At 44.1% G+C, this 144179-nt stretch overlaps 3 protein-coding genes across 7 annotated transcripts; 2 read left to right on the forward strand and 1 right to left on the reverse strand.

The window, feature by feature from the left end:
- The first annotated feature begins 13002 nt into the window (after positions 1-13002).
- On the forward strand, positions 13003-64150 carry Mfsd6 (major facilitator superfamily domain containing 6). Of its 3 annotated transcripts, none has more exons than XM_052749418.1 (7): positions 13003-14737; positions 39998-40095; positions 56746-56907; positions 57892-57990; positions 59085-59365; positions 61912-61936; positions 62094-62212. In XM_052749418.1, the coding sequence occupies exons 1-7, from the start codon at positions 13083-13085 to the stop codon at positions 62102-62104; spliced, it is 2331 nt and encodes a 776-aa protein (XP_052605378.1). In that variant the 5' UTR covers positions 13003-13082; the 3' UTR covers positions 62105-62212. The 3 variants fall into 3 exon arrangements, with proteins under 3 accessions (XP_052605378.1, XP_052605377.1, XP_052605376.1); XM_052749417.1 differs by having other exon boundaries at positions 61883-61936; positions 62094-62192; XM_052749416.1 differs by lacking the exon at positions 61912-61936 and having other exon boundaries at positions 62094-64150.
- Positions 64151-66706: 2556 nt separating this feature from the next.
- Positions 66707-94206, reverse strand: Nemp2 (nuclear envelope integral membrane protein 2). Of its 3 annotated transcripts, none has more exons than XM_052749419.1 (9): positions 94045-94206; positions 87069-87184; positions 84428-84659; positions 84238-84310; positions 76502-76595; positions 75578-75692; positions 73580-73805; positions 69836-70012; positions 66707-69382 (listed from the first exon to the last, which is right to left on the reverse strand). In XM_052749419.1, the coding sequence occupies exons 1-9, from the start codon at positions 94136-94138 to the stop codon at positions 69244-69246; spliced, it is 1266 nt and encodes a 421-aa protein (XP_052605379.1). In that variant the 5' UTR covers positions 94139-94206; the 3' UTR covers positions 66707-69243. The 3 variants fall into 3 exon arrangements, with proteins under 3 accessions (XP_052605379.1, XP_052605381.1, XP_052605380.1); XM_052749421.1 differs by lacking the exon at positions 94045-94206 and adding an exon at positions 84810-85036 and having other exon boundaries at positions 87069-87160; XM_052749420.1 differs by lacking the exons at positions 87069-87184; positions 94045-94206 and adding an exon at positions 84810-85440.
- Positions 81682-82055, forward strand: LOC128117492 (60S ribosomal protein L39). Its single transcript, XM_052749422.1, has one exon. The coding sequence runs from the start codon at positions 81741-81743 to the stop codon at positions 81894-81896; it is 156 nt and encodes a 51-aa protein (XP_052605382.1). The 5' UTR covers positions 81682-81740; the 3' UTR covers positions 81897-82055.
- Positions 94207-144179: the final 49973 nt, after the last annotated feature.

A 144179-nucleotide genomic window follows, 5' to 3' on the forward strand; every position in this document is an offset into this window, starting at 1 on the left:
ACTTTAACAAACATGCTTGGATTTAGAGAAAGAGAGATCCACATTCCAACTCCAAAGCCAGCTTTAATTTTTAATTGAACTGGGACTAAAAAAAGACCATTTGCATGATATGTCTGTAGAGAAAAGCAGAAACAAACATTTGGGAAGATTCATGAAATTTTATATTTCATATATCTATAGGCCAATTTACTCTTTTTCTTTAACAATTTTTTCTGGATGATTTGTCCTTTTTCTTTAGATGTCTCATTTGTCCAGTGTTCTTCAGATTCCTTAGCTAGATGCCTTCATTCTCCTGAAAAGACAAAACCCAAACCATGCCCCAACTCTAATTTTGTGGAGGTTACCTTATGGCAAGTTATATCTGATCAAATGAAAAGCATTTGTTAGTCTTATAAGTTAGTTTAAATTGAGTGGTCATGCTGTTTGATGAACTATCACCTCTCCTAATCAAGAGGTCTCTCTTGTTCAAATTGAACTTTTATTAATTTTGATGGTAACCACAGCTTATCTTCTCCTGTGGAAACAAAAGCAAAACCTCTTCTGCAACGTAACACATATCCTGGTTTCCATTCTGAGGTCAGCACATCTTTAAAGTACACAGGCTGATTTTATTCTGTAGTTTTTTCCTACTATTCAGTGTCTCTCTGCAGCTGTTGTTCCTTTCTCATTAGCATTTAGAAAATTCAAAGTTAATAGAGCATTATGCAGTCGATTCCTGGGGGTTTTTGTTACCTCTTTCTGTTTATTAATCATTTCTTTTAAAGTTGGACTAGACCTTTCTATAACTGCTTGTACTGTAGGGTTGTGTGGTATACCTGTAATATGCTTTATGTTATAATATGCAAAAAAAAACCTCTTTCTTTTTAACTAGAGACATATGCTGGAGCATTGTCAGTCTTAATTTGTATAGGTATCCCCATAATCGGCCTTTTCAGAACTCAAAGCAGTTGCCCATTGATATACTGAATAGGTATCAATGGTGTGGTGTACATATCTTAATTTTCCAAATTCTACAAAATGAAACACATCCATCTGCCAAATTTCATTCCTTTGAGCACCCTTTGGGTTACTTCCTGCAGGTAGTGGAGTTTGATTATACAAGGAACAAGTAGGACAGTGTCCTATAATTTCTTTGGCCAAGTGATGGAAAAATCCTTTTTCAAACCCTTGCTATTGACATGGTGTTTTTTATGAAACTCTGAGGTCTCCAGCACATTTCCTATCAATAATTGATCAATTTCATCATTACCTTGTGCTAAAGAGCCTGGCAGACCCATATGGGATCAGATGTGTGTTATATATAAGGGATGATTCCTATTCCTGATTATTTCTTGTAACTGAATAAATAATAAAGTTAATTCTGACTCATAAGGAATAAATTTAGCAGTTTCAGTGTGTAAAATGATACTTTCTACATACTGAGAGTCAGTAACTATGTTAAGAGGTTTTGTCAAATCCATTAATACTATCAGAATAGCATATAATTCTGACTTTTGGACAGAATCATAAGGGCTTTGAGCCACTTTATTTAAATTTCCTGATTTATAACCTGACTTGCCTGATTTGTTTGCATCAGTATAAAATGTAGGGACTCCAGAGATTGATGTTCTCAGTACAATGTGAGGAAGACATTAATTCTCTTTATAAATTTAATTCTCTCACTTTTGCAATATTTGTTGTTAATCTCCCCCCAAAAAATACTACAAGCTCTTTGCCAAGGTTTACTTTCTGCCCATGATTTGTCAATTTCATCATTAGGAAAATGTACTACAATTTCTGCTGAGTCTATTCCTGCTAATTGACAGAGTCTCAATTTTCCTTTTAGAATCAACTCAGAGAACTTTTCCACATAAGTTTTAAAATTTTTACTCTATTTAGTGGTAAAAGGATCCATTCTAAGATAATATCTTCCCTCTACATTAAAATTTGTGAAGGAGAATGCATAGAGACTAAAATAACCAGAATGCAGTCAAGCTCTGAATCCAAATGATTCACATGTGCACCCTGTAATTTCTTTCCCACCAAAACCAATTTTCTCTCAGTTTCAGCTGATTATTCTCTTGGACTATTTAAGTCCTTATCATCATTTAAGGTTTTGAACAAATTACTCAGTTCATCATCTTTTACCCTAGTAGTGGACCATAGATTGGAACTGTCTCCTAATAATCTTTGAAAGTCATTAAGAGTCAGCAATTGAGCTCTCCTAATTTGTACCTTTTGGGGTCTAATTTTTTGTAGATCCATTTTATATCCTAAATAATTAATAGAATCTCCTCTTTGTATTTTTTTCAGGAGCAATTTGTAATCCTCAATAAGGTAATTTTTTTACTTCTTTAAACATTCTTTCTAAAGTATTTACATTTGAATCAGCTAGTAAAATGTCATCCACATAATAGTAAACTATAGACGGAGGAAATTACTTTTGTATCATTTTCAATGGCTGTTGTACAAAATATTGGAATAGGGTAGGGCTATTTAACATTCCCTGTGGGAGAACCTTCCATTGATAACTCTTAACAAGCTGAGAATTATTGTAAGTAGGCACCATGAAAACAAATTTTTTCTTGGTCTTTTTCTTGTAAAGGTATAGTGAATAAACAGTCTTTTAGATCAATAACTATAAGAGGCCATCCTTTAGCTAACAGAGAAGGCAAAGGAATTCTAGACTATAGAGAGCCCATTAGCTGAAACACCTTATTAACGGCTATTAGATCTGTTACCATTCTCCATTTTCCAGATTTCTTTTTAATAACAAACATAGGAGAATTCCAAGGGTTGGTTGATTCTTCAATATGCTGAGCATTGAGCTGCTCCTGAACCAGCTGTTCTAAGGTCTGCAGTTTCTCTGTTGTTAAAGACTATTGCTGAACCCATACAGGCTTGTCTGTTAACCATTTTAAATGTAGGGCTTTTGGTGCCTTTGAAAGATCAGCAGCTGTTGTGCCTTGTTCTTGTACAACCTGAATGACTGTTCTTTATAATACCTTCTAATATTTTTCCCAGAAACATACATTAATTTATGGTTTGTTTCTGAGATTGGTGGAATGTTGATCTTGGTATTCCATTGCTGTAATAAATCACAACCCCACAAACTCATTGCTATGTTAGCCACATATGGCTTTAATTTTCTTCTCTGTCCTTCTGACCCTATATATTTGACCCATTTCATGCTCTGTTTTACCTGAGATAATGTTCCAATCCCTAAAAGCTGAACATTTACCTCCTGAAGAGGCCAATTTGGATGCCAAGATTCTGGTGCAATTATTGTTACATCTACACCTGTGTCTACAATACCTTCAATGACAAAGTCATTTATTCATATTTTTAATTTTGGTTGTTGTTCATTTATTGAAGTTTGCCAAAATATTTGCTTTATGGTTTCTCCTGAATTTTTTGTTCTCTCTTCTATAGCTGTTCTATCATCAAGTAGTATGGTTTTCTAAAATAGCCATTGGGTTCTTTAATTGCTCTGAGAAGGAGTTTCCTCTCTGATGACAGGAAATGACTGAACTGAATTTGACATGGGGGCCTGTGAGAGGCCCCCCCAAAGTGTTTCCTGATGGCAAAGAGTTATCTTGACTCTCTCTTGTTGATCTACATTCATTAGTCCAATGTCTGCCTTTGCCAAACCTTCTGCATACTCCAGAAGGGAGGGGCATTCTGTTGGGACTTTTAGAAAAAACATTGTTTCTAGGAATGCTCTGTTTACAATCCCTTTTTAGGTGACCTTGTTTACCAAAATTTAAACACTTGACATGTTGGTTTTTCTTCAAACCTCTAGAAATCACCTCTCCTATCCAAGAATCATCATGGCTATGAGATTCAATATTGATTGTATCTCTGATGCATTCCTTCAAGGGTGCTGATCTTGCCTTTAGTGGCCTAATTACCCTTTTGCATTGTGCATTAGCATTTTCAAAAGCCAGAAATTCAATTATTATTTGTCTAGCTTCTGAATTTGGTATCATTCTATTTACTGCTTGAAGTCAGTCTTTGTAAGAAATTAGTGAAAGTTTCTTTTAGGACCTGTATAACTTTATTAAATGACTCAATATTTTTTTTCTACTTCTTCAGTTCTGTCCCAAGAATTCAAGGCTGCTGCATGGCATAAAGCCAGGGTATGGTCATCATATAGAGATTGCCTTTCTACATTAGCATAATCTCTTCTCTGTAGATGTATCCAACCTTCTTATTAAATAATAAACACAGAACCAATGCAAAGAAGAAAGCCAAGAGGTCAGAGCTAAGAGCTAAAACCTTACCCTTCCTCCTGCGGTGGTCCTACCTCTCCGAACCAGAGCTACCCCTGTGTTAAAGTCTTTATATAGAGTTCCTGTCCTGCCTTCTCATTGGTTGTAAACCCAACCACATGACCGCCTCCTCACGGCCTGTCTGTATAGGCCTCCAGGTTTTCCATGATTGGTATTAAGATTAAAGGCATGTGTATCCAATAATGGCTGTATCCCTGAACACACAGAGACTTACCCAGCTCTGCCTACCAAGTGCTGGAATTACAAGCGTAAGCTACCACTGCCCTGCTTTCCTATGACTTGCTAATAGCTCTGACCCCCGGGCAACTTTATTTATTAACATACAAATAACATTTTAATACAAATAAAATATCACCATACTTCTCCAAGAAGTTGGTCTTGGGAGATTCCCATACCTCTAGCCCTACTTCATTGTTCAATGGTCTTAGCATCATCTTTTCACCAGGTCCTCCACTGTAATTGAGGACCAGGCTCCAAGACTGCTGTAACCAAGTCTCTCCAGTCTGGAGGGATATTTCTATTACAAGTTGACCATGAGTTTAACATCTGCTTCACAAAAGGTGAATGCATGCTTTATGAGACTATTGCTTCCTTGAATCTCCTCAAATCTAACATTTGCACAGGAGTCTATTCAGCTCTTAGACCACCTTGAGGATATCTATCATTTGACAGTTCCTGTAATGTTACTGGAAAGATTAAGGTTGGCTGTTTGAAAGCCTTAGGCCGTTCCTCTCTAACCTTCTAATGCAATGCTGAGATTGGTTCTCCTTTAAATTCCTCTGTCTGGGTCTGAATGTCTCTATGATCTGTTTTAATAAGTTTTTCTAAGACTTGTATCTTGTCACTCATATCAACCAACTTTTTTAATGATAAACCAAGAATTATTAAATTGACAATAAAGATTATCAAAATGATAATAACATTATGTCAATCCCAGGTAAACTGATTATCCCTTCATTTAATTGTTCCATTTTTAAATCATTCATCATGCAGTCATGCAGAGACCTAACTCTCTACATCGTAATAGTATTTCCCATTTTTTAACGTGGGGAACAACTCTCCTTTTTAACTAATTCCTCCCTTTAAGAATTCCCAATTGTCTCACCAAATCTGCAGACGATGACAATAAAGATGTGAGGCTGACTGCTTCTGCGGAGAACAGTAGAAGCCCGAGCAGGTTTTAAAGGCAGCAGCCCAAGGAGAGGGTCCAAGGAAAGCTTATAACCTACCATGAGAAAAGAAGCCAAAGAGCCAGCCATCTGCACAGGGAATGTGGGAAAGCAGCTAACTCCTTCAGTGTTTGGGGCCCCAAAGCCTATGGAGTTTGTTACAGATAGGCTGCAACAGAAAAATCCCAACTTGCTCAGAGACTTGAGGAAAAGAATGGAAAATCTTAGCCAGTGGGATAGTGACTCCAGGTACATGCAGCCCCGGCCTGTGCCGGTGGCTTTTTTGTAAAATCATGCCCCAAAAGTTGGATGCCAGATGTAGAGCGAATTCTAATTGGTCTCAATAATAAAAACCCGGAGTCATATATCAGGGTGAAAGCCGAAAGATCAGAGAAAAAGAGCATCCAGCCACTAGAAAGACTTCTTACCTCTAGAAATCCTCACACTGAAAGGGGGCCAAGCTTCTGTCTCTACCTCACCTTATCACTTCCTCTTTCTGCTCAGCCATATCACTTCTTGTCTCCCCCTCCCAAGTGCCAGGATTAAAGGTGTGTGCCACCACTGCATGGCCTCTATGGCTAACTAGTGGCTTAGCTCCACACTCTGATCTCCAGGCAGGCTTTGTTTGTTAGAGCACAAAGAAAATATCACCACACTTGCCACTTAACTCTTACACATTATTTAATGTTTCCTGAGTTTAAGGCTTATCTTATCTACTCTGAAACAGGAGTTTGAGGCCAGAACATGCATTTGGCATCTTATTTAACAGCCGCACAGTACATCTAGAAATAATACCTGCTAAGAGCACAGGCTACCTGCAATTGAATCCCATGTCTTCAGTCTACTCTGGATGTGGGCTGGGGCTAGCTGTCTTCCATGCCTCAGTTTCCCCATTCACAGTAGGGAACTGTTGTGGAGACTGAGTTAATCCTTACAAAGCCGTTGCAGGTGTTCTGTTGTAGTTAGTGGTGATGGCCACATAGCACTGTGCTGCTAGTTAGTGTGTAAATCCGTCACCACGATGGAGCAACCACAGGTCATGGATCTGTCTTCTCACGTATTTTTGTCAGGGGTCTGGGAAGGACTGTCCAAGAATGATGGGGTGGCAGGTTCTGGGAGGAGGCCCAATCCCTGTGCAATGCTGTGGGCAGCTCTGGGAGCCTGGGTGTAGTGCTGAGAACCTGGAGGGTCCAGCTGGGAACTGGATTAATAGTGTGAGGATGAGCATTGCCTTTTAGCTTGTCTCAGCCCTCCATGTCACAGTGCCTCAGAAAGAAGAGGAAGATCCCCAAACAGTCATTCTCTGTGGTGTGCTTCAGTGCCTTTGTGCTGTGGGCTGCTTTTTTTTTTTTTGTATTTGTTTTTCATAACATTGGCTGAATGGGTGGCAGATACTAAAGCAATCTGATCTTAAAAGATCTGTTGGATAGACCTTGCGTACATGCTTCTGAACACAGCTCCTCTGGAAAATGCTAGGGGCTGAAGTGACTGACTAAGGGTGGCATGTATAAACACCGGGACTCCGAGGCTGGTTTATGGTGCTTTCCCTTGCCCTGTGTGGTAGCAGTCAGTGGCCGAGTTCTGCTTTAGGGCTCACGTGGCTTAGGGATATTTTGAATGGCCAGTGACAGTTCACTAGGTAGAGCTGGCTCCCAGGGTTAGGAAATAGATGTCCCTGTTTCACAGCTTCAGCTAGGTTTCTGGGCAACATTGAGTTATAGTAGTAATGGCACAAAGAACAATTCTCTCCTGTATTAACCGGGGACTGTTGACTCTCCGCTTTGACAACTGTGCCACTGCCACACAAAATACACTTTGTCATCGCGTTCATGAGCTCGACCTTGCGATTGTTATGACAAATGATGCCTCAAATATGAAGCTGATTCCATCCCCTCACCCTCCCACCACCGAGTTTCCATTGTTTTCCATTTATTTATGGGCAGTATATGTTTAAGCCATTTTAATGTAAATACCAAACGAGAAGGGCTATTTTATCAAGAATGATTTCACTGCCTCACATCAATAATTCAGAAATCCCTGCTGTAGGAATGACTCGCGTAGGTTCTGGTAGGAGGCCTTTTAGGGCAGTGTTAGATTTTCACAGTGTGTTGTTGATTACTGACATTGGAGTTTACTGGGTGATAAAACTTTCGGCTTTCTAAAAATAAACAAAATCCAATCTTACGCAGCTTGAACGAGCTGCAGCACCATCCTTGGGAAGGTCATGCGTTTCTGTGCGTAGTTTCCAGTGAAGCAGACACGACAGAAGCCGTCTGACTCGGGGATGAGTTGGATGGATCTGTGTTGCTGAGCACTGTCTCAGTATTCACAAGCTGCTGTAACAAAACTCCAAACATGACTGGCAGCAGGTTAATTTCTCATGGTCCTGGGGTCTGTGAAACTGCCAGTCAAAGTGCCCCGTGAGAACTGCTTAGGGGCTTCAATCTGCCACCTTCTCACTGTATCCTTACGCAGCCTTTTCTCACCAGGTGAGTTTGGGAAAGAGAAACCTGTTTACTTGTTTGCTAGAGCTGTGATCCCATTGCAAGGGCCCTTCACAGTGGAGGGAAGGACTTCCACCTGGGGATTTGGGAGGGAGATGCAAACAGATGTGTGGTGGTATTGTGTTCCCCAAAATATTGTGCACCCTAATAAACTTATCTGGGGTCAGAGAACAGAAAAGGCACTAGATACTTAGGATAGGCAGTGGTAGCACACGCCTTTAATCCTAGCATTCCAGAGGCAGAAATCCATGTGTTCAAGGATACAGCCAAACATGGTGACACACGCCTTTAATGCCAGAAAGCGAGCCTTTAATCCCAGGGAGTGATGGTAGAAAGCAGAAAGGTATATAAGGCGTGAGGACCAGAAACTAGAAGCTTTTGGCCTGGCTAAGCATTTGGCTGGTTAAGCTTTCAGGCTTCTAGCAGCACAGTTCAGCTGAGAGCCATTCAGATATGAGGACACAGAGGCTTCCAGTCTGAGGAAACAAGACCAGCTGAGAAGTTGGCCAGGTGAGGTTAGCTGTGGCTTGTTCTGCCTCTCTGATCTTTCAGTGTTCACCCCAATACTTGGCTCCAGGTTTGTTTTATTAATAAAGACTCTTTAAGGTTCATGTTACATACTACACAGCTGCCCTCTTAGGCTCTGAGTAGCACAGTTGCCCCTCCCTCTGAAGTGCTCACCCCAGGCGTTTCTAGCAGTCTGCACATTTGTCTCATCCACACTGAAGCAGCCAGATAGGATCCACTTCAACAAAGGGACATTGCCTCCAGCAAACCTTAATTTTATTAAAATGCAGGCCTTGTTTCTGGCTTGTCTCTTTGCCCTTGATCCGAGGTCGCAGAGATGAGTTCATTTCCACTGTGTCTGTTGTGCTCACAGCACTGGCTTCTGCTTCCTCAAAACCCAAGTCGGACATGAAAACGTCGTCTAAAAACACATGTCCTGGGCTGGGCGGGCCCTAGTCTGCATGGCCTCAACCCCAGCACTTGGAAGGAAGAGTCAGGAGGATCCCTGTGAGTTTGAGGCTGCCTACTCTACATAGTGAGTTCCAGGATTCCCAGGGCTACACAGTGAGACCCTGTCTCAAGAAATAAAATACAATAAAAACTAATGTCCTGAATTTAAACTAAAATAGTTTATTGCCTATATTTTAGATTGAAATTCATAGAAATATTTCTAAGTGTGCCTTTCATGTAGAAGAAAGTGAATGTTCTGTAACAGGACATTTCTTAGTTACTTGCATTTGTTGATACCTTCTCCATTTGTTAATGCTTAGGAACTAGTTAACACATGGACATTTCTAGTGGGAGAACCTTACAGAGCTTATAATAAAAGGTCATTGGAATAGAGGGGAAAAGAGTGGCTGGGGAGCCACTCACCAGGGCTGGAGTCTGCATCCTGACATAAGAATTTGCATCTCAGCATTGGTTCCTCATAGCGTCTCTCAAGAGGACTCGGGGCCCTTCTCTGATCTACTTCTGTGGTCGCAGCAGTCTCTGTGGAGGGCAGTTAACTAAGGACCACTAACATCTGATTAGAAGTCAAGCAATCAAATATTTTATATAAGTTTGAAGAAATATATTTAGGCAGTGACAGAGACTATTCACTTAATATCTCTTGAAAGCCTAAAGTCACATGATTCCACATTTTTTTTAATATTAGTGTTATTTTTAACTTATCCATAATAGTATAAACACTGTGCCCACGAATGGGGTCATATTTTGACAGATGTGTGTATATTTTTTTCATTTCTTTAATTGGGTCTCTGGTTCCAGAGGTTAGGGTCCATGAGAGTGGAGCAAAGGTATGCAGGCAGAAACAGCTGAGTGCTCATGTCTCCAGCCACAAGCAGGAGGCAGAGAACACAGTGAGAATGATACAAAAACCTCAAGCCTGCCCCCCAGTGACACACCCCCTCCAACAAGGCCACACCTCCTAATCCTCCCCAAATAGGTCCACCAGCTGGGGACTAGGTGTCCAAATATATGAGCCTGTGGGGTCCTTTTCTTTCAAACCCACATGCGTTCTGTAGATGACAGAGTGAAGAATAGCACTCTGCTGGGCAGAACTTCTGAGTAATTCCAGGCATAACTTCTTGCTTTCTCTGCTTCTAAAGTTATAGCTGGTAAGCCTACCTGTGCCGATACCCTGAAGTGGTTTCCTACGTCTTAGATACTTTGTAACGCTTTTTATCTTTTCAAATAGTTATCATTTCTTCATGGTGAAAACATTGGATATACTGTCTTTGGATGGAAAATCCATTGATTTTTATCCTTTAAAAAAAAGTTGTGCGTGTACAAAGTTTTAGAGGTGAACATTTGCAAGATGGCTTGTTTTCTTTCCTGTACCCCATGACCTGCTCTCTCTTGATTAATCTCTTTGGCGTGGCGGCCCAAGAAGGGGGATGATGTGAGATGAATTTTTTGAGATTTTACATGTGTCAGTTCACGTTATCATTACCATCATGTGCCTTTAACCCTCCCTAGCTTAGATTGTGACTGCTGAGTCTTCTACCTGTGCATATGTCTCCGTATGTGTTTACTGTTGTTTGAAAGAGGGTTAGGGAAGGAACCACCTACCTATGTTTAATCTGGCCTGTTCCACCACCAGGGTCATATAACTTTATCCATTTTAAGCACAACACACATTTCTTTCCAATTTGAGCTGAGAAAGCAAAACAGTTCAGGAAAAAAGGGTTACTTGTCTTTTCAAGTGAGAAAGTGTAATTGAAGCTGCTGAGTTGAACAGGAGAAGATTTTAATAACCAAAGAAAAATAAAAACAGTGCATCGAAGAAGATCTATCATAACCAGGCAGTAAGAGGTCTTTGGGAAAAAACAAAGTTTTTTCTTTTGCTACTAAGATGAATAAGGTTTAGGGCTGGGAATGTAGCCCAGTGGAAGAATGATTGCCAAGCATGCACAAGGCCCCAGATTCTATTCCCAGCTCCACAAAAGAGCTCTTTTGCTCAGCCTTCTGCAGGATTGGCAATTGTATGGTCTTCATAATGCCGGGAAGTGCCATAGTCACTATTGGGACTAGGCGTGTCTTGGTAATACCAGAAAGCCCATGGGCACAGCCCTTGAAGGCCAACTATTTTGAAGGTGTTTCTCCTGCAAAGGGAACTGTGATGGAAAAAGCAGGAAAAAGTTAAATTCCGCTATCAGGAAGTGAGTGTGTCAGGGTCCAGCTGATCAAGAACAGCAAGAAAACCAGAGCTTGGCGCTCAGCGATAGTCACTTAGGTTTCATTGAGAAAACAATGAAGTTCTAGTTGCTTGGTTAGGTTAAAAAAAAAAAAGTCATATAGTTGGTGATACTCCTGGAGTCCAAAATGAGGTTATTAAAATATCCAGTGCATCTCATTTAGCTCTGAGAAAAGGCAAGAAGAAAAGATCAAGATCATACATTTCGGTGAGGGAAACACAGTGGTAATACATTTTTGTATTTACAAAAATTGGAAATGAGGTGCAGGGGAAGCTATCCAATACTGTGAATATTCTAAGTGCCAGTGAGTTATTTATTTTAAATGACTCATGTGAATTTTACTTCAATTTATAAACCATTTTAACCTAAATATTCCGAAGTTAGAAGTTAGTGGCTGCATCCTACTTCATTTTAGGGCTAGAAGATAAATCAGCTTACCACAGAGGTCCTGATTCTAGCTGCATGTGATAGATGGCATGTGCCTTTAATCCAGAGTTCCAGCCTGGTCTACAGAGAAAGTTCTACATAGTGAGATACTGTCTTGGAAAATGTTTCTATTGTTTGTCTAGGACAGAGATTTAAAATGTTTACATTCATGATTCTTGAATTTTTCTGCATGTCAATTCATATTGGGGTGGGGAAAGGAGGTGAGATCATTGCTTGGGGCGGATAGTGGAGCTGACGTTTCTCTCTGCTAGAGAAGTTTAGAGGATTTGGCATGGATGTAATAAGCACCCCTTCTAGCACCAGACTATGTCAGCACAACCTTTTGACTCCTTAATCATGTCTAATAAAAGTAAGAGAAAATCATGGAATGTGGCATGGTCCCTATAAATTTATACCATTGTTGTATTGCTAATCTTTCATATGAAAACCACCTTTCTCTAAATTTATTACGTAATACGTGGTAGTTGACACTTTGGTGGTGGAAGTGTCCAAGCTTTTGACACTGCAGCATGGCCTTGTTATTTACGAAGGTGCTGGGCCACGTTCACAGCTATCCAGGGATGCATGCATAGGCTACAGTTTGTATTAGGTTATGCACACTGACACTATAAAGCAGGGTTCAAATCCAGGCTCTGCCACCTATTAGTCAAGCTGGCCAGGCCTCATTTTTCTTATCTGTAACGTGGACAAAGTAGTAAGCATGTTGTGATGAATGTGAATTAATATGTGTGGAAGTCTTTAACCTGCTGTAGTAAGAGCTCAGTAAATGTGTTTTTCCTTTTGTAAACCACTGGGAGATTGAATCCACATCTATTTCTATATGCATGTCTTGCTGGAGACGAAACCCAAGGGCTCACACACAGCAGTCAGATTCTCTACCACAGAGCTGTATGGAAGCCCTCAATAGATATTACCTGTTGTTTTGGTTCTAATCTCTTAAACTCAATCCCTAAATGACTCGAGAGCACCGTGTATAATGTAGGTGATGGTAAGGCTGCTTCCATACCTGATGCCTTGCCAGCAACCAGCTCCAATCAGTGGCCATAAGAGTACTTGATTTTCAAACGAGACTTATTTTATCTTTATGTGTATATCTGTGTCTGTCCAGTGTGCATACATCTGGGTGTATATGTAGATGTATGTATTTGCCTGTATCTGTGGAGGCCAGAAGAGGGTGTCAGAGTCTGGAGCTGGAGTTACAGACAGTTGGAAAGGTTGTGAGCCACATGACCTGGATGTGAAATCTGAGCTTGTCCTCTGTAAGAACAGAAAGTGAGCCATTTCTCCATCCTTGTGTTTAATTTTTTTTAAAGCTGTTTTCCTTGGCCAGGATCCCCAGCTGTGATTTTAGATGTGGCTTGAGATTCCTCATCTCTGTGTACCGGGATGCTCTAAGGATTTTCCTCACCCAGTGTCTTACATTTCAACCTCCAGGTCACCAGTCAGGATTCCGAAGGTCTCAGCCCTTGATGGGAGTGGTAAGCCATGGCTGCAGATGATAAAGTCGCTATCCTAACTGATGATGAAGAGGAGCAGAAGAGAAAGTACGTGCTTGCCGACCCCTTCAACGGCATCTGCAGGGAACCGGAGCCCCCTTCCAACGACACCCCCTCCTCCACAGAGACCTCCGCCATCCCCGAGGAGGAAATAGACTGGATAGAGAAACACTGTGTGAAGATAAACAATGACCTTCTCATTTCCAAGGTGTTCTATTTTTTCTTTTACTCTGCCTATGGCTCTCTTTACCCGCTCCTGCCCGTGTACTACAAACAGCTGGGGATGTCGCCCAGCCAGAGCGGGTTGCTGGTGGGCATTCGGTACTTCATCGAATTCTGCAGCGCCCCTTTTTGGGGCGTCGTGGCAGATCGCTTCAGAAAGGGCAAAATCGTCCTCCTCTTCTCGCTCCTGTGCTGGGTCTTGTTCAACCTGGGCATCGGCTTTGTCAAGCCTGCCACCTTGAGATGCGTACCAAAGATTCCCCCCACGGCTCACCCCACCAATGCCAGTCACCCCGCCACGCCCCTGCCGATGAATTCCTCCACCGCGGCTTTCTTCACCACGCCACCCAAACCCCGTGAGAAAAGGAACGCGCTGTCGCCGCCGCTGCCGTCGTCGGAAACGGGGCTGGATAGCTCAGATGCGGCCCTCTTCCCAACGACAGCCTTGACCTTGACGGGTGAACCCACGCTGCAGCCCCGGACGGAGGAAGCGACCCACCCTGTGATGGACTTGGTGTTAAACACGAGCACCGTGACCCCCACCCCTGCAGGGAATGCCACGGAGGCCACCCCTGCCACCACCACCACCACCACCACCACCACCACCACCACCACCACCACCACCACCACCACCCCTGCCACCACCCCCACCACCCCCACCCCCACCACCAAATCTTTGCCCTCGGACCAAGTCACCCTCCTCTATGACCAGCAAGAAGTGGAGGCGATATTCCTGGTGATCTTGGTGGTGGTCATCATCGGAGAGTTTTTCAGTGCCTCCTCGGTCACGATCGTAGACACGGTGACCCTGCAGTACCTGGGCAAGCACCGCGACCGCTACGGGCTGCAGCGCATGTGGGGCTCCCTGGGCTGGGGCCTGGCCATGCTGTCGGTGGGCATCGGCATCGACTACACCCACATCGACGTGCTCGTCGACGGCAAGGGGTGCAAGCCCCCCGAGTACCGCAACTACCAGATCGTCTTCATCGTCTTCGGCGTCCTCATGACCCTGGCCCTGATCGTCGCCACCCAGTTCCGGTTCCGCTACAACCACTTCAAACACGGCGGCGACGGTGGGAAAGGGAAGGAGGTGGAGATCCCGCAGGTGGAGAGGGACAACTCCACGGAGTCATCGGAGGAGACGCCCACGACGACCACGGCCGCGGCGGCGGCGCACTCGCAGGCCTTCAACTTCTGGGACCTGATCAAGCTGCTGTGCAGCGTGCAGTACGGCTCGGTGCTGTTTGTGGCCTGGTTCATGGGTTTTGGATACGGCTTTGTGTTCACCTTCCTCTACTGGCACCTGGAAGATCTGAACGGAACGACGACCCTCTTTGGGGTCTGTTCGGTCCTGAGCCACGTGTCCGAGCTCACGGCTTATTTCTTCAGCCACAAGCTTATTGAGCTGATTGGCCACATCAGGTAAGAGAAGGCTTCCTAGGGGCTGCTCCTCCGGGGATTGGCTGTGCCATTGTTTAGCTCCTTAATACCTCCGGGGTTTTATATTCTGGGTGGGGCTTTCTGCTGCTCCTCCTACTTCAAACAGAAATAAAAGGAAGCCAGGCATGGATTTAGCTGGGTTATCTAAAAGAAACAAAAAGGAAGCTACACCCGCCCCCCTCCCCCATAGACCACTGAGCATCAACTTAGAGAACTCTAGTATTCCGTGGACCTTGAGGGCCTATTGTCTCTGGTACTTGTGAAGGATGGTTTTGGTGGGTAAAGTGATTGACTTTCTGCAGCCTTTATATATTCTCAGATACTTACTGACACACAGCAAGGGAATATGACGTATAAGACCAGGGGCTGGACATGTAGCTCAGTGATAGAGCCCTTGTGAGCATGAATTTTGATCCTAAGAACTGCCAGGATAATAAACAAAAAAAGAAAGAAAAAAGGAAACTGTTATTTTTTAATAAAATTGTGATGTAACATATCATAATCCTCTAATCCATGATATTGCATGAAAGAGATTTTTATATAACATTTCCCTCTAATTACCTTAAGTTTTGAAGTTTTATGTGCCTCGATGACATGGATTATTTAAAAATCTCCCTTTTACCTGAAATTTCTTATGTTACCCTTTTAGTTAAAATAAAATAGACAACTGCATTCTTTTTCTGTAGTGCAGTGTTTCTTACCATTAACATTTGTGTAAAGCAGATTGAATAGTACTTCACTCTATAGACTTCTCTATTTGAAAATACAGTGTGAGCTACAGGTAACACTTAGCCTGTAGAAAGGTGTGACATGTCTGTCCGTAAACGACTACACGGACCTAACTAAAATCACCTATATGTTGTGTGTTTGAGATAATCTTCAAATCTGCTGTTGCAATGTGAAATTACAAAATATGAAAATGTTGCAAAATGCAACATCAAATATGCTGTTAAAATATGAAATCACGAAGGAGCAGACAGTGGAAAGACTTAGACAGCAAAGATGTGTATTCATTTCAAACCGAAGAAAGTGTTTCCTGACTTAAAGTTTCGGTGAGAATCATGCTTTCCCCCAAGTCGTTGTGAATATTTTCCCTTTGGTTTTCTTTGTGAGGTTGTGTCCTCCCTCTTTTCCTTCTCACGTCTTCCATTGTCACTAGAAGCTGGGCACTTTGGAGATGACTCCCAGACCCAGAGTCCTGGGGCTCAAGTAGCGGAACCGTTCAGACAGAGACTTAAACATTGGGGATGAGACCGCCTCTCTACCTTGTGCAAGCCGTGCCGAACGCATGGCCTTGATGAATCTGCTTTCTAGCCCGGATGTGGGAGTGGGTATCACTGCTTAAAGTATCTCTTGAATCAGCATTTTATTAAGGCATGTCCAGTTAGGTGTCAACAATGAGTGGAATTCCCAGACAGAAAAATCTAATCCGCCAATAACATAGTTGAAAACAGTATAAAGTATACGTAGATTTTTTAAACAGTAATACTAGGCCCTTCTTACCTCTAGAAAAAGACATTTGCCTTCTGCCTATATGAAATATATTTTTTCTTTTTAGATTTGTTTGTTTGTTTGTTTTCTAGTACTGAGGATTGAACCCAGGGCCCCATGAATGCTGGGTAAGCACTCTACCACTGAGCTATGACCCCAGGCCTTAGATACATACCTTCTATAACAAAATCCTAGTCAGTTCACTATGATTTTTTGGTAATTAAGTGAGCTTACACTTGTATTATGCCTTCCATAGAAATCTAGAGTTCACTTAACCTTAATTTTATGGTTTTATGTACCAAGAACATCTTCCTTTCCTTGATTAATGATGCAATAAAGAAGGTGGCTCCTGTGGTCTCAGTCACTCTCAGGAGCTTCGAGGATTCCATCAATACGAGGTCATTCCCCCATTTTGCTTTTAAATTTTGTCCATTAAGATATTAATTAGACTCCTGAGGGATAGCTCAGTGGGTAAATGATGCATTTATCTAATTATTCTTTATTAATAAAAACTCAGGAGTCAGATATCAGGGTAGGAACCTGAATGATCAGAGAAGCAGCAGGGAAGCTACCGGTGACCTCCTATCTCTGCCGTTCCTCCTTCCAAGAGGGCTGAGACCCTCTCTAAGCTCCCCACCTTACTACTTCCTCTCTATCTGTGCTTAGTCCTCTAAAACCTTGATGGTTAATTTTGGTCAACTAGTAGCTAGCTCCACCCTCTGATTCAAAGCAAACTTTATTGTCAGAATGCGATCAGAATATCACACAACAGGTAAAAATGCTTTCCTTGTGAGCACCAGGACCTGAGTCTGAATTCCTAGAGTCCACATGTAATCTGGATGTTGTAGTGTGTCTGTAACCCCAGCACTCTGCAGGGAGAGGGAGGAGGGGAAGAGAGAGGAATCCCTGGATGCTCACAGGCCAGCTAGCCTTGAGTCCACAGCACAGAAACAACAGAGACCCTGTCCCAAACAAGGTGCATGGTGAGGATGGGCACCTAAGGGTGTCCTCTGACCTTCCCATACATGCATAGCACGTGTGCATCTGCACCCACAAACATAAACACTCACACACACCAAGCCCAGGTACACAAAACATTACTGATTAAAAACTTCACACTAGTCCCCAGAGACGGGGCTGCTTCTGTTGGTAGTGACACTGAGAGTCTAGTCGGGTGGTGGTTGTCAAGATGAAGGAGTTGGAATGTGTAGGGATGACCACTTCAACTTCTCTTTGAAAGCATCATACATGAAACAGCCCAGGAAATGAGCTTTCAAAGAATTTCAGACTTTGTACAGAATCATAAATCTATGTTCCTGGCATATTTCTGTGCATTTTGTTCTTGTTTGACTCCTATTGAGAGTTTTTGGAGTTAACACTACTGTAAAAATTCAAAAATATCCTAACATAGTTGTGACTGTGTTTTCATAATTTTGTTGTGTGTGTGTGGTGTATATGTAGGTGTGTGTGCATACATGTGGAGACTGTATTAGCTGTCATCCACATTGTTTTTCTTAACCTCTCTCTCTCTCTCTCTCTCTCTCTCTCTCTCTCTCTCTCTCTCTCTCTCTCTCTCTCTCTCTCTCTCTCTCTTTGGGTAAGGGAGCAAGATCTCACTGTGTAGCTCTGGCTGGCCTGGAACTCTTCATGTAGACCAGGCTGGCCTCAAACTCACATAAATCCACCTTCCTCTCCTTCCTGAGTACTAGGATTATAAGTGTACGCCACCATGCCTGGCTCACCTTGTTCTTAAAACAGGATCTATGTCTGGCCTGGAGTTCACCAGTTAGGCTGGCAGGCCCCAGGGGTCTAGCTCTCTGTCTCCCCTCTGCTGGAATTGCAAGCATGTGCTGCTGTGACTGGTTGTTCACCCGGGTTCTGGGGATGGGACACAGGTCCTCATGCTTGCAAGGAAAGTATTTCACCACGGCTCACTAGTCCCCTGTTTTCACGAATTATCTCTATAGTTTCATAATGAAGGAGACTTCACACAAGAAAATGGTTTTCTAAAAATTATCTACTTTTGAACCACTTAATAATTAAACAGTTCCAGCCGGGCGGTGGTGGCGCACGCCTTTAATCCCAGCACTCGGGAGGCAGAGCCAGGCGGATCTCTGTGAGTTCGAGGCCAGCCTGGGCTACCAAGTGAGTTCCAGGAGAAGCGCAAAGCTACACAGAGAAACCCTGTCTCGAAAAACCAAAAAAAAAAAAAAAAAATTAAACAGTTCCACAACTGTGCACAGTGTTTCAAGGAAAAACAGAACAGTCTAACCCCCCCCCCCCCCCCACACACACACACAGGCACAGAGTAAATAATTTCTGACTGTGACCTTGAATTTTGTCCTTCTTTGGAAGGTAACTTTGTCAGGCAAATAGGATGATTCTTAATATTTGCACTAAAACGTCCATTTGTTGGTGTTTTTTTTTTATTTAAAATCAAGACTTTGGAATTTACTGCAAATGTGTTTCTAATCCCACTTATTTAAGGATGGTTTACTGGAGCTAAAAATTCATCTTAAGAGAATGTTTACCTTGATGAATATTTGAATAGTGATGACTAAAAATAAATCACAGTAAGTCATTGTAAATTTATAAGCCACTGTTACTCAGTGTTTGGGCATCATCTATGTTCTTCTATTTAAATTTATTTCCACTTTAAGAGATATATGGAAATCTACTCAGTCACTTTGTCCCAAAATTCTTATATTTAAGGTTGGTTCTGCCATGCAATATTATCTAGAGGGAAGAAAATACTGCCTGTTGTTTTCTGTGTATTACTGCCTAATACCAGCTACACATCCCATAGGCTAGCCAGGCAGTGTGGGAAAGATGATGCAGATAGAAAGAGGAGCTCCAGGCTTCCCAAAGGGAACAGTGCACAAAGACCCAGGACAGGTAGGAAGGTGCGAGGCTGCACCTGGCTGGGGACACCAGAAAGGACCCACCGTGCACCGTGCTCACTGCAGGAACAATGGTCTGGAAGAGGATGACATGACCTCTCCATGAGGGAGTCCAGATTTGTTTGTTTGCGTCTCATCTTTTTCCTTGTTTTGACCCATCTCTCTGTGCTGTCTCCTGCTCCTGAACCTGCTGCCACTGAAGAGCACTGATTCCCAGGCGATGCTTCCTGGAATCCAGCAGCCTGTAGAGTTCAGCTAATGTATTGGTTCTCCACCAGCAGACTCACCAAGAGGATTTTATAGCTCCTCATACCCAGCTGCACTGAGATTAGTGACATCAGACTCCAGCGTGTGTACTTTCCAAAGTCCCCAGAGGATTTCCCTGTGTAGCCAAGGTTGAGAAACGCTGGGCTGATGGGATGCATGGGTGACAGGGGGACATTTTCCTGCCTTCCCAGCCTATGCAGCATGGCAGTACAACCTTTCGAGACTGTTTCTTAATCCTTCCAAGTGGTCTTCTCCTAGACTGCAGTATTTTTCACACATGCTGTGCTAATTGGTAGTCAAGAGAAACTGGTCCTCTAGTGAGTCATTCCCCTGTTGTCCTCGGATCCCTAGGGGTCTTTTCAACTCAAGAGATCTCTGTGCTTCTGTGTCTCACCTGGTCATCTACTGCGTGGACCATTTCCTCCTTTACTTCACCTGGCCATGTAGAGGCTGCTCACAGCAGCCACGTTTTCATGCTTCTCCATTTTCTTCCTTTACCTCTCTTCCTAAGTACTCGGATTTAGGCAGATTAGACACTGACTCCCTGGGCATCCTCATGGCCCAGGAGGAACTGGTGACCAAAAAGAATGGATGTCAACCAACTTCCTTCTTTTTTTTCCACCCAGACAAGGCCTCACTGTGTAGCCCTGGCTGTCCTGGAACTCTGTCTGTAGACCAGGCTGGCCTCAGACCCACAGAGATCTGCTGTCTCTGCCTCCTAAGTGCTGGGATTAAAGATTGGTGCTACCATGCCTAACTAACTCACTGCTTGATTAAAAAGCAAGACAATGGTGGACCTTAAACAGCTTCCACTTCCCTTCTCAGTTAAAGGAGAAGTTCTTTTTTAAAAAACTTGTGGGTTCACAAGATGGCTCAGCAGGTAAGTGTCTGCCACCAAGCCTCACAACCCAAGTTCAGGGACCAGAACTCCCATTTAAGGAGAGAACCAATTCCTGCAAATTGTCCTCCGCCCTCCACACACACAGATGCGTGTGCATGTCACCATCCCCAACACACACACACACACACACACACACACAGTTAATAAATGTAATACATTTATTAAAATTTTTGGTCACAGTAGAATGTTTTAAAAGACATAATTAAGTTTGAAATGATGTTGTTTTGCTCTAGAGGATCAAGCATTATTCTGTAGTATTTAAAATAATCAGTGTAATTGTGCAATTTAGTTGAATAATTAACCCGGCCTTGAGAATCTCAGATTAATTGAATGCCAGGAATGTGTGCTAAATGGTCTGGGAAAGACAGAGGCTACTGAAGGTCAAATTGACGCTGGCATGAGCAATGTGAACTTCTCTGGAGGCAGACGGGAAGCACAGGAGGTTCAAGGCGAGCAAGGTCTCAGTTTTCACAAGGGATGACCACTGGTGTGTGGCCTGCAGCTAACTCTGAAGCTGGGAGCCTGCTGAGAACACCTGTAGAGTCCATGCGGGAGGCAGTAACTGAACTGCAGAAGCAGCAGCAGAAATTGTGAGGCACACTTTGTGAAGGTGAAACTGATGGACTGGATCAGTAAGTAGGAGGTTACAGACCCCGATGTGTCCAGTGGGGTGCAGTAGCTATGTAATGGGAAATTCAGAAAAGAGATAGCTTTGAGGGAAAGGTGATATATAATGGCATGACTTCAGTGTTGGGTTTAATTCGAAATTGGAATATTCTACAGGGGAATGTCTAGCTCAGAGCTGGCTACCGTAATCTTGGGCAAACCATAAGCATAGATAAGATCACTAAGGAAAACTTCTGGACTAAGAAAAGCACTGGCTATGGAAAATCAATTACAGTGCTTAACAAGACAGCATTGCAAATTTCTGATGGCACTGAAATCTTAGTCTGTGACTTCAGGCATCAAGTGAGTACCTGTATGCTGACACTGTGTAGTCTTTTGGGAATGTGCTGTGGACTTCATGTAGCCTGTTTCCACATCTGGCTTCAGAAGGAGTTGACCTTCAAGCATCCTCCAATACCACTCTGAGAGCCAGTGGCCTGGTTTATGAAAGGTCACTTCATAGTAGATGCTAGCACAAGATTAGTCAGGTGGCCCAACTCAGCCTAGAACTGCCACCGGACCCTGAGAGTATTAGCAAGTTAGAGAGCTTTTGTTTCCGTTGTGGCCTCTGTTGATGAGCATGGAGTTAGTGCCCATCTAATGAGACTGTTCGATGAAGGCTAGATGGGACATGACAGTTTATACGATGACTGGTACATTTAAGGAGTTCAGCTAATTTTTCATCTTTTATTTGCCCATATTTTGTTAAGTTTCTCATAACTACATGGCCTGTTGACTCTAATAAAAATTCAGATAATAATACAATTTCAGTAGTGTGCAGATCAAGGAGTTGGCCAGGTCAGGGTGTACAGGGTTTCTCGAACGCTTACATCCTCCTCAGACATCTTGGTCAAATCAAGATTTTCTTTTCCTACCTATTTATGGTGACTGTAGATTGCCAGTCAATATATTTGCCAGGAAATGGAATTATATTGAACTGGTAGAGCAGTGACCTTTATATTATGGTGTGTGTGTGTGTGTGTGTGTGTGTGTGTGTGTGTGTGTGTGTGTGCATGTACATGTGCATGCCTGTGTTTGTGTTTGCTGGTATGTACACACAGGCATGTAGAGGACAACTTCAGATCTCCTTCCTCAGATACCACTCACCTTGTGGAGAAGACAGGTTCTCTCACTGACCTGGACCTTGCCAGGAGGCTACCCTGCCTGGCCACGAGCCCCAGGAGCTGCCTCTCTGCCCCTCTCCAGCACTGGGGTTACAAGTACATGCATCACACCTTATGTGGGTTTTGGGGATCAAACTCAGCAAGCACATCACTAACTGAACTATCTCCCCAGCTCAGAATTTATAATTTTTATAAATCATGAGACGGTCTTAGCGATCAGTCTAGTCTAGTTAAAGTTAATTACTCTCAAGCAATAAAGTACCCTGGCCTTTGGTGATTTGATGTGTTCTAGTTAGTGAGATAAAGTGTATACTGACTTGGCAACGGTAAAGTGATGTCCCGCCTCCTCTGCCAGAGCAGGCTGGTGTAGTTGACTGTTCTTTGTCATCACACAGGAGGCAAGAACAGAGTTTAGCCCGAGCCTCAGTATCCCTGGATGTCAGCACGAGCGCTGGGACTGTGAAGTGAATGAGTGTTCTGTTGCAGGGGCTGGGGGTTTACTCCCATATCTGAGGAAGGTGGACTGTCGTCACAATGGCCGCGTTCTTTGCCCTCTGTGTAAAGGAGACTACGGCCCTTTCCCCACAACCTGCTTTTGTTGTTGCTTGTCACATTTTTCTCATTTATGCCACGAAAAAGTGTGGTGAAGTGCCCGGAGGAAAAAAAAATGTAAAGTCATAATCTAACTCTTAAAACTGGTCCACCAGTCAAAATTTTTTGTTAAATGTTTACATCGGTATGCATTTTTAATGGTTATCGTTTGGGAGTATTTGGGAGTGGCCAGCAGCCAGAAGCAGCAGTTTCATAAGGACCTTGATTTTGTGCTGTTTTAAATTCTTTTTTCAGTTATTAAAGTCTAAGCTTTTCTTATGAGATCACAGAGTGGCTGTAAGTGACATTACTGTTCCCCTATTTTACACTAGAGTTAGATGAACTAACTCTCACGTGCTAGGATGAAACAGATTTAGAGATGAAGTAGTTCCGGTCGCTCATTTAGAGACTTCTGCCCTGCGGATTTGGCCATGGAGCCGGCCCTGGCTTCCATCCTGTGTCAACTCCTTACCTAACTATGTACCTGGCTTTTCTTTTTTTTTGGGTCACCAACCAGCTCCCAAGTCATGACACAGAGACTCATTATTAGTTATGAATGCTTGGCCTAGCTTAGGCTCATTTCTGGCTAGCTCTTTTAACTTGGATAAACCTGTTTCTCTTTATCTACCTTTTGCCTCGGGGCTTTTTACTTTTCTTTCGTCTGTATGTCTTACTTTCACTGCTTCTCATGTCTGTCTGTCTGGCAGCTGCCTGGCTTCTTGCCCCAGGCACGTCCCCCTCTTTCTCCTCATTCTCCTCTTTCTTCTTCTCCTAGATTTCTTCTCCTACTTATTCTCTCTGCCCACCAGCCCCGCCTATCCTTTCTCTGCCTAGCTATTGGCTGTTCAGCTCTTTTTTAGCCCAATCTGGTGCCTTACGCAGGCAAGGTGAAATAAATGCAACACATCTTTACATAGTTGAAGTAATATTCTGCAGCATGAACAAATGCAACACCTCTTTACACAGTTGATACACATTCCACGACATAACTGGACAGTGCCGAGCGTGCTGTGTGGGCTGAGCCGGAGTTTTATTCAACCATACGTCTGGATGGTAGCAATTACAGAGGAGTTGGAGGGAATTTCAGGAGCATTTATGTACAGCATTCAGTGTGGAGCCAGGCGGACAGCAGAGACGGGGAGGTGGAAGGGGTGGCGGTTACTAGCTATAATACTTGAGTGTGGAGTCAGGAGGATGGCAGGGATGAGGGAGGTGGGCGGGGCGGCTGTGTGTGTATTCACATGATGTTTGTGTGTGGTACCTATACTAGTGCATGCATGTGTGGAGCAGAGACAACTTTCAGGAGTCAGCTGTCTCCTTCCCCTTTTACTTGGGACCCAGGGATAGAACTCAGGTCACTCAGCTCGTGCAGCAAGCCCTGCTGGGCCGCCTGCCAACCCGAGTGAGTTATTTCCAGTTCATCACGGCACTAAGGAAAATACGTGAATCACACAGTTCGCATACTAAAAAGCGGACTAAAATACTGTTAGTTCTGGGCTCCCTACTGACTTATATGGTGAGGGGGTTGTGCATGACTGCCACAGCGCATGCGTGGCGGGCAGAGCGTAACTGCTGAAGGGAGTCACTTCTTGCCTTCCACCACGTGAACGTTAAGAATCAAACTCAGGTCCATCGGGCTTGGTGGGGTGAGCTCTTGCCCACAGAACCATCTTGTTGACCCTAAGTACCTTTTTAAAAAGATATTCCTCTTTTCCAGAAACAACAACACATTGTGCTGAATTGAAAGGGAGCTGGGGTGGGAGGCTCTGCTGGCCTTTGTCCTGAGACCTTGGAGACAGGGGTTAGAGTGTTTCTGTGCAAGCCCAGGCTCGAGTTCAGGTCCCGGGACTCATCAAAGCTGGAAATGGTAGCCCACACTTGTAATCCTGGCCCTTCTACAGTTAGATGAAAGGCAGAATAAGAACCCCTGGAAGCCACCCAGCCTGGTGTGTGCAGGGGGGGGGCACCCAGCCTGGTGTATGCAGGGGAGGGAGGGGGCACCCAGCCTGGTGTGTGCAGGGGGGGGGGGCACCCAGCCTGGTGTATGCAGGGGAGGGGGCACCCAGCCTGGTGTATGCAGGGGAGGGGGCACCCAGCCTGGTGTATGCAGGGGAGGGGGCACCCAGTCTGGCGTATGCAGGGGAGGGAGGGGGCACCCAGCCTGGTGTATGCAGGGGAGGGGGTGGGCACCCAGCCTGGTGTATGCAGGGGAGGGGGCACCCAGCCTGGTGTATACAGGGAAGGGGGTGGGCACCCAGCCTGGTGTATGTAGGGGAGGGGTCACCCAGCCTGGTGTATGTAGGGGAGGGGGGCACCCAGCCTGGTGTATGCAGGGGAGGGGGGCACCCAGCCTGGTGTATGCAGGGAAGGGGGTGGGCACCCAGCCTGGTGTATGCAGGGGAGGGGGCACCCAGCCTGGTGTATGCAGGGAAGGGGGTGGGCACCCAGCCTGGTGTATGTAGGGGAGGGGTCACCCAGCCTGGTGTATGTAGGGGAGGGGGGCACCCAGCCTGGTGTATGCAGGGGAGGGGGCACCCAGCCTGGCGTATGCAGGGGAGGGGGCACCCAGCCTGGTGTATGCAGGGGAGGGGGCACCCAGTCTGGCGTATGCAGGGGAGGGGGTGGGCACCCAGCCTGGTGTATGCAGAGGAGGGAGGGGGCACCCAGCCTGGTGTATGCAGGGGAGGGAGGGGGCACCCAGCCTGGTGTATGCAGGGGAGGGAGGGGGCACCCAGCCTGGTGTATGCAGGGGAGGGAGGGAGCACCTAGCCTGGTGTATGCAGGGGAGGGGGCACCCAGTCTGGCGTATGCAGGGGAGGGGGCGCCCAGCCTGGTGTGTGCACTTGGTAGGCCACTCATCACCAGTGGATCTTACTTGTTAGTTGTGCGAAATGGAGAGTTTGAAAATGGAAATAAGAACAACTGTTGGCTGTTTTTGTCTCTAAGCTCAATTAATACATGGAAGACATAAACCACATTTTGTAAGTACAGTTCGTATGATAGACCTCAAAAGGAAAGAAAAGAAAATACAAAGCAAATTGTTACGTTCCCTTTAGTAGCACCTCTCTCTCTCTCTCTCACCCTGTGTGTGTGTGTGTGTGTGTGTGTGTGTGTGTGTGTGTGTGTGTGTGTGTGTGTAAGTCAGAGGAGGACACCCTCTTCTGCTGGGCCTTAGTTGCTGTCCAGTTTTTTTGAGACAAACTCGCATGAGCCTGGAACGTACCAAGTAGGCCAGGCTTGCTGACCAGCGACACTCAGCATCTGCCTGCCCCTGCCTCCCCAGTGCTTGGATTACAAGTGGAGGGTGCTACTACCCCTAATGTTTTGTTTTGAACTCAGGAATTGAACTCAGGTCATGCAAGCTTTCAAAGCAAGCTTTTTACCAAACCAGCCATCAACCCAGCTCCCTCAGTGCCGTTTCTTGAGGCCTTGTGAATACAAGCATTCATCTCTGCAATGGCTTTCATAAGGCATAGTTGTAACAATAGCTATTATTATTTCTGTGGGGGTTGATTTCTGTTTTTCAATCCCTTTGCAATTATGCCTTCAAAGAAATCAATACCCACATGTGGGAAAAGCTTCTTAAGAGTCATTTCAAGTTTAGAATATTATTACTAAACTGTAAGGAGTCTCAAAGATAGAAGAATTTGTGATTAGGAACTGAAAGGGAATAACCTGGTTCTTATGTCCTCTGAAAGAGCAAAGAAATATATCTGTATTTATATCCTAGCCACCAGACTGACTTATTAACAAGAGTGCACGTGGAACTGAGCTATTCATAGCTCAGAACAAAAGGCCACTGTTTCAAGACGGAAAATGAGCCCGGGGTTTTGAGTTAGCTTTGCTTTCTCTTCTGTCTTCAGCAGCCGGAGGCTTAAAGAGAGCAGAACTGACTTGTCACACTTCCGCAGTGTTGTGACTGTAGCTCTCGTCCCGGCCCACTGCACTGGACGAGAGTGAAGACCGTCCTTACATGCTCATTGTTTAGGCAATCACGGTGGAGACCCGTCTAGCAGTCTGTGGTAATCTTAAGTGACATTCCCCGTGACCTAGAAATTACATTTTAGGGTAAAGGATCATTTATACATATGCAAAAGAAACATGTGGCCCTGTACATGTGTTCACTGTCCTTTCCCTACAGCGAAAAACAGAACAGTGACATTCGGTTCAGTGTAGTCACAAGAACGAACTGTGTGCGGGAGTTAAATAGACTAAAAATGTCAGCAGAGAAGGCTCTCAAAATACAAAATGAAGTGGGTAAATGTCTGAATGACATATGCTTTGATACATTTATGACAGTTTTTAACAATGAATATTAAAAGTATCTTCATGAGTATATCAATGTATTTAGAAAAATATTGAATTAAGAGAGACAAGATGCATTCTAAATTCTTATGAGATTTAGATTTTTTTTCTTTGACAGACATAAAGAAAAAGGAGCAGGGAAAACCCATGTTGTATGATAGTGTCCTCTTTAGGGAAAGAGGGAAACAGATCCTAAGTTTCCATTTCTTGGTGCTCAGTGTTCTCTCCATTTTCTTTTGTTTGTATTTCCTATTTATTTTGAATCATTTGCTTCCTTATAGTGGATTGATATAGCTGTCCTACTACTGAAGACCCAATTATATGTATGTGTCTAAGTCATTACAGCTGTGTTTTAAAGAGACATAGCTATCCAAATACATCGGGTAACCACGGAGAAGTTTTTATGCTTACTATGTTCATTGCTTTGTGTTTTCCCTGAATAGCATAAACATACATGATTTAAAATGTGATTTATATAATTATCATAGCCTCTGGCTCTATTTTCTTTTTATTTAACAATAAGAACTAGTCATATTTATAATACCTAATTAATAATTCATGTTCTGCTGTGTCCAACAACCCTGATTTGAGTAGTAATTATAGTACTTATTTATAAAAGGGGGCCAGAGCTGTAATGGGGCTGTTTAGAATGTGCAAGGACATGGGTTTGGTCTCTAGCACAGGGGTGAGGTAGAGCAGGAAGGGGGGTGTCAAGCTCACAATGAGGATATGAAAAAGCCAACTGATGTCCCTGTACCATACATTATTGCTTCACTAATCCCTGTACAGTGTCTGAACGGCTGCTGGATTATCTTGGTTCATTCAGTGTCAATCTACTGCCTTCTTATTAGGCAAACCAAAAGCCTAAGTCATTTAGCTAATTAAATTCCTACATATCTATGGAAATATTTAGTGAGTTGCAATTATATAATTTAGAAGAAAAGAAATTCCCTAGAAGCATATTTTGTAACATCTCTCTCCAAAGCCTTTCTAATCTAAAGAGGAAAAAAAATATTCCACTTTTATTTCTGAGGTATTAAGAGCTATTCTTTGATGTCTTTCTACTGAAAACATGCTTAAAAGAGTCTGTAAAATATAACAGTAGGTAGATCTTTGTTTTCCTTTGAAAGCAATGTACAGAATGAAGTTCTGGCATTATCAATGGAAGATGAACATCTGATTATATCCCCCTGGGTTTCATGTCTTTGGACGGTGCCACTGCGTGTTACGGTTGCCTGTGGAGGTTGGGACTGCTCAGTGATAGAATGTTGGGCCACAGTCCTGAGCTGCCACCATTTCATTCCATTTAGGAGACTGAGAAAGAGTAAAATAGATCAGCTTAGGCTTGGCTCCAGCTGCCAACCTAAGCCCTAGATCGTCGGGCAGCATGGCAGGTATTCCCTTTGCTTTTAGTTTTCTCGGTTTTGTGAAGTTTCAAGTTCTTTGTCGGTGAAACTGGGGCTACAGCTGTACCTAACTGTATTGCATTTTTAAGAGCCAGTGAGATAATGCACAGCATTTGCTAAGGCTCAGCTAGGACCGTGAAATGGTGTCATTACTGTTATAGGTCACTTCTTGAGCAAATATATTTTAAACACACAGTTTCGGCAGACACTTTCTTAGATGTGGGCATATGTGCAGTGTACAGTAGACGGACAAACAGGCTTCCTGGGACTAATGTTCTATTGGGGTGGACATTAAAGAGTATTTAGTCTGATGATGTGTGACATAAAGTAAAATAAAGTCGCATGAAGCATCCCAAATCAGCGAAGGCAAGGCAATGTTTTTAGAGTGCGGGTGTATTGGGCGGAGGGGCGGCGCTTTCTCCAAAGAAATGACCATTGAACAGAGTTCTGCACATGAAGATTTGGGGGACAGAAGAAAATCCAGGAGTGTGAATGACTTAGGCGTAGTAAAGACTTAGGCGTAGTAAAGCAAAGTGGGCAAGAGTCCTGCAAGGCCGGAGTGTCTCAGTAACAGTGACAATGCTCTCCTGAGGGGAGCTGACTTTGAGCAGGGGATGACATCAACTGACCGTTCTTTCTTCTAAAAAATGTTTATGTGGGGACAGTGTGTATGTGTACATGTTGGTGTTTAGTGTTTATGTCTGTGTGTCTGGGTGTGTGTGTGTATGTGTGTGTGTGTGTGTGTGTGTGTGTGTGTGTGTGTGTGTGTGTGTGCATTTGGAGGCCAGAGGTTGACGTCTGGGGCCTTCGACTGTCACTCTCCATCTTATCCTTTGAGTCAGGGTCTCTCACTGAACCCAGTGTTTGCTGATTGGTTGAATGGCTGGCCAATGAGCATCAAGGCTTCTTCCGTCTCTGCCCAGTCCTGTGCGGTAGGGTTACAGATGCACAAGACCATTCTTGGCTTTTCATGGGTGCTAGGGATCTGAACTCATGCTGTGTGGCAGGTATTTCTCTACTGGACCATCTCTCTAGCCCCTGTTCTTGTTTTTTAGAAAACAGTTACTCAGTAGTTTTAAATATTTATGTTGCCCTACTTCTAGAAAGGTCCATTTTACTAGATTCTTTGGATTTCAGAGAAATTATGAATTCTTTTTTTTTAGTGAACTACAAGTTGATACTTCATGTGCTCTTAATTCAGTTGAAAGTTTTTGTTTTGTTTCTAACAGCATCAAGATTTCTGAATTGCCCTATAACCCAGACCATAAGTAAAATATAAACATGTAGTAAGAATCTCTCATCACAATAAAATATAACTATAGGGTAAGACTGTAAGAATCGTGGTGCCTATACTACCATTTGAGGGATTCTTACGTACAAAGTACCTGTAGAAACGTGCTAAATGCCTTACCAGCAGGCTCTTACTTAATCCAAATAGGCCCTTGAGTTAGGTGTTGCTATGTCCATTTTAAGATTTGTGATGGTTAAATGCCCATGGTGGCACAGTTTGTAACCAATGGATGGATGTACAATATGTGTGTGTGTGTTCAGCCTTTGACATTGTGATATCTATCACCTTTTCATCTATGTTAAGGAACTTCACAATTAAATTATAAAAAAAAAATGTTGTGAAGAAACCTCGTAACACTCTTAGTAAGTCTGTGGTTTTATGGCTTCGTGTTGGGGCAGTCTAGTGACCCTGGGTGTGTGTGGCTGGTGGACTGTCAGCTGTACCTGCCTGAAAACCGTCAGACTTCAAAGCCCCGTTCTCAGCTTTCAACTTGTAAGTTAACATGGCAGGAATGTTGTTCCTTTATGTAACCCATCCTTACCTCTTAGGCACCTTCTTTTCTTCTTGGACTGGACAATGTCTGGAACAACTTCAGTTCTCAGGCACCTTCTCAGTAGAGAGTTGTGCTGCTGTGGGTTAGATTGTGTCCTCCCCTGAACTTACCTGTTGACACGCGATCTGTCAGTGGGGTGGTGTCTGGAGAGGAAGCCGCAGCCGGGCTGTTAGGCTCAGATGAGGTCATGAGCATGTGGGATTAGAGCTTATCAGATGTGGTAGGAGGGAGCTGGTGCTCATCTTCCACATTTGTTGGTCCCTCCCTCCCTCCCTCCACTCTCTCTCCACCTCCCTCCCCTCCTCATCCTCTTACATTTCCTCCCTTCCCTTCCCCTCCCTATCTCTTCCTCTTGCCCCCTTCTTTCTCTGTCATATTCCCTGGAATGTAAGGAGACTATAGGTGGCCACCACCTGCCCGCTAGTAAGAGAGCAGTCTCCAAACACAGCCATGGCTCTTCAGGCCCCAGAACTGAGAAATGAATGCCTGCTCCTCAAGCCACCCAGCTACCTTCTTCTGGCAGCCTGAGCAAACTTTGCCTCTAAATAGAGTCAGGAAGGAGAGCCTGGACTGGGTGTAGAGAGCTGGATTTCCAAATGCTCTCACAGTTAAGGGCCACAGTAAAGGAACTCATGGCTCAGCATGGTGAGGTAGCTATGGAATGAGTCCAGCAGTGACAGGCCTTTATTCTTCTGCATGTGTGTGCATCCTTGATGACAGGTACATTGGTTTGGCAAACCTACTGTGCAAGCCTAAAAAAAAACAAACAAAAAAAAAAAATCAAACCAGATTTGTCCCAAATCTCCTTCTTTTGGGAGGAAAGTGAGACCTCAGTCTGGGTCCTCTGGTCATTTATACACATCAGATGTTATTGTCAGTGTAACCATAATGGATGGCATCATGATTTCATTGTGATTACTCAAATCACTGATAACTACTATGACTATTTTCTAAGTTATTACTATTAATTGTATTATTCTTGAGTTGTTGTGTGAGCTTTTGTTAGAAATCTGTTTCAAATGTAGGTAGAACATTATAACACATATTTGTGAAATGATATTTTAGGGTGGAGGAGTGTATGTGTGTGTGTGTGTGTGAGAGAGAGACAGAGAGAGAGAGAGAGAGAGAGAGAGAGAGAGAGAGAGAGAGAGAGAGAGAGAGAGAGAGGCTTCCCTAAAGGGTTAATGATGTGGGGATTAGACCTAAGAGCAGTGCTCTGCCTGGCTCTCTGTGGCCTGTCCCTACATCCCATCTTCTCCCACCATGCTGGCTGCACTGTGTGGAGCCTCTCCCTGGTTTCTGTTCCTTACACAGCTGAACAGTGAACTTCTGAGCACCGTCTCTCAAAGCCAGTCAGCTGGAGGCAACCTCCACTTGGCACTTAGGTGGCAGGGAACCCTTCCTCACCTACCCACTCCCCACTGTGCCTCAGTTGGATGCCTGTGGTGTCTGCAGCTTTCTCAGGGGAGATGGACTCTGGGCACATTTCCTCTCATAACACCATTTGCTTCTGGGTAAGCTTGCATTTGTGATCCAGGATATTGGACCGCCGCCGGGTGGCATTTGCTTTTCTGCTTCCCTCCTACCTGGTCTTCCCAATGATTTGTGAAAGTTTAAAATGTCAACCATTTTCCAAAGCCAAGACAAATACACACCCAGCTTCCTTAATCTAAATGCACAGCTGTGTCCTATGAAAATACATTAACATGTTAATCTAATGTCCCACCTTGCAGTAGGAAAACAGCCCCTGGCTGTTAAGTCCAGTTGTGACTTTGTGGTAGGGCTCCCCTCAGCCCTCTCTTTGCTCACCTATGAAATGGGCTACCGGAGTAGACACTGTGCTTCTCTTAGTTCACGCTGGGTCTAACTTTATGCTTTGACTCTGGAAGATCACACCAGACTCCCTCCCTGACGGCCCTTGTTCTTTATTTTCCGTGGTGCTCAGATGTAAGTAGTTTTTGCTGGTGCCTAAGAACTACGCAGAGAGCCATTCAGACACATTTATCTGTCAGTCTAGCCAGTGATGGGGATGTGGGTGTGTGACTTATGGTAGCCGTGCTGGAACCTATTGACTTTCTCCAGAGCCAGCTGACTTCAGTGGAATTTGAGACCCAAAGTCATACATATGGCATGAGGCAGAATTGTCATGGTGTGGATGTTCTTGCTGAAAGCTTTGCATTTTGCTTACTGCTAGCCTATACTCTTTCTTGTTCTCTGTTCCATGTGTATGTGTGGTGAGGGGGAAGGGGGGGTGCCTCAGCACATCTGTAGAGGCCAGAGGACAATTTAATAGAGTCAGTTCTCTCCTCCCACCATGTAGGTTCTGGGATTGAACATAGGTTGTCAGCCTTGGTGGCAGGCACCTCCACCCACCGAGTCATTCTCCTAGCCCTACACGTATTCTTTACAGGCCTATTTGGCTTATTAAAGGTGGCCTCGTAGAAAAGACCTCTTCAAATATGCCTGTACCATGAATGTATCCACGTGCCCCATTGTGCTCCGTACTAGCAAAGTGCATTAATTAGTACTGTTGGTAGAAGCCTTTCATTTCATATCAACCAGTGGAAAAATAAACACCAGTCCCCCAGATAAAGTAAATGAGTAAACACATCTGGATTAAGCAGTACAAAGTGCTAACAGTCCTTCTCACAGACACAGCTTCAGCCTAGCTGCAGAGTCCGGGACACCAGCACTGTCCCATCCCATCCTCTATGGCTAGTCTGCTTTGATGGACTCTTGAGGAAGACAGGCGTTCTCCAAGAACGTTCTGAAAGGGCCATTGCCTTTTGCACATCACAGCACCACGTGATTCTGCACAACACTTATCTTAGTGGTAACCATATATTATAGGCTGACCATACTCTCCAGGGAAGGTGAGGCCTCTGATATGATCACTCAGTTTTAACCTTACTGCCTGATCTAATGGGTACTCAATACATATTTATAAACTGGTGGGAATTATGAATACTTTAAATCAAACATCAATTAATAAATATTTAATAAACACATTTGTGCTACATACTAGGGGTACAATGGCAAATGTGATAGAAATATTCATTATGTGTGTATTGTGTTTATAAGTGTGTGTGCATATTTTCAGATAGATGGTTATGGTACAGGAATCAGTGAAGAGTTTGTGAAGAAATAAATTAACTTCATAGAAATAGGAAGGGTACAAAAGATGTCCATATTTGACAACATTTTTGACAATGTTCATGACTAAGCTTGAAGATAAACATTGTAATTTCTGTAAACATATAAACAGTTCAATGCATAGAGGTAAGAAGTGGCTTTGGGGACATCCTGGAGCACTGTGCAATGAAAGCCAGAACATTTGCTCAACACACGCCCGTCTCACAAGAAGACAGGATTGTTAACACTTAAGCCACAGATCTCTAAAAGCCCAAGGCATTCCCATACCACAGCTGAAGGAATAAGCCAGAATGCCTGGAGGCCACCAGGCAGATACCCTGGGCTATTGACCCATCCTTGGAAGATAGGGCATAAGAACCACACTGAATCTGAAGGGAAGATGAAGGGGGGACAATGGTCATTTTAGTTGTGTGTGTGTTGTGCAGCTACCACTAAAGGTGACAGGAAGTCTGAGGTCTCTGCTGGTCTAAAGCCATTCTGTGCTACTGTCAGATCCTCCTCTTAGACGACAAAGAAACTAAGTGGACAGTAACAGCCACCAGCAGCAAGGCCACTGTAGTGCCAGTTCCTGGCCATATTTACATCTCTTTACTGTCCTTTTATCTGTATATTTTATCTCCAGGAAGAAAATTAAGAATATTCAAAACTAAATAGGGCTGTCCTTAACGGGATCCATCACTTCTGCTTTGTTGTTATATTTCCAAGTAGGTAAAAGTCGAGTGAATGCACGCACATGAGCATACAAACACACATGCACGCACGCACACATGCGCGCGCACACACACACACACACACACACACACGCACACACACACACGCACACACACACACTGAGCTGAGTGAGATCCGAAGAACACAGGGGCAGGTGAGATGGTAGACCAGTTGTCCCTTTGACTTGCATATAGGCTGGAGGATGTAGTGTTGTGCCAGGTAGGCTATGTGGGAAATGTTTTCTAATAGAACATTGTTTTGATGGGACTGTCCCCACTGCATTCCATATGCTTTCTGATGATGTCACTCTTGAAGCAAACAAGCAGTTTCTTTAAGTCTGTCTTCACAAACCATCATTTTTTTTCCCAGACAGAAAATGATTGTGAACTTTTCAACTGTTTAGCAACTATATGGTTTATTTACTCTCCAAATATAGACTCTCAACAGATTAAAAATATAGGAGTAATGCCCAATAGTATCTCAGTTGGGACCCTGTTATTTTTTTAACTTTATTTTTATTATTTTGTTTAGATGTTTAGGTGTACATGTGTGTATCTGCCATGGGTCTGTGCATGTTTATGGCATCCAGAAAGGGGTGTTAGTTTGGCCAGAGCTGGAGTTCCAAGCAGTTTGTGTTGCCTGACATGGGTGCCAGGAATTGAACTTGAGTCTTCCAGGAGAGCAGCCAGTGCTCTTACCCGCTGAGCCACCTCTCCATCATTTTAAGCTGAAACAGAAACACAGATCATGTCCTGTGAGGCTGGAGAAGTCCAGTGCCTTGCGTTACTTCTGTAAATACAGTACCTTGAGGTGCAGATTTGATGTGCAGCCAATCAGATGAGTATCTCAGGACAAGCCGACTTAGACTTCCTGTCCACACCCTTGTTCTCTCTGGAATAATTTCTAGAATAGGTCTGGAGTAGAAAATGGTACTTTTCCCCCTCTGCCCTTATTATTTACCCCCCACCCCTTTTTGGTATCCTTCTAACATGGTCTCTGTGAGTCTTTCAGCTTCCTGGTTAATTTCTGTTCAGTCTGCTCCTACTGTCTATAATGCTTTTCCCTACTTTGTCCTTCTGACACAGGTATGTCTGACCCTGTGTGAGTAGCTGGATCCCATGGCTCCTTGTGCATATGTCCTTGATGTATTTTATTTACGCTGCTTTCTTCCCACTGGGTTGTCAGATGTTTGAAGGTAAAGAGAATTTTCTGTTCCCTTTCATTCTTCTTGAACCCAGCACAATGTGCAGGGTACACAGTGGCATCTCATGAGAGTCTCATAACACTTTTCTCGGACTTTCATATTTTGCTCCAATTCAGGCTAGATAATCTGACAAGTTATTTGGCTCCTCATTACGTTTATACCTCTTAGTGGATAACTTCACTTAAATCAAACAACTGCTCCAAAATGGCCTAGTTCTTGTCTGCTTTTATTACTGACTCCTGCTATGAAATAGGAAAGTGAGGAAAGCTTCTGTGATCATCACACCAATGGTCATAGGTTTCCACATAAGCTCCCTGAGGAGTACCCAGGAGTCTAAGGCCCTGAACACAGCTCTATGTTCAGTGTTAAGAACTGGCCTGTCCGGAGAGGGACACCCAATAACCTCCTCTCCATCAACCAACCTGTAATCTCATCTGAGTAAATGTACCGGTGAGAGACACCCTGACGAAATACTTCAGACAGGGCAGCTTCGAATACAATTATTTCTTCACAGTTCTCGCAGTTATCAGTCCAAGACGAAAGGGCCAACAGGGTCAGCTTTTCCGGGGACCTCTCCTTGGCTCATCCTCCTCCACTGTCTGTCCCTTCATCCTGTCCTCTTCTGAGATGCCAGACCAGTCACATTGGGGTAGGACCCAGCCATGTGATCTCATTTACGTCATCAAATAGAGTCTCACTCGGGGGGTACTGGGGCTTAGCACTTAGACCTTCAATTTTGGGCACAATCCAGTGTATAAAAGGGAACATATCATAGAGTAAATATCCCATTCAGATACTGACGGGATCCTTAGGTTGCTGGAATACTTTTCAGTGCCAGGCCAGCATGTCTATGCTCATGCCTTTTCATAGACTCAAAACCACGTTTCTTTCTGTTCCTAATTCAACCTTTGTGAGTTTCTTAAAACTATTGTCCCACAAAATGGTTGGTGAGGGAAAAAGTGCTCAGGCTCTGTTGTTTATATCTGCGGCACAGCGGCTGCCCCTCATCCTGTCACTGCCTCAGCTGCTGACTGAGCCCCGGCAGCTGCCACAGCCTCCCTGCTGAAGCTGCAGCCCAGCGAAGCCTTTGCATCCCACCTCCACCTCAGCAGCCTCCACACAGGGAGGCAAATGTTGTTTTAACTAAGTCTCTACCTTTTTATTTTACCGATAAAGACTCAGGAGCCAGTTGCTGGGGTGAACACCTGCTAGCTCAGAGAGGCCAGGAAAGCAGCCAGCTAACCTTCCTCTGCCACCTTCTCAGAAAGAGGGTTTTCTCCTACGCCATCTGAAACAAAACTCTTCCAACCGGATGTCCCTCCATTCTACTTCCTGTGCCCCTCTTTCCGACCTCCTGACTTCCCCTCAGTCTCTATGGTTACTTCCAGGCAACTGGTGGCTTCCTCCGCCTGTTGACCTATGGTGGATTTTATTTAAATAATGCAATCTCAGGGTTCACAGTGTGACCAAATATCCCGCAACAAAGTTTGGTATTAGTCAGCTTTCTGTCACTGTAACAAAATATTAGAGGCAAAATTTGAAAGGAGGTAAGATGTGTTTGGGCTTTGATCTCACTCCATGTTCACTTGACCTTGTTGCTTTGGGCTTGTGACAAGGGAGGACATCGTGGTGGAGAATGCAAGGTGGAGGAAAGCTCGAAACCTCATGGTGGCTGAGAAGCAGAGAAGCAGGAAGGGGGGGGGGAGCGCTAACATCTTCCAGTGCATTAGCTGTTTTCCTCACTGCTATGACAAAATACGTCACAGTAGCGTCTTAAGGGAAGGAGGGGTTTGGTTCTCACAGTTTTGTGGATATAGTCCATCATGACGGGAAGGGTGGTGGCTGGAGTGCTTTATCAATGTGGCTGGAGCTTTGTGCTGTGGCTTCTTCATATCTTGGTGAATTGAGAATCAGAGAAGGGGACTGGAAGCAGGGTCAGGTGCAATCTTCAAGGACCTCCACCAGCCAAGCCCCATAACCTCCCAAGGCAGCTCCACCGTTTGTGACCTACAATGACTTCTTAAAGTTCCCACTGCTTCCCAACAGCACCACCATATGGGGAGCAGAACTGCCACAGGTAGACTGTGGGGGACATTTGAAATCTAAAACCGAACAGGCCCCCTTGGGAATCCTGGGATAGTGGGGTTTTTTGTCAGAGAATAAAAAAATTTTTGGACACTTAAAACAAATGTCAATGCCACCATTCATCAAGTGCTTCTGTGTTGTGACTTCTTTACAAACCTGTGGAATATAATGTTATTATCACTATTTGACACATGAAAATCCTGCTTTAGAGAGACAGAGTAGCTTGTTCTGGCTATTCTCGGTTTTCTTCTTTTTATGGGGCTCCTTTTTTATCTAACAGACTATCTGTCAAGACTTAGAACCATGGGAATGAAGAAAAGGCTAACTTAAATCCATAGCAACCCAGCTTGGCGGACCCAGGAGCTCCACAGCAGCTGCTCTAGTGACTGAGTCCCACATGTGGAGAACCCGGAGGCCACAGCATAATGTGCCCTTTAATCTGGGCTGCTGGGCATAGGCAAGAGTTTTGGACTGTGTCATGGATCAAAAACATGGTTGAAGATAGGCAGTATGGATGTTAGAAAAGTGGACTATCAGTTTGTTTGTGATAGATTTATGGGAGCTGTTACTGGAGACCGATTGTGATGAGCTTGCCCTCCCTGACTCAGTATCAGAACAACCGTGGAGGTTTCCAAAGCACCACACCTGGCTTTTAGCCAGAGCGCTCTTTATTGAGATGGATCTTGACATCTGTGCTTTGAAGTTATCAGAGTAAATTTGATATAGCTAAGGTTAGCAACTACTCAGCTAGGCCTGCAGTCAAGGTTGTGGTTTAAGGGCCAAACTGGCCTACATCCCATTTTTTTTAATATCCCATGAACTAAGGATAGTTTTCTATGTTTTGAAAATGGTTGGAAGAATGCGCAAGAAGAATAACATTATGTGAAATTCAAACTATAGTGCATCTCACTGAAATGTTGTGTGTCATTTGTGGCTGCCACCACACCACCACAGTGGGGATGAATGGCAGCCAGCTGGCTCAGAAAGCCTCAGATATCTACATCATGGCCCCAATTGCTGATCCTTAAGTTAGGCCAATTGGAGGCCATGCATGAGGCTGCTTTCAGTGAAGTCAAAAGGCCTGTGTAATGTGTTTTGCGTTTTGGTAGTGGGGTTTGCATCTTAACTTTTGTGTCATTTTGTAAGAGAGGGAAGCTGATAGATTAGTAGCAAGTTCAGGAAAAATAATTTTTATCAAACAAATTTGAAATACATGCTTTTATTTACCAAGCCACGTAAGTATGAAGAATATACTCTCCGTAGAACCGATGACTCAGGCCTCTATATCAAGAGGGCTTCCTGGAGGACCTTCCAAGTTCCTTCCAATGGTGTGTCCCCATCCTTCCTACCCCTTCACCTTTTCTTTGTCTTTTCTCCATCCTTTTGTTCCATATTTAGGATCAGTTCCAGCCAGGGACCCAAGAGCAAAGTTGGAAAAAAGAGAGCAGTGTGTAGAAAAATGTAAAAACACAGCTGAGCAAGATGAGGACCGCCGCTCTGGTTGTTGGGTGGGATTTCTTTCACTTTCTGGTTTTCACCCACTTAGATTTTAGAAAACATGAAAAGTGGGGCTGGAGAGATGCTCAGTGGTTAAGAGCACTTCCTATGTTTCTAGAGGACCCAAGTTGGGTTCCCAGCATCATATTGGACAGCTTACAACAGCCTGTAGCTCCAGGTCTAGGACCCTCTTCTGGCTTCTAAGGGTGCACACTCCCTCCCTCCCTCCCTCCCTCCCAGCAGCCACCGTTGGGTCCAGGCTTGCTGCACCACTTTGGTCTGTGTTTGCTTTGGTTTGTTCTTACATTTTTGGTGGTTGTGATATTAGAGGGTGCCGTATATCTGTTTTGTAAGAATGTGAAATCACGGAGGCAGAGCCAGGCGGATCTCTGTGAGTTCGAGGCCAGCCTGGGCTACCAAGTGAGTTCCAGGAAAGGCGCAAAGCTACACAGAGAAACCCTGTCTCGAAAAACCAAAAAAAAAAAAAAAAAAAAAAAAAAAATGTGAAATCACGTGTAATTTGTAAAATAATAAACATGAATCAATTGAACTGCTGAGAAAACATTTGGTTTGTTGTTCATCATTTGTGGTTGGCTTTCAATGATGTGAATCTCATGAAACTCTTTGGTGACCTGCGTATATAATCAAGGCTGAGGTTCCCATTTTTATACTCCCCCCACATCCACCTTAACCCCCCACCCCCACCCATCATTGTGGGGAGCTACAGTCCCAGGCATATTTAGGCTACAGCCACCTGGGAGGAAGCCAGCAGCGTCATTATAGCTGGCCGTGTGCCCGGACTATCTGAAAAAGCACCAGTTCTGCCACTAATGAAGTTTCAGGAAGGGCGATGTTGGCTTTTACATTAAGCATTTGGGGAAGGCAATGGGCAGGTATGGTAGGGGCGGTCTCCTTCCTACACTGGTGGTTAAGTTTGTCCATGAGCTTTCCTGTTCCTAAGTTTGGAAAATATCTGTTTAATCATGAATGGTTTGGAGAGTGGAAACATAAATAATATTCATGATCTGTGTTTCATTCTGGGGCCCAACTTACTTTCCTTCATGTTGTGTGGTTTTTTTTTTTTTTTTCTTTTCCAGGGTTTTGTACATTGGACTGGCCTGCAATACAGCTCGCTATATTTACATTTCCTACCTGGAAAATGCCTGGACTGTCCTCCCCATGGAGGTCCTGCAAGGTGAGCTGATGGCTGGCTGGCATGAGAACATTCCATGCTGTCCCAGCAGTGACTGTCCCGGCCCTGACCTTCCCCATCAGGCTCTACCCCGGAAGGGAGGGTCCACAGCTTGGATGGCGGGTGCTGGTTCTTCAGCTGCTCTGGGTGCTGTACTGTGTTGAGTCAAACAAAGCCTTTTTTTCCCCACACCCTTGTGTTTAAACAAAGAAAGAGGAACTCTAGAATAAACTGTTCTGCTAGGCTGTTAGGCCCAGGCCTCCAAAGGTGGTTTTAAAATATAAAAGGATGTATCTTTCAAAGGCTCAGGTTCTTCTGATTTTTTTTTTCAGATTAACTGTACATATGAGAAAATATGGCTCTAATATTTTCTCTCTTCAGTTATTTTATTGCATCTAGTGGCTTATAGCAAAAGCCTGAGAGTCGTGTTACTGTTTTTCCATGAACCCTCTAAATCTTTACTCAGACATGCTGGTCTGGCTTCCTCCTGTTGCTTCAGCGCTGTTTCCTGCCACGACATAAATTTGAAAGATTTCCTGGGAGGCTCTTAGCATGTGGATTAAGAATACTGAAAGATGGATCTGTGTTCAAAGCTCCTTTCTGGGTTAGTGTACATGATCCCCTTCAGATTCTAAAAACTCTGCTTACCTATTTAGTGACTGGCATTGTGATTATAATCATCAGGACAAGATCACTGGAACTGAGTGGACTGTGACAGCCTCAGCTCCTAAATCACTGTGCCAAACATTGTATAATTTAATTAGCTGTTTTAGATGTTACTGTAATTATTTCCTAACCCGAAGGATGTAAGTGCACTTAAGCCAGGATAATGTCCTGTCTTGATTCAGATTCACAGTTACTCATCTAAGCAGACCGTATAAAACTCATGCTCACTTACCATAGTCCCTCATCACAATGAAAAAAATACATCCTAAACTAAAGGATATGTATCATTTATAGTCATGTCATTATGTAATTTAAAAATACACACACTTTAAAGGTGCTCTTCTCAAATCTGATATAATGTGTGATTGTAAGAGAAAATGTGTTTACAAATATATATACAAAACTGGGTATATAATGGTAGGTTATTGTCTGTTACAAAGTCAGCTATTGTCTGTAATAATTAGAACCCTCGAAGGGTTTTGCAATGGAGTACATGTCTCAGCATTGTGTCACTTGAGAATCGTAAAGTACTAAACATGAGTAGAGAAGGAGTTTCACAGTGATAAGGATTTCTCTCTTCAATGGACTGTTCCCTCCTTGTATTCTTTAATAGCATTGTCTGTTGATATATGAGGGTTTTAAGACTCCATAAAAAGATCTGTGTTCCTACTAAAAATGAATGTTTCTTTAAGAACATAAAAATGTATATTGTATATACACTAATATACTATTTTTCCTTTAATTGGAGAGAGAAAAAGACAGTTTGCGTAAGAGACTCAAGAAAAAAGAGCATCTGTGAGTTTGGGCATGCTGGCTCACACCTGTAATCCTATAATACTGGAGAGGTCGAGGCAAGAGGTTTGCTGTGAGTTTGAAGCCAGCTCAAATACAGTGTGAGATCCTGTCTCTCAAAACCAAACCAGCCAAACAACCACAACAAAGACATTCCTTCATGAGGTGTTGAAGGGACAGCAGGAGTTTCATCAAGGAGGAAAACAAACGTTCTTTGTTGTGAATTTAGAAATCCTTCCCTGATATTTTTCAAAGATGTAGAAGGTGAACTGAGAGCCAGAGACACCCTTTAAAAGTGGACTCAGGTGTGAGGTCTCACGGCTGTCCCGGAAACCAGGTGTGTAGCATGTCACCGCCGCACCATGTGCGGTGGACAGAGAAGTGTGCACCTGCAGTGAGAAGCTCTGTGGAAGCCGGGGATAGAGGCCTGAACTTCTTATTAAAAAATGCTTTAAGTTCCGGTCTGAGCTGGAGTCTGAAGGGCCACCATGTGGCCTCTAGGAAGCAGACATTTGCTGCCGAGAAGCACTGTGGACCACAGAGCAGATGGCAAAGGCCACAGGGCACCTTCAGGATGGAGTCACCGTCACAAACTGCTGACCTGGGTCATGCTTTCACATGGCACTCACCTCCAGGTGTGCCATGTGGGAGCGGGCATGTTCTGAATCTAACAGGAATTCTTCTTCCTGTGGCCAGCTACGGCTTACACTTGTGTGCTTCACTTTAGTCTCCTCTGTGCCCAGGGAAGCTCAGCCCCGCTCTGACATGAGCGAGGAAGGTCTGTAAATGCATGCCTCCTGGCCCAGCCCAGGGTTCTGCAGCCAGCTTCCCCCACGCTCACTGTTCCTGGGCTGGAAGATGGACATAGCTTCAATCCAGGCAGAGTGAGTGCTGCTGTTCCGGCAGGCGGCACAGAACCCCTGCCTTTGATATGTGCCATCCCCAGAAGGCAGTGGCTTATCTGGATGAAACCAGTCCACATCACATTACTGAACAGGTTTGTCTGGGCACTTTTGATTCTGCTGCCTGTACAGACTTGTCCAAGTGACCTTATAGTCTCTGACCTTAAAGGAGACTGTGCTTAGGATAGAGTCAGGACAGGAAATAATTGTAAGGAAATACCGATTACAGGACAAAGCCCCAGGCTTGGGTCCCAGCACTGCAGAGAAAAGAAAGATACCCTCATCGGGGCTGATACTTAATAGGCACCAAAGTCTCGGGGCGCAGGGAGGAGGCTGAGGCTGGCCGATGATACTCATCACTGGCCATCTGGACATTGAGCAATCATCACGTTCACTTTTTTATTCTTAACTAGCGTCACATGAGAGCCAAGAGGGTCTTCTTTAAAAAATAATTGCCTTATTTGTGTGTGAGTGTGTGTGTGACAGAGAGAGAGAATGTGTGTCTGAGAGTATGTGTGAGAGAGGGGTAGAATGTGTGTGTGTGTGTGTGAGAGAGAGAGAGAGAGAGAGAGAGAGAGAGAGAGAGAGAGAGAGAGAGAGAGAGAGAGAGAGAGGGAGAGGGAGAGAGAGAGAGAACACATCTGGGTGCCCTAGCAGTACATGTTGAGAAGTTGGAGGGTAGCTTCCAGGAGTTGATCCTCTCCTCCCACTGTGGGCTGCAGGAATCACACCCTGCTCCCCGGGCCTCTGTGGTACTCTTACCTGCTGAACCACCACTGGCCCAAGAGATTCTTGAGAAGATATAAGTGCAGTCTGTCTCTTCATCATTCTGCCACTCTCCACATCCCCTAACCACCATGAACGCTAATTCAGCAGGAGGAGGGGACAGAGGTGCTGGGCTATGTGCTGTGTCCCAGCTCACCATCACTTCCCCTTTGCGTTCCCCCTCTTCCTTGGAGCTGCAGACCACCCTCTCAGCTTCCTTCTCAGGAAGTATGATAACAGCCTTCCCGCAGATTTCCTCCTTGCTAGGTCTTAACAAGGGACCATCCAGGCATCTATTGGGGTTTAAGATATGGCCAGGGGAGCTGACCGGAACTGTAAGAACTCAGATCGTTCCCCATGTGGCCGTCAGTGCTCTCTGCAGCCCATCCTTCCGGAAGGTCAGCTACCATTTTCAGCAGGCAACTTGCAACACCACCTGAAGAATCAGGCTTTCCACCTGCGGTGAGTCTGCAGCTTGTTTTAAAAGACTGGGTCTGAGTGCCAGCGGCTCTGTTGGAGGGTGGGAATCCTGCTGAGATTATATTTCTATTCTTCACCTTTACTTTTACTCAAGAAGCATTTAGACACCCAGAATTGTGATCCTGAGTATAAACATTTGGTAAAAGTCAGGATCAAATGTAATGTGTTCCTTTCCTGGGTGGGTGTTAGCTGTAGTAAATCACAGGAAAACTCAGCAGTGAATGTGATCAAAATTACTCTTGGTATTAACGTGTATTGATGACGTGAGTTCAATCCCCGGGCCACAAGGTGGAAGGAGAGAATTCTTGTGAGTTGTCCTCTGACTTCCAGACTGTCACAAGCATGCACCCTGTCCAACACACAAAGTAAACAAATAAATGTGTTTGTTTGTTTGTTTGTTTTAGTGGAGGCTCAGCAGTTAGGAACACTGTCTGCTTTTCCAGAGCACTCAGATTTGGTTTCCAGAACCGAGGAGGGGCACAACCATCTGTAACTCCAATCCTAGGGGACTCAGTGCCCGCTTCTGGTTTCCACGGGCACCAGGCATGCACATGGTGCACAGATATACATCCAGGAAAAACACCCCCCACACACATAAACAAAGAAAAAGAGTGAATCAGACAGGCTGCTTTGCCTGAAGAGCTTCTTTTGAAGGTTTATTTTTATTTACGTATGTGTATGTGTCTACATGAGTTTGTGTGCACCATGTGGATGTGGGTGCCCACAGAGGCTGGAAGAGGGCACCAGATCCCGAGGACTGCATTTACGGGTACCTGTTAGCCGCCCAGAGGGTGTTGGGAGCCAATCACAGGTCCTATAGAAGAGCAGCCGGAGTTCTTCACTGCTGAGCCACCTCCCCAGCCCCGAAGATGTCCTTTTGAGTTCCTTGAGGTACTGGTTCCAGCATGGAAAACCAGATTTGGTCAGCTCATCGATGGATTGCTGTACAAGTAGAGCTAAATTGAGACTGATGAAAAGTGGCTTTTCTGTCCCCAGCCACAGGTGACCCTATGGCGTCACCGTCTCATGCAGCATGCTGGTCAAGCGAGTTGGAGCCCTGTTTCCTCTCATTATGTCCTGGAAGAGCACCGAGGAGCTCTATAAAATGATTAGTATCCAGGCCTTATCTGACAGCAGAAATTCTAGACATGGTTCCATCTGTTATCATCTATATTGGAAATTTTCTGCCTGGCTTAATCCCTGAAGCACCTGTAGTTAAACGCCTGCATGTACAAATGTATGGATAGAGGGTTTACCATGTGACTCACTGTGTCGCGTTGCAATTTCCGTGATGAGATTTCCCCTTCCTCCTTTTTTTCTCTTAAGTTTTATTTTGTTTTATTTTTGTCAGGGAGGGAGATGGAGGGATTGGGAGGCATGATGTGAAAGACACAAAGAAGAAATAAGAAGAAAGTTAAAAAAGAATAACTATGATAGACAAATTGAGTAATTAAAGTGGCATATGAAAGTCAAGTACATATTTTACAGTTACTATAAAGTGCTCCAAAACATTTTCAACCACATGGGCCGTTGCATACTTTAGGACTTAATTGTTTTCTTATTGGTTTCCAGATACTAGCTTTGTTTCCTTAGTGTAACCCCTTGAAGAAAAGAATCCATGCCTCTACCAAATTCTCCAAAGACATGCATGCATAGAGAAGTACTGCATCCTGTACCGTAGTTGGTGTTTTCTAACTTCCAAATATCCTGATCTGTAGCAGGAATCTTAAAAGTTCTTATTAATAAAATCAAACCTGAGCCAGGTATTGGGGTGAACTGGAAGATCAGAGAGACAGAACAAGCCACAGCTTCCTTACCTGGCCAACTTCTCAGCTGGTCTTATTTCCTCAGACTGGAAGCTTCTGTGTCCTCATCCCAATGGCTCTCAGCTGAACTGCTGCTTGAAAGCCTGAAGCTTAACCAGCCAAATGCCTAACCAGCCAAATGCTTCTAGTTTCTGGTCCTCGCACCTTATATACCTTTCTGCTTTCTACCATCACTCCCTGGGATTAAAGGCGTGTGTCACCATGCCTGGCCGTTTCCAAAGTGGCCTTGAACTCACAGAGATCCAGAGGGATTTCTATCTCTGGAATGCTAGGATTAAAGGTATGAGTGCCACCATTTTCTAGCCTTTGTATCTAGTGGCTGTTCTGTCTCTGACCCCAGATAAATTTATTAGGGTGCATAATATTTTGGGGAACACAATACCACCACACTGATCAATAGCTAAAATAGTTAGTTCTAGCTTGAAAACGTGTAAATATCAAAGAAATTCTGAGGCTTCACTGAATGTGAATGTCACTTCTCTTCCCTGGACAATGCCTTGCTGTCCCTGTCACCTGTGAGACACCAGAGTGTTTTACTCCTTTGTGTTAGTTGAGGAAGTCAGAGAGTGCTGTTTACTTTGCATTCCAATCCGCTGCCAATAAGCTCTGTGTCCTTGGGCAAGAGCCTTACAATCTCGAGCTATAAGAAGATGCCGAGAGTGTAAATAATCACTAATCAAGCAATCAGTGAAAAGTATTACCACGGCCTATGGCCATAGTTATTGTCCAATAGGTGTTAGGGTTCACGCTAATACAAAGGTAAAGTAATCAATAGATAAAGATCAAGGAGAATATACTTTAAAGGATTCCCCTGCTAGGGGCTGTAGGAATGTCTTAGTGGTGAAGAGTAAGCACCGCTCTTCCAGAGAACCCAGGTTCGATTCTCGGTGCCTCTGTCTAGTGGCACACCATTACCTGCAATTCCAGCTTCAGGGCATCTGATGTCTCTGGCTTCTGACGGCCGAGCACAACCACACAGAGACCCACATGCATACACATTATTAAAAATAATAAAATAAAATGTTTTTTTTAAAAAGATGCTCTTCCAAGAGCTTGTTCGTGACAACCTGGCCATGAACTGGCTCTGAGACCGAGTGACCAAAAAGCATGTGGGAATCATGAGTGGCCAGTGCATACTGGTATTCAAATTGCCTTTGAGGATGTGGCATTTTTATGTACATTGATATAAAATTCATTTTATGGCTGCATGGAAAAACACAGTGTTTGTAGAATATAGTGTTGCCAAGTCTTCACATTAAACACATTCAGTTTAAATTGACACTCCTAAAACCTGCTTCAATGTGCGCAGAAGGCAAAATGTAAGATCCATGAGGCTCTCAAATGTTGCATGTGGAATAATGTCAGTTCAATTCCATTGAGCCACATGTCTGTGTTTATGCCAATACCAAGCTGTTTTTATTACTATAGCTCTATAGTAGAACTTGAAGTCAGGGATGGTGAGGCCTCCAGAAGTTGCTTTATTGTACAGGATTGTTTTGGCTATCCTGGGATTTTTTGTTTTTCTGTATGAAGTTGAGTATTGTTCTTTCAAGGTCTGTGAAGAATTGTGTTGGGATTTTGATGGGGATTGCATTGAATCTGTAGATTGCTTTTGGTAAGATTGTCATTTTTACTATGTTGATCCTACCTATCAAAGAGCATGGGAGATCTTTCCATTTTCTGATATATTCTTCAAGTGTTTTCTTCAAAGACTTAAAGTTCTTGTCATACAGGTCTTTCATTTGTTTGGTTAGAGTTACCCCAATGTAGTTGGAAGTTTTCTTGTGTCCCCCAAATAAACACACAGAGGCTTATATTAATTATAACTGCTTGGCCATTAGCTCAGGCTTATTACTGACTAGCTCTTACACTTAAATTAACCCACAATTCTTATCTATGTTTAGTCACATGACTTGGTATCTTTTCTTAGTTCTGCCTTGTCATCTTGCTTACTCTGTGTCTATCTGGTGACTCCTGACTCTGTCCTTCCTCTTCCCAGAATTCTCCTCATCTGCTTGCCCGCCTATACTTCCTGCCTGGCTACTGGCCAATCAGTGTTTTATTTATCAACCAATCAGAGCAACACATATTCACAGCATACAGAATGACATCCCACTGCACCCCAAGATATTTTATGCTATTTGTGGTTATTACAAAGGGTGTTGTTTCTCTGATTTCTTTCACAGCCTGTTTATCATTTGATTTTTTTTTTTTTTGGTTAATCTTGTATCCCACCACATTGCTGAAGGTGTTTATCAGCTGTAGGAGTTCGATGGTAGATTTTTTGAAGTTACTTATGTATATTATCATATCATCTGCAAATAGTGAAACTTTGACTTCTTCCGTTCCAATTTGTATCCCCTTGATCTCCTTTTGTTGTCTTCCTGCTCTGGCTAGCACTTTGAGTACTATATTGAATAGATATGGAGAGAGTGACAGAGTGACAGCCTTGTCATGTTCCTGATTTTAGTGGAATCACTTTAAGTTTGAAATTAAGTTCCATTTAATTTGAAGTTGGCTGTTGACTTGCTGTATATTGCTTTTATTATGTTTAGGAATGCTCCTTGTATCTCTGATCTCTTCAAGACCTTTATCATGAAGGGGTGTTGGATTTTGTCAAAGGCTTTTTCAGCATCTAATGAGATGATCATGTGGTATTTTTTTTCTTTCAGTTTGTTTATATGGTGAATTACATTGATAAATTTTTGGATGTTGAACCATCCCTACATCTCTGGGATGAAGCCTACTTGATCATGATGGATGATTTTTTTTATGTGTTCTTGGATTTGGTTTGCCTGTAATTTATTGAGTGTTTTTGCATCAATGTTCATGAGGAGGATTGGTCTGTAATTCTCTTTCTTTGCTGCATCTTTGTGTGGTTTGGGTATTAGGGTAACTGTAGCCTCATAAAAAGAGTTTGGCAATGTTCCTTCTGTTCCTATTGTTTGGAACAATTTGAAGAGTACTGGTATTAGCTCTTCTTTGAAATTCTGGTAGAATTCTGTGCTGAATCAATCTGGCCCTGGGCTTTTTTTGGTTGGGAGATTTTTTAATGACTGCTTCTATTTCCATAGCAGTTATAGGTCTATTTAAATGGTTTATCTGGTCTTGATTTAATTTGGGTATGTGGTACCTATCCAGAAAACTGTCCATTTCTTTTAGATTTTTCCAATTTTGTGGAGTACCTGATGATTCTCTGATTTTCCTCAGTGTCTGTTGTTATGCCCCCTTTTTCATTTCTGATTTTGTTAAATTGGATGTTCTCTCTCTGCCTTTTAGTTAGTTTTGGTAAGGGTTTGTCTATCTTGCTGATTTTCTCAAAGGATCAACTCTTTGTTTCATTGATTCTTTGTATTGTTCTCTTTGTTTCTATTTTATTTATTTCAACCCTAAGTTTGATTATTTCCTGGCATCTACTCCTCCTGGATGAGTTTGCCTCTTTTTGTTCTAGAGCTTTCAGGTGTGCTGTTAAGTCACTAGTGTGAGATCTCTCCAGATTCTTTATGTGGGCATTTAGTGCTATGAACTTTCCTCTTAGTACTGCTTTCATAATGTCCCATAAGTTTGGGTATGTTGTGCATTCATTTTCATTGAATTCTAGGAAGACTTTAATTTATTTCTTCCTTGACCTAGTGGTGATTCAGTTGAGCATTGTTCAGTTTTCATGAGTTTGTAGGCTTTCTGTAACTTGTGTTGTTGAATTCTATCTTTAAGGCATGGTGATCTGATAAGATACAGGGGATTATTCCATTTTTTTTTTATCTGTTGAGATTTGCTTTGTGACAGAGTATATAGTCAGTTTTAGAGAAGGTTCCATGAGGTGCTGAGAAGAAGGTATATTCTTTTCTGTTAGGATGAAATGTTCTATAGATGTTTGTTAAGTCCATTTGAGCCATACCCTCTGTTAGTTCCCTTATTTCTCTGTTAAGTTTCTGTCTGGCAGACCTGTCCATTGGTGAGAGTCGGGTGCTGAAGTCTTCCACTATTAGTGTGTGGGGTTTGATTATGATTTAAGCTTTAATAATGTTTCTTTTACAAATGTGGGTACCCTTGTATTTGGGGCATAAATTTTCAGAATTGAGACTTCATCCTGATGGCTTTTTCCTGTGATTAATATGTAATGTCCTCCATCTCTTTTGATTAATTTTAGTTTGAAGTCTATTTTGTTGGATATTAGGATAGTTATAACAGCTTGTTTCTTAGGTTCATTTGATTGGACAATTTTTTCTCAATCCTTTACTCTGAAGTAATGTCTGTCTTTGAGGTTGATGTGTATTTCTTGTATGCAGAAGGATGGATCCTGTTTTCATACTCATTCTGTTAGCCTGTGTCTTTTTTATAGGCAAATTGAGTCCATTGATATTAAAAGATATTAATGACCAGTGATTGTTAATTCCTGCTATTTTTTGGTTTTGTTGGTGGTAGTGTTTATGTGTTTCCCTTCTTTGGGATTTGCTGGTGTGAGATTTTCTATTGCCTGTGTTTTCATGGGTGCAGCTAACTTCCTTGGGTTGGAGTTTTCCTTCCAGTACTTTCTGTAGGGCTAGATTTGTGGATAGGTGTTGTTTAAGTCTGGTTTTGTCATGGAATATCTTGTTTTCTCCATCAATGGTGATTGAAAGTTTTGCTGTGTATAGTAGTCTGTGCTGGCATCCATGGTCTCTTAGTGTCTACAAAATGTCTATCCAGGACTTTCTGGCTTTCAGATACTTCATTAAGAAGTTGAGTGTGCCGGGAAGGCAGTGGCACACACCTTTAATCCCCAGCACTCAGGAGACAGAGCCAGGTGGATTTCTGTGAGTTGGAGGTCAGTCTAGTCTACAGAGCAACATCCAGGACAGGCACCAAAACTACACAGAGAAACCCTGTCTCAATCCCCCCCCAAAAAAAAAGAAAGAAAAGAAGTTGGGTGTAATTCTGATAGGTCTGCTTTTATTTGTTACTTGGCTTTTTTCTTTTGCAGCTCTTAATATTCTTTCTGTATTCTGTATGTTTAGTGTTTTGATTATTATGTGGCAAGGGGACTTTTTTATTTTTTTGGTCCAGTCTATTTGGTGTTCTGTAACTTTTGTACCTTTATAGGCTTGTACTTCTTTAGGTTAGGAAAACTTTCTTCTATGATTTTGTTGAATATATTTTCTGTGCCTTTGAGCTAGAATTCTTCTCCTTCTATCCTTACTATTCGTAGGTTTGGTCTTTTCATAGTGTCCCAGATTTTCTGGATGTTTTGTGTTAAGAATTTGTTGGATTTGACATCTTCTTTGACCAATGAATCTATTTCCTCTATGGAATCTTCAGCACTTGAAATTCTCTCTTCTATCTCTTGTATTCTGTTGGTTATGTTTGTATCTGTAGTTTCTGTTCATTCCTCCAGATTTTCCTTTCCCTGAATTCTCTCAGTTTGTGTTTTCTTTATTGCCTCTCTTTCAATTTTCAAGTCTTAAACTGTTTCCTTCACCTGTTTGGTTTTTTTCTTGGCTTTCTTTGAGGGATTTATTGATTTCTTCCAATTTTTTGTTTGTCCATTTCTTTAAGGGAATTTTTCATTTCCTCTTTAAGGGCCTCTATCATCTTCATAAAGTTATTTTTAGCATCATATTCTTCTGCTTCATCTCTATTGGGATGTTCAGGTCTTTCTGTTGTAGAACCACGAGGTTCTGGTGGTGCCATATTGCTCTTTATATTGTTGAATGTTTTTTTGTTTTGTTTTGTTTTGTTTTTTTTTGGTTTTTCGAGACAGGGTTTCTCTGTGTAGCTTTGTGCCTTTCCTGGAACTCACTCTGTAGACCAGGCTGGCCTCAAACTCACAGAGATCCACCTGGCTCTGCCTCCCGAGTGCTGGGATTAAAGGCGTGCGCCACCACCGCCTGGTCTGAATGTATTCTTACACTGTCATCTACCCATCTGGGTTTGGGGTCATTATAGGTACAAGTGTTGATTCTTCCTCCAATTGGTACAGGTGCTGCCTGTGCCTGGGGGAACACTGATGCCACTGGGGATAGTGGTGGAGTGGCCTCGTTGCAGGAGACTTGCCTCCTGACTGTCTGCTGGGGCTGCGATTAGTTGCTGTGTTTTTTGTTTTTTGTTTTTTTTTTTTTTTTTTTTTTGAGACAGGGTTTCTCTGTGTAGCTTTGCGCCTTTTCCTGGAACTCACTTGGTAGCCCAGGCTGGCCTTGAACTCACAGAGATCCGCCTGCCTCTGCCTCCCGAGTGCTGGGATTAAAGGCGTGCGCCACCACCGCCCGGCCAGTTGCTGTGTTTTTAATTTTCTTCTTCTTCTTCTTCTTCTTCTTCTTCTTCTTCTTCTTCTTCTTCTTCTTCTTCCCCCTCCTCCTCCTCCCCCTCCTCCTCCTCCTTCTCCTCCTTCCCCTTCTCTGGCAGGCTTGCTATTCACCTTTTCCTCAGGGACCTACAGCTTTTCCAGGATGCCTTACAGTTAGTTATGTCTGGCCAGTACAAAATGAAATACTATCTCTCCACCCAGTCCGTAAGACTTCCCACATGCAATCATCCCTCTTTCCTTGGATACTGAAAGCTGGGGCGATGGGGCATTGAAGAGGCAGTCTGCAGCTGGGTCTGTGAATGCCTGTGTAAAGCAGAGCTGCTGACCCTCTGGTCTCCTGCCCACTGGACTTTCATGTGAGCAAGAATATTGCTCAGCCAAGCCAGGAACCCGAGACTTGTTTGCTATGCCAGTCCGTAACTTAACCGTTGCAGGTACCTTCTACTACCTACCCAGTGGAGGCCTTAGGGAGCTCGTTCTCCTACCGAGGCTCACCAGATTGAGCTTTCAGAAGCTCTCCTGCTCCCCACAGTTGAGAGGCATGCTGGACCAAGTGAAGCATTGCTTCTGTTCCTCCATGGGAAGGCCTGCCACAACTGATGTTCTGATACAGGGCTAAGGAATCGTCTCTGACTTGTTCAGTGAGTGGCCATTATGATTTGATTTCCCCCCAGCCAAGCAGCACTGTACAAATGTCTGTGTAAGCAGGGATCTCCCCCTTGTACATTCTGTTTACTGCAGTAGAACACTATTGTGGGCCAAGAGAGAACTGTTTTGAAATAGATGTTTTAGAGTATTATACTTAAAGTATAAGAATTCCTTGGGCATATGGAAACTTTGCAACATGCATGTTATGCCAGCTCCTTAGGGAGGAGACAAGGTGATAATATTCTTTTCTTAGCAAGCTAGATCTGTGCTCATGTGTGTTATTACCAGCAGAACCCCACAAAGCAGTCTAATTTCTGTCAGTCCTCAAGCAGTTATTGTGAAGCCGTTTGATGTAGCGTTTACACACTCAGACACCTCAGGTTGAGATTCCTTCTGCTGCTCTTTTGTCCCTCTGACCTTGAACAAGGCTAATCTCTCTGTGCCCAGCTTTCCTCCTGGAAAATGTGGAAAAATAGTTTCTGTGGTTTGGAAGAATAAATGAAAGTATACGTAAAACAGCATCATTCCTTGTAGAGAAAGCTGCAGTAACAGGACTGCTAATGGAATTTTTACCTCCAGGTCAGTACAGACCAGAAAATATGAAAACATTGTTTCGTCTCATGAGGCCTCAAAGCTAATCCTGACCGTGAAACTGGGGAGGACCGGGGCACTGGACTTGTGTACCTGTCTCGTCTTTGGGAGTCATTCATTGTCACCCAGCATGTTTATTAAACATCTACTGTGTGATTTGGTGATAATTACTATCAAGGGACATCAGTACATTTATGACAAATAGCCAAAGAAGGGTGAACGTTGTTCTAGCAGAGTCCGTCTGTGTGGCTGCCCTTGTCACTGCTGCTACTTGGAAAACAACATCCTTTTACTTTTGTGTAATCTAACAACATGATTATATAATCTTTAGGGATTTAAAATTTTGTAACCCTTGTAGAGAAAATGCTCAGTTATTAGGAGCCTTTGTTAGTTAATACCAGACAACAAATTCTAAAAGTAATTTAAGTATCTGTCTGAAGGTATACTGCTGGAAAATGCTTTACTTCTCTTTTAAAACAAAATTTTAGGGGTTGGGGATTTAACTCAGTGGTAAGCACTTGCCTAACAAGCACAAGGCCCTGGGTTCGGTCCTCAGCTCTGGAAAAAAACAAAAACAACAACAACAAAATTTTAGAAAACACAGTTTTGAAGGAAGAAGGGGTGGGGAGAGGGGGCAAGAGATCAAAGAGGAAAAGATGTGAGCAGGAGATGTGAGAGAGAAGTGTGTAGGTTATTCTTCAAATATTTTTGTGTGTAACCAAGCCCTTATACATAGGATAGCTCAAGACTTATATTTGATCTAAAATCACAACCAAAAATTTAATTTAATATTGTGGTCACATACATAGCCAAGCATATTATCTACCTCTACTTACAAGTCCTGCAGTTGACGGCTTAGACATAGTCATCAATAAAGTTAACTCACAACCATTTGATATAGTTTGGGATCATTGAAAAGCATTTCTTAAAGATGAATCAATTTGCATTCTGCTATTGAGTTTTGTTTCTCAGGATACTTCTGAATTTTATTCTAGTGTTACTCATAAAAATGATACAGGCATCTGAAAAAGAAGTCAACACCATCTCTAATAACATAAATGAAAATATCCCCACTGTATACTATTACTGTGTCAACATTCATAGCTGAGACTCGGTCTAGGCATTATTTAATTCTAAAAAGACTGACAGTAGCGACAGAGTTGCTGTTGTTTAATCAGACAAAGCAAATGATTTTTTAAACATCTGTGGAAATTAAGTGTGCATACTATCAATAACCATTCAGCCCATATTGCTAGTTAAAAAACAACCTAGCCGGGTTCAGGATGTAGCTCAGTGATAATGCTTGCCTAGTGTGTGAGAAGGCTGGATTTAACCTCCACACCACCAAAAACAAAGTAAAACAAAAAACAAAGCCCCCTCAAATCTACTTCTGTGAAATGATGACTGAAGCATATGTGAGAAACAGGGAAAGGATTCTAATGTTTCTAAGTTAGTAATGAGGCAGGCATATAATCTAATGTGAACAGTAAAAACAGTTTATTCCTTTCTGGCCCTCCTTTAAGCATGGTCAGCCCACACGACTTTTTTATTGCATGCCACACATTGCAAATTAAGATTCACCGTTTCGGTGCTGGACGTAGTTGTATTCCTGCAAATACAGATTTGCTTCTGAGATATGGCTAAATTATCTGGAAACAGCACAGTCCTGCTGAGTTTTACTTTTAAGGTGCTGAGGTGAGGCCAGATCATGACCCCACAAAACCCTCCAGTGTTCTTTCTTCGAATCCCAGGGATGGTGTGTTTTCCAATAGGGCCGTGCTGAAGACTCAACATTTCTCCAAAGATACATAAATGGCCAATAAACACCTGAAGGTGCTCCGTACTCTGGCCAGGGATGTGAGTCAGCACCCAGTGGGGCACGGATTAGAACTGCTACTATGAGAAGAAAAATATTTTAAAAGTCCTGGCTAGGAGGCAGAGAAGCTGGTGAACTCGTGGGTGTCTGGGGGGTGTCAGGTGGTACAGCTGCTGTGGAAACCACTGCTCTAAATGTTAAACACAATGAAAGCTGCCCGAGCTGGGAAGTCCACTTGTAGCTGTATAAACACCAGTATCTACTTGAAGATACTTAAATATCAAGATTTAAACAATATTATTCATAATAATCAAAATGCGGGAAACAACTTGGACACCATCAACAGAGGAACAAAACGTGGCATGTTGCAATGGACTATTATTAAGCCTTTAAAACGATAGGAATTCTTTTTTATATTAATTTTTATTTTTGACAATTTCCTACACGTATATAATGTGTTCTGATTATGCCCTACAGACCTTGTGTCCTCTCATCTCCCACCTATCACTGTCAACCCCCAAAACCTCATCTCCACCAGTACCCTTTTCCAGGGTCATGACTTTTGGTTTGGATTTGTGACACACTGAATTTACTCAGGACCACCTGTGTGCCGTTGGAGCCGGGAGGGGTCATCAGTGGGTCCACAGTGGCAGACAAGGATTCCCCTCTGCCCGCCAGCACTCCCGACTGTTAGGGGCTCACTCTTGTGCAGAACCATTGTATTCATAGCAGCTGTGAGATCAGGATCACCATCGCTGCGCTTGTCCAGGAGACAGCATTCTGCAGCTCCCTATCATCTGGATCTACAGCCTTTCTACCCTCTTCTGCAGCGTTTCCTGAGCCTTAGCAGGGTGGTATAAATGTCTTATTTAGGGCATGTTATCTGTCACTCATTCTCAGCACTCTGTACTGCCACAGTCTGCATTCACTACCATTCATGGGAAAATGTTTCTCTGATGAAGGATGACAGCAGCATTTCTCTTTGGGTATAAACACAGATATTTATTGAGGCAGCTTGACACTGTGTCAGCTTAGCTAAACAATAGTGTTCAGTTGCCCCCTAGGATCTAGGATCTTCCCAACCATGGTTTTTATTTGTTTGTTTGTTTTTGACCATGTGCATAGCACCAGGTTCCCCTTGTGGATCAGGCCCCAAATCCAAACCAAGAGCGGTTGGTTACCTTCATCATAGTAGTACCACTGTCGCACAAGTGGGCACATCTTGCTTCAAAGCTTCAAAGACTGGACTCGTAGATCACAGGGCTCACAGCTGGGTACAACATTTGACATTTTCCCCCCAGAAGCTCGTGCAGCATCTCCTGGAACCTGAAAAGGCGGGGAGGAGGTTTTCAGCTCCATCCCAGCTTGGTTTCTCTATACATGCATCCCAGGTGTGCGGTGAAGCTGAACACATGCCACGGTGTGGACAAATCTAAAGGACAAATACTGTTATGACTCTACTCACGAGAGCCACAATATTCACATCTGTGGGGATGGAAAGAACAGTGCTTGCTAGGGAATGGCCTCGGGGTAAAGCGTGTGATGTTTTTAAGATGATAAAAAAGTTAAAGAGAGAACAGTGATGTATGCACAACACGGAGTGTACCTAATGCTACTGAACTGTGTTTAAAAATAGTTAAAATGATTACCAAAATATATGGCATGCTTGTATGAAATTCTCAAAGCATAAAAGTACTATATTGAAATGGCTTAAATGATACAGCTATTATGTATGCTCTGTTATAAAATATGCACATGTGTTTATACATATGCATACTGTATCTGTATAATAACAGGTCCCTGGTTTGGTAAATCATTCACACTGCAGGAAAGTGTGATGAGGGTACTGAGCAGCCACTGACTCCCATGCCTCCTCTTCTGCAGGAGTCACACATGCAGCCATCTGGGCAGCGTGCATCTCTTACCTCAGTGCAGCTGTTCCGCCTGAGCTGAGGACTTCTGCCCAGGGCATCCTGCAAGGCCTTCATCTGGGTTTGGGGAGAGGATGTGGTGCCATGATCGGAGGCGTGTTAGTCAATTACTTTGGTAAGAATAACTTTTCTTTTGTTCCTTTGAGGAAAAATAGTTTTGTTTTGTTTTGTTTTTTCCCCCCAGCTATACCAGAATTTCACTTCAGTATTCCTATCCTTTTTTTTTTTTTTTTAACATTGCATGGTCATCATGATTGTGAAGCACATACTTAGGTTGGGAAGATGTTTAAAGCTGGCTCCTAATTCAGTCTTCTGGCAGACAGCTTAATGAAACACCATAGAAACCTCAGGGGAGCCAACAAATGGCTGAGCACATGTGCTTCAGTTGAGTCAGGTGTCCTGCACCTGCTGCTAACAATAACAAAGAAACAGAATCCATGAGCCGGGCGGCGATGGTGCATGCCTTTAATCTCAGCACTTGGGAGGCAGAGGCAGCAGATCTCTGTGAGTTCGAGGCCAGCCTGGTCTACAGAGCGAGTTCCAGGACAGGCTCCAAAGCTACACAGAGAAACCCTGTCTGGGGAAAGAGAGAGAGAGAGAGAGAGAGAGAGAGAGAGAGAGAGAGAGAGAGAGAGAGAGAGAGAGAGAATCCATCATGGTCAAAAAACCTTAACTATTCACTGATGTACACAATCTGTACATTCCAATCATCAGACCTCTTGTTAGAAACATGAGCACTGAGGCAGATTACTTTATTCCTCGGGGGTTGACTGTTCCATCTTCTGTGCAAGGCACCCGAGGCCATGTTTACAGCACTGTTTAAGCTCCGATGTTCCAACTGCACGTGAGAGTGGTCCTCACGAAGACAGCACCACTGGGTATCATGTGGGGATGGAAGTTACTCGGGCAGCCCGTCACTGAGCAGAACCAGCACCAGGGACTCCTGGTGCCACCCTGTGCTCTCCCATTCCAGGGAGCTCACAGAAGGGCACTGACTCCGCTCAGTGAAGCCGCACTTCCTTTGCCCCGGATGTTAGACTGTTAATGGTGGAAGACCTGCATTTCCTGGAATTACCAGACCTGCTCTCTTGTTTTCAAGGGGCTGCTGCGACCTTCCGAGGAATTGGTATGGCCTGCCTGGTGATCCTCCTGCTGTTTGCCCTGATCCAATGGCTGGCAGTGCCGGACGAGGAAGAAGGTGAACACGTCCTCTTTCCTTTCTTTTTTTGGGGCCAGGGCAGAGGGCTAAGGGTTTGAAACCGAGCTTCTATATGTAACCCACACTGGCCTTGAGTCTGCAGGGTGACCCCGCTGAACTGTGAACAGCTGGCCTGCCAGAGACATGGTCTCAGTGGTGTCCTAGTGAACTCATGGTAGAGGTGACGCCTGCAGGGATGAGGAGACTGGCCTCTGAGCTGACTGGGGCTTTCTTGGTTTTGTTTAGTGTAACAGTGCAAGGTGCTGTGGATGCATGAGCTTTGACCCTCCCCAGAATTCTTAGGAGATGTCAGATTTAAGGCAAATGCATGTAAGGCCATATGATAATTTACTACTAGGGATAGGGGGTGCTCTTATTAATCTCTTCATTAAAATATGGTCTGCTGATGCTTTTCCTGAAAGGCATGGCCTTTCTTAAAATCATCATACAGAGAGGAAGAGGGGCTGGTGAGGTGGCTCATCAGGTAAAGGAAGCTGCTGGGAAGCCTGAAAACCTGAGTTCCATCCCAAGGACCCACACAGCAGAAGGAGAGAACTGACTCCTTCAAGTGTCCTCTCTGGCCTTCACATGTGATCTGTGGCATTCCTGTGCCTACAAATACCACACACACAAAATAATTTAAAAAAAAAAACAAAACTGTTTTTGACATCTTGTGAGCCTAGCTTTTAACATCTGAACCCCGATTTAAAAAAATTAAATGGAGGAAGGCTGTATCAAATGTAGATGGCGTGAACAAGTGCCGCAAAGCTTTTGGTGGCAAAGGTCAACAGTAGAATGCACATGTTCTTGGTCACTCTGTGGCCCAGCGCAGAGCTGGTCATCTTGGAGCCTCCATCCTTCCCACAGCACTGGCCTTGGGGCCTGTGCTACCTCCACTAAGAGAAAACAAGGCTTGTTACAGAACCTCAGAGGAGTGTTTGATCTCACTGAGCTTCTCAGGAGAAAGGCCGGTCTCCAGCCGAGAGCACAGCGTCCTAGGTGTACACCACAATGTCAGGATTATCTTCTTTTCCCTTTTGTTTTAAATATGTAGAAAACTCTGAAAATAATTTTAACATCATTTTTCTCTCTAGATAAGACAATGTTGGCAGAAAGGATTCCTGTTCCCTCTAGTCCCGTTCCCATAGCAACCATCGACCTGGTACAGCAACAGACAGAAGATGTCATGCCACGCCTTGAGCCCAGACTTCCACCCAAGAAAACCAAGCACCAGGAAGAACAGGAGGATGTGAACAAACCAGCCTGGGGGGTCAGCTCTTCTCCCTGGGTGACCTTTGTGTACGCCCTCTACCAGGTTAAAGAGATGATTCAACTGACGAGAGACAGCCGTGCGTCTGAGATACAGCCTTTGCAGGTACCCTCTGTGGGCCTTGTCCGCTGCTACTCCTTCTTGTTCATCAAAACACACAGAAAGCTTGGTGGGAAACAGACATGCAAATAGAGGGTTTTAGTCATCTGGGATACCTATCACACAAGTGTTCACCAGGTCCCACAGGAAGAGAATTTATTTTATGGAGCTCAGAAAGTCTTCACAGAGGAGTTGATGATTCTAAAGAAAAAAAAAGTAAATTCCAGCCTTGCACACTTATGTTTCAATGGTAGAAAATACAATTTGCAACCAGACTATCCAGCTCTTACATTTAGAAGAGCTTATATCTCTATAATTTCAGAATTCCAGGGGGATCATTACACATACCAGCTGCTCAATTAACCCACTAACGTCTAACATCCCTAAAGGAGCAGTCTTTCCTGAGATAAGTCCAACGGTATTCATAAAATCAGCAATTATGTAACCAAGGCTGCACCCTGACTCTGGAGAAGGAATGTGGCCTCTTTGAACAGTTTCATCAAAGCAGCAGATCTGCTGTTCCCTTGTTATATAAATCTTTCCCTTTTCTCCATAAGTAATGTCAGCTTTATAGTTACTGTGGCTTCGAGGACCCAGAGAAAGGCAAGCAAGATGACTCAGTGGGTATGCTGCTATGCCCGATGATCCCTGGAATCCACAGAGAAGAAGGGAGAAAGCCAACACCTACAAGTTGTCCTCAGACTTCCAAACCCACTCTGTGGCACCCTTACACACACTATAAAACAAACAAACAAATAAATTTGATCTTTAAAAAATGACCCATGTAGCTAAAGTTTTCCTGTGTCCCAGCCTACCGGCAGTCGGGACAAATCTCTTCCACTTGCATCCCCCAAGTAAACACAGAGACTTTTTTTTTTTGGTTTTTCGAGACAGGGTTTCTCTGTGTAGCTTTGCGCCTTTCCTGGAACTCACTTGGTAGCCCAGGCTGGCCTCGAACTCACAGAGATCCGCCTGGCTCTGCCTCCCGAGTGCTGGGATTAAAGGCGTGTGCCACCACCGCCCGGCTTAAACACAGAGACTTTTATTACTTACAAACTGTATGGCCGTGGCAGGCTTCTTGCTATCTGTTCTTATATCTTAAATTAACTCATTTTTTATTCATCTATAAATTGCCACGTGGCTCGTGGCTTACCGGTATCTTACATCATGCTTCTCCTCGTGGCGGCTGGCAGCGTCTCCTGTCTCTCTGCCTTCTTCCACCCAGCATTCTCCTCTGTCCTTGTCCCGCCTACACTATCCTTCCTGCCTGGCTACTGGCCAATCCGTGTTTTATTTATCAATCAATCATAACAACATATATTCACAGCATCCAGGACATCCCATAGGACATCCCTCAGGAGACCTAGAGAGAAAAAAATAAGAGGTTTCCCTTAGCACTAAAAGGGAAACAGTAATTTCTTTTTAAACAGTCTGATAAACTACTGGTGACCAAAGAGGCAGTTAGGACTGTCTGCTGCTCTCATAAAGGACCCGAGTTTGGTCCCCAGCATCCATGACGGGTGGCTCACAGCTGTGTGAAGGAACTATTGGCCTCCATGGACACCTGCACTCGTGTGCAGGAACCCATACACCAACACACACGCATACACATAATTCAAAATAAAAGCAAGTGTTCACAAGAGAAGAGGCAAACTTTTCAATTACCGTCATTCACCGTGGCTTTATAAACTAACTGTGAAGCCATTGCATAGTTTTACCAAAACCGACACTTCGCTCATAGCCATGTGCATGCCCGCTGTGCAAAATCCTCCTAACTTGCTGATGGAGCCAGGACTGGACCTGAGAGATGGAGGGACATCTGGAAGCTTCTATGCCTCAGAGCAGGAAGGTGATCCCAAGAAAGGATGCCCTGCTACTACTGAGAGACAATGCTTTCTCTACTGTGTGAACTCATCGCCATTTTCACAAGATGCCCAGTACCTAGGCAGCATTAAAGCTTGCTTTTTCTTCCCATTAAATTAAATTAATATTAATTAAAGTAAGAGTCAAAAATCAATAAGAACTAACAGGTACAGTATAGTATTGTTATGAAGTAGTTACGTTTCAGAATCACAGGAATGAAAGAAAAAATTTAATTCAACTATAGGAAATGGAAGTGGTGAGCATCATTGCTAACGATCACGTTCCCCGACGTGTACGATCATTGTGGCATTTTACAAAGCTGTTCTCAGTTCACTCCCCATTGGCCTCACAAAGCGTCTTCCCATTCCCTGCTTTGTCCTACTCAACTTTCAGTGCTTATTTTGAAATCCCACGTGTACGTTAGGCCTCTGCATCACGGGCGTCCTTTGCCTGGCCCTTGTTTATTTGCTACTGGACCGGGTCTCCTGGCTCTTGGCTACTGCGGTCTTCCCAGTGGCTGGCATTCAGGTGTCCTATGGCCGTAGCCCCATGACTTTCCACGAAGTGGAGCACTCAGTAACTGTGAATGTAAGTTGTTTGCCTGGTAGCGACAAGAACACTGATAACTGTTCCCTTAGCCATAAGACATGTCTCTCACAGTGTTTGTGTTTTTCATGCGGCTCTGGCAGTTGCACATAGGAAAGGAAAGGAAAGGTAAGATGTCTATCCTATTCCTTCATGCATTGGTCCCTGAAGTGGGCTTTTCACTGGATTGCCGCACATTTGCTGTTTCTTACTTGAAAATATCTATAATGGGTTGGGTTTATTCTTCCTCACACCATGGAACATCTGTTTGTTTTTTTCCTTCCAGGGGACCAGTGAGAATCGGGAAATTTCTGCAGTTGGTGGAGTCCAGCGTGTCCCCTGTGAGACTCACTCTGACCCACCTAGAAACCAGCCATTCCCTGACACAGCAGCATCTCAAACGCAGTCCAGCCCTGCTCACCCCAGTGCTGCCCCACATGTAGAGGAGAGTGGGGAGCAGCTGGCTCCGCCCACGGCAGGAGAACACTGAAGGGCTCCTGATCATCTCGCACCCTGCATGGCACCAGGCACCTCAGCCAGGACACAGAGGGCAAGGCCCTCACCCTGGACATGCCTCCCCACGGGGAGCACCGCACTGCATATGCTTCTAACTATCTAAATCATTACTGTGGAACCATACACACACACACACACACACACACACACACACACACACACACACACACACACACGAGCTATAGTACTTGTTGGCAGGAAAAGGGAAACCTCCACAGTCCTGTAGATGCAGAAGGACAGTGTTGGGTGAGGACCTCCCCTCTTGGTTGGTTAGGTCTGAGCTAACTCCTCTGCCAGGGTCTATGAGTGGGGAGCAAAACTCACACCAAATGAACAGGTATCAAGGTGAACTGTGACATCATCTTCCTCTTCTGATTATTTATTCTAAATATTGGGTTCTCGGTGCAAAGCGAGATAAAAAGAGCGCATCTATAGATTTATTTGTCTTGAAGAAAGGCATTTTAAAAATTATAAGACATATTTAAAAGGGAACCAGATGGAAGTTAGTGGAACATACACTTTTTTGTTGTTTAAAAAGGTTCAAAGTTTCTCTGAACCTTGCACATCTCTAGCAAATCTATTTTTATATGCACATGGTCTATAGCGAAAAGAGCTCTGTTACCAACTACCACACACTGAGTGGAGCTTTAAAAGGCCCTTGTCTCAATGGGCTGTAAGAATGAGCAGAAGTGAGAGACTATTTCAAAGAATCCCCCCAAGTCACTCTCCTAAACTTGACAGACGAGGGTTGACAGTGCAGATCCCACAGCAACAGCCGTCGCTGTACTATTTACAAAGGGCAAGATAAGATTTAAGTGCCTGGGGGAGGGACACTGTGTTTAAAAATTACATGTTAGGTCTGTTTTGTGAAGCAGTAAGTTGGAAGCCAGGAATAGGAATCGTGGGGACAAGAAGAACTGTCTCAGACTTAAACAGATCTTAGTATGTTCTTCTCCCCTAACCGTAGTCATACACTGGAACCTTCAGGTTTGGGCTAGCTCCACCTTTTACCACCACAGACAGAGGAAGTGTCCTGGGCGGAAAGGAGAGGCTTCTGGGAGGCCTGTGGACGCGGAATGCACCATGGCCGAACGAAGGGCAGTCATAGTGCGGATAGACATCGAGGATGAACTCGAGAGAATGGGTAGAGATGGAAGCTCACCTTAGCCTCTGACCCCGAGCAGACAGGATCAGCTGTAACGTGAAGGCCTCCCTGGGACAGCTCTGCTTGTCCCTGCGTCTGGGAGGAGACATTCTACACCTGGATGTCTGGCTTTACCACAAAACACAGCTTGAAAGGACGGAAACAGTCAAGCAGATGGTTATTTTTGCACTTGAACGGTACTGTACTGTCAATCACCATGACTCATTTTAAGTGACCTTTAAAATCAGATGTTATTTATTATGCTCGTGTAGTTACTGGGGTGAAGTGGGAGCCAGTCCGAGCCCCACCTCTGAATGTACAGCATGTGGATTGGGAACTGACTGTAGGGAGCCAGGACCTTGTGTGTGTTTACAGTTCTGATCGACTGCTTTGGAGATGCTCAATGGATGTTGTTGAAATAAAAAGTAAATACCATTTTTAAATATTTCCTAGATGAAAAACATGTGACCAAACGAGTGGAACCCTCTGCTCCGTGATGAATGACACCAAACTCAACATGCCTTTGTTACAAAATGTTTACTGTGAGCGTTGGTCCAACAATGCAGTGATTTCCAGCCTTTAGAGCTGACACCTTCATGAGTTTGTGGACTTTGTGACTTTTTCTTCCTGTCCTTAAAGTGCCATATACCACTTAAAAAATATTAAAGTGAATTCGAATTAAACCTGATTTGAGAATTTTATAACCCCTCTGGAGCTCCCTGGAAATACTCAGGAGTGTCCAAGCCCAGGCTGGTAATCATTGCTGTAATGATTTTTCCTGTTCTCCTAGCCTGCAGGAACAGTGTTACCCTACAGTTCCATGTGAACCCAAATTGGTTCACTGTTATTTACCAGACTAATCCTTAAAGCCTTAAGAAGAGTAACAGTACATTCCAAAGGGCTGCACACCTGAAAAGCCAGCATCATAGGATGGTGATACTTTACGATCCTAGTAACCCTGCTGTGGCAACAGGAACAGGGCATTTGCAGCTGTTACTGGGACCACTGCCGAGGCCATAGGCCTTCCAGCATATTAGTGGAGCGCCTGCAGAAATGGAAGCTCATGGTTAGTGACTGCTGTGTGCTGAGATAATCATTTGTCTTTAGAAAGCCCTACGTGGTACACATCACCAACCTCATTCAAAATAGGAGATTCTGAAGCTAACAGAGCCTGTTAAGAGATCACAGTCACAGAGCTAGGACTGGGACTCAAATCTTGCTAACAGCAGCCCTGCTCTGCCTACCACCTTCCCATCCTTGTGGGAGGGGAGGCCACTTGTTACTTCCATTATAACATTGTTACTTCCTGTGTCCGCGAATCCCATACCTGTTTGTTTCTATTCTGAATTTCTAGACACTCCCTACAACCTTCAAACTCAGCATCCCAAGTAATAGCCTAGCCTAGTAGAACTTCCCAAAGACTGTAGATGCTCTACTTTGGCTGTCCCAGGATGAGTGTTACAAGCTACCTGTGACTCTTACACTTGACATGTGGCTAGAGTCTCTGAATAACTGAATTTCTAATTTTAAAACTCTTCCTGCCTTGCAAACGGCCATACTAGACAGCACACAGCATACGGGAAGACATCACCTTTGGGAAGTTTCAGGGCCTCCACTTCCCCAGCTTCTGCAAGAGCACTTGGACCCAAGTTATGATACCCTGTGAAGATGAGGATATGATTATGAGAGACGATTACAAGAAAGAAAAACAGCGACTTCCCATCTAGAAATTCTTCGGCCTTCGGTGCACCGAGACAAGACACAGGCTCCACCTGGAACTCTAGTTTACTCATGTCCTGTTTCCCCAAAGCCTTAAAAATCCCTGACGCAAGACTCCTAAACAGCTGGGCCGCTGCAAAAGTGGTTGCTCTATGAGGACAGGATGAGGGGGAGAAGGAAAGGAAACTTCTCAAGGCAGAAACTACGTGGTTTATGCAGGGGCAGCCGAGGCTTACAAAAGGGGGTAACTCAATGCTGACTGGGAAAACGTAAGCCAGCCCCGGTGAGCATCTCCCCATTCCCATCTGCTCTGGGCGGCAACACACTTGCCCTGCTGTGGCTCAACCGAAGTCCCAGTTTTGAGACCCCAGTGCTAGGGTTAAGAACGTGGGCTCTGGGGCCAGAAGTTATCTGGAGTGTCCGCTCTGTCAGGAACAGGTAAGTGTAATAAGGGCCTCGGAGCCTCCTCTGTAAAACCGAGGTTTCAGGGAGAGGCTTGACAGTACAGACACAGGGAGATGTTTCTTCTGAGACAACCTGCTATCCTGTCAGTCTCGGTGTCTTCACCCTGGGCCAGCTGCTAACACTGAGTGGACTACAGATTGGCTAAGGGGAGGCAGGCCTTCCTGAGAATGAAAGTCCGGTGTGGGAGACAAAGACGGTACCCCCACCCGTCCATGCAGTGCTGCCCAGTGGGGAGTCTGGAAAGGCAGCTTGCTCACGGGGTCATCTACAGATACCAGACTCACTGCAGGCTCATCACACCCCACATCCTGTGTTATCGATGCAGAGAATCCCAACTTCAGTCGGACAGAAAAGCTAATCCAAAAGGCTACATCATTTAATTCTGGGGAATCATCAAATAGACGATAATGTAGCATCCTATTTGGGTTTTTTCTCAACATCATCTCTGTATCTTAAACTACATACACGTTCAGATATATTAATGTAATAATCAGCTATTCCAAAATTTTAATGACTTAAATTTCCTAAACAATGACTAAAAAAAAATCATAAATGCAAATATTTCCTGTCACATGGACCCCCCCTATAATTCAGTCCTAAGTATTATTGACAAACTCTATAACTAATTCACAAAGCATTTTTTGGTGCTTGTAAAATGTGTTTTTAAATTAACATTTGAATGTTATGATTTTAAGCATGGCCACCTACGCTGTTTCTCACCCACACATCTGGTGTCAAACAGTCCGACTTGCTTGCAACAGAAAGCCTTTGTGAGACATCTGCTGTTAGCAAGGGCACAATACAGGTCCTGTGTGTGTAAGTGCACACCCATGAGGGTGTGAAACACAGAACAAGCTCTGAAGGACACAGCCATTGGTTGAGTGGTCGTCACACTGTTTAAGACCTTCAGAGAGAGGAGGAGGAAGGGAAAAGGGAACAGGGATGGAGGACGGTCAGAAGGGAAGAAGTGAACATTGCTTGGTGGGGATTAGAATTGTGGCTGGTGTTGTGATAACCGCTGAATCAGAGGCCAAGGATACAAGTCCACCAGAAGCTTCACCAGAAATGCTTTAATTGTTTAGCTTCTCACAGTTATCACGTGACAGCCTGACAGATCCATGATTCTTCCAAAAATAAGCATGGAAAACAGCATCCCAAAAGACAGCCCATGTTTTATTGCGGTCACACTGACTTGCGCTGTCTCCTCACAGTGCAGTGTCCAGCGGCTCAGGAAGGCTGGGCTGTCGGGGGATCAGTAGGCGTTCCTGTGTCCGTCACACACACACACAGTCTATCCTAGACAAACTGCTCAGCGAGGGTGACCGTGGCTAGGCATGAGCGCAGGCACATCTGACATGTTACCGTATGCCACCAATAAATAAAGCTACAGAAAATGAAAACCAGATTCAGCTGCGGCCGAATCATGTTAGAACTCTTGTCTATACCTGCGAAAGAGTTGGTTGCCAAGAGGACAGAAGCACATCATTTGACAGTTTTGTATATATTTATAGATATGTATTTTTTAGATTTTAGAATTTTATTTTATGCATGAGTGTCTTGCCTGCCTGCGTGTATGTGCAACACATGCATGCCTGGTGCCTGCAGAGTCAGAGGGTATCAGATCCCCTGGAACCGGAGTTATGGATGGTTGTAAGCTGTCATGCCATGTGGGTGCTGGGGGCTGAACCCATGTCTCTGCAAGGCAGCAAGTGCTCTTAACCACTGAGCCACCTCTCCAGACCACATTCTTTGACTTTTTAAAATCAAGGTCTGTGTAAAGGCACAGACTGAACCGAGTGGAGCTTTAAGGAAAGGAAAAAGTGTCGTAGGATAGTGTTTCAAGGTGTGTTACTTTTGTTTATGCTCCAGAATGTTTGTCTAATGATGCAAAGATGTGTTTGATTAAATAAAACTCACCTGCAGTGAGTTTTAACCAGCTGACAGGAAGTGGTGGGGAGGAGCCGGATGAGAAAGGGTTTATGAGGAGGGGCGAGGAGACACACAGGGGCTTTTTGGAGGACGAGGGCAAGGAGAGGAGGTGAGCTACTTGCTATTCAGCCTCTGAAGAGCAGGATTCCATCTTAACCTTTGAATCTTGACTTCTTTAGAGGGGGGGAGGTTTAGTTATTCGAGAGTTGGAGCCGGAGGGAACAGATTTCCCTCCGGCTACGGCCCTTGCGGCCTAGCAGTTGCTGATTCAGACAGTTGTGGCTCAAAAGGCAGCAACCATTAAAAAAAAATAAAAAGACAACAAAAAGACTCCTAATATTAAATATGTCTGTCAAAAAGCAGACCTAGAAACACTGACAGGCTGCTTCAGAAAGATCATTTGAGAAATCTAGAAAGTTCCAGGAAGGTAGCACTGATCTCAAGAAATGACAGCGACAACCTGTGTGCGTGCCCCTCGCTGTGCCTCTCTTTATAAAGGAGGGTTGCTCGTGTTGTTATCATCACAAAACAAAGACAACAACTCTGTATCCGACTCTCAGAATCAAGCAGCAACTTCTTCACAGAACGTTCACCACACTCAACCCTTGGACCCGCGTTTCTGCCCTTCGGGTGAGGTATAGTTAGTGGCTCATTTTGTGCTGGAGTTTATCACGGACAAAGAAACAAACATTTGCTCTTTATAAAGAGTATCACAAACCTATTTTGTGAGAAATCATGGCAAACATATAAAAGCAGTTTAAAAAAAATAAATCTCACTTTCAATATATAAAAAGTACAAAAAGTAATGATAGTCTGTCTGCATATAAAACCTTGTGAATACATTAAGTATAATCATAAGAAATGTTTCCTTTTCTTCAGTTATTAAATCTGATAGGCTGTTATTAAAAAACAAACAAAAAACAGAGGCACCAACACAGTGAGACCGAGGCTGTGGGGAGACAGCCCGGACCCTGCAACTGAAGACGTGTCTTCTACCTGAGTCCCAGGATGCACCAGGGCTGGGACGCTGCCCGGGCTGCTGAGGAGGACATGTCTCTCAAACCCAAATTACACCATCAGTAGCATTTTCCAAATGTGTTCTAAAGATTACTGATCTCATGAGAAATGGTTTGTGGTCAATAAATCCGAAGTCCTTGTACATGATGTCTGCCTTTCAGAAGACCCACATCTTGACACCACCGAAGATGGAGAAATCTGCAGGACGGGGACTCTGAGTCAGTCACGACTGGCGTGAGCATCCTTCACCAGCCCTGACTAGTATCACGTGGACTGCACTTTAGAAAACACTGAATTAATTAAGAAATGGAGGGAGAACAATGTAGCCTTTTGACCCAACCTCAGGGCATCAAGAGAGAAGTTAGTGCCTGGTGCTGGGACAGTATCTGACCTTGCTTCCTGGTCCTAAAGAACAGTTCCCACGGTTCTAAGGAAGGTCTTCTTCACTCAGGGCAGGTGGCAGCAATTCTTAGAGTCCTTGTGCCACTTACAGCAAAAGTGAGCTGCCGAGAGTCAGTTCTCAGGTTTGCTTTTCCTTCCTCAGTGGCTTTTCTCTGCAGCGCACACTTTTTCCACTGTCCATAAATGGTTCTGCCCACGGTAACAGGACCTTTGCCTTTTACCCGCTCTCTTGTTCAGAAGGAAGTCAACTTGCAGGTAGACTGTCAGCAGGAAGGCTAAAGAGCTGCTCTTCCAAGAAGGCACCCCCAAGGCCATACTGCTTTTCGTGTGTGCTGACTTCTTCGGGTGACAAGTGGCTCGCTCCGAGAACAAAGTCTGCAAATCTAAGCAATTTTAAACAGTTAATGTTGTCACAGAGGTTTATCTGAAAGACGATGTGTGCCTTGCTGCTTATCCCTTTTAATTAAATCTGACTGTGTCAGCCGAGGAAGGTATTTACACCCAGTACAGAGCTGGCTTATGTGAGTCTTCTGCAGACAGCTGTGCAGGGGAGGTGGAAGTGTGTGCAGGTTTACGAAGCCCCACCACGGCCAGGTGCATCCAAGCCATTCACTCATCTCTTCCCTGCTCCTTGTGAGTGCAGAGTATTGGCCATATCTCAGAGTCAATGCCTCTCATCAGGTCCATATTTTCTCAGACCTTAGCAGCTCCCTAACAACTTTGGTATAAGGTATAACCAAGAGAAATGGCTGCTTCTAAGTAGAAATGTGTGCTCAAAAACACTATGCAATTTTCTAGTCACCCAGAACCTGAGGTGTGGCCAGAGTAGGACTTACTTTTTAGGAGCCTGGAGTCTGGAGACAGCCAGCCAGGAAGGGAAGTCAGGCCTGCAGCAGGCACGGCGCAGTTCCTCAAGAGCGCTGGTTGTTTCTGCCTCAGCTTGCTCCCTGTACTCATCGTCCGTGAGGTACCTCACCATCAGCGGTTCTGTTGTGAACCATTGCTTCATTTTCCTAAAACACATGACATCTGGTTGCCAGATTCCTGCCCAATCAATCCTTATGACATACAAAAATACACATCTTAGACATCAACGGTAATACACCTGAACTCCTTGTACAGCACCCTGTGCTTCCCAGTCCTGTGACTGAGGGGTAAGGAACGGGCAGCGTGGGCCTACTGTGCTTCCCAGTCCTGTGACTGAGGGGTAAGGAACGGGCAGCGTGGACCTACTTACTGTGCTTCCCTGTTTCTCTGACCATCATAGCGATGTCCTAAGGCCTTTGAGAATCAATTTCTGATTGAGATGTTGATTACAATTTTTTAGTGATTTCTAATCACACAATAGACAAGAGGTCTGGCTTCCTTACTCTTTGCCTGCGGATTTTCTTTGACACAAACAGAAACAGGCTTTCAGTATGTCCTTTTATGGAGACCAGCGGGGACATACACTGCTTTCTACAAGAAGCTGGATCTGTGGGCTGTCCCCTCCACCTAGTGGTGGAGCCTCTGACTAACCCGACACAGAGAGGAAGTGCCACACAAAGGTCTGCATGGAAAAGAACCTACATTCGTTCTTCTCCGGCTACACACACACTAAGAAGCCAGAAACTAGATTTGCTTTTCCAGTCAGAAAAGTAATAAATGTCATAATAATAAAGCAACCTGTACTTTAGGAATTCAAGATGCTAATAAGGACATATTCGTGATAAGGTTTTAAATAACATTTGTACTACATTCAGCTGTGAGTCTTAAAAATGTTTACAGGTGACATGCACTCTAACTTAAGTAGAGATTTCCCAGGGTTTAAAAACATACATTTTCCTTGAGGGCTGAGACCGTAAAGACCAAAGATGGCTTCCCTCTTAAGGTTTGTCTAACGTTGATGAACTGGATTGAGGAACCAGTGACTGTTTCTGTCTCCTCTTCTGAACACCCAGCCAGGTTTCCAGTGACACTGTTTCTGTCTCCTCTTCTGAACACCCAGCCAGGTTTCCTACAGGAAAACCCAGGCTCTGGCCCAGAAACCAGGGCACAACCCAGCTGGAGGATGCACTCATGGCTGGACATGGCCAATCGCTTCCCAGCTCCACCCCACTTGTGCCACATGAAAAGAAGGAATGGAGTATCACTGTCTCATAAGTCACTGTACAGGTGAAATGGGACGTTTATACAAATTGTCAGCAGCTAATCAAAAGATTGGCTATTATATAGTATTAACATGTATGTAATATGTAAACAGCTTCTTGCAAATTAGCAAGTCTGATGCAAATGTTGTTTAACTTGTAAGTTCCTGCTTTAGTCTCTGTGTTTTCATATAACCATTCTTTAGCAAAATTTAAAGCAGACAACATAACAGTACATATGGATTGTTACAGAACACCCCATTGATGCATAATGGAGTCATCACGCCAATGACAAGACACACTTGCTACTGCCAAGACAGTTGGGTGGCTAAGGGAAGGAGAAGGAAACTCTACCTCTCCTACTCCAGGTCCGTGTCAGTGTCTGTCTGGACCACAGCAATGTCTAAGAATGTCTTCCACTGTAGGAGCCTCCTCGTCTACCAACTCTCTATGCCAGAAAGCACACGGGTCTATCCCACCAGCCAACAGTTACTCACTGTCTCAAGTTTAATTATCATCTGTCAGGTGTATTTTTTATTTTTCATTAGATTAACTGCCAACATTTGCACTGTAAGGATTACATTTGAATTCCAGTCTACATTTGCAGTTTTTCTAGAATATCAGATTGAAAGAGGGACCCACATTTGCATATAGCAACTATCAGCTCCTGCTGGTTTTAACTGCTGCCTTTGCGATGGGGGTGCAGAGAAGAATTTCCCACAGTCCTCTTGGCCACCCACTGCCTCGCCCCTGCCTGGGCCCAAGTGTTTGGATTTATACCTTCTGTGCAGGCAGAAACCAGAGAGAACTAATGGAAACACACACTGGGTGGCCCCTTCCCAGCCCCTGTGCACAGAACCAGACCAAACTCCCCAGTGCAGCCTGTGACGCTCCCCGTCCCGCCAGAGCACACCTCACTCACTGCACTGACAGAGCACACCTCACTCACTGCACTGACAGAGCACACCTCACTCACTGCACTGACAGAGCACACCTCACTCACTGCGCTGGGCCAGAGCACACCTCACTCACTGCACTGACAGAGCACACCTCACTGCACTGACAGAGCACACCTCACTCACTGCACTGACAGAGCACACCTCACTCACTGCACTGACAGAGCACACCTCACTCACTGCACTGACAGAGCACACCTCACTCACTGCACTGGGACAGCGCACACCTCACTCACTGCACTGACAGAGCACACCTCACTCACTGCACTGACAGAGCACACCTCACTCACTGCACAGACAGAGCACACTTCACTCACTGCACTGACAGAGCACACCTCACTCACTGCACTGGAACAGAGCACACCTCACTCACCGCGCTGACAGAGCATACCTCACTCACTGCACTGACAGAGCACACCTCACTGCACTGACAGAGCACACCTCACTCACTGCACTGACAGAGCACACCTCACTCACTGCACTGACAGAGCACACCTCACTCACTGCACTGACAGAGCACACCTCACTCACTGCGCTGACAGAGCACACCTCACTCACTGCGCTGAGCCAGAGCACACCTCACTCACTGTGCTGACAGCACCGTTGCCTGAGCCAACTCAATGATATCTCTTCCAGGAAGCCATTCACGGATTAACACTTCAGTCCCTGGGCAAGCTTTGTTTTCATACTTATAGGATAGTTAAGTGGGGGCAGGAGAGACAGTTCAGTGGCCAAGAATGCCAATGCTCTTCAGAGAACTATAGCATGGTTGCCAGCACTCACATCAGGTGGCACACAACTGCCTGTTACTCCAGGGCCACAGGATCTAATGCCCTCTTCTGGCCATTCTGGGTACCCACAAACATATGGCAGACCCCCCCCACACACACACACACACATATATTTTTTTTTTTAAAGGCAGAAGATACATAAATGCATGCCCTTATCTCCACAAGCACACCTCCAGGACAGGACCATCTCCACCTGTGCCCCTGACACAGATGTACAGACTAAGGAAACACTAACAGTATTGTGTCAGCAGAAGCTACCTTATCTTTCTTTCTGTATTTTCACAAAGCTCAAGCCTTAATTTAAAACCTAAAACAAAGCCAACCTTTCATAAAATGAATTGAATAACTCCTTCCAATCGTTTATGATACATTTTCTCCTAATGCTTATCTCATGAGCACAATTAGTATTACTATAGCAATCTTGGTTCTAATGAAAAGAAATGTATGATAAAGGTAGACATCTTAGGCAACCCAGAGCCCAGGCAGTTTTGCCGCTGATTTTCGTGAGCTCTAACTTCCGAGTATTGGTGTTACAACTCAGTGGAGATGGGAGCAGATGCTTAGCGCTCTCTTTCCTCTGTTCCCTCAGAGGGAACCTTCCAGATTAAATATAATTACCTGTAAGATGTAACCAAAGTATCTCTCCAAACAATAAATAAAACCAAAACTCAAAATGTCAGAGTTGGTAGCAATAAAAAGGTACTCACCACCTCAGACAGTCAAGTGCTCTCAGTGGATAGCACAGACTCCAGGAGAACAGGAGGAGGACCATAACCGCATAGGCAAACTGAGGCACGGCCACACCAGTGTAGACCAGGACCAGGGAGAAGAACCGCAGTGTCCACATCAGAAGGCCTCTGCTCCACTCATCAGTGAGAGGACCATGCCTGTAACAGGCGGCAAAGCTGCAAAGTCCGACAACCGAGACATAGCCTGGAAATGCAGAAGGACAACAATTTAAACCTGAACTTGAGAACTGATGTGGGAAGTCTGGCAGGGCCTTGACTGAAAAATAACATCCCCCAGAAAACCTTAATTTAAAAAATTAAGAAAACTAAAAATATTTCCTTTTCCTAATGAAGGTTGGAAAAAGCACCTACAGCTCATTAGTCCTGTACTTGAGCTCACAGGCTGACTTTTAAAGATGCATTATAATTATCCATCTGTTTGTACACATGTGCATGTGGTACCCACAAAGCCAGAAGAAGATGCCAATACCCTGGAACTGGACTACGGGCAGCTGCAAGCTAACAAATCTAAGTCCTGGGAGCAAACTCCAGGCCTGTGGAAGAGCACTCGAAACCACCAAGCAGTTTTTAAATTGTAATAATTTAAGGTATACACTGATAATTACGGTAATATATAGTCATGTCTTTCTAAGTCCAGTGTCCTGGGTGGACAAACGATTCCTGGTTGCTTGGGCAAAAGTAAACCAGTGGATTTCACAGATTGCTATAAACCCTACTTTTAATGTTTATGTTCTAGTCACTAAAGGAGAATGTCGCTTTACAAAGGAGCGATCAGGTAGCCAGCCTTGCTAGCTACACTCAGTCCATGGTTACCAATGGTGTCAATGGTGTGACACATTAGGTTCCAGTGCCATCAGATGGGAAGTGCACATCACTTCCAATGATTCCCACCACAAGTGCTTACTTTGTTTCAAAGCAAACCTTGAGATTCAATTTCTTATTTGCAGTCGATTCGGAAGAGAAATGAACATGTTAAATGATGCCACAAAATGGGCACCACAAAAATCCAGAGAGTGGACCTTTCACAGGATGCCTCTGTGATGAAATAAGCCATGATGGATCGAGAGAGTTACCCAGCCTAGCAGGTGCTTTGGAGGTTCAGCACGATGTCTAGGTTTTACAATCAGGCAGCAAGGGTAACTCAAAATCTTAATATGACCCAGGCAATAGGTGATTCTATGCAATTATTAATCTTTAACATTTACCAGTGAGGTTAAGGATATAACTCAGTGGTACAACAGATGGCGAGTATACATGCCACCCTGGGACAATTGCTAGCATTAACAACAGTAATGAATAGTTATTTGGTTATATAGGAAAATGTTCTTGTTGTCTGGAGACAAAGGGTAAAGAAGGAATATTCCATGTTATGAGTAAATAATAACTACTTTAATATAATAGGAAAGTAGGCTAAAAATAGTGTTTAAGAATGAGTTGCTTTTATTTTAGCAACATTGACCTTATATGTGGAACCTGGTGTTGATGAGGCTCCAATTCCCATTATTTCCTAACAGAATCAAATAATTTTTGTAACATACAACAAGGGGATTAAATAGTAATTCTATCCTCTGTTTCTGAAAAGTCAAGTTCTTATTAGTTACATCCCCCACCTTTCATACAGAATACATAAAGAAAGAGCACTGGGAGATGAAGAGGAAGCCACCTCTTAAGAGCATTTACATCACGGCTTAGATGTGACTAGAGTTCGGCCACAATTCTGAAGCATTTTTACTCTTTTGATGATTTGTACAGAAAACTAAGGAAGGTTAAAAAGGAAAATAGTTTAAAATTGGATCCAAATGAACTAAAATACCAACTATGGGAATGAAATAAAATATTATTTTTAATTGCACCTCTCCTTAAATCAAACGAGAATTTATATGAGAGAAACATGTCAACATTCTCTGCTTGCACCTTTCAGCCTAGCCAACGAAGGGTTCTTCTGTGTTTACCTACCTAACACATACACTCTGTGTCCACACCACAGCCACTTCAGATCTTCCATCAGCCGGCACACAGCGTAAACTGAAGCAAACCAGCAACCAACCATTAGCGCCCCAAACGTGCTGTGCTGTGTGCGGAAGAAAATAAACGACACAAAATATATAGAATATATTTTGGTTCATTCACTCTCATAAAAGTAGAAGCAAACCAACCAATTCTTTGTTCTGGAAACATCTAGGTCAAGTAAAAGTACTTATCTAATACCCTCCGAGTCTCATGTTCAAGGCATGGTATGGTCCTCAGAGGAGAGTCGTTTTCACAGGGGAGCTTAATGGCATGTAGACTTGGGTCCCACTGCTAGACCGGAATCTACATTTTAACACACATCCCAGTTGACTAACATGTACATTAAAGTTGGAGAGCACTACTAAAGTATAAAATTATCTAAAAAACAATGGTGGTATTTAGAGCTTTAATCAGAGTAACCACAAAGTTACAATCATGAATTAATATTTATTTATTCTTTGGGATATTATTTTTTTGCAATATTTTTTATTATTAACCTTTTTATTTCTTTTACATAACAACCACAGTTTTCCCCTCCACCTCCTTTATACATTATTTTATTGAAGGAGCAGAGAAGAAACAACAAGAATAAAAAACCCAGATGTGGCACTATTATGTAATGCTCCAAAGACTCAGGATCACTCTCCCATGATACATTTCATAAAAGGGTACCAAAAATATCACCAAACAATATAATCCTATATATCACTAATAAGCACAAACTGACTTTTCAGAAACAGACACATTTTAAGGTCAATTTATACAGCAAAGGAGCACAGCTGAATTAGGAAGCATCACAATATGAATTAATTTTGATTAACTTTTTAAGTTTGGTTCCCATTTTCACTCATTTGCATATAAGATACCTACCTTTGGAATGTGTCTCCTCGACATCAGAAGGACAAAGACTAGCGTCATCAGAACACCTAACAAGGTACCCGAAGAGTAATAGAAAACAGGGCTTCTGTCGAGACAGAGGAAAAGCCATGTCAACAAAGCAGCATTTTCAGTAATAAAAACTGAAAAAAAATCTTAACACTCAATGTGGCGACAGTGACTAGCAAGGAATATTAAGAAAGGAAAACTCTAATCACATCCTACATATTTAAAATTGAAATTGGTACTTGAAAGTTTCAGTAAATAGACTACTGCTGAACGTCTGAATTATCTTCTATATTCAGAATGTGATCCACCAACATGTGTACCTGTCATATAGCAAGCACTTGCCTGAGAGCTCTCCAGGAATTCCCAGATACCCAGGGATAAATCTTACAGAGGAGGAAACCGAGATAGCAAGAAGTGAACCGGGACAGACTCTGCCAGCTCCGACTTTGTTCTCCTAGGCAATCACCCCAGCCTCTAGGCTTTAGGCTCAGGGGTACAGCTAGTACTCCCATACCCCACCAATTGCAGCCCCAGCGGGCAGGCCTGACTACCCCCCCACCTCCCCACCCCCGCCACCAGATCCTGTAACCTAAAAGCCCCAATCCACCCCCCAAACCCACCTATCCTCCGAGACCACAGCTGCTCCCTGAGACACAGACTCTGACAGCTCTGATTGGACCAAGAGCTCCAAATGGACCAAGAGCTCCAATTGGACCAAGAAACCTCAGCTGCTCCCTGAGACACAGACTCCACCAGCTCCAATTGGACCAAGAGCTCCAACTGGACCAAAAATGGCTCCCTGAGACACAGACACCGTTTGCACAAATTGGAGGAAGAGATGGGTAGACCAATGCAAGAATACATTCAACAACATAAGAGCAATATGGCACCATCAGAACCTAGTGGTCCTACATCAGTAAGACCTGAACATCCCAATGTTTAAAAAGCAGAAGAAAATGACCTTAAAATTGACTCTAAGAAGATGATAGAGGCCTTTAAAGAGGAAATGAAAAATTCCCTTAAAGAAATTAAGGAAAAGATAAACAAAAAATTGGAAGAAAGCAATAAATTCCTTAAAGAAAGCCAAGAAAAGCAAGAAAAAGCAATTAAACAGATGAAGGAAACAGTTCAAGACCTGAAAATTGAAATAGAAACAATGAAGAAGACACAAACAGAGGGAATGCTGGAAATAGAAAATCTGAGTAAACAAATAGGAACTACCAATGCAAGCAGAATACAAGAGATGGAAGAGAGAATCTTTGGCGTGGGGGATACAATAGAGGAAATAGATTTGTCAGTCAAAGAAAATACTAAAGACAAAAAGTCATAACACAAAACGTCCAGGAAATCTGGGGCACCATGAAAAAGCCAAACCTAAGAATAATAAGTATAGAAGAAGGAGAAGAATACCAACTCAAAAGCACAGAAAATATATTCAACAAAATCATAGAAGAAAACATTCTCAACCTAAAGAATGAAATGCCTATGAAGATACAAGAAGGTTACAGAATGGACCCAAAAAATAAGTCCCCTCACAACATAATAATCAAACCACTAAATATACAGAATAAAGAAGAAATATTAAGAGCTGCAAAGGAAAAAGTCCAAGTAATATATAAAGGCAGACCCATCAGAATAACACTTGACTTCTCAACGGAGACTCTGAAAGTCAGAAGGTCCTGGACAGACATTATGCAGACACTAAGAGACCATGGATGCCAGCCCAGACTATTACACCCAGCAAAACTCTCAATAGCCATATTCAGAGTAAACAAAATATCCCATGATAAAACCAGATTTAAACAATACCTATCCACAAATTCAGTCCTACAGAAAGCACTAGAAGGAAAAATCCAACTTAAAGAAGTTAGATACACCCATGAAAACACAGGCAATAAATAATCCCACACCAACAAATCCTAAAGAAGGGAAACACACAACATTACCACCAAAAAAATAACAGAAATTAACAATCACTGGTCATTAATATTCCTTAATATCAATGGACTCAATTCACCCATAAAAAGGCATAGGCTAACAGAATGGATATGAAAACAAGATCCATCTTTCTGCTGCATACAAGAAACACACCTCAACCTCAAAGACAGACACTACCTCAGAGTAAAGGGTTGTGAAAAGATTTTCCAATCAAGTGGACCTAAGATACAAGCTGGTGTAGCTATCCTAATATCTAACAAAATAGACTTCAAACTAAAATTAATCAAAAGAGATCAAGAAGGACATTACATATTCATCACAGGAAAAATTCAACAAGATGAAGTCTCAATTCTGCTCCAAAGGGCACTCACATTTGTAAAAGAAACATTACTAAAGCTTAAATCACACATCAAACCCCACACACTAACAGCGGGAGACTTCAACTCCCCACTCTCACCAATGGACCAACCAGTCTGCCAGACAGAAACTTAACAGAGAAATAAGGGAACTAACAGATGGTTATGACTCAAATGAACTTAACAGACATCTATAAGACATTTCACCCAAACACAAAAGAATATACCTTCTTCTCAGCACCTCATGAAACCTCTAAAATTGATCCCATACTTGGTCACAGAGCAAATCTTAACAGATACAAAAAAATTGGGATAACCTCCTGTATTTTATCAGACCACCATGCCTTAAAGATAGAATTCAACAACAATACAAATTACAGAAAGCTTACAAACTCATGGAAACTGAACAACGCTCAAATGAATCATCATTGGGTCAAGAAAGAAATAATAAAGAAATTAAGGACTTCCTAGAATTTAAGGAAAATGAATGTACAACGTACCCAAACCTATGGGACACTATGAAAGCAGTACTAAGAGGAAAGTTCATAGCACAAAATGCCTACATAAAGAAGTTGGAGAAATCTCACACTAGCAACTTAACAGCATATCGGAAAGCTCTAGAACAAAAAGAAGCAAACTCACCCAGGAGGAATAGACAAAAGGAAATAATCAAACTAAGGACTGAAATAAATAAAATAGAAACAAAGAGAACAATACAAAGAATCAATGAAACAAAGAGTTGGTTCTTTGAGAAAATCAACAAGATAGACAAGCCCTTATCCAAACTAAGCAAAAGGCAGAGAGGGAATATCCAAATTAACAAAAAATCAGAAATGAAAAGGGAGACATAACAACTGACAATGAGGAAATCCAGAGATTTATCAGGTCATACTTCAAAAACCTATACTTCAAAAAATTGGAAAATCTAAAAGAAATGGACAAATTTCTGGATAGGTACCATATACCCCAATTAAATCAAGACCAGATAAACTATTTAAATAGGCCTATAACTCTTACAGAAATAGAAGAAATAGAAGCAGTCATTAAAAGTCTCCCAACCAAAAAAAGCCCAGGGCCAGAAGGTTTCAGCACAGATTTCTACCAGAATTTCAAAGAGCTAATACCAATACTCCTCAAATTGTTCCACACAATAGAAACAGAAGGAACACTGCCAAACTCTATGAGGCTACAGTTACCCTGATACCCAAACCACACAAAGATGTAACTAAGAAAGAAAATTACAGACCAGTCTCCCTCATCAACATTGATGCAAAAATACTCAATAAAATAATGACAAACTGAATCCAAAAACACATTAAAAAAATCATCCATCATGATCAAGTAGGCTTCATTCCAGAGATGCAGGGATGGTTCAACATACGAAAATCTGTAAATGTAGTCCACCATATAAACAAACTGAAAGAAAAAAACCACATGATCATCTTATTAGATGCTGAAAATGCCTTTGACAAAATCCAACACCCCTTCATGATAAAGGTCTTGGAGAGATCAAGAATACAAGGAACATTCCTAAACATAATAAAGATAATTTACAGCAAGCTGATATGACAGCCAATATCAAATTAAATGGAGAGAAACTCAAAGTGATTCCACTAAAAACAGGAACAAGACAAGGCTGTCCATTCTCCTCATATTAATTCAATATAGTACTCCAAGTTCTAGCCAGAGCAGGAAGACAGCAAAAGGAGATCAAGGGGAAACAAACTGGAATGGAAGAAGTCAAACTTTTGCTATTTGCAGATGATATGATAGTATACATAAGTGACCCCAAAAATTCTATCAGGGAACTCTTACAGCTGATAAACACCTTCAGCAATGTGGCAGGATACAAGATTAACTCAAAAAATCAATAGTCCCCCTATACACAAATGATAAACGGGCCAAGAAAGAAATCAGAGAAACATCACCCTTTATAATAGCCACAAATAACGTAAAATATCTTGGGGTAACTCTAACCAAACAAGTGAAAGACCTGTATGACAAGAACTTTAAGTCCTTGAAGAAAGAAACTGAAGAAGATATCAGAAAATGAATAAATCTCCCATACTCATGGATAGGTAGAACCAACATAATAAAAACGGCAATCTTACCAAAAGCCATCTACAGATTCAGTGTAATCCCCATCAAAATCCCAACACAATTCTTCACAGACCTTGAAAGAGCAATACTCAACTTCAACAAAACTCAACAATATGGAAAAACAGAAAACCCAGGATATCTAAAACAATCCTTTACAATAAAGCAACTTCTGGAGGCATCACCATCCCCAACTTCAAGCTCTACTATAGAGCTATAGTAATAAAAACAGCTTGGTACTGGCATAAAAACTGACATGTGGACCAATGGCATCGAATTGAAGATCCTGACACTAATCCACACACCTATGAACACCTGATTTTTGACAAAGAAGCCAAAAAGAGTACAATGGAAAAAAGAAAGCGTCTTCAACAAATAGTGCTGGCATAACTGGATATCAGCATGTAGAAGAATGCAAAATAGATCCATATCTATCACCATTCACAAAACTCAAATCCAAGGGGATCAAAGACCTCAACATAAATCCAGTTACACTGAACTTGATAGAGGAGAAAGTAGGAAATAGCCTGGAATGTACTGGCACAGGAGACAACTTTCTAAATGTAACACCAGTAGCACAAACACTGAGAGCAACAATTAATAAATGGAACCTCCTGAAAATGAGAAGCTTCTGTAAGGCAAAGGTCACAGTAAATAAGACAAAACGACAGCCTACAGAATGGGAAAAGATCTTCACCGACCCCAGATCTGACAGAGGACTGATCTCCAAAATATATAAAGAACTCAAGAAACAATCCCATTAAAAAGAGGGGTACAGCCTCTTCTCCTTTCCTCCTCCATCGTGCGGTGGGCTCCTGACTTGGCTTCTCACCATGTCTTCTCACAAGACTTTCAGAATCAAGCGATTCCTGGCCAAGAAACAAAAGCAAAATCGTCCCATTCCTCAGTGGATTCGGATGAAAACTGGTAACAAAATAAGATACAACTCCAAGAGAAGACACTGGAGGAGAACAAAGCTGGGTCTGTAAGGATTCACACAATGGCAAGACAGTTTATACTGAATTGTGGGTCATCAAGCAATCCTACCACGTGGAGTTCAACATTTTAACCTGAAGACTTGGTCGTGTTTTAAGTTGGGGGAGTAGTTTGTCCAGTAATAAAATGTAGAACCTTCCAAAAAAAAAGAGGGGTACAGATCTAAACAGAGAATTCTCAACAGAAGAATCCCAAATGGCCAAAAGACATTTAAGGCTTAGTCATCAGGGAAATGCAAAATGACTCTGATACCATCTTACACCTGTCAGAATGGCTAAGGTAAAAAACACTGATGACAGCTTATGTTGAGAGGATGTGGAGCAAGGGGAACACTCCTCCACTGTTGGTGGGAGTGCAAACTTGTACAGCCACTTTGGAAATCAGTATGGCAGTTTCTCAGAAAATTGGAAATCAATCTACCTCAAGACCCAATGATACCACTCTTGGGCATAGACCCAAGGGATGCTCAATCATACCACAAGGACACTTGCTCAACTATATTCATAGAAGCATTATTCGTAAAAGCCAGAACCTGGAAGCAACCTAGATGCTCCTCAAACCAAGGAATGGATAAAAAAAAAAATGTGGCACATATATATACAATGGAGTATTACTCAGCTGTAAAAAATAATGACATCATGAAATTTGCAGGCAAATGGATGGAACTAGAAAATATCCTGAGTGAGGTAACCCAGACTCAGAAAGACAAACATGGTATGTTCTCACTCATAAGTAGGTAAGTAGGATAATCAGACTACAACCCACAGCTCCAAAGAAGCTAGGAAATAAGGAGGACCCTAAGTGGGATGTACAGATCACCTTGGGAAGGGGAAACAGGAGATCCTGATGAGTAAACTGGAGATGGGGGACAATAGAGGGTAGGGGGTGGGGGATGAGAACACGAGGGAACAGGATGGTCAAGATGGGGGAGGGACAGAGTGGGAGAGCAATGAAAGAGATACCTTGATAGAGGGAGACATGGGGGAAGGGAGAAACCTGGTGCTAGAGAAATTCCCAGAAATCCACAAGGATGACCCCAGCTTAGACTACTAGCAACAGTGGAAAGGGTGCTTGAACTGTCCTCCCCTGGTAATCAGATTGGTAAATACCCTAACTGTCATCATAGAGCCTTCATCTAGTAACTGATGGAAGCAGAGGCAGAGATCCACAACCATGCCCCAGGCTGAGCTCTGGGAGTCCAGTTGAAGAGAGGGAAGAGGAATTATATGAGCAAGGGGGGAGGGTCAAGATCATGATGGGGAAATCTACAGAGACAACTGAACTAAGCTCAAAGGAACTCACGAACTTTAGATCAACAGCTGTGAAACCTGCATGGGACTGGACTAGACCCTCTGCATACAAGAGACAGTTGTGTAGCTGGGTCTGTTTCAGGGGCCAGTGTGATCAGGATCTATCCCTGGTGCATTACCTATGGTGGGACACCTTGCTCAACCCTGATAAAGCGGAGAGGGGCTTGGTCCTGCCTTAACTGAACGCATCAGGCTTAGCTGTCCCCAGATGGGAGAACTTACCCTGTTGGAGAAGGGGATAAGGGGTGGGGGGGAAGGTGAGAGAGAGCAGGATGAGGGATGAGAGGGGGATCTGTGGTTGATATGTAAAATGAATAAAGAAGCAAGCAAACAAACAAACAATAAAAGAAGAAGTGAGTCAGCTGCTGGAGGATTTAGGACAGCAGCCTGGCTTGTCAGCATCTAGGCTTTCCTCTTCTTGCCGCCGATATATTACTCAGTCAGAAAGCTGGCAGACAACCTATACATACCTGACCACACCCTAAGGAAAAGCTCAAAAGTGAACAATGGTAGGAATGATGGAGAAATATTGGTACGAAGCAGGCTAGGCAGGTTAAGAAGTAAATATTGTCAAGAGAGTGGTTTTTATAAATTACAAGAAACAAAACATCAGGGCAACATGTGCATCCAAGAAGCAAGTCTTTGTCACATCCAATATCCAAATAAAGACAGCAAGCCCCTGGCATCAGAAAACCTGAGCACAAACCTTGGCACTCATGAGATCAAGTCAAGTGATGACGGATGTGGGTTCTGTAATCAACAAAATAAGAAGAGCAGAACCAAGTTCATATGTGTGTACATATGTAAACTAACATAAGCAAACATACTCTGCACCATGTATGTATCTGCTCTACAAACAATTACCGCTGTCTTTAAAGATGTTCTATGCTGCCTTCAGCCCTATAATTTGTAAATCCCAGAAGAACCACAAACGTGCAGTGGTGGGCAAATATTCTGCACAGAGTCAGAAACAATGCATACAGCTTTGCATCGGAACACTACAAATGTAAAAATGGGTACTTACCGGCTCAAGGTCTTTGCATAAAAGAAGAGGAAAATGCCTGACACAAATACAAGGAAGAGTTTGAAATCCACAACTGGAAAATAAAAAGACACCAACACCACGGATATTTGTGTCAGAGTATAAAGTCGCAGAAAGAACAAGCAAATCAACTTACTGAAAGTCCAGTCAACTATAACGACAACAGACTTACTCTTTTGGTCCACGCTCACTGAGTAGGTGAACACCCTCCCGATGGGCTTCACAGAGAAGCATACAGTTTTTCCATATGGACTGAAGACCATGGTCATTTCCTTAGACTCCTCTGGTACCCAAAAGTTATGAATCACACATTTGATAAATGATAGGATGGTTTCTGGATGCTGGCAATTATGACTTCCTGTGACATATACAAATCTGAGCAGACCTGGACTGCTAACTGTCACCTACAAAACAAGACCGGATCAATCCAGGCAGAGTCAAAACCTTCCCCTCAGCTCAAGCCAAGGAGTAAGAACCCAGGAATGGCTGAGGGAAGAATGCTCCGATGCACAGGACAGGGCTCTGGTCCCGAGTGGCTGGAACGTCACACTCACATTTAGTCTACAGATGCCTTGGGGAGTGGATGTTTTGTAGGTCTGACAGAGCATGTGGCTCTAGTCCCAGCACTTGGGACTTGGAGACCATGCGTCACACACTGACGTCACACTGAAGTTAGCAGCATGGAGGTGCTAGGGTCCTAGGTGTGAAAGTCTGACCGGCCAAAGTGCATAGAAAATGGGAGAAGCGCAGGCTGCAGACGTCAACTTCAAAAGGAATTCCACTACAGTGGGAAGTAGAGAAATGAAGAAGAGCTAGAGCAAAGAAATGGAGTCCACAGAATCGTGACATCTCACAAACAGAAAAGTACTCCTGTCACTTTGTAGGAATCATCCCGTGGACAGGCAAGGGTGGGTCTGACCAGTGCACCAGTCAAGGGCTCAGACGCACACACCTCCTCTGACGTAGACATTTTGTCTCCACAGGCAGGGAGCAGAGCGTGTGCCTACAGGTGCTGAGGTGGGTGGATGTTGAGAAAAAAGACAGTACACAAGCATTTCTGATTTTTTCCCCACTTCTTTTTCTTCCCCATACATGACCTCAATCTTTACTTTTTACATTTTTTTTTAACTGAAAATAACTTTTTCTCATCCAATATATTTTGATCATGGTTTCCCCTCCCCCAACTTCTCCCAGAACCTCCCCACCCACCCAAATCCACACCCTTTTTTTCCTCTGATTTGAAAATAAACAGGCATCTACAATAAATAAATAATAAAAAACAAACAGAAAAAAGTACCCAAAGAAAAATCACAAGAAACACATATAGAGCTGGGTGGTGGTGGCGCACACCTTTAATCCCAGCTCTTGGGAGGCAGAGCCAGGCGGATCTCTGAGTTCGAGGCCAGCCTGGTCTACAAAGCGAGAAGCGAGATCCAGGACAGGCACAGGCACCAAAACACCACAGAGAAACCCTGTCTCGAAAAAAAAAAAAGAAAAGAAAAGAAAAAAGAAAGGAAGAAAGAAAGAAAAAAAGAAGAAACACATATAGAGACAAAAATTCACACACACAAATCCCATAAAAACACAGAATTGGAAAACAGGATATATGAGCAAAAGACCTGTAAAAATAATAGTTTAAAAAACTATAAAAAATATCATTGAGTTCATTTTGTGTTACCCATCTACTGCTACACAAGGGGCTGCCTTCCCCAGTGAGACTCCACTAGAGAAAACTAACTTTTCCTCTGCACAGTTGTGAGCTGGAGATAGCTTCCAGGTGGAGACGGGGGCTTGTGTCCACTTCCCGTCTCGGCACTGGGACCCCATCTGGCTTAGATCTGTGCAGGTCCTGTGCATGCTGCCACAGTCTCTGCCACAGTCTCTGTGAGTTCTCATGTCCATCAGTCCTGTTGTGTCTAAAAGGCCTTGTTTCCTTGGCGTTTTTCACCCCTCTGGCTCTTACAATCTTTCCACCCCCTGTTCCTCAGAGGATTCCCCCCCATTTTTAATGAAGTAGAAGGGTCATTAGCCAAGCGTGAAGATGGGGAGGAGGTGTTGGAATTGTAAGGTCACTTGGTGAAGAGTACAAGGGATGTGCCGAATGGATTACTGCACCTTCCTGTCCCAAAAAGTCCCTGGAAAAAATGTACAAGATGCCCCAGGCATGATGGCACAAGAAACCACATGAGCCTCGAACATCTTATTCTCTAGAAAGGGTACAAGTCGACATCATGTCCTGGGACAAAGTCAGACTATCCCTCAGCCTACAGCACTTCTTCCCCCATCAACCACGTTGGCAATTCTCTTTACCAAAGTCTTTCTGAAATGTCACATTCTCAGTGAGTTCTCTCATCGCTTTTTATTACTGCCTCTTTGTGTCCTCAGAGAACTGGTCCTCAACCCTCCTAGTGCTGTGACCCTTTAATATAGTTGGTTCCTCATGTTGTGGTCACCCCAACCATGAAATTCTTTCCATTGCTACTTCATAACTATAATTTTGCTACTTTTATGAATCATAATGTAAATATCTGTACTTTCTGGTGGTCTTAGGTGACCCCTGTGAAAGGGCTGTTTGACCCCTCCAATGGGGTCATGAACCACAGGTTGAGAACCACTGACTTAGACAGTATATTCATTAGGAATGGTCAGGAGAAGGTCTGGGCAGATATAAAGGGGAATTAATATCCTCTCCCACATAACACCTCCTTGAGCCTCCATATGTCCCTCACGTTAGCTTTCATCCTGATTTTAAATCCCAAAGTGGTGCATTTTAATTCCACATTTTTAAGACATGATATAAAAGTAGGCCTAACCTGCACAGTTGACCACATATATGTCCACTCTATTTGTGAATTTTGATTGTAGCAGTAACAGTCTGACACAGAAGTTTTAATTAAGTCCATTTCCTTCAGAGATTTACATCTTGGAACTGGAAGATAAAAAATAAAATAAATGGGTTTCCTAAGTATTTAATTATTTTTAAAAAATGTGTGCAAAGGGAGATTGTCATAGTTTTTAGAATTCTATTACCAAAAATGCTTCTACATGGTGATTAGAGTCCTTCACTCTTCCTAATTTAGCAAGTGTCTGTCTGAAAACGTCACATCTAGCGTCAACACTCTTAGATCACATATGAGCATCATACATGCACCGAGAACAGCAGTATCACACCCAGAGTCAACACTCTTGGGTCACATATGAGCATTATACATGCACCGAGAACAGCAGTATCACACCCAGAGTCAACACTCTTGGGTCACATAGAAGCATCATACATGCACCGAGAACAGCAGTACCACACCGAGCCAACACTCTTGGGTCACATATGAGCATCATACATGTACCGAGAACAGAGTGTCTTTGGTCCTAGAGTAGATGGGAAGAGTTAAGGGAAGCTTCGTAGAAAAGAAATACAAGCAGATGACTCAAGAATAAGTTACAAGCACTAAGACTGAGAGATGACAAACGTTTCAAGCCTGAGAGATGACAAACGTGAGCATTACTACATGAGTGATGTCATAGCAGATAAACTCAGGGATGAGGAAGCAAGGACAGATACAAGGAGCCATCTGGACACCTCAGCTGGAGGTAAACAATGGCCATTTCTACATAAGGAATACGTACTTCACTCTGAACGCAGAGCACAACGTGACTTCAGGTAAGTATCAAAAATGCAGCAAGAAACAGATGACATTAGAAAGGGCTCAACTCAACTGTAGTCAGCTCTGGGCAGGACAGTCACTACTTACCAGGCAGAGACACCCACAACAGGGTGAGGCACCTATCACCTCCAGGCCCCATAGCAAGGAGAGGACCCAGTTACTTAGGGTATGAACAGAGGAAGAAGAAAGAACAGATTTAAGAGCTCTTGGGGAGAGAAATCAACACATTTTGGAAAGTCAGTGGATGAAGGAGATGAAGACGTGAAGGTTTCTGGTGGATGGAGAGATGGTGAGCATTTACCCAGATCGGAAGTGCTGATGTAGAGGTAGGTTTGTGAGAAGAATGGGAGATGAATTCAACTCTGGAGAGATGGACATACAGTCAGTTTTCATTGGTTCTAGAGAAGATAGACAGTTCTATAGCCAAGAAGATCTTTGGCTGGAGCTGAATATAGACATATAAGTATTAGTGTGTGCACAAGTAACATTAATGTAGCATTTAGCAGTGCAGTCTGAGGGAGACGGGTCCTCTAGTGCAGATTCACATGATAATACTACAAAAGAGTTAAAAACAGGGTTCATTTTCTTCTGCTGTGTTTGAATTTGAACTAAGTAAGTTTTCTGGAGTCCAAGACAGTGTGTCAAACAGGAAATCTTCTCAGGAATAGGACACAGGAGCAAGGAGTACTTGTAAGTACCCAGGGAAATGAGTCCTTTGCCCTATTCCAAGTATAGCTGAGGAAAACTGTAGACAAACCTGAAATGAGGTTAGAACAAACTGTTATACCCAAGTTGGGCAAGGACTAGGTAACCAGCAGCCACTAGCTGATCATATATATATGGTATATATATATGGAGAATAATGTTGAATAAGCTCAATAGGTAGCTGCCTTGGCTGAAATGACCTTTGTGACAGGCTAAAGTGAGGACAGGAACAGTCCCACTTCCTAAAACAGTTGTACCAATGTGACAGCTTGGTTATATAATGACCCAGAATATTCTATTGTGACTGATGAATCCCTTCACTTTTCCTCTTAGCTTAGTGATGAAATGCACGTGCTTTTAAATTCATCAACGGTGCCTGAGCTGAAAATACAAGAATCTAGGTCAAGAGCCAGGCTCCCAAGCAGTAAGAGGTCACTTTCGAGACTCTGCTAAGCACAGGACACCAAAAATTAAAAATGTCTTATACATAAGACCCTGAAGAAGACAGTAGAGCCAGTGCCACGAACATGTAAGACAGCCAAGGTGGAGGGAGGCACTCATGGGTACAACTGAGATGCACACAGCTCAAGGCCAAGGGCAGCAGCCCGAAGGAGCAGTCTTAGGATGTGTAACGCTGGCAATTAGCTACAGAAAAGAAGGAGGTCAAAGAATGTGAGGTAAAACTAGGAAGTACTTGAGCAACTGTAAGAATACAACAGCACACCTTGGAAGCCAGAGGATGGAATGGAAGGTCTCAGGCCTGGCCTTCCCACATGCTCTCTGCCTCCTGCAAGGTCTCTGAACAGGAACCAGAGCTAAATTGGGCAGCTAGAACTGAAAACCTTGTACAGTGAATCCTTAATAAGTGACTCATTTATCACTGGAAAAGAGGACGTCCCAGCAGGGAAGGTGAAGGGCATGGGGTCGCGTGTTCACAGCCCTGGTGTCCCGGAACTTTACACAAATGCTCATTCACGGTCTGGCATTTTGTCACCAGGGGTGCTTCATGCTACGGGGCGGGGAGTGTGTGTGGGGGGGGTTCTTAGAGACACCTGCAAGGGTTCTCCCTGTAATGCCTCTCTTAGTGAGCCCCATTATTTAAGGGCTGAATTAACTCCCACAGAAAGCTTTGTGTCCGTGGTCTACAGAAGTATCTCCTGTGAGGACGGACTTGTAAACAAAGGCTACAATCATGAAGGCTTTCCACTGGGTCCCAAGGCTGTCTTCTAAATCATTGGATACCTGTAGCTCTTAAGAGTAAGACCGCCGGGCGGTGGTGGCGCACGCCTTTAATCCCAGCACTCGGGAGGCAGAGCCAGGCGGATCTCTGTGAGTTCGAGGCCAGCCTGGACTACCAAGTGAGTTCCACCAAAAAAAAAAAAGAAAAAGAGTAAGACCATGTATGCAAGCACAGTGCCATAGCATGGATGTGGGAGCACATGCTTTATTATGCAAGCAATATTCATTTTGTACTCAAGATTACTCCAACAACCTTCTGGTTGGTCACCTACTTCCAGAACTAACCCCATGATTCCTCCACAACCTTTCTTCCAATAAAGCATACAGGGTTTTTATAAATAAAGCATCACTCAGGGCCCATTACTTCCTCTAATCACTTCTGCTAACACTATGAAAACATCCACCCTCCTTCAGAAAGGCTCATGTACTTCTATGGCTTCCTTTTCCTCTACCTCTCTCTCGCTTGAGGGCTCCACCCATAACAGTCCAAAGTACCAGCGTCCTCCTGCCTCAGGTCTCCCTGGACTGCAACTCACACAGATCCTGGCAGGGCTTACACCTGTCAATAGCTGGTATGTTTGCCCTGATGCCACCTTCTCTGGAAGGCCTTCTCTGAGCCATGTCTGAACATGCACAGCCAACTATGCTCACCTACTTCCTGCTGGCTAGTCTTCATCTCACACATGCACTTCCTATCTTACTCTCTCTCTGGAGTTACTGGATCCTGCAGCATCTCACACATGCATGTTATCTTACTCTATGGAGTTACTGGATCCTGAAGATCTCACACATGCATCTTATCTTACTCTCTGGAGTTACTGGATCCTGCAGCATCTCACACATGCACTTATCTTACTCTATGGAGTTACTGAATCCTGCAGATCTCACACATGCATCTTATCTTACTCTATGGAGTTACTGAATCCTAAAGCATTCAAGTACCTGTCATTGGCATGTGTTGCAATCTGAGAGGATTAGAAGATTACCTGAGCAAATGTAACCCAGCCAGTGAAAACACAACCAGTTTCCGTGAAGAATGCCAGCACAAGAGGTGCACTCAGCCCTCCCCTTAAAACCTCCCGCACAGTGTCACTCTGTGTCCAGCCTGTACCATGCCATCCACTCCAGAGCCCATGCAGCAAGGAAGCCAAGTGTGAAGTCACCAGTGTACCCTGAACTAGATGGTGAGGCTGGCCACACTGAACAGCCGCTGGCTAAGGACCATCTTTCCTTACTCCTCCTCAAACACAGGAGGCCAAGAAGTAGCATGAATCTTGGTTCTGACCTCAGTGTATGCTATATAAGGGACTTCCTGGTTAGAGCATGTTCTGGATTTCCCCTCAGTCTTCAACAGATTAAGGAACATGCAGATGGAATTAATCACATTACCAAAGGCCTCGTCGGGTTTATGTGAACCAATGAGGCAGATGTCTCAGTTGACTTTAAATGTCATGAAGCCTGTAATATTCAGCTAATGTAGTGTGGGACTACGGTGGTCCCCGCTTCTGTGGCTTCACTTTCTACTGTCTCAGCTACCTGGGGTCAACCACGATCCAAAAGAATTAAATAGAAATTTCCAGAAATAAACAATTCATAAGCTTCAAGTAACTGCCGAGTGTATTGTCAGTATTGTTGTATTACTAGTCATTGTGAATCCCTAACTGTCCTAATTCACACACTGCTTCAGTGAGGAAGGAGTGGTACCCATGGAACTCAGAGCTCTGTAGCTTCATTCTTCTACTCCGTGTGTCAGAACAAGTCCCTGGGGGCAAGGGAGCATCACTGCACACATCTAAAAAAGCCTCACATCACCTGCTTTGTTAATAACTCAGAAGCAAACGACCCCTTTAGTGCTTTTCTTGTTTATTAGCTCCCTTAATGTCTAAGTATATTTAACTTCAAGAGTTTAGTCAGACATATGGCAGAAATATTCAGTCAAAACGTTAGGAGCAGGTTGTATTTAAATCTACTTATAGGTTCTTCTAAAAATGAAAAATGCAAAAACTTCTCAAGCCCTAGCAGATGTTAAACCACTTCCCATGTGAAAAAAAAAAATAATAATTCATCAGCACTCCTCCTGGGAACCTAGCCTCCACAGTTTGCACACGGAGAAAAACGATCCTCTAATGAAACCAGAACAGAAACAGAGCAGACACTTCAGCACACTGCCGTTCTCTTCATTAAACCCAGACTTGGTTCTTCTGGGACAGGGAGAAGCAGGAAAAATGAAAATGCGAGCTCAAATGGTTCCAGATGGAGTGAGGATCTTCTCGGTATTTTTGGTAAACTCACATTTTTCAAAGGTGTAAGCTACATAATAACGTCTCTCTGTACCAACTCATCTGTTGCTTTTCACCTGAATATAAATCCTGGTTTTTATTCCTCCAATGGCATGGGAACGGAACGGAAATTAGCACACTCTACCCCATACACAGTCTGATTCTAACTTCAGTAGACATTCTCCCTTGCCACAGAAGAATTTCAAGCTGTAAATGTGAAATGACCCCTTGTTGGAGGTAGGAGCCTGGGAAACCATTTCTGGAACCCCAGCTGAGGGGCAGCAGTTACTGTGGACCTGATTGGTTTCAAATTAAGAGTCATGGTTGACTTGACATTTCTCTTCCTCAGACAACTACCTCTGTCTCCCATGACAGGTGTCTGCCTTTTCTACAAACAGGGTGACAGAGGCTGGCCTCAGAGTGGATGCCATGCCATGGCAGTGGGTGTGTGCTCAAGGCAGGACCTCAGAGCTGGAAAGGGCCTTAGGCATAATCAAAAGCAAGCCTCCATGCTTTGGACAGCCCCTACTTTATGGTGGGAAGGACCAATAGTCTTCCATTACTCTCAGTTTCACTTGCTAAAGCTCCAGTTTTCGGTGTTCAACCAAGGTCTGAAAATATCAAATGAAAACTTCTCAAAGTGATAATATGTAAGCTTAAATAGCTTTTCCCACAACGTCTGATTATAACTGCATTTTTAATAATTATCTTTCTCCTGCTCTACCTGATTTATAATTAAACTTGCTGACAGGTATTTATACACAGGAGAAGAAGTCTATGTGAGGTTCATACCATCTGAGGGTTCAGGCAGCCATTTGGGGTGCTTTTTTAAAAAACACACTTCCTGTGGGTGAGGGCATTTACTGCCTCGCTGTCTCCTCCCAGGGTTCCTGTAAAACCACAGCTTTTTCAGTAGCCGCTCTTGGGCCTAGCCACTCAGGGGTTCTCACAGTGTCACTGAACACTCCAGGACAGTGGTCACCTCCTACGTGCATACAGAATACCTAGAATGGCGAGACAGAAGTCGCCATTCTTCTCAGCTGTGGACTTGAGTTTTATCACCTCGTGGGTGTCTGACACCCCCCACGCAGGAAAGTCCTGGTGTGTCTTTAACACCACTGGGGACCTTTACCACTAGGTGATACCAAATCTGTGAGCCAAGTGTGACAGCCCTATAACCCTTCGCTTGGGAGGTGGAGGTAGGACTGTTACACATGCACGGCCAGCCTGGTCTGTACAAAAAGCTCAAGGACGACTGGGGGGCAAGGCGGCGTTGTCAGAAGCTCGTAACTGCTTACTGAACATCCGTCCTCTCTTTCAGTCTTAGACGCCCTGCTGACTGACTTTGTTGGTGTTGGGAGAGTATCCAATTAAAAGTCCACACCTGACAGCCTCCCTTGCGTCCATGGTGACCAAGGATGCAATGGACAATGCGAACAAGCGACCTTTTAAAGGACGCCACGGAACGGTAAAAATAAACGTTAAGCTCGTAGAGAATTGCTTGAGTTTTGCAGCTACAACTTTCTCAGCCAGGGTCTTAAGCACCCCCAAACAGTCCGAGCAGCTCCAGCTGCACCGGGTTCAAGGCTGGGGGGGCATCAGCAGTGTTTTGCACAGGACCAGCCACCCAGGTCACAGCAGCCAATCGGGGACAGAATCACGGTTTCATTCTGAAGCTTTTATCCTCCTCTAGTTTGGAGTTTCACGAGATTTGTGCAGACGGATAAACTAAGGTTTCGGACAGAAACTGGGGCCAGCTGTGCCGGAGCCCGGCGGTGGGATCCTGCACAAATCAAAATCCCGAAGCGTCCGGATGCTCGCAGACAGGGGCGGGGCCTGGCCGCGCCCACGTGTGACCCTGACGCCCGGAAGGGAGGCCCCCCCCCGCCCGGAGCCGGGGTTACCTGACATCGCCGCCTCCTCCTCGCGCACCGCGCCCGCGGGCAGCGTGGCCAGGGGCGGCAGCCAGAGCACCAGCCACCAGGGTCCGGGCGACATCGCGGCCGGAGCGGCGGAAATGGCGCAGCCGCCCGCGGGCGGGGAAAGCGGAGGACGGGGTGCCGGGGGCGGGGCCGGCCGGGGTCCCGCCCTCCCGGGGGTCCGCGGTGCAGCCGCCTGGTGGCCTCCAGGGGGCGCGCGCCCCAGGGATGGCGGGGGGCGGGGCCGGCCGTGGTCCCGCCCTCTCAGGGGTCCGCGGTGCGGCCGCCCGGTGGCCTCCAGGGGGCGGGACCGGCCGTGGGGGGGGGGGGGGGGGGGGGGGCGGGGGGGGCGGGGGCGGGGCCGACCGGGGCGGGGCGGGGCCAGCCGTGGTCCCGCCCTCCCGGTGGTCTCCGGTGCAGCCGCCCGATGGCCTCCAGGGGGCGCTCACCGGCCTGCTGTCTTCCTGGCTCCGCGTGGACCAGGGCGGGCAGCTGAGGAAGGGTAGGCCCTTCCCCAGCCGCCTTTCGGAAATAAAACCAGCAAGCCCCAGTTAAGTCAAAGCCAGTTTCTCTTCGTCCCTCCCTTCCTCTCTCTTCCTTGAAAAAAGAAAAGCAACAACAAATTGGAAAGGTCGACGCTTAAACAGCTGCTGTGTCTAAGCTCATGAACACAGCACCTTTCAAAAAAAAAAAAAAACCAGAGTTATAAAAGCTTCCTAGTATTAATACAGTGTCTCTTTAAGAGGTTTGGAGCCGGAGAGATGGTTAAGAGCACTCACTGTGTGGAGGGGCCCCAAACAGCTTGACCACGCAGCAGCCATGACAGGCTTAGGGGTCCAGACACAGCTGCTGTGACAGGCTTACTGGCAGGCAACACCCAGATCCAGGAAAAGCCTTAAGCTGACACCACCCAGGGGTCCACCCAGGGATGAGGAAGTACCTGACATCCCAAACATTCCAACCATTAGATAAGGTGGCCAGATGTCCTTGAGTCTAGTACACATCTATTTTTGTTTTACAGATACCCCCTAGACAATTGTCAGCCAATCAGGGTCCTGGGCCCTGGAAATCCCCTCACCCCAACCTCTGCTTTGATTAAAAAAACAAAACAAAACACCCCTTCTGAGCTCAGGGATCTCTGCTCTCACCGCTGTGTCGGACAGACAGAGGGACCAAGCTCCAGAGCTTGAAATAAAGGCTCTTTGCTATTACATGCGGGATTCAGTCTCCGTGGTGGTCTTTTGGGGTCCCTGTGACCCCCAAAGCAGAGGACCCCCATTCAGTTCCTAGCACCTACGCGGCAGCAGCCCACAACCATCTGCAGCTCCAGTTTCAGGGAATCCAGTGCCCTCTTCTGGTTTCTGCAGGCATACCGCAGGTAAAGCGACCAAGTAGAACCAAGTAGAACACTTAAAATAAGTAAACCTTCTTGAAAAAATGAGATTGTGTTTAAAAAAATCAAAGATATGGTGAGTGTTCTAAACATAACGGGCCTGGCAGAGAGGCAGCCTACCGAAACAGTGGACCCCAAAAAACTGGAACCCCCAGGAATACCACACTGGGAGAGGGAAAGCCCAAAACCAGCACCAGGCACAGGGCAATGTTCCCTCCTAGAAAGATTGTCAGTTTCTTAGCCTTACAGAATATGGATAACTAGCATAGTTCTGGGTTGAGAACAAGCCGCCTTCGGCCTCTGGAACCTTTTGGTGTATTCCATACAAGAAACAGGCCAGAAAGGCGTGGTGGTGGTGGACTGTAATACCATCACAAGAGAGACAGAAAGTTACGGTGAGCCTCCGTGACTTAGGAGGGAATCCGAAGCCAGCCCGGCTACATGAGACCTTGTTTCAACCTCCCCCCAACTCCCACCCTCACCACACACGCAAAACTAGAATAAAAAGTTATGTCTTTTCTCTAGTTCCAGTTTTCCACCGACAGCGCTAAACTCAATGTAATATAATCATTTTAAAAAACTAGATCAACTTCATTTTTCTTAAAGGTCCAAATAGGATAGACTGTCATTGATTTGTCGAAAGGAGGTTTTAGCCAAATGTCCCCTATATGTGTATACTATATGTGACTTTAAAAGTTCAGAATTTTAAGGAACTTACTAGGAGGCGATTTTTAAAATAGCCTGTCATTACTTGAATTCCAGCACATCTGTCCTTGATCAATTTTTTCCCCGAATACTTTTGGTATGCCTCCTGCAAGATAGTTTTTTGCTCTAACTCCATTCAGTGATTTTCACTGAAGGAAATACTAGGCAAGACAATACTGGTGTCCCTTAGGACTCACCAATCGTCACCTCTAGACCTGTATAACCAGACTTTTTTTTTTTTTTTTTTTTTGGTTTTTCGAGACAGGGTTTCTCTGTGTAGTTTTGCGCCTTTCCTGGAACTCGCTCAGTAGCCCAGGCTGGCCTCGAACTCACAGAGATCTGCCTGCCTCTGCCTCCCGAGTGCTGGGATTAAAGGCGTGCGCCGCCAGGTTTCTAGAGTGAAGATAGAAAGTGTAGTTTATGAGGACGTGCACTACCCTACTCAAGAGCTTAATGAGTTTGCTGGTTCATTCAAGCAGAAGTCTGGGGAATATGAGTAGGGTGGATTTTAAGGGTGTGGGACAATGGTGGAAGGAACATAAAACTGGGCCAGGCTGTTTATTGTTGTGGGACCTCTGACAGGAGATTCTAGGTTTAATGTGGAAGCTCACACTGCTTTAAAAAAAGATGCCAAAAGTTTGTGTGAGTGGTTGGCTGAAGCATTCGTCAAAGATGGCCTCCTGAAAAGGAGCTGGAGCTGCCTGATGGCCCTTGGCTGTGTTGATGGAGGGATCTTAAGGCCTGGGGAAATTGCAATGCTGGAGTGGGTACTCTGGGTCAACCCTAACCTAATGGGAAGGCCCAGAAGACACGCCTTCACTAATTATATAAGATGCAAAATGGTGAGAGGCACCAGCACATCTGAGGAGTTTTGTTCTCACCCTTTTCCTTGTGCCAGACCTTGGGGTTGGAGACACTGTTGCTCAGCTGGATTAATTAGACACAATGGGCCCCAAGGTAAGCAGGGCCAGGTGGCAGCACACAGCCACCAAAGGCCAAGTGACCACAGTTACTGTGATGGGCAGTACAGACAACGAGATGTCCAGCACGGCCAGCACCGGCAACATGAATTTTATAGTGTTACATATGGACCTTTGGTACTGGCTAATCAATCACGGTGTTTCTAGGCATTTTTGTTTAATCTGTATAGGTGGAAAGATTCTCAAAGAAACACTACATTGGATTGTGGCAATAGGGACTTTTTTTGGTCTGTGAACCAATTTCCAGACTTGAGTCAGTTTGCAGATCCAGAACCCCAGAACAAAGGTCCGACTAGGTTCCCCAGCTAGGAGATGGCCAGTTAGGCTATGTATCTGCTATTGCTAAGAGTCTTAGCTGGGGTCATCCTTGTAGATTCCCTTGCTGACCCTGAAATGCCCCCTCTTTCTGGTGGTCTCTTTCAATACTATCTCCCTCCATACACCCCCCAACCTAATTTCTCATGTTCCCATCATCCCCCTACAGTTCACTCAGGAAATAACTTCTATTTCCCCTTCCCAGGGAGTTCTGTGGATCCTCTTGAACCTTCCTTGTTACCTAGTCTCTCTGGGTCTGTGGATTGTAGTATAGTTATCCTTTATTTTACTTCACAGCTAATATTCACTTAAGAATGAGTATATACCATGTTTGTCTTTCTGGTTACCTCACTCAGGATGATTTTTTTTCTAGTTCTGTTCATTTGCCTTCAAATTTCATGACACCATTGTTTTTTGTTGTTGTTGTTGGTTTTTTTGGGGTTTTTTTTTTTTGGTTTTTCGAGACAGGGTTTCTCTGTGTAGCTTTGCGCCTTTCCTGGAACTCGCTTTGGAGACCAGACTGGCCTTGAACTCACAGAGATCCACCTGGCTCTGCCTCCCAAGTGCTGGGATTCAAGGCGTGGGCCACCACTGCCCGCTGACACCATTGTTTTTTAACAGCCAAGTTAATACTCCATTGTGTAGATGTACCACATTTTCTTTATCCATTCCTCGATTGGGGGACATCTAGGTTGTTTCCAGGTTCTGGCTATTACGAATAAAGTTTCTATGAACATAGTTGAGCAAGTGTCCTTGTGGTATTTATTATGTATACAGTGTTCTGCCTGAATGCATGCCTGCATGCCAGAAGAGGGCATCAGATCTCATTACAGATGGTTGTGAGCCGCCATGTGGTTGCTGGGAATTGAACTTAGGACCTCTGGAAGAACAGCCAGAGCTCTTAACCTCTGAGTCATCTCTCCAGCTCCCTAATACACTTCTAATGTTATTAATTACATTGCCCTATGATGCTTACCTACTAGAAATTAAATGAACTTTTGTTGCGTTCAGCAAAGTCTGTGAAATTAGATAAGGAATAATAGTAATTATCATTTAATACATTTCAGTTGTTTCCAATCCTCTGGTGTGACTTACAGGCTTTGACCTATCAGCCAAGTCTACCCGAATCTTGAGGGTACATATTATTGGGGATGTTTGTAACAGAATTTGCAATGAAGTACTGCACCATGCGCTCAGTCCAAGGCAAACTGATTTCGTCCTTCATGGAGGACGAAAACTGGAACAGGAGGAGACAGGGGAAGTCACTGTGCCAGTTGTTTTTTTTTTTTTTTTTTTTTTTTTTTTTTTTTTTTTTTTTTTTTGAGCGCTCCCATAACCTTGCATAAATGTGAGAAAAACAGTAATCTGAAACTTTCTGGTGCTCACAGATAAGTAGTACTCATCTTTAACAAATACATTTTCTATTTTTGAATTTACAAATTGAATCAAAATTAGAGTTGCCTCTACATCAGTTATTTTCCTTCAATTAGTCTGCTTTTGTACGTCGGCATAACCCCTTTAGTTTTCATGATTCCACTTTGTAGGTAGCAGATATTTCATATTACAATGAAGAAAAGAAAAAACAGACCAAGGAGGGTGAGTTATAAAGAGGCATAAGTGAAAAAGCAGGACTTGTAAGGTAAAAGGGAGAGGAAAGAAGAACGAGGGAGAGTAGGGTGGATGGAGCAGTGATTGACTCGGATTGTCTAATGTGAGTGGATTCAGAGAACTGGGTTACTTGCCACTTGAAATGACATTGACAATAAGCCCTCGAGACACCAGAGAGACAGGGAAAAGCAAGGAAACGTGCATTCTGCATGTTAGAATTTGTCCCTCCTAACCACAAGGCAGGTGTGTCCTGGAAACACAGGCTCACGCAGCTTGAAGGTAGGACTCTGGTGGCACTCCCTTTTTTTTTTTTTAAACCTACACTCAAAGACAGTTTGCCTAACAAGCTATCTAAACACTTAAGACTCTCTCTCTCTCTCTCTCTCTCTCTCTCTCTCTCTCCTCTCTCTCTCTCTCTCTCTCTCTCTCTCTCTGCAACAATTACAGCAAGGTTATAAGAGGTCAAAAAATGGTCTGTTTTGTTTTGAGGCAGGGTGGCTTGACCATTACCCAGGCTAATGGGAAACTCTAACCCCTCCTGCGTGAACCTCCCAGTACTGATGTCTGTTTGTCTTGTGTGTTTGTAAGTGGCTCACCAGAGGGAACCCAGGCCTTTGTGGAGGGGAGGCAAGTGCTCTCTGCAACTGAGTTACAACCCTAAAAAGGAAATTTTATGTCCTGAGTTTCAAAGGAACTAGAACTTACAAGTTTTGGGATCTTTATAAAAATCTGTTCCTCTGTATAAAAGTTAAGGTCATGTGAGAGCAAAGAGGTCGTTTATGTTGGGATTGCTTTGGGATTTATGTGGGGCGTTTACTCACCACCCCCACAGTTCCCCAGAGTTTTCTTGAGTGCGAGCAGCAGGAAATATTAGATAGAAGGATTTATTGTGGAGAATATCGCGGAGATAAACAGATAGAAAATAAAGGATAGCCTCGAGAGGGCCTGGAACCTATTCCAACGGCCCTGACTGTCTCTGCCCCAGGGTTTTTATAGAGACGCCAAGGGGTGGAGCAAAAGACCTCCTCCCCCAGCACAGCCAAGTGCAGACCATCCCAGACACCTGCACTTAGGCCCGTGGTCTAATCATCCTCTATGCGGACCTGCTGGGTAAAGCCACGAGGAACCCGAGAACAGGCTCCCACAGATTTAGAGATTATGCCTTCAGCCTTCAATTTCATTGTTCCCCGTGGGCCTTTATTGCCTTAAATTTTCTCTCTTTCTACCTTTTGCAGAACTGGGATTGAATTTAGGACCTTGTACAGGACTCCAGGCAAGCACTCTGCCACCGAGCCACACCCCAACCCTCACTACTTTGTATCTTGAGTAACACACGTGAGAGAATCCTGTTGAACTTTCTGCTGTTGTTGTGACAACTATTATTTATGCTAAACAAATTTTCATTCCTTTTAATCTTTATATCTACGGTGAAATAAGTAGGTTTCGAAAGCCATACAAAACATATGTGTACTCCAATAAGCAGAGTATGGCAGTCATTCTTGCTGTGAACAATGGGATCAAGAAACAGGGTTTTCCAGCTCCTCCAGAAGCCCCACAAACGCCTTGCGCTGAGTGGCAAGCCTTTCCTTACTCCACAAGCATGCCTGGTGGGCTCCGGATGAAATTAGGCATCACCTCTATGCATTTCTTTAGAGTTGGTTGACCCCAGTCCACCCACAAACACTACATTTGGGGCATTAAACATGTGTATGGCTTATAAGCATCCCACACTCTATGTTCACCCTTCCACCATTCCCTTTTCTTTATAGTTTGAAGATCTGCGGCCACCGGATGTGTAGTTTCCTGGCAACTGAATCCCATCTTCTCGGAGCAGGCTACGGGTTCAGTTGCCCTCCTGCTGACTGGAGGTTGGATTCACCATCGGACTAGGGTTTACCTCTTTGAAAACTACAGGTGAAGTAGTCCGTAGGCTCCTTGTCTGGTTGCTGGGACGGACCGCCTAACAAAGCAACCGAGAGAAAGAAGAGCTTGTTTTTGGCTCACAGTTCTCGGGACACAGTCCAACATGCGGGGGAGGTGTGGCGGCAGGAGGCTGCTGATCACGTGGCGTCCACAATCAGGAAGCAGAGAGAGTCGCATGCTGGTGCTCAGCTCATTTCTCCACGTTATTCAGCCTGGGACTCCAGATCAGGGAATGGCATTACCTAGATTTGGGTGGCTGTGTCTTCCCACTTCAGTTAACCTGATCTTTGTTTTCGTGGTTATTCCAAGTCCCATCAAGTGGATCATCAAGATGAACCCTCGAAGGCGTGTTCTTTGATCAGGAGACAGCTGTGCCAGGCGAACTTTCTTTCTGAGATCCTTTAATTTACTGGGGCTGCGAAAATCGTGATGATAAAATTCCAGTCTCTTTTTCACCTCGTGGTCTGAGAACATTTTGTAAAGAGGCACATCTCTTCTTCTGCCATTTGGCTACCTAGTGGTACAATTCAAAGGCTGAATATTGCTTTTCCTACATATGCTAATTTTTTAGGTAATAACATTTCTCCACAGAAATATTATTTGTTTCTTAAAATCATAACTATGGCTTATTTTATAAGTTTTCAGTCAATAACAGCTTTTTCTTAAAGCTCAAATGCCCTATGTTCGGACCATAGGGCTATTTTTGGGTTGGTTTCTAGTCCCTTTTAGCATGGCTTAGTAATTTTTGCTAGATTCTTTGATATCAGATGTTTCAAGTTTATTGTATACTTCTTGCCTTAGATGTGTATAAGTCTTTTTTCCAAAAAGTCCTGCTTTCTGTAGTAAGAAATATTAATACAATTCTAAGCCCACTGTCCAGACGCTAATTCTTAGGACTGTTAGAGTGGTTACCGTACCTGAGACTCCTACCCGTTGCCTGTAGGATGTAGATAAAAATTTATATGTGAAAATGATCAGACTCACATTTCTTATTCAAATTCAGGACTATACATGGTTTTTGTTTTTATTTTATTTTTATTTTATTTTTATTTTATTTTATTTTTTTAGTTTTTCGAGACAGTGTTTGTCTGTGTAGCTTACAGCCTGTCCTGGAACTTGCTTTGTAGACCAGGCTGGCCTCGAACTCACAGAGATCCACCTGTCTCTGCCTCCCAAGTGCTGGGATTTATTTTTGTTTTACTGTTCTTTTAAAATCTGAATCTCTTTGCCTCCATATGAAGATTCCGACTTAAACAGGACATCATAGATTAGTATTTAATCAGTTTGGATTATGATAACAAAATACTCGAAAATGATTAAATTATGATCAATTGAAATTTACTTTTCACAGTTCTGGAGACAAGTCCAAGAAGGGTGTGCCAATAGATTCGGCATATGGCGAGTGTCCATCTGTTTGCTCACAGAGGCTCCTTCTGTGTCCTCGAGCGGTAGAAGATGAACAAGCTCCCTTGGACTTCTCTGACGAGGGCACTAGTCCTGTTCCGGAATACTCTGCCCTCAGGCTGTAATCACCCACACAAAGGCACTGCCTGCTGACATTTTGTATAGGTTACTATGTGAACACACACATTTGGTGGAAACAGCACTCAAATCACAGTTGATGAAATATCTCATAATGGTTTGTTTACTTCATGGCCCATTGTTCATACAAAAGGACCAGAATAACGATGCACAGATGCCCTTCCCCCGACCCACGGGCACTGCTGTCTTCTCAGGGATGCCCGGTAACCATGTCACCGTCATGTTCACTTTTGACTTGGATTGGTATTGATTCGTTGGGTAAGCTTGATCTTTACTGTGTGTATCAGTCATTGTGTTGAGGTCTTTCTGATCATCTTAAATACCTGAAACTCCTCCTATAACCAACTCTTCATGAAGAACTAATAAGAACAATATTCTCTGCTCTTTTGAATATTAATAACCGTTGTTCTGTGACGTTGGCTAACATTGTAGTCCTTGTGTCTCCTCGCTCTGTGCTTCCATTTTCTTCTAAAATGTCGTCAAATCTGATGACAATCTAACTTTCTAACGCTTCCAAATCAGTTGCTGAATTTTCATTGATTCCCAACAGAATCTTTTCTTTTCAGTAAAGCTCACTCATTTTACCATCCATCTCTTCTTCTGCTTTAACCTTGCAATCCTCCTGCCTCAGAATCCCACGCACTAGGATTTAGAGGTGTGTCATCATGTCTGGCACTGGAACAAAACTTTGGTGTTTGCTGTTCTGGGTCAATAGTCTCAGTTACATGCTGTGTGTTTTCAACATGTGGATTCACATTTACTTTTCCTTAAGGAGAGGTTTTTTTTTTTTAATGATTTATTTATTTTATGTGCATTGATATTTTGCCTGCATGTATGTCTGTCAATGTCAGATCCCTGGAAGGCAGAGTTACAGGCAGTTGTAAACTGCCGTGTGGGTGCTGGGAATTGAACGCAGGTCCTCTGGAAGAACAGCTAGTGCTCTCAACCACTGAGTCATCTCTCCAGCCCCCAAGGAGAGGTTTTTATATGAACTATATTTCTGGCTTCTGTGCCGTCCCTTTACCTGTCTTCACTGGCGACATTAGTTATCTATGGATGACTCTTACCTTACTTCATTTCTTCCCATTAAATCTTTTTAAAATTTAAAACTGACCTCTTTATACCCCAGATTTCTCTTAAGCCAGAATCAGTTCTTTGTTTGTTGTCCTCTTTCTTATAGTTCAGACTCATCCTGAAACGATTTTTCCTTCACTTCTAATTATCTCCCATTCTGTCATTTTATTACCGAGTTTTTAAGTTTTATATTAATTTATATTCACACCGTGTGAATCCTCTTTATTAATGCATTCGAGCTTATTTCGAATTAGAAAATTTTGTTTTTGATTTGTTCTGTGATGGGTTATTTGGCACTTTTTTTCCTTAGCAATATCTTTGTTGGATGGTTGTGTTGGTCCATGCCTGAGAAGCCAGTGCTCAGGAGGCAGAGAAACGCAGGTTCAGAGCCTGCCTAGGCTACACAGAACAACCCTGTCTCAAAACAGCAAAAAACAAACAAACAAACAAACACCCCAGAACTGGAGATGTAGCTTAGAGACAGAGCAGTTGCCCAGCATGAATGCACTAAAGCCAGGGGTTCCATCTCCAATTCAGAAAAACAACAGACCCATCCCCACAGCAGAAACCTTTGTAAAGATCTGCGCTCAGTTCTAAGTTTCCTCATTGTTATGTGGAAACGGTTCTTCGGAGCTGTGCTGAGGTTTGGGGCTCTTCCAACAAGGAATTCTCTCTTCTATTTGCTGCTTCCTTTGTGAGATGATGTCCTGGTTCTGTGATCTGCCCCTGAACTATAGTTCCAGCTCTCTCTCTCACTGAAACCTGGGCTTCATTGAGTGGTGTTTTCTAATCTTGGTGTGGTTCACTTACCGCATTGTTGACCATTTCTCTTCCCGTGACATCCTTCCAGCAGGGAACTCTGGAGAGCCAGTTTCTAAGATGGTCTCATCGTGTCTAGACGGCTTAAATCCCTCAAGTCTTCCCAGCAGACCCACCGCACCCACAAACTATGGGTTGGGCACAACCCACTCACTTTCATCTCAGAAAGACTGCTATTTGGGGCTTGTTTTGTACTCGTGTGTCACGGTCAAGGTCCCTTGCGCCTCCACCCTTTTCTGCTTAGGGGCTGATAGGGTTCGAGTTTTATGACTGCACGGTGGCTTTCACTCACTGACATGTACTTTACAGCTTGTGTCGATGCCTTGAAACCAAGCGTCATCATAAATACTGAGCAGCTCTGGGACACATCACTGCACCAGCACGTTGGAGGACGTGCATCCCTTCGTTTGTAGTGGGCTGGAGAACACACGGCCGGAGCTTTTCCAGTTGTGAGGTTCTGTTTCTCACAGTGTAGTCCAGAAGGCTCTGAGAAACAGACATGTGGACCTTGACTTTTATTTCCGCAGAAACTTCTAATATTTTGCCTTAAAGTTCACACAAACTGGGCTATGAAGATGACTTCATCTTTAGGGTTTAACATACGAGAGTGAGGACCTGAGTTTGGCTCACCAGCACCCATGCAAAGCCCGGTGTGGTGGTGTGTGTCTGTAACTCAGAGTTAAGGTGACTATGGAGACAGGCAGATCCTGGGAGTTTGCTGGCTACCCAGTCTAGCTGAAACAGCAAGCTTCAGGTTCGGGAAGAAAATTTATCTCAAAAAATAGATGGTGGAGAATAGATGAGGAAAAACATGCTCATGTCAGTCTCTGACCTCTGCCCACATGTGCAGGTGAGTGCATTCCTGAACACACACACACACACACACACACACACACACACACACACACACACACACACACACACATTTAACATAAACACACATAAAATGAAATATCATGCTCTCAATCTCTGGCTTCCACACATGACCTGTGTCTTAGTTAATTTTCTATTGTTGTCAAGAAACACTATGAGCAAGCGACTCATAGGAGAAAGAGTTTCTTAGGAGCTTGCTTACAGTTTCAGAGGGTTAATCCATGACCACCATGGTGGGGAGCATGGCAGCAGGCAGGCAGGCATGGCATTGGAGCTGTAGCTGAGAGCTTACCTGTTGAAACAACAACCATCAAAGCAAAAGCAGAGAGAGAGCCAACTGGACTGGTGTGGGCTTTTGAAACCTCAAAAGCGTACCCTCAGTGACATATCTCCTCCAAAGGCCACACCCGCAATCCTTCCCAAACAGCCTCCACTAACTGGGACCAAGCATTCAAACATATGAGCCTGTGGGAGCCCATCCTCATTCAAAACCAGCACAATGCACATATATACAACACATAAAAAATGCACACAAATTTTGGTGTTCTATTTTTAATGAATTTGTGCAATTTTAAAATAAAGACACTATTTCAGACTAAGCAACAGGTGAGATTGTTGTAGGGAGGTGGAAATGGCTCTTAGTAACCCCTAGCCTATCAGCATGTCACCCTAAGGAGTTCTTCAGTCTGAAGACATGAGAGGAAGGGGAGAGAAGGAGGCTGTCCCACCATGGGACAGCGAGGCAGGTCTTGCTAAGCACTTGGACCTTATCCTGCTTTGACCTATTCAGAGGTGTCAACAAAGCATTCCAAGACAGAAAGCAACACACTTGTGGGTTTTAGAGGAATTAAAAAAAAATTTTTTTTGCTTACTTCCTTTATTATCAGCGTATTAAATATATTTAATATGACAATTTAGTTACAGATTCATACACTTATTCATATGAATATATATGGAATGAAAATATGATAAAACTTTACTTACCCTTGTGTCTTGGTCAGGGTTTCTATTGCTAGGATAAGACACCATAACCATAAGCAACTTGGGGATAGGGGGTTTATTTCACTTACACTTTCATAGCACCGTCCATCATCCAAGAAATTCATGGGAAGAACTCAAACAGAGCAGGAACCTGAAGGCAGGAAACTGGTGAGAGGCCAATGGATGAGTATTGCTTACTGGCTTGCTCCCCATGGCTTGCTCAGCCTGTTTACTTACAGCCCCCAGGACCTCCAGTCCAGGGGCGGCACCACACACAATGAGCTGGCCCTCCCCTATCAATCATCAGTCAAGAAAATGTCCCTCACACTTGCCCACAGGCCAGTCTGGTGGGGCCATTTTCTCAAAAGAGACTCTCTCTTCCCAAATGACTCTAGCTTGTGTCACACAGATACAAAACTAACCAGCACACCTTATGTTTTCCATTCTAATTTATTTTATCTGGAAAAGTTAACGCAGTCCATTAAACTGCTTGTACAACTCCTACTGGGATGCATTTCAGAGTTCTCAGAGGTGATATGGAGGGAAAGCAAACCATTTGAAGTGCAGACAGGCCAGACCGGCTAGCACTCACAGCAAGGCGGTAGCAATGGCGGAAGACTAGGATCCACCGGAAACTGCGGAAGACTAGGATCCACCGGAAACTGCCGACAAATTTCTCATGAAAGAGATTTGGGTTTCTGCCTTGAGTTGGTGACTGTCCTATCTCTGATAGAAGGAGGAGACAAAAGGTAAGTGTGGAAACAGAATCCATTGGGAAGTAACTTTGCAGACTGTTAAGAAGTGGACAGGACAAGAGGAACTCAAGAAAGTACAAGAGAGAAGATGCAGGACTCTGAGTGTCTGGGTGCTAACTGAAGCCAAGAACACAGGGGACAGAGTGCAAGGAGGGAAATCCGAGGCCCAGGAAAGAATGCAGAAAGAGATCTGCCTCTGAGAGGAGGCCGAGAAAGAAAAGCCCACCACAGAAACGGAGAAGCAAAGCAGGAGAGGAGAGCGAGCCGCAGAAGCCACAAGGGGACCTTCCCAAGGAGGGACCCGCTGAAGAAAGGCCGGTAGAAGAGGGTTCAGTGAGCAGGAAGCTGTGACAAACCGGGAGTCAGTTAGAAAGGAAGAAGGGTGGTTTAGAGAGCAGCTGTGGGGGAAGGGGACATGAACCATCAGGTGTGTCCCAGGAGGGGGGTGGAGAGCAGGACGGCAGCAGGTCCGAGAAGACAAGGTCTGCCATCTCCACGAAGGGAGCGGGCACACAGGAAACACGCCGTGTTTTATAGGACTCAGAACACGGCTCTATGGTTCTGCTAAGAAGTGTGATGACTCAGGACACCCATGCAGAAAGCCACCTGCTCTTACAGACACACACGTACAGGGCAACAATGTGGAGGCAGCTCCCTCCATTGCTGACTACCAGAGTCTTTACTAAGAGTAGTCCCTATGACTGCACCAGCAGAAACAACCTCAGGGGCTGAGGGCAGCATGCAGAAGCCATCACCAGCTCAGGTGTCTGCAGCCATCACAGCTCACCCGTCTCAGTTCCTTATGAAGCTGTTCATGCTCCCGGCTTCTCAAAGGCTCCCCGAAGTGCTCCGAACATCTTACCACCATCCTGTTTTTCACTGTGTTGAGCACAATTTTAATGCATTCTTTTATTAATTACTGTGGTTTTGCCGTGGTGATAAAGCGCCATGACCAAGGCAGCATAGGAAAGAACGCGTTTAGTTGAGCTTACGATTTCAGAAGGTCATAGACTATGCCAGTGGAACAAGGCATGGCAGCAGACAGTTGGAGCAGCAGCTACAAGCTCAGGTTTCACACGCAGGAGGCAGAGAGCACAGGGGGAATGACAGGAGTCTTTTGAAACTTCAAAGTCCATCCCCAGAGACACACCTCCCAGGCCACACATCTTACAGTATTCAAACATACAAACCTATGGGGGGCCATTCTCACGCAAACCATCACAAGTTTTATCTCTACTTGTTAGTGATTTTATTTCTTTGAAAATATATTTTAATAGTATGCTAATAGTAATTCAAAATCAAAGAAAATAAGATATATTCTCTAACTCGTGATGCCGCCTTCTTAAAAACTGAACATCTGGATTAAATATTGTCTTAGGGTTTTTATTGCTATGATCAAACACCATAATCAAAAGGGAAAGGAGGAAAGGGATTATGTACATTTTACACATTTTAGTCCACCACAAAGAGAAGCCGGGGCAGGAACTCAGTGCAGGAACCTGGAGGCAGGAACTGAAGCAGAGGCTATGGAGGAGTGCTGCTCACTGGCTTGCTCTCTGAGGCTTGCTCAGCCTGCTTTCTCACAGTAGCCAGGACACTATCTTCTGTACGAGTCTGTGCACAAAGCTCTTCTTACAAGGAGCTGCCATGTTGGATGAGGCTACCATAAGCCCCACTTGGCTCTCCTCTGGGAAGATTGTCTCTGTTCACAGCCATATCAGGGGTGCTGGAGATCAGGATTTCAACGTATGAATGGAGAGATCACAGTCAGCCTCTGCCACCAAATAGGTCTATATTTTAAAAATCAAATACAAAGTAAACGACAAAATACAAGTGTCTTACTTTGCTGTGAAGAGACATCATGACTACAGCAATTCTCATAGAGGAAAGCGTTTAATTGGGGCTGGCTTACAGTTCAGAGGTGTGGTCCATTGTCATCATGGTGGGACATGTTGGCATGCAGGCAGACATGGTGCTGGAGAGGCAGCTGAGAGTTCTCATCTGGATCAGCAAGCAACAGAAAGAGAGAGATATTGGACCTGGCTTGAGCTTTTGAAACCCCAAAGCCCACCCTCAGTGGCACACTTCCTCCAACAGGGCCACACCTCTTAATCCCTCTCAAGTAGTTCCACTCTTTAATGACCAAGCATTCAAATATATGCGCCTATGGGGCCATTCCTATTCAAACCACCAAAACAAGTATTGCAATTAATAGCACACTATCTTTACGACATAATAAATTCAGCTCATTTATCATCCCACGGGCAGGCAAAATTTGTATTTTAGTGATTTCTGAAGCATCTTAAAAGCTAACAAGGGCTTTGTTTGTTTTTTAATTTAATTTAATTTTTATTTTTTATTTCTTGGTAATGTGTACTGTGTTATGTGTGTGATATATGCACTTGTCTGTATCTCTCTTGCGCGCGACACGCATACACACACACACACACACACACACACACACACACACACACACACGCATGCATGCTCTACTTTTCTTCTATGAGGAAAGGTTTCTTTGCTGAACCAGAAGCTTGCTCACCCCAGGCTGGCTGATCAAGGAGCTTCCAGGACATGCGGGTCTCTACCTCTCCAATGCTGGGGTTACAGGCATTCAGCACAAACCCCTGTATTTTACATGGATTCTAGGACTCTGAACTCAGGAATCTTTACCAGTTGAGCCGTCTCCCCAGCCCACTTTGTTCTGTTTTGTTTTAAATAAGAGGACCATCATTTTGATTTTACTGTGTTTTGCACCACTGGTCCACTTCGTCACTAACTTGATACCCTCAATACATAGAAAAGATTTGCATTAAATGACAGATTTTCAAGGTAAAGGAGGTGAGAAAGACACAAAAATCTGTGGCAGAATTGGTTGATAAAAAAGAGACGATCCAAAGTTTCTTTTCTCTGTCTGGACACTCCTGGTAGCAAGCTCATCTGGAACAGCTCATAAGGGGCAGCGGACAGGCCAGCAGAAATGGGAGGGGAGTCCCTCAGCCAGGCTCTGCCTTGATGAGGCTTCCTGCCAACCAGGAAACTCACAGCCGTTCCTCGGGGTGTCCCCCATACCTTCCCTCCTGTCCGCAGATCAGAACAGTAGTGCCGGAGCAGGGCTCTCTGTTCTGTATCCAGACGCATAAGCGGCTCGCTTCTCAGTCACTCAGTTACTTAACTTCTGCCCCGAGGTTTCCACACCCCTCCCTACCTCAACAGGGTGCTGTGGATAAAGACCAACACCCTTGCATTTATCCATGTTTGGACTTGTGTTGTTGGTAAGACAGCGTCTTCTGTAGCTCAAACTCCCCCTGAGCTGAGGCCGGCGTTAACCGGCTATCCTCCTGCCTCTGCTTCCCCCGTGCTGGGATTACAGCGGGGTACCAGCCCATGTTTGCTTTTGATTAATTGCTTGACCCATCAGACTGTATGGACTCCTGCTCCATGGCCAAGCCCTTCTAAGTTCTCCATGCCTAAATCATAGCATGTGGGAGTTCATCGACGTGAACTGTGGTCCCCGTCTGCTTCACGTTAACCATGCTCTTTCAGACGTGAATGCGGTAGATTTTTAAATCCCGTGGACAGTCAGAACTCCTCATCCTAGGGTGTTAAGGCTCATTTTGGATGGAAACTCTAAGCTCATCTTCCATTCATTCCCAGCTCTGCCTGGGTCCTACTTGTCCACAGAGGCAACTCTGGGGTCACGTATACAAGAGGGGACAGGCAGAAAAAAGTGCCCTACCAAAGGCATCGGAGTGTTCACCACCAATTACCAGGCTGAAAAACAAAACAAAAACAAACCCCCCCCCCCCCACACACACACACACAGGTCAGAAATAAACATTTTAAACCTTTAGACCAGCCCTCAGGAAGAGGGCCCCAACAGCCCAGGCTCTGCTTCAGTTTTGACACCCAGCCTTCTAAGGCTTTTTTAAAAAAATGCTTAAGGACTTTTTCCTTAAGACATTCGCATGCAAAGTGGCCGCGCTGCTTTCTCCGGCCGCCCACACATACCTGCCCTCCGCCTCCCGCTGACTCAGCGCCCAGCCCTCCTCCCACGCCAGCTGACTTAGTGACCCGCACCCACTTCCCACAAACCCACACGCTCCTCTCCGTCACACAGGTACACATATTCACACTCCCACTGCTCAGCAGACAAAGCGTTTTTTTTTTTTTTTTTATTTTCCCTAATGACCATTATGTTTCTTTTAATTCACAAGCTTTGCACAGCACAGTGATGAAATTATTTATTCTTAAACTGGTTTTCCAAAACTCCCTCATGTTCAAAATTGGATTTTTTTTTCCTATTTTTGAAAACACCAAAATGTATGCACTGAGTGTTGGACCTTTTTTTCAGGAAGAACAGATGCCCTGAGGTTTGTCCAAATTAAAATATTTTACTCGCATTTTTCAGCGAATGGCCTGCACCTACGAGACACAGGCTCAGTGGGGTGGGTGGGTGGGTGGGGTGGGTATTCGCCGCGAGGGTGTTTGAGCTACAGCTGGCATCTGCAGGCCGCCTAACAAGATTAATTGGCAGCGAATTAGATGAGTGCAGTCCAGAGCCAACACCCCAAAGGAGGGCCAGCCCCCTCGCCTAGCCCTGCCAAAGCCTCCAGATCTGTGGAGCGTGGGCTGGAGGAAGGCAGGGAGGCTAGTCTCTGCTGCCTTTGTGTTTTTAAGGCTAGTGGAAGGGCCTCCCCCATATGTGGCCACGGTGTTCTTCTTTTTCGTGCGTATGTATGATATCTGTGTGTCTTGGGGTGGGTGCCTCCGGCGTGTATCCCCCTCCCCTTCCACCTTGTTTGAGGTAGGGTCTCAGCTGTTCGCAGCTGCTTGGAGCCAGCCAGGTAGCTGGCTGCAGCTTCTGGTGATTCCCCCATGAAGGCCTCCCAAAAGGCACTTTAAGATTAAAGCCGTGAGCTGTTGCATCAGCTCTGTGTGGGTCGGGCGATCTGAACTTCGGCCCTCACGGTTGTATGGCCAGAGCTTTATCCTCTGAGCCATCTCCCCATCCCCCACGACAACTCTTTCTCTTTGAGGGTTGATATTATTCTATGCCACACGGTGTGAGCAGAAACAACACTGAACTATAACTCACCTCCTCTTTAAGAGGAGATGTGAGCGAAATAGTGGATTTTAAGGAATGCTGGACTGATTGGTGTTTATATATCTTGGTTTACTGTTTTTGCTCTATCATTCAAAATGATGTGAATTCTTCAGGGAGGAGTGGAGGCCATTTCTCATCCTCTTTTATGGCTAAGAATCAAGCATGTTTGATATATAGTATCCAGTTGATACATAGTATCCTGGGAACTGGGAAGTGGTTTTCTAGCCTGGCTGTTTCTCTCAGCCCTCAGTTCGAGGCCAGTTTTAATCTCCCTTCGTTGGCCTATCTTGTACTCTTTGCTTGAAGTTATCACTGATTCGATCTGCTGTCATGCATCTTAGCACTTTTCTCTCTTGTATCATCTTTTAACTTAAAAGTGTTCTTGGCTCCTGGGGACTTTTCAAGCACATCTCTGCATGGTTAACTTTGTACCTTTATAAAAAGCAAAGCTCCTCACATTAAAAAAAAAAAAATCCCCATATAAAAAAGATTCAGAAGCAAAAAGCAAGTATCTCCTGTCACACTTCATAGCTACTGTGGTGATGTGACTGCCACCGAGTTCCAGCAAAACATGGCAGAAAGACCGTGAGCACGCCTGTCCTCTCACGAGGCCAGCAGAGGACTGTGAGCAGATGAGATCATTCAGTTAACGTGCTGTGGTCTGTGTGTATCTCCTGAGAGTTCAAACACTGAAGGCTGGGTCATCAGTATAGCGACCACACGAAGCAGCAGAGATGCTTGGTGGAGATTAGTGGAAGGTGGTCCCGTCCTTGTTTGAGTTGAGGTCTTGGAAAGAATTAGCACAGTTCTCATGGGAGAGGTTGAAGGAAGACCTGGCCGAAGCCTTGCCTTGTGGCACCTACCTTACTATTGGCACTTGGGAGGCAGAGGCCGGCAGATCACTGTGAGTTCAAGGCCAGCCTAGTCTACTTAGTGAGAGGGAGAGAGAGAACAAACTGGCTTGACCCTTTTCAGCTGTCCAGCTTCCTAACCATGGCACCTCTCGTCTCACAAGTGCTTCTGCGATGGATGCAACTGCAGCCTAGCAAGTGGGCCACACCAGAGCCGGCACGGTGTCCCAGAACAGTGGTACTCAACCTGTGGGTCAAGACCCTTTGGGGGGTCAAACAACATGAGGGTCCCATATCAGATACCCTAAAATATCAAGTATTTACATTACAATTCATAACAGTAGCAAAATTACAGTTATGAAGTAGCAATGAAAATAATTTTATGGTTGGGGGTCACCTCAACATGAGGAACTGTATCAAAGGATCGAAGTGTTAGGAAGGTTGAAAACCAACGCCCTAGAACTTGCAGAAGTATAAGGTAAATAGACCTCTTTTCTTCGTGTGATACTCAGGTACTTTGTTACAGCAACAGAAAATGGACCAACATATTTGTTGGAAGAGAATAGAGGAGGAGAGGAGGGTTAACATTCCTGCTGGGAATGAGAGACAGCTGAAGCCCAGGTGTGAGTAAGACATTTCACTGTCAAGAAACTGAGGTCAGTTAGTGTTACCCCTTTTGACACAGAGGGGAGTGAGGTGCAGACTTAAAGTTTGAGACAAGCTGATAGGCTATGTACGGCTCAAACAACTATTTTTATGCCCCAAACACAGAAGACCCACTGCTCCCACCTGCCCTGGGATATGGAGGTTTATTCATAGGAAACCATAGCAACACTAAGCATCGGCGGGCAGAAGGATAAGGTGTGGGGGTGGGGGTGTGGGGGGTGGGGGGTGGGGGTAACTGAGCCAACCAGGAAGCTGTGCCAAGGATGGCCCCGCGATCGATCTTTGCTTTCTCCCCGACACACAATCGAAGCTCTGTTCCTCAGACAGCAGACCCTTAGGCCAGTGTTTTCTAGCTGTGGATTATGAAATCAGTTATGATTAATGGATTATGAAATCAGTTTAGTGGATCGTAATCAGCATTTTTATGGATTGAATTCCCCAGGAAGCAGGCTTTGGGATGGTGTGGAGAGTTGAGTGTTTGTTAAGGGGTACCCTTAGGACCAACAGCTGCAGAAAGATAAAAGAACTGGGTAAAGGAGATGCAGAGCTTCGATGCAGGGTGTGACTGTGCTCTGAAGGTGTGATGACTCTTTGGATATTGTCCCAGTTGAGGCTAAGAGAGCCAGGTCTTCATCCTCTGTTATGGACTGAATGGTGCCCCCCCCCCCCCAGATCCCTAAGCTGAAGTCCCAGTACCTCAGAACATACTACAAGTATTTAAGTAGGTGATAAAATCTTAGGGTGGGGCCCTAGTCCCTAGAGATGGTGATCTTGTAAGAGAGACACACCACCACCACCAAGCACACACGGTAAAGGTCATGAGAGGACACAGTGGGCAGGCCGAGGACTGCAAGCCAAGGAGGGGTGGAGAAACCGCCAACACCTTAACCTTACACTCAGCCGCAGAATCGTGAGAAAATAAAATCACATTGTTTAAGGAAGCCCTCCAAAAGCAATACTTCCTTGATGGGTGAAACTGCAGAGAAGTGGGCAAGGGAGCTGGGCACTGAGATAACCCTGGAAGTGTCTGACACTGAACACAGCACACCTTCACAGAGCTGTCAGCAACTGTGCACCGTAGGGGCCTCACAGACAGGAATAACACAGCCCTGCAGACTGCTGAGAGAGCCCAGGTACACAACACACAGAAGTCCTCACAGGCAGGAATGACACAGCCCTGCAGACTGCTGAGAGAGCCCAGGTACACAACATGCAGAAAAATCGAACACTATCTCATGTGTGTGTGTGTGAGCTAATATTTAGAAATATATTTCACTGTAAAAAAAAAAAATGTTCTTTCATCTAAAAACTAAACAGATCCTGGGAAGAGACAAATGAAATGTTTTCTTGACTCCGGAGTGACACCCAGTACTCTATAATGCCACCTGGCCACACAAGACCACTTGTCAACTGTTAACCCCCATTCATAAATATGAGTGTTCATTAAGCACATCTCTGAAGAGAAGAGTCACGTGTTAAACACAACACTAACTGCAAGGGGGAGCTATGGAAAGTAGAAAAACACTGTTTGGTCTCAAAAAGATCAAATTTCTGGGGCTGGAGAGATGGCTCAGTCGGTTAAGAGCACTAGATGCTCTTCCAGAGAACCCAGGTTCAATTCCCAGCACCCACAGGGTGGCTCACAACTGTCTGTAACTCCAGTCCCAGGGGATCCAAAGCCCTCATCTGGCTTCTGCAGGCACTGAATGCACACGGTGCATAGACACACGTGCAGGTGAAACACCACGCATACATATACATAAATGTCTTAAAGATCAGATTTCTGAAAAGAAAAGCATCAGCTCGGGACCCCAAGACCAAATTCTCAGCATGAAGGCGATTAATTTGTTCCAGAGGGACAGAGGGCATTGTGGTGGTTTAAAAGAAAATACCCCCCAAAGGGAGTGACACTGTTGGGAGGTGTGGCTTTGTTGCAGTAGGTATGGCCTTGTTGGAGGAAAGTGTGTCACTGTGCAGTTAAGCTTGGAGGCCTCATATATGCTCAAGCCATGCCCAGTATCTCAGAACACTTCCTGTTGCCTGCCTATCAAAATGTAGGACTCTCAGCTCCAGCACTATGTCTGCCTGAATGCCATGTCACACCATGATAATGGACTCAACCTCTGGAAATGTGAGCCACCCTCATGAAATGTTTTTCGTTTATAAGAGTTGTTGTGGTCATGGTGTTTCTTCACAGCCATAGAAACCCCAACTAAAACAGCAGGGAATGGGAGGCAAAGACAGGAGACGGAGGGCGAGGGAGAAGGGGAAGGAAAAAGGGAGAGGGAACAGGGGTGTTTGTCCCGGATAGAGAAGAGACAGATGTGGAACATAGGAAAACAGTGGTTTATAAAGGTGGAAGAGGAAACTCTGTGCTAGGATGAGATGTTTAATTTTAATTGGGAATGTAAATTAGGCTTTTGCTTGCTGGACTTCAATACTTAGATGGCTGGACCTTGGTGGTCAGCCTCAGGAGGAGGGAGGGGTCAAATAAGGGAATGGACCTTGGTGGCTAGCTTTAGGAATGTAATCTAACAGTTTAGCAAGGGCGAGGGAATTGGGGAGAAGGGCAAGGCCTGCCAGAGCCATGGTCACCATGCCCTACCTGTAAAATAAAAACAGAGTGCTCTGATAAAACAACTAAGGAAAAAGAGTTGAGGCTGTGGCTCAGGGCAGAGCATTTATCTAGCATTCGCGAGGCTCTGGGTTTCATCCCCAGCACCATAAGAGGGAAAACCTTAAGTACTCTCAGGAGCTGATGAGATAGCTTAGCTGGTAAAGGTACTTGGCTGTCAAACCTGATGACCTGAGTTCAATCCCCAGGACCCACATGCAAAGCGGTGAAAGGAAAGAACCCATTCCCACAAATTGTCCTCTGATCTACACATACGTATTCCATGGTATGTGCACACAGGCACACATACACAAAATCAACAAATAGTGTTTAACACAGAAAAAAGCAAAAAAGGACAAGACTCTCTGAAATTACACATGTAACTTTAGAAAGTCATTAAAAGGATTAGAACACCCCCTTGCCACCTGAAGTAGGCAGGAGAGCTGATCCTGCCCCTCACTGGCTCCAGCACACAGGAGAGGGGGCCTGTACCTTGCCTAGGCATCACATTAAAGCTGACCTTGTTGGTGGGGGCTCAGGTGAGCCAGCCCTGAGGACATGAGAGCTGGAGAGCCGACCCCCCCTTCTGCTGTGTGGTGGCATGGGGGAGGGAAAGATGCCCCCCTTCTCCTTGACACCTGCAGCAAGTAGGATAACTGGCCTCGCGGGCATGGGGGTGGGACAGCTGGCCCTGCTCACCAACTGCAATACTGGGAAGGTGGGCCTTGCACACCACCTGGGCAAAACAGTAGAGCTGGTGCTGGTGGTGCGGGCGTGGGTGTGAGTGAGCCGGCCCCAAAGACGTGAGAGCAGGAGAGCTGGCCCTGCTTCTTGTCACTTGTTGCAGTGGGTGAGCTAGCCGGGGCAGTACTAGAGAGCTCGCCCTGGTGGTAACGATGAGGGAAAGCTGGCAGGCTGACCAACCCAGCTACCACCCAGGACCAGAACCTAGACTATGAGTTGGCCCACCCCAACATCCACCTCATCTATGAACTAACTGCTAGGGCATGTGCAGGGTCCGGACCTGCAGAGCCAAAGCTACAGGATCTCCATGACACAGGGCAACAGTAGGATGTCCAAGAGGGGTTCTAGTGAGAGTCCAGAGTCAATAGGGTCGCAGAAGCCAGAGGCCTCGAACCAGACCAAAGACTCTTTGCAGTGAACACTTACACGTAGAGATGTGTGGACTAAAGGGTACACTGTGTGACCCACTGGGTCACAATACAGCTTCCATGCTGAGACTTTGATTGTTTGTTTTTTGCTTTTTGTTTAAATTTTATTTCATTGAGGGGGGACATTGCAAGGGCAGAAGGAGGACAGATACAAAGAGACAGGGAGATGAATGGGATCGGGCTGCATGACATGAAATCCACAAAGAAAGTTAAAAAAGATTAGAGCACGAAGTTAAGGAAACCTGCTAAAAATAGAACCAGGGGATGAGTAGGTATGAGACTTAGACGACAGAGAAGGTACAATATCCGAATTGTAGAAATATCTGATAAGCCGGGCGGTGGTGGCGCACGCCTTTAATCCCAGCACTCGGGAGGCAGAGTCAGGCGGATCTCTGTGAGTTCGAGGCCAACCTGGGCTACCAAGTGAGTTCCAGGAGAGGCGCAAAGCTACACAGAGAAACCCTGTCTCAAAAAACCAAAAAAAAAAAAAAAAAAAATCTGATAAAAGGAACCCCAGAAAAAGACCTGGAGAGAAAATACAAGTCTTCAGAACTGGAGGCTACAACCTCAAAACTAACCGTGCCTAACAAGACCTTAGCAAAGCAAATTTTAAAGGGCTCACACCAGACAGAGCATATCATTAAGAAGTGTCAGACAACTGAAATAGTAAGATAATTTCAAAGCTCCTAGAAAAATAATAAAGAATGAGTCTTAATGCTAAAAGGAGTCAGAATATATCAGAATTTTCAACTTCAGTATTAGGTTTGAGATACCAGCAATGTCTAAAGAATTGTGAGATAATTTTTAAGCCTAGGATGTAATACACAGCCGAAGTATCAATCAGTAAACTATGAAAACAAAACAAAGAGATATCCAGACACAAAAGGAATCAGAAATTTCACTTTTCACACATCCTTTCATGGGAGGCTACTCAGGGTGTGATCTAGGAAAACGAGAACACAAAAACAAGAACAAGAAAGATGTAAGACCCACGAAAGAAGGGATCTACTACATTAGAGACAGAGATAGGACCTGCATGATTATGGTGATGGTGATCTGAATATGAAATTCTGCAGGTCTAGAGAGTAAGAAGTTTACATTGATACAGAGGGGTATAGGCAGGTAACGATGTCTCTAAGAAAAGAAAGGAACATAATATAGAATGCTTCACAAATCTGCAAGCAGGGAGCAGACTAACATTCCTGGCAGAGAAGAGACTAAACACATGATAGGTCCACGAAAAATGAAACACAGATAGATACAGAGACACAGCTACTAATTTCAGAGAAAACAGAGATGTACACCAAAAAGACAACACAGTAATAGTAGTATAGCATGTGTCTTAGCCTTGATCGGTATTTGCATGACCTTAATTAAATGTTTAATTAATCAAATGTTAAAGCTGAATGATAACTTGGGAAGAGCATTGTGATATAAGCACATTAGGAGAATAAGAGACAATGAAGTGTGTCTTCCATTGAAAGAAGTTATAATCATATCTAGAAGAGAAAATTTAAAAATAGCGGTTAGAAATGTGGAGATGAGCATGCAGAGAAACATCTAGAAGCACTGGGTTGCTTGGGGATGCAGATGAAACCAGACTATAGAGCAGGATGTTCAGAGAACAAGCTGTTCTTTTGTTTTATTCTGATGAGCAAGTGGGCTTTAAAACTAGAACAGGCAGAACGTGAGAATATAAACAATGCTATAAAGATGACAATGTGTACATAGTATTTTTGAGACATGGAGGCTACCATCCTAAAGACGAAGGAAAAAGGAAAGGTTGGCAGTGGCTTCCTTTGTGGGGCAGAAGGAGCTGGTCTTCACTACCGTCGTTATTAAGCCGTCTGACTGGGGGGATTGTGCAAGGCCTTCCATGCATGTTGACAACTACCAAGGGCTTGGATTTTAGCTTTGCTGTTTGCAGTGTTCTGGTCTTTAAAATCAGTAACGTTTTCCTTAGGGGAGAAGGGAGTAAAGAAACAGACACCGTTAGAATCCCCGGGTAGATCGAAAACGACCAAGGAGCATTTGCTTTGTCCCCCTCGTGGACAAAGCCTGGTTTTCAACAGTCTGTTCTCTAGTTCTGCGAAGCCCCTCCCCTAGAGTCAAAAGGATACCGGTCCTTGAGGCTGGGGGCTTCAACAGTCAGAGTAGTCCCAGACTATCTACCTCACACAGGGTTGACAACTGGCAATTACTGGGTCCACAGGGCAGGGTGCCTCAGTAGTCCCATTGTGGTGCTAGAAGCCTAGAGTTTCTAGAGAGCCTCTGGTCCCTATCCCAAGATGGAAGCTTGGAAACACTGATTCTGCTGTTGACGAAGAAACCCCACAGCAGCACCAGGAGTGTAGAAAACTGGGGCAGACGGATGCTGTTGCTTGCAAGTGCCATTCCTATCTGGGTCCTTACCACACCATTTAAAGCAAGCAGAACAGTTCTTTAGATGAGGCTCCCTATTCTAATGGTCCTAATTTGTGTGGAGTTGACATTAAAACCAACATAGTAGTCTTCTTCAGCTGCTTCCTTACTAATGTGTATATGCACATGTTCCTATGCACATATGCCTATGTGGACTTGTGTGCACATGCCATGGAGGGCAAAGGTCAACACCAGCTGTACCCCTTAATCATTCTCTACCTTACTTTTTGGAGAGAATATCTGTTCTGGTTTGCTTTCTGTTGCTGTGAGAAAACGCTGTTCACAACCAATTTGGGGAGGAAGAAGGAGTTCATTTCATATGTCATTTTTCAGTCCATCATCAAAGAAAGCCAGGTCAGGAGCTCAAGGCAGAATGTGGATGCTAAGACCGTGGAGGAACACTGCTTACTGTCTTCCTTTCCATGGCTTGCTCAGCCTGCTTTCTTATACAACCCAGGATACCTGCACAGGAGTGCCACTGCCTATAGTAGCCTGGGCCTTCTCACATCAATCATGAATCAAAAAAGTGCCCTGCAGACATGTGCACAGGCCAATCCCAGCTGACTCTTGTTTGTGTCAACCTTACAACACTAACCAGCATGACTGACTCCTTTGCCAGCCTATCACACAAACACATCAACATTAAATCACAGCCTTTCCTGGTTCATCTCCAACATTTCATGTTACTATCACAGATAAAACACTGTTTAACTTTGAAGGCCCTGTAGTATTTTAAAAAATTCAAACACTTTCAAAGTTCAAAGTCTTTTAAAAATATCCAAAGTCTCAGAACTGTGAATTCCTGTGAAGTTCCAACAACAACAACAACAACTCAAATACCTCCTTAGTCTAGCAGGGAAGATCAAGGGGATAAAGACAAGCACATTTGAGTAAAACCCAAGTCCAACCGTGTAGCTCCACATCCTATAGTTCAGTGTCTGACATCTGGGACTCACTCGCTAGCCTGAGTACCAAAGGGTGTGGAAGACATCCCCCTTCTCTGTACCCGCCATCCACAACACACAGCATATAGACTTAGCTCTACTCTGTACTGCTGCTGTCCTTGGTGGTCACCCCACGGGCCTGGAAACTCCAATATGTTGGGATCCCCACAACAACTTTGGCTGCACCTTCACCAGTGGCCTTTCATGGCCTCTTCAGGGACTCCAACTCTCTCTTTCATGCCTTCAAAATCAGTATTGTGTGGGATACTCTTCCATATCACCAAGTCCTGCTGCCAGCTTGAGGTCCAGCCAAGGCCCCAGGAGACCACAGCTTCTGTGTGCCGACCTTGAGAAAATACTTCCCAGAAGATTTTTGTCTCCGTGATGCTGGTCTCTTATTAACTACATCTGATTTTTTTTTTCCCAGCTCCAGTTAGCGCTCATCCATTGTCCCAGAAAAGCAAAAGTTTCCCTTCCACGGATTCTTAATATAAACTATCACACGAACAGCCCTGACAGTCTTTGCTTCCTCCTGAAACTTCACAAGCCAGGCTTCTAAGCCCTGCACTGCTCTCAGCATTAACTCCCAAGCTCTCACAAAACAGCACTCTAAACTCCAAACGCTCGATGGCTTTCTCAGCCCAAAGTTCCCAGTGCTTCCATTAGAACAGTACAGAGCTGCCACAATAACACCCCTCACTCTGATACCAACTTCTGTTTCAGTTAGCTTTTCTGTTGATATGACAAAACACTGACCAAAACCAACTCGGGGAAGAAAGGGTTACTTTATCTTGCCCTTTACAGTCTATCATTAAAGGAAGCCAAGGCGAGAACCCGGAGGGGGAACGGGAACAGAGCCAGTGAAGGAACGCCGTTTACTGGCCTACCTGGCTTTCTTTCTTTTTTAAAGATTATTTCATCATGTTATGTGCACGGGTTTCTCGCTTGCATGTATGTTTGTGCACCATGTGTGTGCCTGGTATCCTCAAAGGCCAGAAGAGAATGCTGGATTCCCTGGAACTGGAGTTACAGATGTAAGTGAGCTGCCATGCAGGGGCTGGGAATCGAACCCAGGTCTTCTGAAAGACTATTGTGTTCTTTAACCACTGAGCCATCCCTACAGCCCCCTCCACTTCCTTACTCATATAACCCAGGACCATCTGCCTAGGGATTGCACCACTCACAGCGGACTGAGTCTTCCCACATCAATCATTCATCAAGAAATTGCGTGCAGATGTGCCCACAGGGTTGGCTGATGGAGGCAATTCCTCAGTGGAGTTCCTTCTTCTTAAGTGCCTATAGTTTGCATCTCCTTGACAAAAACTAACTGGGGGTGGGGGGGGTGGGGATTTAGCTCAGCGGTAGAGCGCTTGCTAGCAAGCGCAAGGCCCTGGGTTCAGTCCTCAGCTCTGAAATTAAAAAAAAAAAAAAAAAAAAAAAAAAGACAAAATAGCAAAACTAACCCACACACTGTTGGAACCTGGACTTCATGGACTTGGCTGACTGGGTGGCCAGATCTGGGGATCTGCCTGTCTCTGCCTGAGCAGTGCTGGGGTTACAGGCACACCATGCCTGGCTTTCTACCTGGGTGCTGGGATCCCAGTTCAGTTCCTCACGCCTGTGCGGCCAGCACCTTACCAACTGAGCCGTCTCTCCAGGTTCTGCTGATGACATTTTAAAATAAGAGGATAGAAAATATTTGGCATTTTTTTCTAAATATTGTTCATTTATCATTGATCCCTACAACACAATATAGTGGTTATTTTCATTTCATTAGGTATTATGTAACCTAGAGATGGCTTAAGAGTATGGAAAGATGTACGTAAGTTATATGCATCATTTTACATAAGGAATCTGGGAGCCTGTGGATGCTGTTGTTCATGGGGTAGAGAGGGGTTTGGAAATCAGGGGTGTCTTAGAACAAATTCCCTGAGTACAGAAAGATGAACCAGGGCCCTGATTCCCAAGTCTAAATGGAAACCATGTAACACCAGGTTCATGATGACCCCCCCCAGGTTTATGAATATGTTTGGAGGAATCTCAGCAACAAGTCCTTTGAGACTCTAAGATTGTCTAAATAATTGGTCATTTCTCACCTGCAAATAAATTATTTGAGAAAACCCAAGACTGTTATGGTGCCTTCATGATTTTTGGAGGTTCCGGACACGTCCATCTGTATCTCTTCTGAGTATACCTGGGGAGCACAGGCCAGTATGCTCTTACCCCAAGGGACAGGAGAGAAGAGCAGATCGTGTTTTTCCTTTTAGGGAGACTTCCCACGAGCACCATTATGTTTTTATTTAAGATGCATGGAGTGGACCTTAGTCACATGACTATACGCAGCTACAAGCATGGCTACAAGCTGTGGCCTCTAGCTGGGAGGCAGCATGGTCAGATTAAAAGAGTTCTGTCAGCTTAAAGGAGAATAGGAAATGAATATTTGTTAAGCAGCCAGAAGTCTTCACATGTGTCAGTAACAGCCATGTAATTTACTTCAGACAAAGCTAATCCGCCAATTCATTATTCCATATGCAGTTCTAGGCTAATATAAGCATTGTGGAAGACAAATTAGCAAAATCACTATTTGGAGTCTTGATTACATATTTCTTGTTGGATCTAATAATTCATGCTTTATTCAGTGCAGTAGGGAGAAAAGCTCAAACTTTAAAGTTGACTGTACAGTTGGCTGTGTGAACTTAAGAAAACTACCTAAACACTCAGACTTAGTTTTCTTTTTTGTATGATGATAATTGTGTCTATGTGATAGGTAAAGGAGGTGATGAAGGTGTTATATTATATAGCTAAGATTGGGTACATTCTGAGTGTCATGGCAACAGGAATATGTATCAAATAGTGTCTCGCCTATTGAAAATATTCAACAGTTTAGCTATGACTTTTTCTTTATATGAGGGGTGTGTGTGTGTGTGTGTGTGTGTGTGTGTGTGAGAGAGAGAGAGAGAGAGAGAGAGAGAGAGAGAGAGAGAGAGAGAGAGATGTGGGTGTCTGTGTGTGGGTATATGTGTGTGGTGTGTGTGTGTGGTGTATGTGTATGTGTGGGTATATGTATGTGTAGTGTATATGTGTGTATGGTTTATGTGTGTGTGTAATGTGTGGGGTGTGTGTGTGCAGTAGGTGTGTGTGATGTATGTATGTGTGTGGTTTGTGTATATGTATGTGTGGTGTGTGTGTGGTGTATGTGTGTATGTGGTGTGTATATATTTGTATAGTGTGTGTGGTGTGTGTGTGAGTGTGTGTGTATGATGTACATGTGTGTGTTCCTGTTTGTATGCATGTGAGGACACATCAGCCTGGAGGACAGAGATTGATATCAGATGTCAGTGTCTTCCTTTATGCTTATCTACTTTTTTTTTTTTTTGAGACAGAGTCTCTCACTGAACCTGGAGCTCATCGACTGGACAAGATTAGCCAGTCAGCAAGCCCAGGAATCTCCCTGCCCCTGCTCTGCAGCTCTAGGATCACAGGCATGTGCATAATATGTTTTGTGCTAGGACACCTGCCTAGAACACATGAAGCTCTGGGTCTGCGTGTTTATCCCGCAGTCAAACTACAGGGCTTGACTGGATCCAGTAGATGTTACATGTAGCATTGTGAAAGAAAGGTATTAGTAAATTAGGCAATAATTGGTTTTTGCCTTTCCCTCTTCTTCCCCACTTCCCCCTTTTAATGCACTGTCCAGATGATACATCACACACACACACACACACACACACACACACACACACACACACACACACACACAATGTGACAGTGTCCTCTCACCCCAGGCCACACAAGATCCTGACTGTCTTCACCACCAGGCATCGAGTCTCCTGTAGCCTTCTTAGTCAGGTTCCCTAATGACTTCTAACAAAATGTCTTTGCCATGTTCTTCTGTATCGTTTTCTGAGGTTTTTCTTAAATATCACCACAAATACGAGAGGGCATATTTTATTTTTAGAAAAAAAAAAAAACTTTGGTGACTTGGGAGCCTACCTTTGAGGGACCATAAGCATCTAGTGTGCCTGGGGGACTAGATCAATACTCAGTAATTAACCCACCCTCCAAAAGGAAAAGCAGCATTTAAGATAAAATCTGATAGTTAATGGTATTAAAGCTACACAGTTAAAATACTTCTCACCTTGTTCACATTAGAGAAACTGGATTGAGGATGTTTTCAAAAAAAAAAGAAAGAACAAATTTGTATTTTCGTAACTCGGGACTTCATCTTCAGACCTAAGGCTCTGTTTGCTTGTTTTTGAGGAAAGGGTAAATAAAGCATAGGGAACACACGCCTTGTCTGTTTTTCTTGGTAAAACTAGGAAATAAAAGGCATTCCTTCTGTTCACATCCCCTTGGCAAGGCTGGGATCATATGGCCACGCACGGATTCAAGAGGAAGCTGGAAAGGAGGCTGACCATCTCTGTTGTTGCTGTGGTGTGAGCTCTGTTATGTAAAGGAGCAAAGGGATGCATTTGCAGTCTGAAACCTGAGCATACGGGATAGGCACTACACGAACAGTCAGAACAACTTCCTTGTGCTTTTTACTTTCGCATCAAGAGGCTTTTAAAACATTATTACATGGTCTTCATAATTATAAATTACCACTTGATGTTACATAAAGTGTATTATTTAACTCCTTTATGTTGAAACTATAGAATCTTTTCAGTTCTTTGCCACCACAGAGTTTTTCATGAGTATACTTCATTTTTTAATCTTAGGCAACAATCCTCTGAGGATGAATTCCCAGAACCAGGATTACTGGGTCAAAGGGTGTGTGAACATTTTATGCTCTTAGTTTTTGTTCTAAATTGGTTTCTGAGAAGGCTGTTACAAACTGGTCCCCAAAGGAAATGTGCATACTTCTCTATAAATGTGGGTGGGAGACAATTTCACATATCCTTGTAGGTAGAATATTTTCAGCTTTCAGAGTCTGACTGGAAATAACACAGGACAAGACTTCATTTCTACCTGTATCGCTGTGTTGTAAGCAAATACTTACTTCCCTGCACTTCAGATTCCTACTTTTTTAAAAATGTTAAGATTGACACCACAAATATTTCCCTCATAAGATTGTGTGGGGATCACTGAAGCTGCTGACGGACACCCTATTGTTTCATCTGGTCACGTGTTGGAAATGTCCTCTCTCTTTGAAAATGGGCAAGGCCTTGTGACAGATTTTAGCCAATAAGATGAAGACTGGGGTAATATATCATTCTCAGGCATCATCACGTGACTGAAAATGTTCCAGCTAGTACCAGCTCTTTACACTTGAGTCCTAGAGTATGGCTGGCACAGAGTAGAGATCTGAAATTGAGTGCCAAGTAAGTCTTTGGGAGCCTCTGTCATTCCAACTTAACTTAGTCAACCCTGACTGCTGATGGCTTTCTTGAGGATAAGGACACAGCTATGATGTGTCCACATAATACTTGTAGGAATTGGTACCATTCATTGCTTCAGGACAGAAATCTTACGGTATGATGTAGCACGAATTGTTAGAAGGTCTTATTAAAAAAAACAAACCTGGAGCCAGGTATTGGGGTGAATGCTGGAAGATCAGAGAAGCAGAACAAGCCACAGCTACCTCACCTTGCCAATTCCTCAGGTGATCCTGTTTCCTCAGACTGGAAACCTCTGTGTCCTTATCCAAATGAATCTCAGCTGAACTGCTGCTAAAAGCCTAAAAGCTTAACCAGGCTAGTTCCTGGTCCTCATGCCTTATATACCTTTCTGATTCCTGCCATCACTTCCTGGGATTAAAGGCTCTTGTTACCACACCTGGCTGTTTCCAGCGTGGCCTTGAACTCATAGAGATTCACGCTGATCTCTGCCTCTGTAATGCTAGGATTAAAGGCATGTGTGCCACCATTTTCTAGTCTCTGTATCTAGTGGCTGTTCTGTTCTCTGACCCTAGATAAGTTTATTAGGGTGCACAATATTTTGGGGAACACAATATCACCACAATCCATCCTGAAGGAAAGCTGGGGACAATTGTATTGTAAAACCCTTTGTTTTATAAAGGTGGACTGCAGAGCAGGCATCGAAACCTGTAGTTCCCCCCTACTTTATTTCTTTTTCTTGTCCTGGAAGCTTATGGCCTGCTTTTACTTGTGATTGCCATCATCCTTGTTGTGTGGATTTCTTAATTTTCATTGATTCTTACAGCAAAACCTTGTGAGATGAACTAAAATGAATTGAGTCAAAGGTAGTTTACAGCTCAAGCCCTTGCTTGTTCTTTAGAGTGCTCATGAACCAAAGTTCTTCTTCCATTTTTCTTGGCTCAAACATGCCAGAGGACAGTTGAAACTCACATGCCGTGAAGGAAAAACAAAAGACTTCAAAACTGAAGTGGAGTGAGTCATACCAGGGTAAGTCAGGTACAGGAAATCAGATTTTCTCAAAGCCTCACGTCTCATTCTCCCTCCTTGCTCCTCCGTCTTCACACAGTCCACACACCATGCAGTCACCTGGTCCACATACCATTTAAAGCATGCAATTCAGCAGCGTTAAGTGTGTATGTAGAGTCATGAATTGATCGTAAAATAAACTTTAGAACATTTCACTTCTCAAAAGCAAATCCCACGCCCCCTCCATCTTCCACCACCTCTGCAAATCCCACGCCCCTCGGCCATCTCCACCACCTCTGCAGGCTCCTCTTCCCTCCCGTGCAGCCCCACCCAGTATTTTTTTACTCTAAAATCTAAATGTGTGTTGTAATAGGTTTTGTTCAGTTTACCAACTTTACACTTTCCTTGTAACATATTACTCCAAATTTTAAAGTATGATTTAAAAAACAAACAACTGGTTAGTCGGTCTGTAGGGTTTTCAAAATATTCTTTCCCATTGTTCTTATGAACCATTCCTGGCTTGTTAGGACCTCTAAGGATTATCAAAAATGAAGAAACTCTGGTTGCTAACTTACGTAATTATGTCTTTAAAAAAAATGTTTTGAGGAGAGACAGGAATTAAAGTTCATAATTAAAGAGATTATTAAATATCATGTGCAAATTTCAGTGACATAGTCACACCTCTTGGGAAGAGTTTCCGGCTTACATTTTGTTATTTTTACTTTTTTTTGGCTTACTCTGTCTTTTCTGAAACAGCATCTGGCTGTGCTGTGCTGCCCAGGCTGGTCTTGAACACTGAGTCAGGCAAACCTCCACCGCTCCCTCCTTCCTGCTCGCTAGGATTATAGGTATGCACCACACCTAGCTTGAGCAACTTTTTACAGTGTTCATTGCAATGGAAAACCGTCGGCAACTTGTTGAATCAGGTTGTATCTGTGACTGAGATTCACAGTACCTGAACCACGGGGCTGGGGACAATGACGGCTAGGTCATCTCCAGCTCTTAAGGCTCAATGATGGAAGGGAGTCCTTCAGGAAAAACACATTATCTCATTAGATTAAAAGAAGGAGGAGGAGAAGGAGGAAGAGAAGGAGAAGGAGGAGGAGGAGGGGGAGGAGGGGGAGGGGGAGGGGGAGGAAACAAAATGAGGATGGGAGAGAGGATTAGTGGGCCATCTCCTTTGCGCCCTGGAGTCAGTGGATTAACTGCTGAGCTCAGGCTCTGCTTCCAGTCTCCGCTTGTGCAATGCTGACAGGCTGCCTGTACGCTTTGGAGACCGGTGCTAGCAACCTGTCAGCCTCTGGTAAAGCCCATTCTGAGGCCATGTGAAGCCTGGACATGTGAGGCTGAAGAAGCACATCCTAAGGCCATGAAACATGTTAACGTGGTTGGGCGGCTATGGCAACAGCAAAACAGTTTGTGGATAAGATTGCTTCGGAATGGGGGAAGCAGGCACTGTATAGGTCAAAGGATGCATCTTCACGTATTCATTAGCTCTGCAGATTCTGACTGCGCACTAATCATACCTGCCATGTTCTCATGTGGGCACTGCAGAAACGACAGAGCCCCTGAACCCCAGACACTCTTTTTTTTTTTTTTTTTTTTTTTTTTTTTTGGTTTTTCGAGACAGGGTTTCTCTGTGTAGCTTTGCGCCTTTCCTGGAACTCACTTGGTAGTCCAGGCTGGCCTCGAACTCACAGAGATCCGCCTGGCTCTGCCTCCCGAGTGCTGGGATTAAAGGCGTGCGCCACCACCGCCCGGCGGCAAGACACTCTTAAGTTGTGTTTGGAAATCAGTGATTCCAGGGAGCGGGTAGATGATAATGTTGGTGGGATAAGTAGAACGGAGTTGGAAAAGTGTGTCAGACCCTGAATGCTGCCTTCTTAAGTGCCAAATTTATGTGGTAGGACTTTATTATCTGGAAAGCAGGGGACCCACTAAATTTTTAACATTCAAAGAGAATGACTAAAATTGTTGCTGCTGGTTACTCACACACATTTATACACACTTTAAAAAAAAAATCTCATTGATGTCTTTTTTATATGGTGAATTTTCAGTGAGCAAAACCAGTATCTGTCTCGCTGGCTTAATGCCCAACGCAACATGTAGAATAGTCAATATTTACTTCATGTAAGTAGTTGTCATAATTAAAGAAGCAGCTGGGCCAGCAAAAGGGCTCAGGGGGTGCTTGCGGCCAGACTTGACTACCTGATTCTGTGGGTCACGTGTGTTGAAAGAACAAAGCCAACTCCCACAAGTGGTCCTCTGACTTCTTCTACTTGCCTGCATTGGTACGTACACACACACACACACACACACACACACACACACACACACACACACACACACAAATGTAATTAGAAAACTAAATGATGGTGAAATATGTCAGAAATAAAAGGCTTCCATTAGTGCTTACTAGGCTAAACTGAAAAATCCATCCCACTGAAAAATAACACGAAACCCAGACAACTACGGAAATCATTAGCCTGGGATCACTGAGGTCAAGTCCTAGCGAAGATATCAGGCGCTGTAGAACATGGGTGTGCTGTGGGCTGAGAGGGCCTGTGTTTCATGAATTAGGTGTGAGAGCCCAGGAAGTTGGAGAACATTGAAAGTATATAAGGTTCTGTTAAACATAAACTGTCTTATGCCCTCTTCCATTGCCCTCTGTATCGTCTTTAGAGTGTGCCAGTCATGGTAGACCGGAGGTGAGGGGGGCCACAGCAGGAGACACCCCTGTGATTCTGAAGGATGGATGCGGGACCTGGCCGCAGTTACAGAGACAGAGGGAAGCTGGTGACTGTTTCAGAGCTGGAATGAATGGTTCCTTTAGTAATTTAAGGAGGGAAAATGAGTTTTTGTGGTTTCCAGAAATAGACTTGCCTGCCAGCAACTTCCCTTCCCCCCTCAGCCTGGCGGGGGAACAGCAGGCAAGCACACGCAGGGCAGACAGCTCTCCTGCTGGTGACAGATTACCAGTGTGCAGAACAAGACTGAAAGCCAGCTTTCCCGGGCTGAAGGCGCAGAGTGGGGAGGGCTGGGATGAAGTGAAGGAGAAAGGATGATAGCAAGCAGAAGGGGAAGTGCTGTGCAGTAGATACAGCATCCCGGTCTCTGAGGGCCGTGGAGAGGATGCACCACAGACTGCCCTGTGCTGCCTGGGTGTGTGGGGGAGAGTTTGGCTGTGGGTGTGTTGGGAAAGGAAGTTGGGGGGGGGCATGTGTGTGCTGAATGTGTTAGGGAGGGGTTTATTGATGCAGGAGTGGGAGGGTGTGTGCAGTAGGGTGTGGAGTGCGGGGGTGAGGACAGAAAAGGAGCCCAGGGAGGAGGAGGAGGAGGGCTTTTATGGAGTGCCAGGAACACCCATTGCACCAAGGAAAGTTGCCAGCTGCCAGGAGTTAGAGCTCCTGTGTGGGAACAGAGCAGCTCCTTGCTGTGGCTTCTGGCCTCTAACCCAGCCCCGGGATGAAGGGAAGGACAGAGCCTCTGGATTTTCAACACACCCTGATCCGAGCTCTTCCCAGCTCCTGATGTTTAGCACTGTGTGTTGTGGGATTGTTGGTCACAGAACAGTATTTATTGGCAGACTGCTTAGGGGGAAAGAACTGTGCATTAGAAATACTTTTCAGTCTGGGTGTTCAGCTACTTTTTGGGGGGTGACCTCTGGATCCCTGTTTTGTGCGTGTCTCTCATGTTTTCTAAGTACCAAGAAAGAATACTCCAAGCAGCCAAGAGAAAAATGATGCAGAATTAATAGCCGCAGCGAAACACTATTACCAAGACCAGTCCCTAGCAATTTTTAATTGGGTTTGAGAAGGAACTTCAGCTAATTATAGGCATTTAAAACTAGAAGAGATTCGCACAGAAGGTGGCATGGGTCATTTTATCACATACATTTACATAGAGCAAAGATGACCGTAAGCCACGCTTTGAATCCGAATGGCCCCCCGAGGCTGGCGTGTTGAAGGCTTGGTCATCAGCCGAGGTAGTTTTTGAGGGCTCTGAGTTTATCAACAGCTTAATCCATTGGCAGAACCACAATGTGCTGGCATTGATGGGACCTGGCAGAGACGGAGGCGGGGCCTAGCCGGAGGTGCGTTGCAGGCTCTCCCCTTTATTATCCCAGCCCCTCTGGCTCTCTGCGTCCCCGTCACCAGGAGGGGAGCACTTAGTGCGGTCAGTTGACGCAGGGTGACTATGAGCCAAGACAGACATTTCTTTCCTTGAGTCTTTTCTCAGCTGTCGGTCACAGAATTAAAAAGTGAGGCCCCGCCCCACGCCTGCCCTCTCTGCCCCCTCTGGAGCCCCAGGCCAAGCTGCCCCAGGCCGGGCTGTGCGGGAGCCTGCAACACCACCCACCCGACGTCCCCGAAGCCACTGTGGACACAGACGTGGAGGACGCTGCGTCTTCTGGGTACATCAGAGGACCAGCTTGCTGTCCCGGCTTGGCTGTGAAGCATTCTTAGACCAGGGGCTGACCTGCCGTGTAGGTGACAGAGGCAATGTTGGTGTTGCGTGGTCTAATTTCGGGAAAGAGAAGTTTGAAGTAAAAAGTGATTGAATCTCACAGCTCATCTGTGAACGGATTTTTAAATCCAGAATTATAAGTTCAAGTATTGGAGGTCGAATATAGGGATTTAGGCAGTTTCAGAACATTTTGGCCAAGGGTCGAAAGTGAAAGGAAACAACAATCCACCCCCCTAAAATCAGGGAGATTTTCTTGGAGTGTGTTTGTGTTTCAACACTGGGAACAGTATCTTTAACTTCTGAAAGTACCTCAGTTTCCAGGACAAAGGAAAGCACTCCACTTTGTGGTCTCTGCAACTGGTGTTTGTATGTAAGTCTGTGCTGTGATGTAAGCCTTTAAAAACCAAGAGCACAGCTACAGATTTTATTTGAACTGTGTTATTTAAATTATGCCCCACCAGCAACTTATTTTGTTTTAATTTCTGTATAAACCATTTTGTTGTTTTGTTTTGTTTTTCTTTCAACAAATTTGAAGTCTTCCAAAAACAGCTAGCATGCAATGAGCTTGTGAGACAGTAGGACACTCACCCAAGCCTGTCTCTCTTATCTACTTGTCTTACTCGTTCTAAAAATGTGTGTTTTCCTAGGAGGGAACATAACTGCTTCCCTCAGGACCTCACCTCCACAGGTAACTTTTACCTCCTCTAAGGCTCAGATAGGAGAGAACTTAGGAACTGGCCTTCCCGAAGGAACTCTTTAAGACTCCACACTTCCCAAGCTACTGAGGAAGAAATGTGAGATTCTGTGATAGGAGGGCAGACTATTGTGTGGGAGGGCTTGCTCAAATGGCCTTAAGATTCCTCCACATCCTGAGCAAAGCCAAGATATGACACGTGGGGAAAAGTGTCCCTTGGGAAGAGTCCCAAGAATGGACTAAGTCTCATTCTAGCTGATCAGATTCTTCAGTTCACAACGAAAGTCTTGGTCCAAAAGAAAGGTTTTTGAGAGTGCAGAGTAACTAAGGTTGTTAGCCATCCTGGATTCCACGGTTTCTCACCTCAGAACAGAGAGTAACTAACATGGTTCCTCGTATGTTAAGCTGTGCTTAGCTTATCCACAACCTACTTCTCCAACAAACAGTATTGTCCATCTGGCCCAAACTAAATACCAAGAATTATTAAAAAGTTCCCCAGCTAGGCACAATAGATGTCGTTAGGGTTTTGCATTTCAACTCAGGAGGTCAATGACCTAGTTTTATTTTTCTCGGTGTCGGCAGTACTAAAAATAAAAGGTTCTATATGCAAAAAAGCTGACTCCTGAAATTCTGACTTATTCCACGTAGAAGATGGTACACCGTGTCACACATGAGCCGGGAAACAATGAATCTCCTAAGTGGTAATTGGAAAGTGTGTCTAAACAGCAACCTGCCTTCCTATGCCTGCCTATGACTAAATACAGCTTGCTGGTCATCAAAGAATGGATACAGCTGCTAATGGCTATTTCGTGTGCTCTTTGTTTGCTTCTTTCAGGGTCAGAGACAAGGGGAACCTTTTTGACTGTGTGCACTGTTTAAAGTGTGTGCACAGGATTCTGACATTCTACTGTCTCTTTCCTCATGCCTTGCTCTATGTTCCATTCACTTCTGAGTACATAAGTGCACGTTGCTCCCGGAAAGACATGGGAAAAAGGAATACATTGAGGATGCATATATATATATATTCTCCAATATTATTAAGGACCAGTCTTAATAATCTTCTTCCCAGGGGCCCAGAAGGGAAGCTATGAATGGCGAGAATTATTTTCAGGAAATGAATCTAAGTACTGAGTACTTAGTCCGTCTATTTATTCCTCTGGGATGAAATCCTACCTACACAGCTACAGTTCAATTCTCATGCCTGATTTCTCTCTACCTCTATCTGCTGTCCCCTCTAAGTTCTATCTCAATTCTCCCCCATCTTGGTCTTTCTCATCTCGTTCTTCTTCCCCATCTGGCTCTTCCTCATCTTCTATCTCATTCTTCTAATTCTCCAGTCAAAATTATCAAAACTCTTCCCTACTTTATTCCTCTGAGGTTTACAGTTATATACCCATGCAATAGCAGTGCTCTAGCTAAAGCAAGGTCACCAGGCTTGAATTCTCACAGGGTCCTAAAGGCAGACAAGAGTTTTCCTCAGGCAGTGACTGGCAGGCTTTCTTTTACAACCCAAAAGGGGAGTGGTTAAGGGAGGAGGTCAACTAAGAGCTAAAATCGGTTAATATATCAGAAAAAGGGAATTTCTGTGCTCGAACTGCATTCCTAGGGGTGGTTAGGAAAATGTTAGGAGTCTATAATGTTAGTATAAATACCACTAAGGCTGTGTAAGAAAAGAGGGTCTGAACTTAATTTACCTCAATTCAGAAGATCGTTTGGCCTTGGATGCTTGATAGGTATTTCAGACAAAATACACTGTTATGAGTTCTTGGAAGCATACATAGCACGCAAGAAAATCATTGTAGGAATCGGCTAATATATATACAAAAGCCAAAGTATCACCAAGACTTCTTAAGCCATGGCTTGACCTTCGGAAAAGTCCTTGACTTTTCCAAGTAGCAGCTTTTGTGATAGCAGGTGAATTCCATTACGTTTTCCTGCGGCCTGCAGCAGTATATGTCCTAATCAAGTTGAGCAGTAAAGAACAAGAGAAAGTAGAGGGACATTGTGGTGTGTCTGGGGCTCTGTTGGGCCAGTTTGTAATTGGCTCATAAGAGACAACTGTTAAATTAGTGACTAAATTAACTGTTAAATTAGTGACAGCACATTGGTGACTTGAAAGTAATTATGGTAGGTATATTATACCACAAAATAGTCAAATGCCAGAAAGCAAGGGCCTCTCTGTCTCATGAGAACTGCTGTTCTGATTAGGGTTTCTATTGCTATGATAAAACACCATGTCCAAAAGCAACTTGAGGAGGAAAGAGTCTATTTCACCTTATGGTTTGTAAGTCTGTCACTGCTCTCGAGGCGGTGGGACCTGGGGCGATGGAGCCAATAAAAGGGCAGACTCAATTCTCACGCAGCAGCCAGCTTCACTCAGAGCCTCAGACAGTTCATACTCCGAGGGCTAAGAAAGGGGATCTGAGTAGAGTTCTTATGGGTATACAAGAACAAACCACACATACAAAAAAAAAAAACAAAACCATGTTTTTCCATAGAAGCATATAAAGGAGAGTTTAAGCATTAAATTGAATAACATCAGCAAGCAATAATGAGCAATCTGAAGTGAACTCACAACTGTCTGCTGCACCTGGAAGGGCACAAAAGCACATTCCAAGAGTAATCCCGTGTTTTAAAGAAACTGAAGCTACAAGACTCTTGTCCTGTTTTCCTGGAGTGTTCTCACAAGCACTCAGAATTCCCCTCACAGGACTCCATTCTTGGACTGTGTTCCGACATAAGTCCATCACCGGCAGAAGCCGCAGCAGGAACCAGGAGGCCAGCCAGGAAGCAGAGCAATAGCCGTGGGGTGGTGCTGCTTACTGACTTGTCCGGCTTGCTTTCTTATACACCTCAGAACCACCTGTCCAGGCTGGCTTCTCCATGGTGGGCTGGGTGCTCTCATGTCAATCACTAATTAACAAAATGCACTATAGATTTGCCTATAGGCAAATCTTTTTTTTTTTCTTTATGGAGACACGGTTTCTCTGTGAAACAGCCCTGGCTGTCCTGGAACTCACAGTGGAGACCAGGCTGGCCTCAGAGTCACAGTGATCTGCCTGCCTCTGCCTCCCAAGTGCTGGGATTAAAGGCTCACACTACCACTGCCTGGCCAGCACCGATAGGCAAATCTTACAGAGGTATTTTCTCAATTAAGTCTCTCTTCCCAAATGATTCTAGTTCATGTCAACTTGGCATAAACTAACCAACACAACTGGCTGGTGAACATTTACCAGCACACCACTGATTTACCCATACTTCATAGCTATAGACGTGAAATGTCATTGTCTGTTGCAGGGACTATATTGCACTAAGACTATGCTAGGCTGTGATGTGTTCAGAACAGTCCTCAAATTCCAGGGAATTGTTTAACAGAAGTTTAGTTCATGCAACAGTGCAGGTCACTCAGAGCCTCAGCTTTGCCCAGTCGCAGGGCAGCCACATGCTGATTGAGGCTCCGTCTTTCCTGCAAAAGGCTTCAGTATTCACCACTGCGTGAGGAAGAACAGCTGGAAATAAGAGCTGGTTTTCCTGTGCTTTGATCTAGAAATGACACAGATCATTTTCTACCCATACGCTTCCAGCCAGAACAGTTCACAAAGAACAAGGTGCCCACAAGAGCATAGGCATAGATGGGGGCAGTGGATTGCTCTTTGAGCATCACTGCTTCTGTCACACACAGACACCATTATTTTGTATGTATATCTGAGGGGGAGAAGCACTATCAATTAAATATGACTCAGAAGAAAACATAAGATATTTGGATATAGATTAAGAAGTCACTTGTCACTCTTGACTACCAAAGAAGGTAAATTGACTAAAATAAGTTGATACAGTGTCCTAAAATGCTCTGGACAGTCAGTCTCTTCCAGGTCCAGTCATGCTATTGGCATTTTCCTGCAAACTCTTTGGCAAATAAGAACACAGGGCAGGCAGCATTTCTTCAGGTGGAGCTCCCAGACCATATGTAAACCCTGAAACTGTGAAACTCCAAGTAGAAAATACAGTGATGGGCGGGGCGGGGGGGGGGGGGGGGGGGCTTCAAGATATGCATTGGCACAAAGGTTTTCCAGGACCTGAAGAACAGGATTGACAAAAAGACCTGCATCCAACTAAAATTCTGTAGAGCTAGTGAAATAGCACAGAATGAAGAGACACCTACACAGTAGGAGGGCGTCTTTGCCAGTTCTTTATTCTGCTGGGGATTCATAACCAGAATACATTAAGAACTAAAAAACACAAACCAAAAAAAAGAGCAAAAGAACAGATAATCCAATCAACAAATGGGAAATAAACTGAACAAATTGTTCCTAAAAGAAGTACAGGAGACCAATAAACACATGAAAAATTTAGCATCTTTAGCCTCCAGGGAAACACAAATCAAAACTGTACTGAGATCCCATCTCATGCCAGTCAGAATGACTATCAGGGTTGGGGAGATACAGGTTAAAAACTAAAAATAAACCTGTCATATGATCCAGCTATACCACTCCCGAGACTATACCCAAAGGACTCTAAGTCAGCATACAATAGCATGCCCATGGTTCCTGTGTCACTATTTGCAGTAGCTAAGTTACACTAGTTACACTCTTGATGTATGAGTGGATAAAGAAAGAGTCTCTCTCTCTCTCTCTCTCTCTCTCTCTCTCTCTCTCTCTCTCTCTCACACACACACACACACACACACACACACACACACACACACACACACACAGAATATTATTCAGCCATGAGGAAGAAAGAAGCCACGTAATGAAGAAAAATAGATGAACTGGAGATAACCATGTTAAGCCCATGTGTCTGTCAACTGATGAATGGATAATAAAAATGACACACAATGGAATATTAGTCAGCTGTTAAGAAACAATGACATTGTAAGATTTGCAAAGGCAAATGGTTGGAGCTAGAAACACTCATCCTGAGTGAGGTTACCCAGACACAAAAAGATAAATATTTCATGTTTTCTCTAATATGTGGATGTTAGAATTTAAGTATTTGACATGTGTGCTTCAATCCATAAGATCACAGAGGTTAGATATCTAGTAAGGGACCAGGCATGGGAGAGGGAATTTCCATGGAAGGAGGAAATAGAATATAGTGTTATAAAGAGATAAAAGTAAAACTAAAGCCAGGCTCAGTGGCGCACACCTTTAATCCCAGCACTCAGGAGGCAGTGCCAGGCGTATCTCTGTGAGTTGGAGGCCAGCCTGGTCTACAGAGTGAGATCCAGGAAAGGCGCAAAGCTACACAGAGAAACCCTGCCTTGAAAACAACAACAGCTACAACAAATAGTAAAAAACTAAACTAGAATTAATTAGGGAGGGGAATGGGAGAGAAGGATGAGCACTACAGCCTTTTGAACCACGTGGAGACCTACTACAGTAGACGCCCCCTAAAATAGATACATATGTGAAAGGATCTAAACAGAGTCACCATGCAATGGGGGAGAGGATCCCTCGATAGATATCTCATTGTTGTTTGTTTTTCACTTTTTGGTTCTTTGGCTCTTTTCTTTCTTGGGGGGGGGGCTGCCACTCAGCTCCCAAATCATGACATGGAGGCTTATTATTACTTTTGAATGCCCATCATTAGCTTGGCTTGTTGCTAGCCAGTTTTCCTTAACTTAAATTCTCTCATCTACCTCTTGTCTCTGGGCTTTTTCCATTTATTACTTCTGTAACCTTTCACTCTTATTCTGTGGCTGGCCTCTGATGTACTCCTCCTTCTCTCTTTCTCTTGCTCCTAGATCTCTCCTCCCAGATTTCTCCTCCAATGTATTCTTTCTGCCTGCCAGCCCCACCTATCCTTTCATTATTGACCATTCAACTCTTTATTAGACCATCAGGTGTTTTAGGCAGGCAAAGTATCACGGCTTCACAGAGTTAAACAAATGCAACATAAAAGAATGCAACACATCTTTGCATCATTAAACAAATGTTCCACAGCATAAACAAATGTAACACATCTTAAAATAATATTCTATAACATCTTATACCACCAAGTAAAAACCCCACTGCCAGGAATGTGTTACATCTTGTTGAGTTGTTGGTCAAAGGGATCCCATGGATCTCCCAAACACCACAGGCTAGTGCCAAGGCTGTTGGTTACTCTCCATGGCTGGTGGCCCTATCACCTAATGCACCGCTTACTTAATTCATCAAACATGGAGAAACAGAGCTGGTGTCTAACTAGAAGCCTCACTCGTACTGACTAGCATCATGCTGAAAGGCACTCTGTATGCTACCAGAGGAAAAAGTAATCAGTATCACCCAGCTAAAAAGCTTATGGCCTACAAAAGCAACCTGCCTGCAAGATATGCTGGCATAAATGTTATAGGAGTAAACAACCACATCTTAAAGTTGGGTTTAAGGCCCATACCATGATCTAGAACTCATATCTGACACTTCCAAAGTGGCCAAGAACCTGAGACTAGATAGGTCATGGGTCTAAGGCAAAACCTACTCCTATTATTCTGCTAAAGGAACATGGCAATAAAGTGACTCCTAATGACATATTACTATACCCATAGATCAATACCTCGTTCAACTTTCATTAGAAAAGCTTCTTTTTTCAGTAGATGGATGTCTTAGTTAGGGTTTCTATTGCTGTGAAGAGATGTCATGATCATGGCAACTCTTATGAAAGAAAACATATAACAGGGTCTGACTTCCAGTTTCAGAGGTTTAGTCTATCATCATCATGGCGGGAAGCATGGCTGTACGCAGGCAGACATGGTGGTGTTGGAGAAGGAGCTGGAAGTTCTACATCTGGATCCACAGGCAGCAGGGAGAGACAGTGAGCCACTAGGCCTGGCTCGAGCTTCTGAAACCTCAAAGCCTGACTCTAGTGACACACTTCCTCCAGCAAAGCCGCACCTACTCCAGCAAGTCCACACATCCTAATAGTGCCATTCTCCATGAGCCTATGGGGGCCATTTTCTTTCAAACCACCACAATGACAATTAACAGAGACCCACAGCTGAACAATGTGCAGAGAGTGAGAGACTTTGGACACCCTCTTACTTGTTTTCTCTTGGGTATATAAACAGTAGTGTGGTTGCTGGATCCTATCACAATTCTATTTCTAGTTTCCTGTGTAAACTCCAAACTGTTTCCCATAAGAGCTGTATTAATTTATATGCCCACCAAAAATGGTTCCTATTTCTCAACATCCTTGCCAGCTTTTGTCATTTTTCTCTTTGACAGTCGTCCTTCTAACTGGAGTGAGTTGGTATCTCATTGTGGTATTGAGTTTCATTTCCCTGAGTGTTAGTGTGGTTGACCGTGCTTGAGACTTGCTGGCCTTTTACAGGTCTTCTTTTGAGAGATGTGCATTCAGCAAGCTTGCTCTTGAATGGGTCAAATTCCCTTGTAACTATGAGGCAACTGCAGGACAAACATGCTTGGTCAGAAGCTGTAGATTTTAAGACATGTCCTGAACTTTGAGGTGCTGGAGTATAAAAAGCAAAACAATAAAATATGCTTTAGAATGGATTAAACATCATACTCCACTAAGGGGCAGCTTGAGTTGAAACTCTACTTTAAGATTGTTGGAAATGATGAGCAGGAGGAAGGGGAAATCCCTACAATTTAGAAATTATAGGTAATGTTTTGGCCCTAGAGATAGAATCTGGAATTTACCTTTAGAAAAGATAATTCATTTATTTCGTGAGAACTATCAGATGAGTCATGTCACATAGGTATTCAAACAAAGCAAAGGCATTGTTCTGACCTGGCGCTTGTCAATCATGGGGATTCTGAGTTGTTAAACAACAATTATCTGTTTTGTACCCTCTAGGTCTCCACAACCTTTCTCCTAGACAAATACTAGATTTCTTTAAAGTGGGAATTTAGACTACATTGGGCCCGTATCATTTACCTGTTTAGAGGTTTGTATGCGTTGTTGTCCAGAAACACAACCAGGAGACTTCCGAAGAGGAAGGGGGCAGCACCTCACAACAGCAGACAAGAGCCCCAAAGATAAGAACTAGGCTTTGTAGAGCTAATGAGCTGAGACTGGATCACTGTGCCTCAATGGACTATCCTCCTGGGTACTGTGGAACAAGTTTCTGAATTTTCAAATTCATCCTTTAGGGAAAAGGGATAATGTGCTGGTGTCAATAAATCATGATTGGAGAAGTGGGCCTTGGGCTGGAGGAAGAAAATAACACCTTCCACATCTGGAGATAGGCTATAGTCCTGTACTTAAGATGCTTTTCGCCTGCCTCTGAGGTTGGATTGAGCTGCTCAGTGATGGGCACTAAGCAGACATATTTCTAGGAGGATTCAGAACGGTCCTGAAGCTCCCTAAGCTTGGGAGTCAACTCATCTGCATTCTAGTCCAACAGTGGTACCAAAGTGTGCATCTCTCCCACAGCTTTCACTTAAGATTGTTAGATATACCGGTTCTCTAGTGCTGTGGAGATGGAGGGAACTTCTAATGCACCCAAGAAAGAAGAGTTCTTTTACCACAGTGAAAACAGAGGCCTGAGGAATAGTGGAGAAGATCAAAAGTGATATTTGAAGTTCAAACTGAGTCTGTGGCATCACACATCCCAGTTGTCACCCTGGGCTAAGGAAGCAGTTTCTTACAGTCCAGGAATAACTGGTATTCATCACAAATCCAGGTTATCAAGAAAAGGCAAGAGGAAAACTTGTTTTGAGATCACATAAAAGACTGGACTACATTGAGAGCTTGGGATATGAGGGCAGTGCTCTACGACACAGCAGAGTAATACCCAGGTAGCCAGTCACTGTGCTCAGTCTGTGGCCCTAGATCTGCCGGGCACTTGGTATATAAACATGGTCTTTTTCTTGAAAGCATTTGGACATGTTCCCTGTGTGTTTCTAACAATACTCTAGCCGCTCACATGAATCTAACAAGCGTGGATTTATCTAAATCTTTCTTTATCCTATTTATATTTGTGGACTATGCAACATCTTGAGGATAATGAGTTCCATATGTTTACTACCCACTGTATGAAGTAATGCCATCTTTTATTTATCATCAAACTACTTTCATAGAATTTCAATGGGTACTCCAGGTTTTAGCACTCTGGGATTTGAGTGTGGTCACACTCAACAGTGGTAGGCCGCCCACACAGGCCTGTCTGTAGGTAAGAAATGATACCCTCTCTATCTAGGTTCTTGTTCTAGTTCTGTTTCTGTTGCTAGGACAAAACACTCTACCAAAAGCAATTTTAGGGGAGAAAGGGTTTATCTGACTTACAATTCTAGGTTACCAGTACATCATGTGGGGAGGTAACAGCTGCAGGGGCTTGAGAAATTTGGTAGCACCACATCCAGAGTCAAGAGATAGGAGAAACAATTGAGCCTCTGCTGCCTGCCTGCTCTCCAATAGCTTCCCTATTCTCATACAGTCTGGGCCTAGCCTAGGCAATGGTGTGGCCCACAGCAGACTGGGTCTTCCTATGTCAATTAGCTGTCAAGAAACTCCCCACAGACCCGTCCACAGGCCAACTTGTCCTAAGCAGGTCTTCACTGAGATTTCCTTTAAGGTTATGTCAAGCTGACAGTTAAAGCTAAGCACGACGACACTATTTAGGAAAGGATTCCCTTCTTTCCAACAGATGCAGTCCTGTGCGGTATCATGGTCCTCTTGTGGAGCACTGGCAAGATGCCAGCACTAGCCAGACTTCCTAATTGACTCCATGCCCTTGGCTGGGTGCCCTTCCAGGATTCCACTAAGACAGTGATGGTCAGCACCCTGAGCCTAACCACAGAGATCTTTAAAAGATATTGTAGATATTGATAATATCCTTTCTCTAAGTTCATCTTCTAAGGGAAGGGTCTTTCTTTTGTGTCAATCCCAAATTTAGAGGATATTTCCCATCTCTGGAGCCTTAGGCCTCGGGCTGAACAGTCCATTCACCCTGCACTCCTCAAGCCCCTCAGGTACAGTGGTAGCTGTGAGCTGCTGGGTCCAGAGTACTCACTGGGGGCCAGAGGATACTCCACTGTGCATTCCCTGTCTCTGGTTTCAAATAGACAGCCAGTGATGTTATAATCACAGTGTGGGTGAATTTGCTTTAGATGACTATTAGCTTATTACATGTGCACATTGTTGGAGACTTTTCCATACATTTTCAAAGCTTCATGCAGCCTTTTTCCATTTTACCCTCATCAATTCAAAACTAAACCAACTGTATCTGCCAACTCCCAAATTTCACTTTGTATTTTCCTTAAAATTGCACTCAAATCCAAAATAGCACACAAACTTCAACAAAATGTGGATAATACAACACTTCAGAAAAAAGTAATACGTCTGGGTATTTTGGGTGCCTGGTATTGGAAAGCCAGAAGAGGGCATTGGAGCCACTGAGACTAGAATTACAGACAGTTGTGATCTGCCATGTGGGTTCTGGGACTCAAACCCAGGTCCTCTAGAAGAACAGTGCTCTTAACTGCTGAGCCATCTCTCTTGTTTTTAACTTTAAGCTGGGTATGGTGGAACGCACCTTTAGTCCCAGCATTCAGGAAGCAGAGGCAGGTGGACCACTTTGAATTCAAGGCCAGCCTAGTCTACATAAGCAAGTTCTAGAACTACCAGAGCTACATAATACAGAGACCCTGTCTCAATAAAATAAAATCATAAAATAAAAATACTTTTGAGTGCTTAAATATTTTAAATTTACATAAGATTTTTTTAAAAATAGTGATAGTCAGGACTTGCAAGATAAATCAGCAGGTAAAGTGCCTATTGCCAAACCTGCCTGACTCCTAGGAGTTGTCCTCTGACCTCCAAACTCCTGCCATGGAACACATGCTCACACGCACAAATAATAAACAAACAAACAAACAACCAAATAAATAAATAAACATTGAAGGTAATTCTTAAACTTTCTAAAGCCTAGCGCTGTGGCACGTACCTGCAATTCTAGCACCCACAAAGCCAAAATAGGAGGACCATAAATTTCAAGCAAGCTAGGGTACATAGCAAGATCCTGTCTCAAAATCAAGTAAAATATAAGCCTTATCTTTCACATATATTCATCTAGAACAGTGTCTGATGCTTGGTTGATGATCAAAGGAGGCATGAATGACCCGAGTCCTCAAGGTCAGCCTTGTTGGAGTTATTTTCATACATCATCAGTTCCTGTTACGCACACTTTCAAGATGTTCATTTCCTTGGCCCATTAACACACTGAAACTCAAGTGATTCATGGATCATGTATTAGATCTAGAATATTAGGAACAAGATTTAGTCACCCAATGAAATTTAACCTGAATGTCAAACTTCATCCCAGGTGTGGTGGTTTGAATAGGAGTGGCCCCCACAGGCTCATATATTTAAACACATGATCATCAGGCAGTGGTACTACTTGAGAGGGATTAGGAGGTGTGGCCTTATTGGAGGAAGTGTGTCACTAGGGATGGGCTTGGGGGTTTCAAAAGCTCAAACCAGGCCCAGTGTCTCTCTTCTTGCTGCCTGCAGGTCTGGATGTAGAACTCTCAGCTACTTCTCCAGCACCATGTCTGTCTGCATGCTGCCATGCTATCTGCCGTGGTGACAATGGACTAAACCTCTGAAACTGTAAGCCAGCCTCAATCAAATGCTTTCCTTTGTAAGAGTTGCCATGGTCATGGTGTCTCTTTACAGTAATAGAACACTGACTGAGACACCAGATCTTCCCCCCCATATTTAAAAATCATCAATTTTTGACAAAACTTAAATTCAAGTTAAATTACCCGTGGATAAAAATGCTTATAGATTTTTCTTCCTTATTCTACAGGAGAGGTTTCCAGGGGAAGAAATGTTAACTGCCACCAGTAGAGGTTTGCATCCTAAGTGCCTTTGCTTCCACGGAAAATTCTGATATTTTAAATTATTTACTAAAAAGTATTTAATTTTT

This window comes from Peromyscus californicus, unplaced genomic scaffold (assembly GCF_007827085.1).
Source record: "Peromyscus californicus insignis strain IS unplaced genomic scaffold, ASM782708v3 Scaffold_21__1_contigs__length_65335640, whole genome shotgun sequence".
Classification (NCBI taxonomy): Eukaryota; Metazoa; Chordata; class Mammalia; order Rodentia; family Cricetidae; genus Peromyscus; species Peromyscus californicus.

What these genes read in the sequence shown, in the direction of transcription:
- Mfsd6 (XM_052749416.1), top strand. Translation starts at nt 13,083, where the DNA reads ATGGCTGCAGATGATAAAGTCGCTATCCTAACTGATGATGAAGAGGAG. An exon ending in CCCCATGGAGGTCCTGCAAG is followed by an intron (nt 40,096 to 56,745) that starts GTGAGCTGATGG and finishes CCTCTTCTGCAG; the next exon opens with GAGTCACACATGCAGCCATC. An exon ending in AGTGCCGGACGAGGAAGAAG is followed by an intron (nt 57,991 to 59,084) that starts GTGAACACGTCC and finishes TTTTCTCTCTAG; the next exon opens with ATAAGACAATGTTGGCAGAA.
- Nemp2 (XM_052749419.1), bottom strand. Translation starts at nt 94,138, where the DNA reads ATGTCGCCCGGACCCTGGTGGCTGGTGCTCTGGCTGCCGCCCCTGGCC. An exon ending in GGAGGAGGCGGCGATGTCAG is followed by an intron (nt 87,185 to 94,044) that starts GTAACCCCGGCT and finishes TTTATCTTCCAG; the next exon opens with TTCCAAGATGTAAATCTCTG. An exon ending in CGAGGAGACACATTCCAAAG is followed by an intron (nt 75,693 to 76,501) that starts GTAGGTATCTTA and finishes TTCCGCACACAG; the next exon opens with CACAGCACGTTTGGGGCGCT.
- LOC128117492 (XM_052749422.1), top strand. Translation starts at nt 81,741, where the DNA reads ATGTCTTCTCACAAGACTTTCAGAATCAAGCGATTCCTGGCCAAGAAA.